The sequence below is a fragment of the Opisthocomus hoazin genome, chromosome 1 (genome assembly GCF_030867145.1).
Source record: "Opisthocomus hoazin isolate bOpiHoa1 chromosome 1, bOpiHoa1.hap1, whole genome shotgun sequence".
Lineage (NCBI taxonomy): Eukaryota > Metazoa > Chordata > Aves > Opisthocomiformes > Opisthocomidae > Opisthocomus > Opisthocomus hoazin.
The window spans coordinates 149,112,730-149,237,733 of NC_134414.1; the positions used below are offsets into that span (position 1 = coordinate 149,112,730).

General features: G+C 47.4%; 6 protein-coding genes across 19 annotated transcripts; 4 read left to right on the forward strand and 2 right to left on the reverse strand.

Annotated features, from left to right (window-relative positions):
- Nucleotides 1-11,371: 11,371 nt before the first annotated feature.
- NRIP2 (nuclear receptor interacting protein 2) lies at nucleotides 11,372-33,632 on the forward strand. Of its 3 annotated transcripts, XR_012766012.1 has the most exons (7): nucleotides 11,374-12,765; nucleotides 17,099-17,275; nucleotides 23,506-23,588; nucleotides 24,010-24,137; nucleotides 27,010-27,062; nucleotides 27,896-28,050; nucleotides 28,752-28,834. XR_012766012.1 is itself a non-coding variant. In XM_075441060.1 (6 exons), the coding sequence occupies exons 1-6, from the start codon at nucleotides 12,535-12,537 to the stop codon at nucleotides 28,833-28,835; spliced, it is 756 nt and encodes a 251-aa protein (XP_075297175.1). In that variant the 5' UTR covers nucleotides 11,372-12,534; the 3' UTR covers nucleotides 28,836-33,632. The 3 variants fall into 3 exon arrangements, 2 of the variants coding, with proteins under 2 accessions (XP_075297175.1, XP_009936153.2); XM_075441060.1 differs by lacking the exon at nucleotides 27,896-28,050 and having other exon boundaries at nucleotides 11,372-12,765; nucleotides 28,752-33,632; XM_009937851.2 differs by having other exon boundaries at nucleotides 27,896-28,839.
- On the reverse strand, nucleotides 33,612-47,986 carry ITFG2 (integrin alpha FG-GAP repeat containing 2). 2 transcript variants are annotated; one of them, XM_075441039.1, is made up of 12 exons: nucleotides 47,905-47,986; nucleotides 46,635-46,730; nucleotides 45,913-45,954; nucleotides 44,892-45,063; nucleotides 44,432-44,571; nucleotides 43,854-44,002; nucleotides 42,610-42,704; nucleotides 40,066-40,119; nucleotides 38,233-38,324; nucleotides 37,577-37,694; nucleotides 36,796-36,969; nucleotides 33,612-36,630 (listed from the first exon to the last, which is right to left on the reverse strand). In XM_075441039.1, the coding sequence occupies exons 2-12, from the start codon at nucleotides 46,635-46,637 to the stop codon at nucleotides 36,482-36,484; spliced, it is 1,188 nt and encodes a 395-aa protein (XP_075297154.1). In that variant the 5' UTR covers nucleotides 46,638-46,730; nucleotides 47,905-47,986; the 3' UTR covers nucleotides 33,612-36,481. The 2 variants fall into 2 exon arrangements, with proteins under 2 accessions (XP_075297154.1, XP_075297146.1); XM_075441031.1 differs by having other exon boundaries at nucleotides 47,832-47,979.
- Nucleotides 47,987-50,549: 2,563 nt separating this feature from the next.
- On the reverse strand, nucleotides 50,550-68,929 carry FKBP4 (FKBP prolyl isomerase 4). The gene is made up of 10 exons (XM_075441154.1): nucleotides 68,690-68,929; nucleotides 65,131-65,275; nucleotides 63,704-63,846; nucleotides 59,991-60,111; nucleotides 59,307-59,463; nucleotides 57,356-57,446; nucleotides 56,926-57,009; nucleotides 56,014-56,199; nucleotides 55,256-55,495; nucleotides 50,550-51,216 (listed from the first exon to the last, which is right to left on the reverse strand). The coding sequence occupies exons 1-10, from the start codon at nucleotides 68,771-68,773 to the stop codon at nucleotides 51,118-51,120; spliced, it is 1,350 nt and encodes a 449-aa protein (XP_075297269.1). The 5' UTR covers nucleotides 68,774-68,929; the 3' UTR covers nucleotides 50,550-51,117.
- TCAF2 (TRPM8 channel associated factor 2) lies at nucleotides 68,583-97,957 on the forward strand. 11 transcript variants are annotated; one of them, XM_075441117.1, is made up of 10 exons: nucleotides 68,588-68,685; nucleotides 71,127-71,216; nucleotides 75,874-76,387; nucleotides 77,286-77,919; nucleotides 80,278-81,248; nucleotides 83,149-83,243; nucleotides 84,258-84,471; nucleotides 85,312-85,551; nucleotides 87,362-87,699; nucleotides 91,147-92,414. In XM_075441117.1, exons 4-10 carry the CDS (start codon nucleotides 77,303-77,305, stop codon nucleotides 91,390-91,392), a joined length of 2,721 nt encoding a protein of 906 aa, XP_075297232.1. In that variant the 5' UTR covers nucleotides 68,588-68,685; nucleotides 71,127-71,216; nucleotides 75,874-76,387; nucleotides 77,286-77,302; the 3' UTR covers nucleotides 91,393-92,414. The 11 variants fall into 11 exon arrangements, with proteins under 11 accessions (XP_075297254.1, XP_075297232.1, XP_075297260.1 ...); XM_075441145.1 differs by lacking the exons at nucleotides 68,588-68,685; nucleotides 91,147-92,414 and adding exons at nucleotides 69,482-69,651; nucleotides 97,752-97,957; XM_075441073.1 differs by lacking the exon at nucleotides 68,588-68,685 and adding an exon at nucleotides 69,482-69,651.
- Nucleotides 97,907-107,943, forward strand: LOC104332456 (TRPM8 channel-associated factor 2). Its single transcript, XM_009937865.2, has 2 exons — nucleotides 97,907-98,376; nucleotides 107,826-107,943. The coding sequence occupies exons 1-2, from the start codon at nucleotides 97,931-97,933 to the stop codon at nucleotides 107,941-107,943; spliced, it is 564 nt and encodes a 187-aa protein (XP_009936167.2). The 5' UTR covers nucleotides 97,907-97,930.
- Nucleotides 107,944-108,210: 267 nt separating this feature from the next.
- LOC142360486 (C-type lectin domain family 4 member D-like) lies at nucleotides 108,211-115,955 on the forward strand. The gene is made up of 6 exons (XM_075413189.1): nucleotides 108,211-108,440; nucleotides 108,990-109,085; nucleotides 113,632-113,724; nucleotides 114,355-114,506; nucleotides 114,726-114,847; nucleotides 115,405-115,955. Exons 1-6 carry the CDS (start codon nucleotides 108,401-108,403, stop codon nucleotides 115,544-115,546), a joined length of 645 nt encoding a protein of 214 aa, XP_075269304.1. The 5' UTR covers nucleotides 108,211-108,400; the 3' UTR covers nucleotides 115,547-115,955.
- Nucleotides 115,956-125,004: the final 9,049 nt, after the last annotated feature.

Genomic DNA, 125,004 nt, shown 5'->3' on the forward strand with positions numbered 1-125,004 from the left:
GGGAGGAGAGCTGAAGGGAAAACCATAAACCTAGGGCAAGGCCCAGGGGGAAGAAGAGAGGCAGACAAAAGGCGAGATTGTGGTCGTGAGGCTGCCGAAGAGGCCCACTTTGTGGCTTGTGGCACACTTTCTGCTAGTACATGTTACATAGCTGTCAACACTCTGCTTGGGTTTCTCAAGATATCTCCCTTTCACCTCACTTCTTGCTCCCGGGAGGATGCGGGGACACAAGTGACATCGGAGAGCCAGCTGACTAACGACTGTGCCTCCAGCAACTCATGAAAAGCTCTTCTCCTTGGGATGAGGGGACGGTATCAATTCCAGGCGGGTGATCCCTTGCTGTCCCTGTCAGCTGTGGTGCTTTGATGGCCACCTCACATCACATTTTGAACACAGTAGTGCCAAAGACCAGTCTCCCTTCCTGCTGAGTATTCCAGCCCTGCTAGAAGGCAGTTCTATCAAAAAGGGGGGGAACATCAGAAGAAACCCCGTTAAGCAGTCCTACCTACTGCTCCCACAGCAGATTTCCCAGTGTTTTGTCCAACCTAATTCAAAGCCCCACTCAGTAAGGATTTCATCACAACCCTCAGGAAGACTCCTTTATTTCTCTCATCTGTAAACGTTTGCCTGATATTCCGCCTGGATCCTTTCTGTAATTTCATCCTGTTACATTCACCACCATAAAGTTGTACAGAAAGCTGTAAAGCCAGCTCACCAGGGTCTGAGTGACTGCAGCCAGCCTGTTGAAAATTGTAAGTCTTGGCTTCTCCTGTTCTTCCCCTGCTGTTACTTACGTGTCACTTTTTATGGGAAGGAGTTCTTGCAGCACGTAAACTATGAAGAGAAGCTGTTCGAGTGTGGAAGTCACGGATGTTTGCATGTTCAGCAGTAAGAAGTTTCACATCTCTGTTGTCATAAAGGGGAAAGGACACTTGTGCTTCATATCCCAGGCCTAGCTCACAAAAAATCTGCAAGATTAAACGTGATCAGGTGTTGGAAGGCAGCTAAGCATGGCATGAGGCAGAGAAGGGGGGATTTGCGCTTGTAATCACTCAGCAAAGCAGCTGTTTGGAGGACAGCAGATTAAATTGGCAGGCTTTGTTGCTGGAGGTCGTGGCTCAGGTATCCTATATTTGCGCAACTGGACTGTTCAAGGGTGCCACTGCTCAGGAGTGAAGTGGCAGACCAGTAACACAGCTGGGACTCAAGCACTTTGTCCTTTCAGTCGAGTGCTAGAGGCATATGCAGCGAGGTCATGGTGGGAACGGTGGAAGCAGGGCTGCGTGGTAGGAGTATTCTGTTTTGAAAATGTTTGTCGTGAACCAAAGGCTAGAACAAGAAGATGGTGGGGCTGCCAGGCAGAAGGAAAACATTGTGTGAGAAACAAGACCAAAGGCATTCTTTTGGACCATGGGGAGCCAATTACTGAACTTGAGGTACCTGGGCAGAGCAGGGAGTTGACTGAGCGGGACAGAAATTCTGCAGTCAGGTTGGATGTGTGGTAGAGAACTTCTCGAGCACAAGCCCATCATCCTCTCCATTATGCAAAAGCATGCATTCGGTGCTCAGAGCTGAGCACTGATACCGCTGTCGGCCTCCGTTCTGCAGGAATTAGCTGAGTCACAGATAGAGAAGTTCACCGGTCTGAGAACAGAAGGCTCTGAACTGTCCATGGACAGACACGGCCTCCAAACAGCAACAACCCTGTTTGCAGCTTGACCTGGCTGAGCCTGCACTGCAGGGGTGCTGAGCCTGGCCCTGCCCCAGCCCTCACCCCCGTTGTCCGGAGACAGCAGTGAGACTTACTCTGAGGAAGAACAGTTGCCTTCTATTGGCAGCTGCTGAAAAAGTACCGGGAGACCACACCAGATACAGACCAGAAGACAACAGAGCACTGCAGCAGGGCACAGCAACAGCACCCTACACAGGAGTAGAGCATACACTGAAGTTTAGGGAGTTTGGGTCGCTGTGTAGAGGGGACTCAGACAGGTGGAAGCACATGGGTAACTGCGTCACGGGATAGGAAGTCCCCTCCTCCCAGCTCTTGGCACAGACTGAACAGGTAACACAGCAGCAGTGTCCAAGGATAAAGATTGTTTGTAACCTTCTCCAGCAAATACATGCTCCTGTTACGCCTCTGCTTGAAAACAGCCGTGCTTTTTGCCAGCGTCTCCCTCTGCAACCCTTTTCAGTGAGTAACTGTGTGTTTGGAAATCAGAGGGTCTCTGGAAATTGGACAGGACCATCTACCCCCTTTTCCTGCTTGTGGGCAGGTGGAGGTGCAGGGCTTGCAACCAGCCCCAACCAAAAGCATTTGGATGTCCTCTCTGCAGTAGCTCCACCGCACGCCTCCATCCTTACTGCTGGTCTTGGGGGGCTCACTCGAAGCTTTGGTCTGGCTTGGGAGTCAGACAGGACATTTCAAGTCACGCTTGCTCAGCAAGTGACAGCAATGAAGCAGTGTGACAGTGTTGTCAAGAGTGTCTCTTGAGATCTCTGGTTGTAACCAAGTAAAAGGCTTGGCTGCCACATGGCAGTAATAGCAGGAGGGAAAAAGAAATATTTTTTAGGAAGAATGGGGAACACGGTTAAGGCTTCACGAATAAAGATCTTATTTCAGGCATTTGGGATAGGGGTGTCAGGGCAGTGTCAAGCTGGCAATGCACAGGAAACAGGAGGTCTGCGTAGCGTTGGAGTTATAACCGGGCAAGGACTGAAGAGCTGTATGTTCAAGAGCAGAGCGATGAAGTAGGCTCAGAGCAGAGGAGGCGTACACAGAGGGAGAAAAGAGGCCAGCAGGCTGGTATCACCACCCCTCTGCAGGCTCAGCGTTTGGACTGTAGTGCAGAGGTGGATGCCTCTGTCGGTCCTTCTTCAGTAAGAGCAGTGCTGTACTTGTCTTCTCACGAACCTGTTGTAGGTCAAGAGCAGGCAGGCACAGTCCTTCACACCCTTTGTGTAGCACTCCCCAGGTCTTCTCTCAGCAATGTGCAGGAGCATCCCGAGACCGTCCTTGAGTTCTGATACCAGAGCAGGCTGTTTAACACCTTCTAGCCAGTGGAAGAAAACATGAGTTTAAGATACAATTTTCTAAGGATCTGGGACACACAAATCTACAGGGAGCCAGCAAGAGCTGCGGATGCTCTGCTCCTCCAAAACTTCTGCTCTGTGCCTGGCCAGAAGTGCGGCAGATGCAAAGGAGGTGGTAATTCCCCTTCGCCAGTTGAGTGGGGTTCCTCCTACCCCGTTTTGTCAGCTGAAAAGGGCTGGATGTCCTCTGACACGAGGCAAATAAAGGTGATTGCCACCTTCTTGCTTTTGCAGCTTGGCTGGTGGAGAAAGAACTTGAGTCCTTCCCTGTATAGAAGAAAGAGACCCTGTTTTACAAGCCAGCAATCTTTTTGTGAGGGTGTCAGGCCTTCATTTGTGCCAGAGGGCAGTCTAGCTCTGAACAAAAGTGGAAATCTCTTTTTAGTAAAATACCCACCTTCCTCTTTAAAATGTATTATGGATTCCGAGAGCAAAATCACAGGCTTGACAAATGCGAGCTTGTTCCTGAACAGAAATAGCCTTCCTTCCCCCTCCCCTTTTTCCAGCAGAGGTGAGCTACAACTGAATAAAAAGATAGGCAGGGTGTAACAAAGTATTAGCTGCCTGAGACTGAGAAGAAAGTGTCCTGCTTCGCTAGTCCCCTCAGACTGGTTTCTTGCTTTCATACAGGCAAAGGCCATGCATCTGAATGGCTGATGCAGTTCAAATGACGCTTTCGTCCTTGAGTTTCAGTAACAACTTTTCTTCGAAAAATAAAGACGATGAATACCCTGATACACATTTTACCAATACAGGCCAAAGACCATGCAAAGCAGATTCTATTCCACACATCAAAATCTGTGAAGTCATTATGTAGAGCACACTGGTAAACTGTTTGCATAGAAGATGTATCATCAGAATTAGTTATCCTCCATGTTTGCTTCCTTTTTTTTGTTGTACCCTATTTAAAACCAGAAACATTTAATGACATTATTTAAGCAAGTCAAGCAAAACTGTCAGCACAAATGATTATTAACATACAGGCATAGATGGCTTACGTTCCCTGCTGTTGGTCTCTATTACCTTCTCATGGATGGATGGGAGGTTCCTGCCAATATCTTGCTTTGTTTATTTAGTAATGTGACTTGTAGAAGGTGAAGTTTTGTTATCCTCATCTGTGGTTACAAACAAGAGAGCAGCTCTTTAGAACCAGAACTGTTTGGAAAATGGACAGACCAATTTTCCAATAGGACAAAAAACCCCTCATCTTCACTGGACGTCAGAGGAATCCCTTAATATTGCTGATATTTTCTATAGAATACTCTTTTTTTCACTACAAATATCATATATTTTCTCAGTGTACTGTATTCTTTCACATTTTATGTATTTTTGTGTAAATTTTAATAAAGACAAAGTTTTGGATAACATCATTACACAACAGGCCACAACATCTCATCAACTCTATGCTTCTCTCATGGAGTAACACATTTGGACTACTTATATTTTTTAATTCTGAATTCTGGGATTATATGTTTATCTATGCACAAAGGTATTCTGGCTTGTGGAGCGGTATGAAATTCCAATTGCAATTTCTATTCTGGATAATGCATGCATATTGTTAAGCCCTGAAACACTCAGCTTAGGGGCAGTTACATGACTCTTGCGGTGTAATCCGTCCTGAATTATTAACACGTATTATCCACTTTAAGCATCACTTTTAAAAAAGCTTTTGTTTGGTGCAGTTAAAGATTTGCCTGCTTAGCTGTTGTTACACACAGAGAGGTAACTAGAGGGGGAATTGCTTTGGGCATTGTCAAGACAACAGTACATGAAACTTTAATAAGAATATTGGTGGTCAAGAGCTCCGTCATCCTCTTAAGGCTACTTTTTGCAGGCTGGAAGTGCCCATACCTAATCCGTGCTACTGCTGTCTCTCCGTTTAGATGCTCTCAGTTCCCTCTCTTTTTCAGGTTCCCCATGACCACACCCTATTTCATCTTTGCTCTGTATGCAGTGTCTGTCTTCTTTTCTTCTCCCTCTCTTGACAGGTTGAATGGTCTGAGATCTCAGGAGCTCCACCCTGTAGCTAATTAGCGCTTGACAGTCTGCACTCTGCTGTGCGTACCCATGGGACTGGCAGACTACAACAACAAGAGCTGTTTTGCTGTTTCCCGTAGCTGAATCTCAGTTTTGTTTTGTTTGCTATTTTTATTAAAATCTTAATTGCTGGAGTCAGGAGATCATGAGATAACCTCAGTTCTCATTCAAATCATGCCAAGGCCTAGCCATCAAGAATGCAAAGAACAGCTGGGCGATACAATGTACAAAAGCAGCCTAAAGGCTAAGAAACCAAAGGAACCCAGTATTTGTAATTTAAAATAAAAATACATTGTTAAACCATCATTGTTATCCATCAAATCCTTGGGGTCATAACACATCCCTCTGTTTTCCAGTCAGTGTATGTGCAGTGTGTACACAAAGCTGCTTCTGTACTACCAGTGCTACTCCGCTGGTGATTCCACCATAAAACCCTGAATTGTTTGAGCAGAAAATATCCATACTGCATATCAGTCTCAAGTAGAGTTATTCTCGTTCTGCTGTGGAGGGAAGGGGCAGGAAACACAGGGCATTCAGTTCAAACAGCCTGGTTGCTTCTATAAATGACCGCGCAAGAATGTTTTTCTAAGGTTAAAAAAAAGCATTTTATAGCAAACCTTTTGCTGAAAAGACCTAGGGCCCCCCTGCTGTGGAGGGAGTTTGTCAGGGTGCCCTTCTTGGCTTTCGGTTATCCCTTTCTATGAGCTGAATGAAAATTTTCCAATTTTTGGCTGTTCTAAACATTCTTTAAAAAAAATCTTTTTCACACCCTTAGCAGAGACATAGTTGGCAACTAAAACCTGAGATTTGTTCAGTACAGAGTGTGCTCCAGCACAGACTTACTGGAGTGTATGGAGATTGCTTTCTGAACTGGCTCTTCACAACTGCCAGCAGCTGAGCGTGGGAATATGAGCTCTCAGGCTCATGGAACATGAGCTTCTACAGGGCTTCAGGAAATGGATGATAGGAAGGAAGACCTTGATGAGAAGTGACTCAAAGAGCCAGGTGGAGACAGGGTTCAAAAGACATATAGAGTCATAGAACCATTTAGGTTGGAAAAGACCTTTAAGATCATAGAGTCAAACCATAAACCTAACACTGCCAAGTCCACCACTAAACCATGTCCCTAAGCACCATGTCTACACGTCTTTTAAATCCCTCCAGGGATGGTGACTCCACTGCTTCCCAGGCAGCCCGTTCCAATGCTTGATAACCATTTCAGCAAAGAAATTTTTCCTAATACCCAATGTAAACCTCCCCTGGTGCAACTTGAGGCCATTTGAGGGAACAAAGAACAGGAGAATTTTGGGTAAGGACCATCATAGTCACAGATTCAACGGTCCTCAGGTTCAAGACTGGGGCAAAACAATCAGGTACCGCAGAAAAGCATGAGAGATGTGAAACACTGTTTTCAGGACTTGGGTTGGGCTGTTTTACAAGGGATCAGCCCAGTGCTTTGCACCCAGCAACAAGGAGAAGACACTGTGGCAAAGATACCGATTCACTTAGCGGGACTGAGGTGTTGTTCCTGAAGGAACACAACAGAAGCGTGTCTTTAAAGATTTAGCCAGCGAGTACGGAAGCTTGAATTGCTGTATGCTGAATGAAATCCACCTGAACAACAGAGGATAGATGGGCTGCAGCACCCTGTAGAGTGGCAGACTCCCCCCAGAGCTGAGTGTGAGCGTTGGAGTAGCCCTGCTATGGTAGGACTGCTCCAGTCAATGTGCTCACAGAGTGACACATTGCAGCAATCAGGAACATGTTACAGGCACGAATGTAGATGGCTCGGACCGTGTATGGTGACAAATATACCTGGTTAAAGTGATAACAGTTAATTTCAGCAAGTTATACTGCTGACTGATGAAGAATTTGACTGATCTCTGTTGCTTTAAGATACAAAGCAAGCTATTTACATACAAACCTGACAAGAAGCATCTCAGTACTCTACCAAGTGCTGGTAGGAAAGTTTTCCACAGCATGTGTTAGAGGACTCTAAAAGTAAAACCTGTCCCCAAAGGAAAGGAGACTGGATGCTAGGACAGGCAACGGGGAGATTCTTTACCTTCTGAGGACTACCTCTGGGCTTCATTTCGAGCAAGACAAGATCTGCTCTGATTCTACAGCTAGCTAGGCACAGTCAAAAGGTGTATAGGCGGTTGTCTTGTTTCCTTGCTTCTGTTGTTGTTTTATATGAAAAAAAAACCAAAATTTTTGACAGATGCCCATAGACAGCCACGCAAAGCACCTTGCCAAGACTCTCTAAGTGCTTTTAGTAATAAGCCCACACATATGCATACCAAATTAAGCTTTTCAAGGCAACCCTAACAGCACTGGGTTTTACTGTTTGAGTAGCCAGCTTTGAGGACATTATCTGAAAAGAGCCTTAATGGTGTGAAATTTTCATTATTATTATGGCAGGATACAGAGACTTCAAAAAATTGTCTGTGTTAGGGACAAGTGCATTCTTAGCCTCAAGATAAGTGGATAATGGAAATACCATTCTCCCTACGGGTAGGAAGTGGAGGGACAGTGAAATGAAAGCAACTACCCAGAGCTACACACAGGAGACATCTTTGAGACAGCGCATTTCCAAGTACTGCACTACTGGCCTTAAATACACAACTATCCTTCGCCTCAGTCTCTTGCACACTTATGTTGGTAAGCATACTCCTACCAGAAATTGTTTTGTGCTTTAAATGTCTTTCAGAGCACACAGAAGCTCTCGCACGAGTAAGGTAGTTGCCATTGCTGTGGGCATTAGCACTCTGCAGTAACAGTGGATATTCTTTCCCCGGGTGAAAACAAAGCCAAAGTCGCCTAGTGTAATTAACACGGCCACGTAATGGAAGAGGGAACTGTGTGTTGCCTGCTGCATGTCCAGCAACCATGCTGCAGCAATGCTAACTATTCTAACCAAGCAGAACAGGCTCTTGCTACACAGCTTGGCTCAAGCAGTGAAATCAACACAAACAGGACACAAATCATTACAGGAAATATTAATGCAGCAGGGGGAATTCACATTGGACAACATGGTTGCAAGTTTGCCACAGATTTTTTAGAAATGTAGCTACTATGGCAGATGACTACAGAGACTTGACCCTAAATTAGCTAATTAAGCAAAGCATTCTGCTTTCTGAGCGGCCTGACTGGCAGGACGCACTTTGCTGTCCAGCAGCTGAGCTACAACGCTACGCACATCTGAGAGGACGTTTATCTCAAGGAGGTTTGTCAGACGTATTCACAGACATATATACTGTAACCTGTCACTTATTATTTGAAGAATGGGAACATATTTTATCATCCAAATAGACAAACTGGAGGGAATTCAAAGCAGAGGAAGCTTTTTTTACAAATAAATTTTTTTTCAGAGATGAAGGGAAGAGAGAGGCATGCACAGTTTGCCTGAGTGAGGCTTGTCCTCTCATCCCTCCTCTGCACCATCTGTGCATCCACAGACCGTGCACAGGCTGTGAGAATGCAAGCAGATGAGCAGAAAGTCGTCTCGCAGTGATCCTGCACTGGGCATCTCCTGGCCTTGACATCGCTGCTACACTGAGGAGCACTTTTACAGCCGCTTGAAGCTTGCTCTGACAAACTGAGACAGTGCCTTGGAAACTGGTGTAATGCAGAAACAGCCTCTGGGTGGTTACATTATGTGGGGGCTATTGTTGAGAGCTGTAACAGCCCAGCTTGACACAAAAGAAATGTAAATCTCTTTACGTACAAGCCACCCTCCCAGCTGCACTGTGTTGGCTCTACAAGAGGAAGACAGAATAGCTTCCAAACTGTTGAAAGAGAAAAATTCAAAGCCGAAGAGAATTCTCTAAGAATGGAACAAGTATTAGAAGTCACAAAAGTAGTAGGAGAATATTTTAAAGAGGAATGATTAGGTTAGGTTAAAGCTTCCCAGAAGTGAGATACAAGCAAAACCTGTGGTGAAAGAACCTCAGCTTGTGATTTAAACTCAAATCAGTGAAAGCCTTCAAAAGAGCAGCTCCTCAAACAGCTGGGATACTACCTAGTGCTCCTGGCAGAGGGAGGTAAAGTCTTTACTTTGTCTCACATTCTTTAATCTGGGAGATACTTCTTCTAGAAAAGGAGTCCGTTCCTCACCTCCACTACTTCAGGTACTGTTCATTAATTTCTTCAATTAAGGAATAGCTCGCCAGAATATCGACCCTCTCCTGTTTCTTGGCTGGGCAAACTGGCTCCTGGGAAATGCCGCTTTTCAGTGCCTTTCCTCAGAAACACGGGCACTAGTTCTGAATCCTTCAGCATTTCCCAGACATTGCCTGAATAGCGGTGTTACACACCCTGTAAGAATTCCTGTCTGCAGGGTGGACAATAGTGGGGTATAAGGGGTTATGATTACTGTATGTGGCTGGATCAAAGAAGGAAAATACTTTCGCTGTGTGTATGGGAATGTGTATGAATGTTTTTATCTAAATCAGATTTATTTTTCTAACACAGGCTGTTGGTGAGTCATATGCTATTTTCCAGGGCCTGCAAAAGATGACTGGGAAAGGCACAGCTACTGGGAATAAGCTCAGATTTGCTGCACTGTGGTCTGACTCTCCATTAGAAAACCTTTAAGAGTGTCCATTCTGGGGAAAAAAAAAAAAAGCACCTAACCTACTTAGTAAATGGGCTCTGTTTAAGAAGAACAGGCTGGAAAAAGTAATAGCTGAATAGAAAAAAAACAGTGACCTAGAACCCAGCATGCCTCTGAAGGGAGAAGATAATATCTTAGCTGACTCCACCTCCATCAAAATGCTAGGGGTTTTTGCCAGATCTGAGAACTAACACGTCACAGGATATAAAGAGTTAGAAATGACCTCCTCTTTGGAGTAGAATGGACAAAGGAGGGGAGAAAGCTTTAAATAAGATTTTAAGAATTCTCCTCTTTGAGGCACTAGGAGAGAAATATTTTGTGAGTTAGGGGCCAGATTTAGCTGGTCAGACCCTAAAGCAGGACTGCTCCAGCAATGGCTCCAGCACAGCTGCAAGGCAAACCAGTTTTGACTGGGCAAGAACAAATGAAAAAGGGTGCAAGGAGTAGCTGGGACTGAGAACTACGAGCGCGCTCTCCTCTTCGTGCCCACACGCACATCCGAGCTGGGAGACGGTCTCGTCAGAAATTGTGTAACTCTGCCCATGGGTTTCGAGGCAGGGACTGTAGGGGAGCTGGTCCCAAGGTATTCTGTCCTGCTTTATAGTTTTAAGGACTGTTCTGAGGCTCTAAGAAAATTGGCACTGCCCCTGCTGCCAGCAGAAGCAGAGCTGCCTTGTCAAGGCTGTCCTGCTGAGCTATTCACAGCCTGCAGGACGGGAAACGGGGCCCTACGTAAGAGTAGAGGTGCGTGATTCAGTACTGGCTTATGGGGATGATTAAAGGACTTGATAACAAGTCTCAGAGGATGCTCAGTGAAACCACAAGAAGTCAAAAGTGTGTGTAAATCAGGAATCATGACAACCTAGAGGGATGAAAACAAGACTGTGGGAACACAGCTTCCCTGGGAACAGCTGTTATTTAAACTGTCTTCTTAATTCGGTTTGCAGAGAGACCAGGACAGCTGAAAGCATCTCTGCTGAGCTCTTGAGGGGACTCTGCTTGCATCAGGATGTTGGAGTTTGGCCTTGTAGAGTAAAGCAGTCAGAACATATTTCTACTCCCATTCCTGCCAAATCTGATTCTGCATATTGGTGCTGTGGGAACCACGATACCCTGCGTAAAGCAGTTAGCATGCTGGGAACAAAAAGGTTAATGTCTTCAAATTTTAGAATGACTCTAAAAATGACCAGCCTCCCTTCTAAGATTTGAGGACTGCAGATCCCAAGAGAAATGCTAGCGCTGTGATGACTAGCAGGGAGTGGAAGGTAAACAACAGTTTGCTTTGCACTGAGGCCAACTTTGCAGTTCCTGTGAACCACACTGAGGTCTCACAGTGGCTGACCAGACTCATCTCTGTACATGGACCACTGGATTTACTACCTAGCATCACAAACTCAGTATTATATTTTTATATACAATCTAGAGCATAGCAATTATTGGTATCAGTAATGTTGGAATGTTACTACTAAGCTGGAAAAAAGGGAGCAACAGAAGGCCTCCTTTTGCTGTAACTTTCACAGTCTGTTGCTGCTGTTCCTTCTGTGTTGTACACAAAAGCTGTTTCACCCCGGAATGCTGTCCTCAGCTTCACAGCTGAGTAAAACCCAGTTTCCTCCTCTGTACCTGACAGCAGAGCTGATGCTTACTGGGGAAGTGCATTCACCAGTGAAAAGGGATCAAAATAAAGCAGCTTCGGTTCTAAGTCGAAACTTCTAGTTTCAAGTGGGACAACGCGGAGATGGAAAGCAGAAAAAGCGAGCTCTGCCGTGTCCTCTCTCCCTCGAGAGGAGGGATGCCTGCCCTGCTCCAGGCATCCCCTGCTGCAGCAGTGTCAGCACGCTCTCCACGTAAGCGGGGAGCCAAGTCCCCCAGTATCAACCAGCCGGTGATTTTAGGTTTCTGCAGCTTCGGCTCCAGATGGAGAGGGGTGAAAGTGAGCCCAGGGTCAGGCCCAGCACGTTTGCCCTGACTGGAAGCAGAAACCAGGCGTTCCGCATTTCGTTCGAGCTACAGAGTAAGATCCTTCAGCGCAGCCTGTTCCAGACGCGTGATGTGCTCTGCAGAAATGAGACCGGGCATGCCTGCCAGGAGCCTTGAGGCGGACGCTCTCTCCTGTTTGCAAGGCTCTGCATCATCCCCTAGATCCAGCTGCGCCGTTGCCGGTGTTTATGGATTCACTGAGATGCGTCAAACCCCCCCGGCAGAGACACTGAACTGCACAGCCTGCCACAAGAGATTTACTGTGCCTTCAGCATATCGGGGGGGGACAGGAGGTGCACACACTCACACAAACACACTCACACTCATACTCTCACACGCGTGCGCGCGCGCAGCCCGAGGGAGGTAAGTCCAGCCCCCAGCAGCGGGGCCATCCTTCTGCTGCTGGATTTTTCCAGCTGGAGCATCTTGCCGGCTCTGCTGCAATTTATGGAAATTGATTTCTGACGTGCGGCTTTCTCTGCTACGACAGGGACCCACCGGCTGGGAGAGGGAGAGGGAGCTGCAGCCAGGGCAGGAGAAGAGAGGGAGAAGGAGAGGGAGAGGTGGGGAGCAGAGGGACACCAGGGGACTGGAGAGGACGGAGGGAGAAAAAGGCACAGAGGCACTTCAGAGATGGGTGAGTTGTAACTAAGACAGCAGGAAGAAAGGCAGAGAAAGAGAGAGGAGGAGAGCTGTGGGGAAGGGGAAGGAGCTCAGAGACTGAGTCGGCCTCAGGAGGGCAAACACCAGGAGACAAGTGCAGGGAACACCCCAGAATACCAAGAAGGACCTGTTCTGTCTGAACATTCACCATGAGCACAAGGAAGAGCTGCCCCCTGCCACTGGGGCAAGGAGACCGGGAGGAGAAGCAGAGCGAGGGTACTCCTGACCTGGAGCCACAGGAGTGCGAGGCGGACCTGAGGAACAAAGCTATTCTGCAACAGAAGAGGCGCCTTAAACAGGCCACCCAGTTCGTGCACAAGGACTCGGCTGACCTGCTGCCCCTGGACGGCTTGACAAGGCTTGGCACCTCCAAGGATCTGGTGAGTCCAGCGGGACCCAGTTTGGGAGGGGGTCCTCCTAATAGCCTTCATCCCAGTTGGGAACTGCTGCCAGGCTTTGTGAAAGGGTCACGGGTTCAGCAAAGATGAATCATAGAATCATAGAAAGTTTTGGGTCGGAAGGGACCCCTAGAGGTCATCTAGTCCAACCCCCCTGCTAGGAGCAGGTCAGGGCGAGGGGAAACAGTGAATTGCCCATTTTTGGTATCCATCTTCCCACGCATCCCCGTATGGACCAAACTCCTCGCAGAGGCAGGCAGACACGGACTGAAGGACTCCCTGGGATCCAAGCTTCCGCCCACCCCGTAGACAGATGTGTTCATCTGACACGTATGTTTCCATGTGGGATGCCTCTGAAAGCCCCCACGTAATCCTGCATGATCCAGCCCAAGAGCAGACTCCTTCCCAGACTCAGCAGGGAGGGAAGCACAGTTCCTGAAGCTCCAAGAGGCTTTATGTTTGACCCCGTCACCTTTTGCATTACTCTCTCCCCCCCCCAACTCTTTGGATTTCCATCGGGGCAAGTGCCAGGCAGGACCACAGCGGCAGCGGCCGGCACCCATGGGTAACTCCTCTGGGGAGGAGGCACGGGAGCGGGGCCTGCCGGTGTCTCTTGTGGAGACACGGAGCAGGAGGCATCAGGGAGGGGATCTGTTCCAGGGCCCTGGGCAGTCTGTGGTCTGGAGGGACCTCCCCAGGGCAGGGAGCAGTTTCCCAAGGGATCTCCTGCTGCCTCGGCCGCACGCATCTCCCCCTCGCTCGGGCAGTTTTGCTGTCTGATCGCTCCTCTCCGCTATGGGGTTTAACTGCCCAAGGATGCGGAGCTCTAAACCATTTTCCCAACAGAGGGCCTGGCTCTGGCCGGTGATGGGGGCACAGCCGCCTCTCCCAGCTGTGCCGGGGGGTGTTACGAAAGGCCTTGCCCCCCTCTGCAGAGGGAAGAAGCCCGGGCTTCCCTCTGTAGCCTCAGACCGTGGCAGCAACACCATGGATGCTCACGCGTGTGCATCTCCGCCAGCCGCTTCCCAGCTCCCCACGGCTGCTGGCAGCGAGGCGCAGGGGCACACACGGGCAGGGTCCCAGGCAGGCCCCATTTCCCTGAATGGCGGCTGTCCCCCTTGCTGAAGCCGCCCGCAGACGAGGGGTCAGCGCCATGCTCCGGTGCCGGGGCACCCTCCTGCTCCCACCACCCTCCCTGCGGCCGCCTCGGCTGCTGCCGAGACTCCCCGGCTCGGCAGGGCCCAGGGTGGCTCCCCGCAGTCACCCTGAGCTGTCTCTTCACACCCTGCCAGCCCTTCGCCAGAGCGTCCCTCTGGCCTGGGCACCATGGCTGCCTGAGGCGCCAGACGTGCGGTGACAGCGAGGAACGGGGCCTCTCCTCCCTGCGGGGAAGGGCGTCCGGCCGCACCAGAGCCCGCAGGGCCCCGCTCGGGCTGGCAGCACGGGCAGGCTGGCACGGGCCCTTCACGCCTTCAGGCACTCCTCCAGCCCTGTGCAGAACTCCGTCTGTGGTTCCCAAATTGACCGGGCTCCCTCCTGGAGGAGACGAACGCAGGGCTGAACACAAAGCAGCAGCAGGAAGCGCTGGAGCGGCTGATGTCGGAGAGAGCACAAAACACCCCAGAGTCCTATGGCACTTGCACTGGGAGGAGAGTTTAATTAATTCCCCCAAACGTGTCTCCACCGACAGTGCCAGAGACTCCAGCTGTGGCAGCCCCGCATGTCCTAAAATTAGAGCAAGGCCTCATGTCATTTGAAAAAAACTATGTTTTCTTGAACAGTCAAAGTCAGGCTGTTATTTCTTGCCACTCTTTTCTGTGTATTCTGGGTGTGCATTCAGCTTATGCAATGCATCCACAGAATCACCTCTGTCAAACCAGGGTCACCTACAGCAGGCTGCACAGGACGGTGCCCAGGTGGGTTTTGAATATCTCCAGAGAAGGAGACTCCACAACCTCCCTGGGCAGCCTGTTCCAGTGCTCCGTCACCCTCAGAGGGAAGAAGTTCTTCCTCATGTTCAGACGGAACTTCCTGTGCCTCACTTTGTGCCCATTGCCCCTTGTCCTGTCGCTGGGCACCACTGAAAAGAGTCTGGCCCCATCCCCCTGACACCCACCCTTCAGATATTTATAAGCATTTATAAGGTCCCCTCTCAGCCTTCTCTTCTTCAGGCTGAACAAGCCCAGCTCCCTCAGCCTTTCCTCATAGGAGAGAAGCTCCAGTCCCCTCATCATCTTCGTAACCCTCCACTGGACTCTCTCCAGTACCTTCACTGAGAGGGAAAGACTCCCATCGTGATTCAGGGACCTGTACGTCTGACCTCCAAACCATGCACATTGGTGGAATTCATGCTAGGATGACAAGAGAGACAACGGTCTCCACCGTCTCACTGGTGAAGCAGAAGGGAGGGAGGGCCCCAGGAGTCTGCTCTTAGGTCAGATAGATGCCTCCATGGCCCCAAAACTCAGCTTCTCCCCACCAGCGCTTGGCCTCTTCCCAGCCGGAGTGGCGAGAAGGAGACGAGGCAGCAGATGCGAAGGATCTGCTCTTTCTGTGGGAAGAGGGAAAGCTCCTTCGCATGCCGCGTTGTGGAGGAGACAGGAGGGAGGGTGGGAATGCGGAGACCGGCAGTCGGTTCCCTGCCCTTTTCCCACGGCCCCGCGGTCAGCGGGCAGCCAAACGGGCACTGTGCTGGGAGCATTCGGGGGGCGAAGCACGACGGCCAGCTGTGCTGCAGGGCTGCCCAGCAGGCTGGGAAAAGGCCAGGAACAGGGAGGTATTTTTACCTCGCTTTTTCAACGGCCGCAGTGTCTCTCATGCAGCGTGTGAACGATCTGGCTCCCGCCCCTTGAGGGATGGAGGACCAGAGGCACGAGGGACGCGGTGCCCTGCAAAGAGCGATGCGGAGTGCAACCAAAGAGCTGCAACAGCTTTCCTGCCCCAAACACTGGGCAGAACTGACCAGTTGGCGGGCTTCGAGCTGCGCTGGACGCATTTCCCCAGCCTCAGCCCTCTGACCAAGCACGAAGCTGGTCTAAAACACACACCCCACAGGGTTAACACAGCCCAACTCATTGGCGAGTTCGGTCTAATTCAGATTTTTGGCCTGCATGTTGATAAGATCCTACATGAAACTGCTGCGCCATCTGGAAGCTGATTTTTAACTTTTTTTTTTTTTGAGAAAGATAAAAGCAACGGTCTGTGCTGTGGCACATCAGCCCCTTCAGATTCATTGCCTTTCTTCACACAGGCGGTTGTTACTGAGAACACTGTTGTCAGCTCTGAGCAGCTGCTCTCCTGGAGAAGGGCCACGAGGCCGAGTGCACGGAGAAAGGACAAAGCTACCTCCAAGAGGCCCGCCTCACTGATGCTGCCCTTTCTTGATTCATTACCTCTGCAGGGACTGGAGGCACTGGATCAACGCTGGGCAGGCAAAAACTAGAGCATCACACCGATGACAAAGGGAACTTTCTTTCCAAAGCAGCACTTTCTGTGTGCGGATGCAATGTTGGGAGAAGAAGGTTTTCACAATTTTTCTTCCCTTTTGGTGCACCTCCCCTTCTTCCACCCAGAAGAAAGGAGATAGATAGAAATGAGATAGGAATATGAGGTACATGAGGTACGAAAGAGATACATGAGACAGGAATAAAGTTCCTTCAGCCATTGATCTGGCTGATAGCCCTCCCTTCTAGCTGTGGACAACACGGGGCTTCATAGATGCTCCCCCAATTAGGAAGGGAGTCAAAATGGTATCACTTCTGATGGAGGGGAGCAGAGACAGACCCTGAAGAACATTAGAAGCTAGTTTTAGTTTCCTATGAGGGGGAAGCTTCCTGCCTCACTACAAATAATTGCTCGTACACCTAAAATTTCTGAAGTCCTGCCTTCTTACCCACATGTACATCACACACATGCTGCATCCCTCATCCCCTCCCCCATTAGAAGGTGTGAGTGTGCCTGGTTGGATGTCAGCAGTCACCCACCACGTAGTATATTGCAGTACCTGAACAGGTATGAGACTGCCAAGTCTGAAGGAACAGAGATGTGTGGAGAGAGTATGTATCAGGCATGTTCTTTTCCAGCAATCGCATCCCAGAGACCTGCTGGTCACAGACAGCCCAACACTTCAACACCACCTCAGTGGCTACAGAAAAAATCTTGGGATTTAAAGAAAGTTTTTGGGGATAAACCTGTCTTTCACCAGGACAATCAGCTAGGTCCACAGCATTTGCAACCTGCTTCCCTGCGCTAGCAAACATCCTTGTCCTTAGCTCCATACTTAGCCAGGATTTCTCTTTCTTTGTGATGGAGACAGCAGCCACACAGTGTGGTCCAGCGGCGCCTCTTGGAAGGCAATCTGAACAAGCTGCGGGGCGAGACCAGGGTTCAGCCTGCACGAGTTCAATCTCCGCTGGCAAAAGACCAGGATGAAAAGATGGAAAAGGAAGAGGACAGGAGAAAAGAGACTTCACCCCTGCTAATACAGTGCCAGGTAAGGCAACAACACAGTGCTGCTGATTTCACAGTGCAGTGAGTCCCAGCTGCCCCGCTCCCGAGAGCCACGCTGAGTTACGAATTGCAAAGCCAGCTGCAGCTGGAGCCAGCAGATTTCCTGCATGGCCTCTCCTCGAGTCTGGATTCAGTTCTTGCAACAGAGAGAGGAAAGCCTTTCTGCCACATGCGTTCTAGTTGTCCATATTTGAAGATAAATTATCTTAATCACATCTCCTTCGTTCGGAGGCCAGCTTTCCCGTGACACGAGGTATTTCATAACTGCATAGAGAAGCAAGGAATGTCTCCGTATCACTTTCAGACAGGTGCCCCTGGTTGATTTACATTTACTGGATCCAGTCTGGTCCGATTCTCTCAGGTGTCAAAGGACCTCCTAAGAAAGTGGCTAACTGTGCTGTGAGTTAGTGCTGTTGCATTTCTTGATGGACACAGGATTTTTAGCTCCCTTTTCTTCTTATATCCTCTTATACAGCAGAACACACTCCTCCCTGGCCCCTGTAGGTAAGAAAAAACATCCAAAAGCTGTGCCCCATGAAAGAGGGCTGCATGGCTAGAGCTGCTCAGTAATACATTGATCTGAGACTCACCCAGATATAGACCTGGTATACAAAATCCCTTTTAAAGCTGTGTTTATTTCAATTGCCTGTCCTAAAGAACATCTCACGTGTTAAAGTCTACACTTCCAGCAAAAATACATACACCTTTGAAAATTCAGTTGGCACACTTAATTATCATATGAACACAGCCTGGCAGCAAGTTTCTGAAATGTTCAGATCGGGTCTCTCAGGACCATGCAGAGCCACTGTCGGGTTCGCTTTCCAGCCTTTACTGTTGCAGTCAGGCATTTCTTACCCTGGGTTTTAGACTCTGATGCGGCTGGGTGAGCACAACTACCCTTGGGAAAACTGATTAGTGGGATGAATGCCTCTCAGTGTAATTTCTTCAAACAGCTGGAGTCTTTTTCTGAGCAAATGAAGGTGTTTCTTCTTCTTTAATCACTGCCCTATATTGTTCTGTAAGAAGAAAGTCAACGATAAATGGTGGTTTTTTGCCGGGCATGTACATCGAACAAGGACAGGCATGCGTAGGTATCACATCCCGGGGCAGCAGCTAACTCAGCATCAGAGTCCACTACTGGTTCCCCTTCTGTGTTTCTGATGGACTGTATCCCAGCTGTCACACACATTACATTCTCCTTCATGGAGGAAGGTCAATGAACATCACAGTCAAGCAAATGGGTCTACTGCTGCACTTCATCTCCCTGAACTCAGTGCCTTCTGCATAGGCATTGCTCTCTTCTTCTGCCCTTCCCAAGAGGCAGTCACTGTTTGCCACACTTAATCTTCTTACATTGAAGGAAGGGAAGCTCTCCTCCCCCTCTTTTTAGTCTTGCTGCTTTTCATGTTCACATTTGTGAACTTCAAAAAGCTTCACCTGTAAATAACAGACCTATGGCAGTAAATAGCACTCAGGCTGCCAGTTCATTTTAACCAGAGAGGTGAGCTGGTACATTTTGGAGAACTGCCTGACTATGGTGTAGTTTTTGTTAGAAATGGAACACGACCCCAGTGAAGTCCCAGCTTTCTCAGAGCAGCTCCCGAGGAAAGATCATCCACCAGCATAAAGCTCGCATTTACACTCAGGCAAGTACGCTGAGAATTTCGAAGCGTTAAGAAATGCATCCCCTGACTAGTGACTGAACTTGGCTAGGAAATAAAGCTGAATACATGTAGATATCAGTGATACAGGGAGATTCAGGCAATAAGTAGTTTCACTCTAGCAGGTTATAGTTGCCCTGTACCTAAGGGCTTTTTAAGTTCCAGAGATCACAGAGAGACCTGGTCTATAACAGCTATGCTGCAGAGTCTCTCACCCTCCTATTTACTTCGGTGGGTTACTCACATGGTACTTTAGCAGAATTGCCCCTTTTTGTGGCAGTTTTTGCAAAGCACTTTGGAAAGCTTGCCATGACTGGCACCTGCATCATCAAATCGAGCTGTTATTTTTTTGGTGGGGCCTGTCTCTTGTTGACTTGGAAATAGATGCTGAAAGATTCAGCTGCTGTCAAAGGCTGCTTTTCCTCTGTACCAAAGCAACCTGGGACTAATCAATCCTGGTTGGTTAAAGCAGCTTCTTGGCTTTGGAACTGACATTATTTCAGAAAACAAAGCTCTTTATAAATGGTGATCCTTGCTGATTCCCCTCCCCACTTTCTCTTTCTTGGAAATCCCCATAACTGACTTTAGATAAAGACTAATGGTGGCTGGTAGTAACAGACTGAAAATTCTGAGGCAGAGATGAGAGCGGGTAATCTGATGAAAAGTCCTCTTTGTCCAAGGCTTGCAGTGCTTGTCAGCTGCCTGCGTACTCCTTGCCTAACCTGCACTGCATGTGTGGTATGCTGGACCGAGGACTCTCCTCGGGCTCCTCGTGAGTTCTCTGGGCAAAGAGTTAGGAGTATAACCGGGAGGTGGATAGCTTTTGTGAGGCTGCTTGAGCTGATAACTGTGCAGGGCTGTTTACCACTGAATGAGATGAAATGCTGATTTGTACAGAATAATCACTGTCCTGTTATATCCTAGCAAGCTTCTAACTTGCAATTTTCCCAGCCTGCTCTGACACAAAACTCATGAATCTGCCTAGTGATACAGTTTATTATTAGGTTTATTATCACAACAGTGCTAACAGCTCATGCACCTCAGGTCTGCCTGCTCCCAGAGTGATTCCTTAGCAATTGCTGTCTATCCATACTCCAGGCCTTCTGTTTCTGCAGAGCTGATACAATGCCTTTTCTGTAGCTGGGCAATGAACAGTTGGCCTCTGTGAGCCACAGGGACGGTTAACTCTTTCCCAGTAAGAATCCACGTCTGTGAGTGAGGAAGAGCTGATGCAGCTGGACAGCTGGCAGGTTGCAGTCTGGGCAGATGTGGTAGCGTACCTGACCTCACATTCATGGCTAACACACCCGCGTAGGTAGCGAGGGGGCACAGGGAAGCCTCTTCTGTGAAGCACAGCATAGCAGACGAGGAGGGAGATGCTTCGCGTGTGTCTGCACCTTGTGCTTTATCTGTGCCTCTTGCTTCGTCTGGCCACAATCCTTCCAGGCCGGGCTGATGTGTCAGCGAGGAGCAGACAGCACAGACATTTCAGAGCTCTAGAAGAGGAAGGGGAGGCATTTTGTCATAGAATCACAGAATGGTTTGGGTTGGAAGGGACGTTATAGATCATCTGGTTCCAACCCCCCTGCTGTGGGCAGGGATAAGGGACTGTCCTCTGGGTCCACTCAATTTCCAGGTTGTTTTCCCTCTAGAAGCCTGGGCTTTGTAGTACGAGCTTTTGCCACAAACAGCTGTTGTCACAAGGCAAGGTGGGATCTCTCCAGCTGGCCTTGGGGACCTCTATGGGCAGGCACCACTCCTAGTCCTAGTCCTGAATGCTTAAACTTGACATGCCAGGCAGCATGCAGCCATGGTGGCAATGTTTTCTCCTGAACAAGCAGAAGTTCTGCTAAAGTCAGGAGCTTCTAAATAGAGTGCTTTGCAGCTCTTCCCCTTCTGTGAGGATCTAGCACGCTCCCCCACTTGCTTAAAGCAGATTTGTGCCAAGAGGCAGGAGATGAATGAATGAAGGGCAGGAGAACGGATGCGCATTCTGGGAACAGGCAGCAGCTTCAGCTGGATCTCCTGCCAGCTTGGTCACGTGTGATCTGTATTACCATGGGATGGCAGTTCAAGCTGCTCCGCAACAAAATGGGACGGCTCATTTGTGAAGGAGCCGGGGGAATATTCCTGTATGAATGTGCGAAGAACAGCAGAGAGAGCTTCTGGGGGCTGGTTGCTCTGTGCTCTGACTCTCATGAATCTTCCAGCTGGTATCAGGTCAGCTAAATTTTATGTTCTCCCAACCTGTGACTTTGTAGTTCTGTGGCAATTTCCATACCATGTGCCAAGGAGCAGCCTTGGATTGCATGTAGACGGCTGTGTGGCTGAGACCACCAGAAGCACATGATATAATGGGGAAGGCACAGTGCTCGCAGCTAGAAGCTTGTGAGAGCTGTCATGGCTTTGCCTTTCCGAAAGTATTTAGCATTATATGCCTCACTTGGGTGTTGTAAGAAGTCACAAGTGTTTGCAGTCACACAGGATTGTTAATTAAATGGATATTAATCTTTATAAAGAAGACATGCTTTTTTACATTAAAGAAGAGAAAGTATAACAACCAAATTAAGATCTGTTGAAAATATGCATCTGTGCAGATTTTCTGTGTAGATACTGCTTGAGCACTGATCTCCTTGTTCCTGGATAAGGCCACACATGGTGAATGCTCATCCTTCCAAAACCACTGATGTTATTTAAATATACACCATATATACATATACGGGTCTTACGTGGTTCTTGGTGAACTCTGTAAAACAAAATAGGTTGAGATCTCTAGCTCCAGTGGTCTTGCAGTTCTTGAGAATTTCTCAACTAAATGGCCATTCTAGGAATATTGTCTATCTAAATGTTCAGAATGATGAAATTCTCTGCGCTAATGTACTGCAGATGCAATTTAGACCAGAGGAAGAGCTCTACAACAAAACAGACTTGAAGTTTCCAGCATGTGCTCTCTGAGGTTGCCGTGAGTGCAGTTAGCACTCAAGCTACTGTTGGTGGTGTGTCTGTTTGCAGCATTCCAGCATTTCTCACAGGAGGTGTTTTCTCCTTTCTCTTTACAGTAATTCACAAAAAGCACATTTTTGAAAATGAAATCTTGGAAATACTGGATGTAGCTCTCTGTGATGATTAACCCATGTAATTATCATAAACAGGTTTATGTAAGACATCAGGAAATCGAGACACTGAGACTCCACTGGTGCTGCACTTGGTCCCTGATGGTCGTGCTGATCTGCTTAAGGTGTTCAACGCATGTAAGCTCATCAGAAATGAGCTAAGGGTAGAAAAGCTGTGGGAAGTCTGTTGCTGCTTCTGCGTAGCTCATGGCACTGAGTGCCACAGTGGATGGAAGAGAAGGAACCGCAGATAAAGTACAAATGCTAGCAGGAGGAAAATGAGCATCCCAAGAGGGAAACTTTGAGGTTGGGTTTTTTTGGGTGTTGGTGCAAAACAGAGCCTTGAAGAACTAGGTTGTCAAGAATGGGTATGGTTAAGCACTACAGGTGGGTGCAATCCATATTTTGTAGATGGCAGTTACTCCATCTTTTCCAGTTCCTTTACTAAGTCCTGCTCCTCCTCTTTTTTTGAACATAACTCTTCTGCCCTTGACAACCCTATTTCTTCAGACCTCTACCATATATGAGGGTGGCTGTTACTTCAGCACCTCTGGCCTACCATTAAGGACCTCTGTGCAGAGGGGACAGAAAACAGAGAGCAACCACATCTCCTGTTCCCTGTCAAGTGCAGAGGTGAAGAAATGCAGGCGGCAAGGCACTGGGGATTGTTCCAGTGAGATCATGCAGAGGTGACTTGGGTGCAGGGCATCCAGTCTCTCCCTTTGCTAGATGACACTAGCTGTGAATACTGTAGTTGTAGCGTTCATGTCATATTTCCTTACAGAGCTGTCTAGGAACTTAATGTAAGCCCCACACAAAATAGACACCTCTTGATTAGGTTGTTTCTTGGATTCAAGAGTCACTTGGATGTGCCAGTTATCTTGGGAACTGCCCTAAATTCAAGCTGTTCTCAGGAATGCTTGTCCTGGGTGCTCCTGCTTCTCTCACAGCCTTTTCCCTCTGGAAACTGCTTAACTGAGGACAGATATCTAGCCCTGGAACATGGTTCCCTGTCACACCAGAAGAAATGAAGAATGGAAACCTACAAAGGCTGTAGCACATGCTTATATTCATTTAGAAGCTTTTGTCATATCAATTATTGCTCTGCTAATTATGTCCATGCAGGTTTTCTGAACAAATTCACTAGTTATGCATCACTTGACTGGAATACTGCGAAGTTAGTCGCTCGTAACAGATAAATGTCTGCTCAATCAAATACAAACTAAAGAGCACAAATTCAAGAAGAAGCCTTAGGCAGAGGTTTGCAGAGCACTTGGGAGACCACCATCATCTTGGATGAATCTCCTGCCTTCTGACTACTGCCTAAAACACATCTTTGGCTGTGTTGCTAATGAAGGTCTAAGGGATTGTCACACTGTTGGAGGAGTGGGTGTGCCGATTTTGAGCCCACAGTAATTATCTGTTGTTGTTTCTTCTAGTGCCAAGGTCAGGTATTGAAAGCGACTGTTAACACTGGGTGTCTACCAAATCTCATCTCCAAGAGCTGTTTAAACCAGCTGGGGTAAGTCTTTGCACAGTACCAAAGAAGGGGTGGCTAAAAGAAAACCTGTGACAAGAACGTAGGCACTCTTGATTCCCAGCCCCAGCAATAATTAGCAGCTTTGCATGGGCTGTTTAGGAGGAGATGCAGAGGGTGGGCTACAGGGCAAGGCACCAGGAGCACTGGCAAAGTTGTGTGCAGACCCCAGACCAGGAGGCAGAGCCATCTCACTCTGTCTGTGTGTACTGCAGGTCAGGAACCCAAAAGGACAGGGCCTTATAGTTTTGCTTGTGGGATCTGCCTCCAGACACGTTGTATGAAGGAGATTCCTCCTCTTGTGGGCCTGTTCCCGATGAGACCAAGAAGTACTGCCATCAGTGAGAAGTCCTGTTTTTCCTCCTCTTCCTCCACTTGAGGCAATAACACCTCTTGTGTCCCACAGGCTGGAAGAAGTGCCTGCCATGGACTGTGGAGACCTCTCTCCTCCCATCCCCAGCGTTGTTGGCCGAGTAGAACATATGGAGTTGCAATTTGGCCAGGAGACAGTGCTGTGTTCAGCACTGGTTGTAGGTGAGAGTGCCAGCCCCTCCTCCCCCCCAGTTTTCCTGTGCCCCTCTTGCCCTGCCAAAGGCATTGAAAAGGATCTCTGGGAAAAGCGTGATGCAGTGGGAGGCTGCTGATGTGGTCACCTCCACTGCTGGCCAAGATCATCATGCGCTGTGAATACCCTCAATGTAACCACAGCCAAAGGGCATAGGAAGACTACAGAGAAGACAGAAGATGTTGAAAATGGGGAGAAATTGAGGTGCTTTTTGATCTTAACACAGGCTATGGAAAATTCTTATTTCCTTCTAAAATGGACCTTTCTTAAAGTTATTCAGCTTGATTAGTCCTCTGGTGCCCTATGTTCTCCTATTGAATGGGTGCTTTTGTCTTTGGCTGGATGGAAGTCATCAGAGAAACCAACAGAGGGTACAGCTTATTCCCCGGAGCGTTTCTCTGTGTACTCATCTGCCTCTGCTGCAGGGAGCACCCTGGAAGAACCCAGCAGCCCCAGAGTGCTGAGTCTCCCTCAGCATCCTAAGGCAGGACCCTTTGAAGGAAGGAGCCGTAGCTGACAAGGTCAAGTCAGCAGACACTGGAGCACACCCAGAAAACAGCAGAAAGGCTGCATGTTCTGCATTTACATCAAGCTGTGCATATGCTGAAAACAACTTGGTTGTCTTTGTTTCCCCTGTTCTTTCTATTAGTCTTCCAGCTTTTCCCTATTGCCTTTATCCGTCTCCTCATCTTTGATGATTACTATTCATCTTCCAAGGCCTCCCTTGCTCCCTCTTTTCATGTCCATTCTTCCCACTTTCATAGTCATCTAGAAAGAGCTTCCTCCTCTTCCACACTCCAGCTCACTCTTCTTCCCTGGTTTCCCCTCTACTTGTTCTTGCCCTTCATGGGGAGACTGTATTAGTACCAGCACAGGTGAATTTAGCCAGTAGCACCTGTCCTTTTTGCTGGGATGTAGAAATGGCTGCCTGGAAAGAGCAGAATTGCTACATCTGTGCCTTACATCTCCCTGTGCACATAGTGCTCTTGCTTATGTGGTCATAAATAAATTATAAAATACAGCCACTGGTTACAGGGCAAGCAGGCATCTGGGAGACATGGGAGTGTTACTGATGTTACTGGTAGCTGCTGAATCCTGTAGACTCCAGGACCTGGGGATTCCTCCTTCCCTGCCACTGAAGTCCAGATGGAGGACTCTCAGACCCAGGAGGTCACTGTCACCCAGTCCAACGCATGTTCTTCGGGGCAGGTTCGGACAGCAGCAAGGCTGAACGTGTATTCCAGAGAGGCACATACAGAGAGCAGACAGATAAGGCCAGCCACACAGATGACCACACACAGAGCAGCACCTTTACCAGCACTCACATAAACACCAGCACAGATAGCCCAGTCCTGGTCCTCCTTGCTGGCTGACCAGGGTTGAAGTTCACTGGCAGAAGCTCATACATCCTCAGTCTCTAGATTCACAACCACATGCCTATTCACAGTCTTCGAATAAAAGCACAGCTTCTAGGTCTGTCTTACACCCATGTCTGGACCCTGAGCCCCTTACCTAACCACTGACCAAGACGTTGAGACTTTCCAGATGCAGGTTTCCTCCTACTCACTGGCTAGACCAGATTGAAGTTTGCTAGCTAATTATGTATATAAAACACAAGCATGTAGGATTAAATTCACTGGGGGAATATCAACACACCGAAGTCTTTCTAGTTAGTGGCATTTAGATCTCTTACACATATGCCCTGTCCTCGTCAGCTGCTGGCATATAAACCTAAGGCCCCTGTGACTCTGGTCAGAGCTGGTACCCAGAGCTCTCTTGCACGCTGATCTCTCCAGTTGCTGGCACCTAGACCCACAAGCTCTGTCACCCATAGCCCTTCTCCAGTTACTGGAACTTAGACCTTGCAGCACACACTGCAGTCCCTCCAGTTGCTGGCACCCAGGCGTACGAGCCCTGTGGCCTGTGCTCCCTCCCCCAGCTACTGTCACCCAGACTTCTCTAGCAGACCGGTCTCTCTAGTTGCTGGCACCTCTGAGCTACATCCCCTTCTCCAGTTGCTGACACAGAGCTATGAGCCCTGTGGCCTGCAGTCCCTTTGGTTACCGGCACCTCTCTTGCATGCCAGTCCCTCCGGTCACTGACATCTAGAGCTGTTTGCCCTTTAACCTGGGCATCTTCTGCACTTCTTGACACTTAAGACTTGCAGCAGTCACATGTAGGACAGAGAGGTTACATGGAAAAAATTACTTAATACAACTATTTAATATCGGACAGATTGTGGGCATCAGGTGCAGGGTTTGGTCAGACAAGTGAACTGACCAACAGCCTGCTTGCATGTGACTGGCCTGTTTATTCCCCCTGCCCCCCCATTTCTCCATGCTTGTTCTTCCCTGATCCACCCTGCTGCTTGCCTTCTCTTGCCTTTGGCCCTTCCCCTGCATAGACCATAGTAAGTTTTACACGATCCCACAAGCCCCTTCTGATATCTCATAGTAAGTTTCAAACAATGCCACCACCCCCCTCAAATATCTCGTAATACTCATGATAATTATGGTTCCCTCCTCTTATCAGCTACAAAGTCCATTTTGCCCCTCTTCAGGGCTGTGCCTAAGTAGCTCCTTTAATGGCTCATCGGTCAGTGGCAGAAGAGTGCTGGTCTTTGTTATTGTCACCATTACCACTTGCTTGTTAATGTTTGCGTGTTTAATTTATCACTTTCCTTGCTATTTGTTATTCACTTTATACTGAATAGACCATAGCCATGTAAGTTTATGAACCAGATGCTCTCATATTCCACATCCTCTTTCAGGAGAGACACAGTTTCTTTAGAGGAGCAGTATATATAGGCTTGAGCCTCATCAGTCTCTTCTCTCTTCTCAGATGATGAAATGCTGGAGTTTTGCATTGGTCTCCAGACTCTGTTGTCTCTCAAGGTAAGGAACAGCTTCTTGCTTATTGCAGGGCTCCTCTCAACAAGTTCTCCAAGATTTGGTTGCTGGAAGCATCAGAAATACCTACAGCCAGGTCCTCTAGGGTGCCACTTGGAATGCTTGTCGTGCAGCTGACTGGCTGGCTGCAGTATGCTCTGAGTCACTGATTCCTTGCCAGTCCTTCTTAAAGGTTTTAAGAAAGGGATTAACCAATAGGAGACTATCACATCTCCCATTTTTTGTATTCCTGACCATACAAGTCACAAACGGGAAGAGGAAACTGAAGAGGAGACTAGAAAAGGCAAGGCACGCTGTGTCACAAGTTATATCTGTGTTGCCTTTTGAAGGCAGATGTGAACAAGCTCTGCCCTGACTTTGAGCCAAATGACGCTGCACGACTACATTCAGTGTCCAACACTTAGCTGGACATGGGTGGAAGGAGTCCTCTCCTTTTGTCAGCTCCGCTCGGTGTTAATGCTCTGCTGAGCCTGGCTGCTGGGTGGCTCAGAATCCGGCTGCAGCAAGCTTGCTCCTGCCTGTCAAGTATTTGTAACCGTGTGAGACTCAGAAAGCAGGAAAAGCATTGGGCTGAATGGCTGAGTGATGCGAGCACATCACCTCGGAGGGAGCCGTAGGAGGAAGGGAGGGGAATCGTCCTGTGAAGGGTTTGGAGAGGAGCAAGGAGGCCGCATGGGGGACAGAGATGGGAAGTGTAAGGTCTCTGCAAACCCAAAGTGGGGTTGTTTGATTGGTTATCCACGTTTTTCCCACTCATAGACATCGTGAGATTTGCTATCTGAAATGCCCATCAGGTAACTAGCTCTCCCCTTCTTTAGTGTTGCATCGACTTGGAGGAAGGAGTCCTGAGATTTAAAGCACTGAGTCAAGAGCTGCCTTTTCTACACACCTCTGCAGAGCCCGGTCAGTGACTGGCTGCATTCCCCACGTCTGGGGCTGAGGAGACTCGCTGCCGTCAGAGAGAGAGATGAGGGTGAGGCTCTCGCGCCCCTAACCTTGCTGAGTTCTAGGCTGAGGCATTCACTGGGGAGCGTGAAAAAGGCAGATGGGTGCTGGAAGCTGTTGGTGTTGGGAGTGCCTCGTCCCTCCTTTCAGCGGACCCTCTTGCTTGTCCCCATGTGGGCATCTTGTTCCTGTTTTTCTCTCTCTCCCTAGTCACTCCAATTCTGCTTCTGTACTAGATTCACTCTACGTGTTTAGTGACTTATTTTTACAATACTCTCTGTTCATGAGAGAAGAGAGTCTCCACAAACAATCTCCAGTTGTTCTGTGGACAGGAGGACAGCGCTTTCTCCAAAAGCCTCCAAAGATTGCCATGAACGTTTCCCTTCTCTTTGCCTCCATGTGAGCAGGCTCCACTCCCCTTTCTTTGCAGAAGGGGATTCTGTGGCCAGTCCCCTCACCTGTACTCTGGGAAGCTGGATTTTGTTACTTTTTGCTGGCTCAGAGCAGAATAGAAGTATTTTCTTGGAAAAACCTCGCAGCAAGAACACTTTTAGAGTTATTCTAAGAAACATTTGCAGAAACGCTGAGCGTAGATGTCTAGAGCACAGTGGACGCTCACAGGGGCTTGGGCTTTGCCACTGCATCCTTGGGCACTAAGCTGTATCACATGAATGGCAATGCTTATCACCTCTTGGTAACCAGACTTGCGCATCCTGTTCTTCCGAACAGGCCTCTCCTCTCTGCACTCCAGCTGCTAGAGCTACATTCCTACCACCTCTGCTGCACCATCAGAGATCCTGCCACTCAGTTTAAATGCTGCGATGAATTACAGCACCCGGAGGCTTCTGCTCTGTCCGCTCCTTTCTACCAACTCGAAATCTAGTGATTGGACACAGACACATCATCAGCCTCAAGTCCCGGCGTCTCACAGCCCACCAACTTTGCTACTCCCGCATGAAACAAGAACTAGACTTCCTTGCAGCATCAGCTCAGGTCAGAGAACTGTGAATTCATCTGGGATGACCAGGGTGATTATTAAGTCACTTAACTGATGGGTTGTTTTTTGTTTTTTTGGTGGTTTTTTTAGATTTTTTAAAATTTTTTAACCGAGCATAGCTGTATGATAAATACAGTCTATTCTTTACTAGCTCTAGGAAAGATGCACCACATCAGAGCTTATTCCATGCCTCATGACTACTGATTCTCTATCCAAACTCTGCACAATGTCCCTTTGCCCACCCTTAGAATGTCACGACACCCCCACTTTCCCTGTCTTTCTGGATTAAACAGTGCTGGCTCTCTTCCTTTTTTATCAAACCACTCATTGTTTCTGTTGTGCTTCTCAAAGAGCTTATGTATACACTTTTGCTTTTCTTCTGTTAGTTCTTTCCCAAATCAGATCCTGTACTCTGTAGTTTTAACACATGCTAAGGCCAGCAGAGTTACAGCCTGGCTGATATGATCTGTGATGCACTTACCAGTGTCAGTTGGTGTGACTGGCATCTGCTCCTCCTACAAGCTGCATCAGGCTAGTAACTTTTATTGTTCGTCATCATGTCTAGGAGCTTCTGATCTGTTGCTTGACTTCTTTGCTGTTCTTCTGCTTGTGCATCCGACTACTTCTGGCTGCATGAACTGGTTGCCACGAATCTCCTGAATGCTACCAACAGTTCTCTCACTTATGTCAGGACCCATGTCTTCTCGATGAGCCTGTCTTCCAAAGTACCAGGAATTCCTCCTGGATTTGTATCACTTGTATGTCTGACTGGATTCTCAAACCCAGGCATCTTTAATGACAGTTCAGACTTGTGCTAAAATATCCTCTGTGTCTCCTGGAATCTACGTGGTACCTTGGTCAACTCTGCTGAAAAAAATTCGCGATAGATGAAACATCTGCTCCTATGTGCAGCAAATTGCCTAGCTTCCAGCTCTCATTGCCGTCTAAAAATGACACATGGAATGACGGCAGATAATCTGCTAAAGCTGACAGATATCGTGTCCATTAAATCTCTTACTATTCATTAACTTTTACGATCTTTTTTAAAAAAAACCCCGAACCCTAAACCCTAACCATTGAAACTAACTCTAGCCTTAACCCAAACCCTAACCCCAAGCCTGACCCTAAATCTAACCCCTAAAAGTAACCCTAACCCTAAATTCTAACCCTAAAATTAACCCCTAAAAAACTCCTAACCCCTAACCCTAATCCCCAAAATCAAAGCACCTCGGGGCTAGGTGGTAGAGCAAGCGCAGAGCACTGTGTTGGCGCAGCTGTGAAGGGGCTGCCAAGGGAATGGGGAGGGCCACCGACAGCTTTCAGTCCTGGCCACTTCCGTGCGAGCCACGCCTGGGAGGTGTCCGCTCTGGAGCTGGGCTCTGGCTAGGGTGTAGGTGAGCAGGAGTCTTTCCAAATTCAGACTGAAGCCAACGGGAATCTTTCCAATGATTTAAAGGGTGTTGGATGGGATCCTACAGAAAACTGGCACGACTTTGAGGTGACAATTCTATTTTGACTGGTGCCTGTCACTTACAGCCCTGCAACTACTTGCATGCTAGCTGCTACTGGAATTCACCAGGTGCTGTTCTTAAGTGTCAGTCTTGAGATAACTCTGCTTTTGCTCACCTTCAGAACATCCTCCAGTCCTTCTGAAGCCTTTCTGTGATCCACATGCCTCGTTTCTCATATCACGAATAGTTCAAGTTCCTCTGTGAATTAATGCGCTTAATTCCATTATTCCATTCCATTAATGGCAAAAATCACCAGCTCTATCTGTCCCTCTCTTCTCTGCATAATGAATCCTTCTTTGCACGCTCCTTATCTTCCCCCAGGCAAATCATTCATTCTTCCACACTGGCAAATGACAAATTTGCTTCTTCCAAAAGGAATTCTTGCCATCTTAGATAATCCTTTTCACACTTTCCTGTGCCCCGGTTGCTAATACTCTCTCACGTTGTGCCATTATCTTGCCAGCCTCTCCTCTCTGTTCTTAACAATTGCACGTACAAACGTCGACTGTGCCACTTGTCAGTCACAGAGAGGATGCTTCCAAGCAAGTGCTAAACTAGTGTGTGAGAGCTCTTCTTTCCAGCTGTGAAATCAGCTCTAGAGCAGAGGACATGCTTTTCACCTTCCTCCTGTCCATGACAGTTGAACATGCAGGTCAACACAGTAAAGGTCTCTTCCACCCACTGAGAAAGCCGTTGCCAACAGGCATCCTGGAACCTCCCCATCAAGCTAAGTTGCAGCAGGGCTTACAGAAAAAAATATATATGACTAAATGAGAACTGCAGGTCATAAACCTATGGCTGACACCTCACTTCAACTCATTCCCTAAATCAAAGTATAATCCTACAGTGTCAGTACCTGGTTTCCTTATCACCAAACAGAATTCCTGGTGGGTTTCCATCTCCCAAAGTTCTTTGGCATTAAATGACACGTTGTTACTGACCTTAACACATGCATTCTAAATTCTTGCCCAAACTGGTGTTTTCTCCAAAAAGACCAGCATTTTTGTGTCACTACATAGGAATCCCAGATTCCACGGTGAAAGACAGAAATCTTAGCTTTAAAAGATGTGATTATAAAACAGGACTTGCAACATCTCAAAGAAGGAAACTTAATCCCATCTACAAACATGGCAATTTTTAAGTCTTCCTATGTTAGGGAGCCCAGAAAGTAATTTATAATTGGGTTGGCAAGGCTGAGGACTGTCTCAACCGTAGTTTCTTTTGGAGAAGCCTACAGATACGCTTCCCTACCCTCAATTCCAGTCCTCTCTATTGCTTTTGGGAGACAAGGGGAAGGAAGGAGCTATCTAAAGGCCTTTTTCACTGGAGATCAAAAAATCCTAATGCTTTCAGGTAAAAAGTAGAAATTTAGTACAAACTGCCACCTCAGAGCAGGACATAGGCACATCCTGTATGTGTCCAACGCTGGCATCCTCGTGATGAGGCCCATCCCTTCAACACAGACAATGGAATGTTATTATTTTAGGGATAATCTCTCTGAACCACCTTGGTGGTCTAGGGCTACTTTCCAGTAGCAGACACAGCAGCTCTGAAACAGTCTGCAGGGAAATGCCTGTCACAGCAAGTCTTTGGAATAGAGAAGCAAGAGTTGCACGGCAGCTGTGAGATACCTATGGCTGAACCTGCCAGGGGATGGGGAGATGGGACTTCCGAGGCCTCTTCCAAAGCCTGTGTGCAAGCGGCAAACCTATCCCGAGACCGCGCACTCTGCTGAAGCCATAATCAGGATCATTTCCAGGAGCTTGGGGTCACTCGGTTTTGAACGGAGTGGGAACTCCAGCCATCCATACTGCCAGAGGCCTGCGACTTCTTTCACTACTGGTGGGTGAGTTACAGAACTGAAGACCCCTGAGCCACCGACATGTGTTTGCAGTCGGTCCTCCTTTCAATAGCCTCCACTGGCAAATGCCAGGATATAACTGAAGAGTGATAGAAATAACTGCATTCAGCAAAGCAATCACAAAAATGAGAGCAGGGACAGCCAGTGGGTTTATTATGTCTCAGGAAAATAAAACACCCCCTTCTCTTTATTTTCTTGGTTAGTAAATTGAGCGTCACAACCAAAGCCATGAATCATTTACCTGCAAATGCCCCCAGTGTCTGAGAATGCTGCTGGACTCCTCACTTGCTGTGTGCTGGCACTAGGACATACAAATGTGTCTCGCAACTCCTGCCCTGTTGAAGAGCTTCCTGGCACCAGCGGGTATGTCAATCTGCTCCTGAGTAGGACGCAGCAAACAACATTTTCTGCTGCGTGGGAAGGAACAACTTCTTATTACAAGTGTGTGGCTTGTGTTGGCTGCCAAGGACAAACAGGCAATGAGTTACAAAGAAAGTATAATGTAACTCAACAGTCCAGAGACAGACCCTACACAGCTCCTTCTCTGAGCAGATGTGTACTTCACAGAAAATTAGTTGCCAGTGTAAGTAGCCTGAAGCATTGACTCCAGAAGTATTGACTGTAGCAAGTCTATTGTCACTTCAGAGTTCAGCGCATGAAAAAAGAACGAAAGTAATCTTTTGGCCAAGGAACAGTACAGAATTCTTCTGCAGACAGTTTTCATTTTCCTCTGTGCACAACGGGCAAAGGAGCAAAATGTATCTGCAAGTTATAAAGTGCTGTAATATAACTCTGTCAGGGGGAACCCTCAAACATCCCTATTTTTCCTCTGAAATGGTTTCAAGAGCTGAAGAACTTTGGGGAACAGACAACCTGTAGCATCCATATCTTCTCACTTCTGCTCTCCACAATGCAGCATGCCTGTGCTTGCACAGCACACAGCAACGTTATCCTCAGGCCAACATGAGAAGAGGGCTAGGTTGCACAGGTTGCCGTGTCCAACATTAACGTTTTCTTTTCAAGATGGTTCTTAGGAAAATGTCACCTCTCCCCTATTAGCCCTTTCCTGCTTCTTCTCAACAATTAACAGTCCAACAGCGGATCAACTTGACCTTCCTTCCCTGGAAATCATTCAATCTGTACAGCAAAGTTTGTTTTGCATAAAACAGTTTCAGTCATACAACCATTTGTATCCCCCTTGTGCTTCTGTTGCTAATAAAGGTTTATATTTGGCATGGACACACAGCACTGAGTCCTTCTCTGTTATGTCTGTAGACAACTGTTTTTCTGTTAGGCCTCAAGTAAGAATTACAATATACCACTACAATAGCCTGTTAAGACCCAGCTACCAGATCAGCTCAGCCTGGCCCAGCTCTCGGGCAAATAAAATGCTCCAGGCGATTGCTGCAGAAACCTCTGGGGTTCCAGCAGTGGATGAAGAGAGAGAGTACTTCTGTGGAGAACACCTGCCCCACCAAAGCCGTGGCAGGCACAAGTTGTGGTAGGACTCCATCCGTTTCTGTCAAAGCACACACAGCAGCAAAGCCCATCATCTGTGCAGCAGTACACACGCCAGGTTGTGCGAGTCATGACCTAGAACTCTGGCATTACTATTCTCCGTTGGCTGGGGGAGACAGACGCCACAGAATTTGGGGGGCAGGGCGGGGAGCAGGACAAGAAAATACACAATCTAAGTAGAGGAAAAACAGCATATGCTGAGACACAGGCCTGTTCAGGGACATTGCCAGAATGTCATTCCTGTTGCACGCTTCTGGAAACTGCTCTGCAGAGTCCTACTCCACTGTGGTCCCTCTTCATGCCAGTTCCACTAATTTTGAAGTGCAAGACCAAAATCAGATAGCAACAGGGCTAGGCAGAAAGTATCTCAGTATACAGTGAAACCAAACTGTTCCCCCTACCTGTAGGAAACATCTGCTTCTCCTCAGCTCAGCTGGGCCCCAAGGAGAGGAGGTCAGAGTAGCAACTGCTGCTACTTCACCTGATGGGAGAGAAGGGAGGATCCTTACTTGTTCTGGTGATCAGAATGAGCAGTTTCAGGTGTTAGGAAACAGAAACTTGGAAGTAGCAAGAACCAATATCTTGTGATCTAGTTAACAGCCCCAACAAGACTCATCCTCATGGGGAAAAGACTGTGAGACTGATGAGAGCCCAAGGGGTCACACTGACTAATTTGCCAGAAGCAGTGGTGACTGCCCACTGGGATGGGTGGCTCTACATCTCGGCATCATGAGAGCTGGCAATTTCTTGAGGTTACAGTCCAGATCTGACAAGCTTCAGGACAACTCCCTGCTTTAGCCCATCAGTAGATGGTGCCTACACGGTCAGCTCTGCGTAGCTGACAAACACAAGCCCTGCTGCTCCAAACACCACTGTTACTAAAGCACTATTATGACTTGGGAGCTCCTGCCTGAAGGGTCCAGTTGCACACCAGCACTTAGTATGACAGGGGAACACTTAAAAACGCTTCTCAGCGAAGTCATTAAAGTGGAGAGAAACACCCCCTGCAGTTACAGAGTCAGAAGAGAGAGCGGTCCAAGAAGTAAGCAAGCTGGTACAGAGCAAGTTATACTATTTCACTGCTCCACGTTTCAGCTTTCACAGCTATCAAACACAGAGGACAGAAGTTGTCCCCTATAAAGCTTGTATAAATCTATGGATGGAAATTGCAAAGAAAAGCTAGGCTTATTATGTAAAGATCATGCCCTTCTACCACACAGCACTACTTCAACAACAGACCTTTTGACCCAAGGGCAAGACACTCCTTTTCTCTGTACAAAGTTCCTTCTCCCAGCTAGGGCTGCCCTTGGATGTTTTGCAGAGCACAGAACAGCAGGTTTTCAACAGCCTGCAGGATCTTTAAATGCTGCCATATGCTAAAGAGAGATCACTGAATTCTATCTGCTGTGACTCAGGCTGCCATAAGGATGAAGGGACAGCTCCATCCATTATGCATGTCCAATAAAACATCACAGCACAAGTGAAAGAAGATAACAGATGCAAAACAGCAGGTAAGCCGGCTGCTCCTACCCTAATAAGCTGAGTTAGGCAAGGGGCAAGCTGAGACGGAAAAGCAGAACACCAGCAGCACGTGGAAAGGTTCCTGCCTGGGCCTCTGCATACGAGCAGCCTGGGTGAGCAATGGCCTTTCCCAACCTCTGCATACCAGCAAGCGGAACATCACCTCCGGTCCACATCTTTCAGTCGTGCAGGACTCCAAATAGCATGGCACTCTCTACAACAAGAGGGAAGTGTGGCATTTCCACCGCTTATCATGCAACAAACAAGCTCTCGCAGCACCACAGATCCATGGTTAAGAGAGATTCCTCTCACCGCCCATTCACAGCTGCTTTGCTAAGTCACAGCCATCACTGGGATCACCCTGCCCAAGAAGATGGAGACAAGCAATGACTCTCAAGTACAGCTGTGGTTCATTGAAGCTGTTGCTTCTTGATACCTTACAGGTGCAAATTGTGGTTCTCACGCATGTCTCCAGCTCCTCAGAACAGGAGGTGGTTTGTGAGAAACTGCTTGGTAGAAGAGCAGCAGCAGAGCAAAGGCAAACAATGTCTGGGTCTACTTTAAAAACACACCTAAATGGGAGAGAAGGCCCTTGCCTACTCCCTAACTCAATTCCTCCATCTGCAGTTCCTGCACTGTGATCCTGCTATGAACTCAAAAAAGTAATCACTAGAGCAGTTGTAAGAACAGGCCAAAACAGAGACCGAGCTCAGCTATTTTCTCCACGTATGTCCTCAGTACTCCTTCACAGCCACCCCCAAAGTGCTTTAGCTAGCAGAGAACACTGAAACTGGCAACGGAAGGCCAATGAGCAGGACCCTGGGCTCTTACTGTTGTGGTAGTTTCCTCAGCTAAAAGCAAATCAACCCACCACCTTCACTCAAGCCTACAGCCAAGCACATCCCTCCACAGAACCCGGCCTGTACACCCTTTGCTGTCTGGAAGCTTTGACAGAGATGGTAAAAGAACAGTCTCATCTTCATTAGATGCTGGATTCCAGCCGGAGAAGAGTTTGTGCTGATTTTAAAGACGTCAACCTCCATGTGACTTGTTATAAGGGATCCTGGGCAACAGTGCAGTGGGCAGAGGAGTCTGTTCCAGCAGGATCCTGACACTGCGAGGGGCTGCTCTGCTGCTGTTTCTCAGGAAAATACAGTGTTTTGTGAATCAGATCTTTGACAGCAGCAACGTCGTCTCTTTCTACAGAAAATAGAGAAAGACAGTTGTTAGGGATTCTCAATAGGCAGTATGAAAGCCCCTCTTCCTTCAAGAAGTACCTGGCACTCTAGTACCCAGCACATCACCATCACCTGCCAGCAGCCCTGCTCTTTTTTCCTGGACATCCTTCACCCTTTCTGCACTCACCCACACCTAGCTGCTGCAGGAGACTTCCAAACTCTGGGTCACAATCCAGGATTTTCAACAGGTTGGTGGACTCCATTCTCTCCAGCTGCACATCCCAGTAGATGTAGATCTTCTGACTGAAGCTGACATAAACCAGGCAGGGGCTGTTTCTTCCTCCTTTGCATGCATAGAGGCCTGCAGAAAGCAATGCGTGGAGATCTGACTACTTCCAAAAGGACAGAGAAAGCAAACAGGTGACTTCTCATGACGAGGCACCAAAGCTGCTAGCAGAAAGCAGCGAGCACCTGCCGTGAGGGGCACAGACATGGACTTGGGTATATGAAGTCTGTCTGAGACCATGCAAGAAAGTGTCTCTAAACTGTTTCTAATGCATGGAGCTTGGGGATTTGCAAGCTGCTTCTTGCAGGTCTGACAGAGGGGACTGAGCAAAGCCAAGGCTCAGGCTGGTTCTGTGGGGCTCATTTTCTCCACTTGAGAACAACTTAGAAGTCCGCTAATTAAAAAAGCAATGGGGAAGGCAAGAGACCACTGTAGGACTCCCAAAAAGGACAGGAAAAAAACCCCACCCAAATCATCACATACAAACTTCAGCATCACCTCCTCTCACTCCTACTTTTCCCATTTGCCACCAGAGGAAAGACTAGCTGGGCCTTCTGCAGTACCCACCCAGGGAAATTATTCTCCACTGCAGATGGACAAAGGGTTGCAGGTCTCCCAGAGGGAAGTAGTAGCTTTGAGGGAGAAAAACTGAGAGGGCTAGCTTTGCAGTCGGGCTCCCCACCTGCACAGAATGCACTGACATTCTCATCTGCTTGAAATCTGGCAACAGTCCGGTTGTGGTCGATGATGTACGTCTGACCATCCCACGCACAGGCAATCACCTCCTCATGCCCATTGCCCTGCAGGAACCAGAAGATCGCATATTAGCGTGGACACCAACTATTCCCAGAGGCAGTCAAGAATCTCTCCTGCTTGTTCAGAGACAGAACACTAATGTCTGAACAAGATGTCACTTCTGGACGTTTTGTCGAGACATTTTGCACTTGTCCAGTCTTTCTGCACTTGGAGACCATCTCTATTCTCTATCGTAATCGTTATGTACCATAAGAGCTTGCAGACAACTGGGCCATTGGCAGTGTGCAAAACGATTCAACTTTGCAATAAGACAGAAGAGCAGCTGGGGGACAAAAAGGTTTATAGCAGGATGCTGGGCTCACTAGGTCAAATAGGCAGACAAAGCTCAACCTCTTGCAGATGGACAGAGTGACATGCGTGCAGTATGCACCAGCACAGGCAGAGCACTCTGTGTGTCATCCTGAGACAATCCCAGCCTTTTTCAGCTGAGACATACTCTCTCTGCTCTTCCTGAATTCACATACCCAAAGCCATGCTGAGTTTTTGTCTCCATCCCTCCCAGCCCTGTTCACAGACACTCACAGTAACATCCAGCTTTTCCAGAGCAAACAGCTGGTGATCAACCTGCACAGACCAGAGCAGCTTGTCTGCTCCCTCCATGAGCTTCAATGTCCCTGAAGGAAAAAAAAAGTAATAAAGATTGTCCTGAAAATATTAAAAGGGAGCAAGATGTTTGCTAACACTGCGGCCTGCACGTTCCTTCAACACTTTGGGTCTGCAGGCAGAAGGTTGGGCCCATGGTACAGGCTGCGGTTGATAACTGATAACACAGTCTCAGTTCTGGGAAGGCCAGCAGTCCACTATCTTGTCATCAGTAACTGGAAACAGACAGGAAAAATGGCAGCTGCTCTGCTAATTGGATTGTGCTCTAAGACAAGCACAAAACTGCCCAGAACAGGCTCCCAAAGCACAGTACATCAACAGATCTCACATGAGACAGCGAGTAAACTAGAAGCTTCTCACCATGTTCCACAGATCATGTGAACTCCAGACAGCATGACATTGACAGGTATCAGCTGAGAGCTGGCTGGCTAATAGCATGGGCATGGCCTCTTGGCTGCTAAAAACTGGATGTTTACCTCACATACCATTTTTCTGTCATCCAGAAAAACTGTGCTAGTACTGCGGCAGGGGGGTAGCTGTGAGACAGTGGAACATAAACATGAATCTAACCTCACAGTACCCTCCAGCCTCAGTAAGGCTCACAAACGAACCATAGTGGGGCAGGAAGCCTTGCCAGATGCAGAAGCTTCAGAGTTCAGACCCAAAGAACAATCAGAAATTGCCTAAGGAGGACCCTGCTTCGGCAGGGGGGTTGGACTAGATGACCCACAGAGGTCCCTTCCAACCCCTACCATTCTGTGATTCTGTGATCACTGGGGAGGTGGACATCTGGCCCAAGCAGGCCAGGCTGCCTATCTGGGAAGAGAAGCACAGCATTTTGTCTCCATGCTGTTGGTTTTTCAACAGAAGCCCTGCGTTCAGCTCATTAGATTCAGCCCTATTGCAGCCTGTCCTATTACTTCTCAGTCAAGGGCACAGTAGAAGAACCTGGCCCCAGGCCTGCGTGGGGCCAGCTCCTCTCTGCCAGTACTCAAGTTCCATCACCCATTTCCTTTACTGCTTTTGGAAACAACCCAAGTCCCGTCAAGTACAAGGGCACATCTCTGCTACGGCTCCTGTCTACATGAATCACACTGATGAACTGGCATCTCGAACAGCAGTCTGACCACTGGGTAAGCAGGCAACTTAGGAGTCAGCAGATGAAAGTTCTAGTCTCACTCTCCATCTCAAGCTTTCAGTGTGCCTTTGGGCCAATGATCTAGCCTCTTCATTCTCCTGGCTGCTCATGGCAGCATGGATTTAATACTTCTACCCCTATAGGCCATGGGACCATAGAAGTAATTAAGATTTGCAAAATGCTTTGAAATCCACAGATGAACAGACTGTACCAGGAGAGAGAGAAAGGCAGATATTAGTAACAGACAGAAAACACAACAGGTTTCCTGGAGAGAGCAAGCCTGTGTGATATCAGGCCATATTCAGTAAGGAATGGGAAGACAGGCTCAGCTTTAACATGTTTCACCATATCCTCAGATATGGGTATGTTATTCATGGGGAACTTGCCCACTCCTACCTTGGCTCCTGTCTTAGCTTTCAAGCCTTCACATAAAATATGCCAGCAGAAGGAGTCTTTGAGTCAAATTCTCTTGCCTGACCCAGGAAGCGTTTCTGAAGCCCAGCTCCCCCTTCTTTCAAAACCAAAAGCACTAAGCCCCTAGTTCCCTGCTTCGAACTGGTGACAGGCCTTGGCCACCCCACAGGCCCTTCTTCCAGGACAGTGGTAGGACTTACCATCCAGAGTACAGAGGGCAAAGAGACCCGAGCCACTATTCTCACTGGAGCAGCCTGTAAGTGCAGAAGAGAATTACAGGAGTTGATGTTGTTTTATGAGCGTTTTCCCCTCCCTCTCCTGAAAAAAAAAGATCCAAAACAAGCTAATCCATCCTGCCTCCTTTTTTGCCCAGCCTTGACACTCTGCTTAGCAGGTATCTGCAGATTCTTGAAACTGATTGTACTTCAAGCTGGCTTTTATTTGTAGGGCACTGTCATCTGAAAACCCAAGACCTTTTGTTTGCACTGATATAGGCATGTCTGGTTCTGCTGGCTGCTCCTAGGAGTCTGTCTGTATCATATATGTGCTTGCAGGCCCACAGCAGTTCTGATTTCTGCGGGCGGCATCACATCTTCTCCAGGGTCCAGAAATGCACAAGCACAGGCAGGACCGTCACAAGGGACAAAGTGAAGAACAGCTGAAGCCAGAGTATTACAACTCCACCCTCACTGCTTCTTTTGAGGACAGGAACATGGTCTTCAGCTGTTCTGGGAAGGTGCAGGGGTAAAAAAGAGAGGTCCCACCAGAAGGGCAAAGCATCAGTCACATTAGCACAAAGCACCTCCGTGGCAACTTCTGAATGAGGCTGTGGAGATCACGCTACTAACTCTGTTGTTTTTACTACAGCAAAACTGCACAGAAGATGTGATGCTCTCCCAGCAAACACTGGGAGAACCAAGTCAGATGCTAGTGAGCCCCTGCTTTATGAGTACATTAGCTATCTGCCTTCATGCTCATCTACACACTCAGCTGTGGCTTTCCTGGGCTATGCTTATACAGCTGTGAACTTCCTACAAGCAGTATCCTCGCCAAAGCCCATATATCACGGTTTGTCAGTTCTGTCCTGCGCACTAGTTAAATCTGAAGAGGAGAATCCCCTGACCACCAGGCTCCTTCAGCCCTTCAGTACACTCTCTACCCAGCTACCAGTCAGAAAAGGCATGCAAGGTCAGGTTTCGAAAGTGGTATCACTCGGCGGGGGAGTAGTGGAGCTGTATTCAACTGCAGCTGCATTGAATCCTTTCAGCAACAATGCAGGAGAGACACTGGCTCCCTGAGCTCTGCACAAAGCCAGGAAACCTGGCAGTCAGGGACAAGCCAGCAGAGATGAAAGCGAATAGGCAGTTGCCCCAAAATGACATAGTACTGCAAGCGTACCTCCACTGCCCGTAGCCAGCTCCAAGCCACAACACCCTGCACGTTCCCAGGACACAGAGACCACCCTAGTTCCACAGGTCAGCTTAAAGCAAGCAGCCAGCTGGTCGAGTGCTCTGTTGCCCCTAGCTGCCATTCATCCAGACAGGCTCTGATCCCAAAGATCTGCTGTGTCCCCCTTACAAACTGTTCAGCATGGCACTCTTCTGCTGCTTCATTACCGACGGTCCAGCATCACTGGGCTTTTTGCAACCTTTTCTCCATCCATTATTCTGTGTGCCTTCACTTTTCAGACACCTCTCATCAGGCACAAGGCTCTGTATGCAGTGAAATAACTGATTTTGCGCTCTGTTTACCACATTACTCCTCGCAGCATCCGAGATGCTGAAAACCTGACAACCTTAGGAACTGGAGAGGAAGGGGAAGAGGGGTTTTTCAGTGGATTGCTCTTCTCCCCCAGCTCTAACTACACTGGACAGCCTAAATCATCCTCAGACAGCACTGCAGGGGGTAATACTTAGAGCAAATGCAGCTGAATTCCAGCCAGCTGTAGACAAGAGAAAGTGATCTGCATTGGGAATTTTCTGCCTTCTTGTATTATGCCCATATGATCCAAGGGGAGTGGAAGCTGCTTATTCTCCATAGGTATCAAACCAGGGCTCAGCAGGTGCACCAGGCACAGCTCAGAGCACAAAACAGTTACACAAGGGAAGCAGTGGCAGCGTGTAAAAATCCAGACACAACACCAGTGTGCCAGGTCTGAGAGAAGCCAGGAGCTGTGGAGAGTTGAGATACAACAGCTGAACAGAATACACTGGAAGGAGACAGAGGACAGTGACATAAGTGAAATATGGAAGCAGCTCTGGGGGGGTTGGGACTGCACAGGTGAAGGAAGAGCAGGATACATCTGCCAGGTATTGGGAATCAAATGCTGAGAAGCACAAAAGCAGCAATGAAGATGAAGCTGTGGAAAGGAAGAGACGCATCTGGGCAATAAGAAGCAGGCACAAGCTGCAGCCACGCAAAAGCAAAGATCAAGGACATCTGCAGGAGCAAGGCACGGAAGCCATTCAGGATGACTAAATGCAGGCCAGGGGAGGCTGCAGAGAAACTGTTGTGCTAGGTGAAGAGTAAGAGCTACCTAGGGAAGGACAAAGGCTATAAAAAAAATATCCAGCTGTCTGTCTTTCGGAGTTGGCTAACAGAAGCCGAGTTCCCTCTGTTCTAGCAGCTGCCTCCCACTGTTATTTTTGAACCACGAGAAATCTGATTTCATGCTGGCCTGACATCCTGAAAAAACTATCAGGGGCAACCGTTGGGCCAGAGACCCCAAGCTCCTCATCTCTCACCTCGGCCAATGCTACCAATCAGATGAGTGGAAACATTCTTGTTGTGAATCCGTCCAGATGTTTGGTGTAGAATAACATCCCGCGTAGGGGCCTCACTAGGAAAAACAGAGACAGACACCAGGGAAGGGTTAGGGAACCATGCCTGGGACTGTGCCAGAACAATGTCAAGAGCAGTGTACTCCAAAGCCTTACAAATCCAGAGACTGATAGAATTTGTGTGTAGGTTAGCCCTTTCATGGTAAAAGCCAAGGAGTAGAACGCATGCCACCCCAGGTATGAAAGGAAATTGCTAACGCTTAAAAAATGAAAACAGAATTATTTGATGCATCAGAAAACTGGAAAAGCTCAAAAAATAAGCAAGAAAAAAAAAGACAACAGTCAGTAAACCATGTATTCCAAACAAGGAAAAAAAAAAGACAGTTTTTATCATCACTATCATGTAAGCCTGGCTGCTTTTCAGTCAAGAAGTGTCTGCCTGGGGTTAAACAGGTTGGTCAGAGATCATGCCTGGGCCTGGCTTCTGGCTAGGAGGGCACCATTCCATGACGGTCTCTAAGACATCACGGAGACTTGCCTAGCTCCCCTCCTGCTGCAGTTTTCTAGGTCTGCCTCAAAGTCTCACAGAACACCACAGAAGCACCTGAACTCCCCACAAGGGTCCCTCCAGCGCCAAGGACAGTAACTTCACTGCTCATCCCGATTGCTCTGGTTGTGATTTACAGCACTGGCTGCCAGGGGTCTCATTAGGAAAACCTCCACTTACCTCACCTGGAAGAAACGAGTGAATGAAGCCAAAGCATCATCCTGGGCTTCAGACTAACTGGGCTTGGCCCAGCCTTTCAGTTGCTACCTTTCCTGCCATTAGATAGGTCACCAGACTGCCTACTGCTCTTCCTCTGGAGATCTACGTCACTCATTTCCCTGCCTCAGCCCCCAGTACTGCCCCCCTCAGTGAGCCGGTTTTGCCACTCCCCTTGCCCAACGCACGCAAGGAGAAGACAGCAGGATACAAGGAATGCCGTAGTATTCATCGTCGTGACAGAGACATGCAGGCTGTTCATGGAAGCTTGGATGCAGATGGGCTTAAGTCATGAACTCCCAGCAGTACAGCAGGTCACTGAATCAAGGACAAAAGACAGCATCAACCCCCTCCACACCTCAAAGATGATGTGGTGGTGCCCCTCCTCGTGACGGGCACCTACAGTGGAATCTCCTCATCCACCCCATGCAGTAATGCTCTTCACCTGCTTGGGGCAGAACTGTCTCTTCCCTCTGTCGCAGCCTGCTGCTCAGCGTCCCATGTGCACAGCAGAATGGCGTAACCGCAGCCTGGCTGAGACACCATCATCTCCGGTGAGCCGTCAGGCCCTGGGTTCACCGAGAGGCTGTCCACCTGCACTGGCAAAGGAAAAACATGGATAGAGACGAAGTGAGAACTTTAAACATCTCAGAAGCGTTCACTTGTACCTAAACTTGACTATGGCAGATCTTCTGACAGGCTGAGCAGGAGCTGAACAAATTCAGCTAGAAGCAAAATGTCCAAGTTACAGTAAAAGGTTACGTTTTCCTACCGAAAGCATCTTAAGAATACACTAATATTTTCCACTAATGCTCTCTTGCTGGGTGAGAGCAACTGACTGCTTCCCAGACCAACCCACCAGCTGCTCTGCACATACAGGACAACCACTGGGCAAATCTTCCTTCAAGCCATCAACACAACAATTGGTTTGTGCACAGGATCGATATTTTGCTCTTCCTCCCTTGGGAGAGCCACCTCTTGACGACTGTATGACATTCTGCTCTGAACACCCCGCTTCCTTACCTGACCTTCCAGCAGCCATTTCTTCAACAGGAGCAGCTGCCCAGAGACATGGTCCGAATTCTCTGACAAGTCCTCCCAGCGGAAGGCACGTACCACCCTGTCAGTGTAACCCACCACCAACTCACACTTCCCATCTCCATCTGCAGGGAATACAAGCAGAGAGATGTGCTCTCAGGCTGTCATAGCCCCAAGACCCCCAACATTCAGAAAACACAGTGCTGGTTTCCATCAGGTAACACCCTCAAGGATCCCAATCCTGTAATGAGAATGTGCACTTCAGGAAAATTCCTGAAGTTCTTGCTTCTCTCCTCCATGACTTGGCTATGGTTTGTTAGAGCATCTGGTTCAGCAAGACAGTAAATTACCTTCTGCGAGTCCCACACACTTTCTCTCCCTCCCCCACCACCTCATACCCACAAACTCCCTCACCCTGCACACCCACCCCAGCTTCCCGGCTCACCAATGTCACTGATCAGCATGACCTTGGTGTTGGCAGGAATGTGCTGCTTAAACACTGGCTTCTGCTCCTCTGCTGCGGCCAACTCATGGTGGCCTGAAGCATCTACGTGTTTCGGAGTAGTCAGGTCAAAAAGATGAAACCAGCCTTCTGCACTCACCGCCACCACAAGATTCTAAGAGGAAAGAGAAAAACCTTTTTACTTATCCTGTTTTAGAAACTACAGAAGCTGCCCCACAGTAGCGCAAGGGAAGATGCAAGGTCAGATCCATCAGTATTAATGACTGCTACAGAGTGAACCGGAGAAGGTCTTTGGCCAGCCTCCAAAGCACTTGGGTACTGCAGGGTCCAAACTTCTCGTTCACCCTTGTCAGACTAGGATATCAAGCTGATGTGTGCACACAATTCTCAAAAAACGTGTGGCTTTCTCAACATTCACTTCAGATCTGCTCCCCACTGGAGTACGCACAGCTGCAGTATTTTAGACAGAGTGCCTAAACTGGGACTTTCGGACTCCGTGGTCCTGGTTTAACCCCCAGAAACAGCAATCCAGCAAAAGGAGTCACATTAGACCCAATGGAATTTGCTTGGGAGTCTAGACTATTCTGTGGCTCAGTCTGGTTTAGATGCACACAGCCAAGTGGCAGAAGGGCCACGGCCCACAGCAGGGAACAGCACAGAGCAAGGCAAAAGTCACCGAGGAAAAGGAGCAACCCTCAAACCACCAAAGCCTTGCGGCGCTCACGCGGGGGAACATGCAAATCAGCGGTGCTTTCTGAAGACAGGATGGATTTCCCTACTCACAAAAACCTGCCTATGGCTCACAGACAGATACAGGTTACATGTAAACAGAAGAACAGTTTTAAAACAGTAGTGCTAAAACTGGACGAGCAGGGCCAGATCCTGGAGGGCAAGCACCTGCAACCTGTCCTCCTCTACACTCAGGATCTGACATGACCCTGATCTCCTAAGCACCTCCCACACGCCTCACAGACACAGCTGGGAAGAGTTCGGCTGCTCTCACCTTTCCTTTATTGCACACATCTCCCACGCCAACACATGTGAGCTGCAAGAGAAAAAAAGGCCATGCATGAGAGAAGGTAACCCAGAACACCACTTCGGGATAAGCCTCTGCCGTATGCCCTCCTCTCTCGTAAACCGTCTCTTGAACAAGGGGCAGGGGGCACAAACTGAAGCAGAGGAAGTTCCGTCTGAACATGAGGAAGAACTTCTTCCCTCTGAGGGTGACGGAGCCCTGGAACAGGCTGCCCAGGGAGGTTGTGGAGTCTCCCTCTCTGGAGATATTCCAGACCCGCCTGGACAAGGTCCTGTGCAGCCTGCTGTAGGTGACCCTGCTTCGGCAGGGGGGTTGGACTGGGTGACCCACAGAGGTCCCTTCCAACCCCGACCATTCTGTGATTCTGTGAAGACAGAAGAGTCAGGGACAGAAACACATCTGCCACACAATTGCCTGGAGTCCTGGGGGAAAATCCGCAGCGCAGGAGCAGGGTTAAGGTGGGACAGAAGCCCAATTCCTGTGTTTGTTGAGTACTTTGCTCATCACTTCTTGCCCGTGGGCCCAGCTGTGGGCAAAAGCAGGGTCACACGTAACTACGTGACAGGGATCAGAACCAGTTCTGGCTGCCATGCCCCTCCAGCCTACATATTCCCAGGCAGCGGTCAAGGACAGCTGGCTGCACATACACCCAAAGGCCCAACCATTTCAAAATCTTCTCAAGAACTGACCATTCCTTGACAAGATCGCACAGCCCAGGGTTTGCTGTCATCGTTCTTGTAAACATAGAGTTTCCCGTTGGTGTCCCCCACCACCAGCTCATTCAGCTGCATGAGAGAATTGGGTTGGTAAGAAAAAATTCATGATTTCAGTAACAGTACCACAAAGCCATAATTACAGAATTCAAATCTAAAAGACACTCTGTGAGAAGCAGCAGTAAAGCAAAATAGGAGTTGAAGAGACAGCCTCAAACCAACAGAGAAGGTCTGGGACAAAAAACCAAAAGCCCTAACTGGACTCTCATAGATCAAAGGGCTGGAGAGTGGCTGCTTAGAGCCACATCCCATTACCCGGTGCTTCTCTAGCCACTGTTTCAGAGTTGGGTCACCGACTGTTTTAACATCCTGCTCTGCTAAACATCATCATCATCATCCCATCTTCCATCCTTCAATCTAGACTGACTTGATCTTTCTTGAATCACCTGAGGATGATGATGGCAATGAGGAAGATGTGATTGTCCAGCAAGAGGCTGCAAGAACACTGAGGACTGAACATGTAGCGTGAATCTATCTCACTGACGAAGGGGAAGAGGTCTTTCAGAGTGCTGATTATGCCTTTCAAGCAGACAGTAGCCATATTCAAAAACCACCAACCACCCCGGCTGACGAGCTTACTCCTACTGTCCCATCTTCTCCATCACGCCTCTGTGTGCCTTTCGTAACTCCCTGCACACGTTACCCCACGGAACATGGCTTCTTACGGGAAAGTCTGCTTTGTCACCCCCTGCGTTGCTAGCCACGACGCCTTTCAGTGATAACACCCGACTGCCGAGAAGAAGGGACGCTTTACACACACCTGGCTACGCTAACCTCTTCCCAGCGACAAGACCCCCGCGGGACCAGAAGGCGACCTCCCCACCAGCCGCACGCCGCCCCGGGCCCACGCCAAGGGTGCCCAGTGCTCCCAGCCGACCCGCTGCGGCCGAAACGCTGGGTTTGCAAGGGACCCCCGGGGGCCGTCCGACCCGGCCCCGCCGGCCTGCGAGCCCCCCGCCCTCCAGGTGCCCCTCGCCTCGGTCGCTGCTCGCCTCCAGGCCCACCAGGCCCGGCTCCCCCTCCCCGCAGCCCGCCGGCCATCGCGGCGCCTCGCCACCCAAGACCCGGGCCTCCGCCCGCGGCCTGCTGCCCCCGGCCCGCCCGCCTGCGGACCGCGTCGTTGTCGGCGTCCCCCAGGCAGATGGCGTGCGGGAAGAGGCTGCCGCCGAAGTCGAGCGCCACGCACTGCACGTAGCTGACAGACCGCATCCCGCACCCGGCCCGGCCCCGCAGCCACAAACGCGGAGGGAGGACGGCGTCACGTGAGGGAAGACGGAGTCACGTGAGGGCGGAGGCTCCCGGCTGGGGGGGGGGGCGGGACTCCCCGTTTCCCGCTTCCCCGCCGCGCCCTGCGGCCGAGCAGCCCAGTTCCGGGCGAGAAACTGCCCCCCCGCCCTGCGGCGGGCTGGGCCGAGGGCCGGACAGACCGGGAGAGCGCTGGGTGCGGGCGGCGCAGTCAGCATCGCAGCTCTTCATTCCGAGCGCTCTCCTGTCAGGACGCAGCCAGTCGTTTGTACTTGGGGCTCACAGGCGCAGTGGTACGCGCGCACCCCCCGCCGGCACCCAGACCCCTTCCCTAATGCTGGGGTGCATGAGGAGGAGTGTGGCCAGCAGGTCGAGGGAGGTTCTCCTCCCCCTCTACTGTGCCCTGGTGAGGCCCCATCTGGAGTACTGTGTCCAGTTCTGGGCTCCCCAGTTCAAGAAAGATGAGGAGCTACTGGAGAGAGTCCAGCGGAGGTCTACGAGGATGGTGAGGGGACTGGAGCATCTCTCCTACGAGGAGAGGCTGAGGGAGCTTGGGCTTGTTCAGCCTGGAGAAGAGAAGGCTGGGAGGGGCCCTAATAAATGCTTATAAATATCTGCAGGGTGGGTGTCAGGAGGATGGGGCCAAGCTCTTTTCAGTGGTGCCCAGTGACAGGACAAGGGGCAATGGGCACAAACTGAGGCACAGGAAGTTCCAGCTGAACATGAGGAAGAACTTCTTCCCTCTGAGGGTGACAGAGCACTGGAACAGGCTCTCCAGGGAGGTTGTGGAGTCTCCTTCTCTGGCAAGCCCCACCTGGACGCGGTGCTGTGCAGCCTGCTGTAGGTGACCCTGCTTCGGCAGGGGGGTTGGACTGGGTGACCCACAGAGGTCCCTTCAAACCCCGAACATTCTGTGATTCCCCACGGCCCCGGGGACCCTCTGTCCAGCAGGTCCGACTCCCTTGGCGCGCAGTCACGACAGTCACAAGGACAAAACGGTGCTTTCAAGACTGCTCACACTGAACATACCCACCACTGACTCCATGCATATGTTGATAATTATTTTTTTTTTAGCTGCTCTGTGGAAATAATCTCACTGTTCGCTTTCAGAAACACGTTGGAAAAACACCAGCACTGCAGATCTTTGAAAGCTACTGTCAAATAATTAGAAATTTGTCATTAGGACTTGGCCTTATGCTTACTTTCACAGCACCAAGTTTCAGCCGCATGGGCTTCTATTTCCAGTGCCGATTTCCAGCAAATCAAGATATTTCCTTGCTGGAGAACTCCTCTTGCTTGGCATTCCTGCTCCCCTTACTTCTCTGTGCCTGGATCTCCCCTCTCATAACCTCAGCTGACGGACACTCCTCACACCCGCTTGGAACCTGCCGCATTACCTGGCAACGCTGAGGTTTTGCAAAATGAAGTCAGCACGTCCTTACAGCTGACACCCCACCAAGCACTTCACCCTCCCTCTCCCCCTGCCCCCCGGAGCTCAGGGCGCTGCTGCAGCGCCGGTCGCAGCTCCGAAGCCAGCTCCAAGCCAGCAGCAGCCAGCGAGTGGCTCATCTCAGGCGCGTGGGCCGGAGAGCACATCGCTGCGGTGGCCCCGCAGGGACAGAGGTGCCAGGCCCACGCTGGTGCTCCTGGCGGGGCAGCCTCCGGGCCCCCCAAGAACCCCATCGATGGGTGCCGACACAGCACTTCCCTCTCGGAAAAGGAGACCAGGAATTCAAGCTGAGGTTTCAGATGTTGTCCACATTAAAACAGGAACACTCTCTGCAATATACGCACCCATTCCAGCCCGTGCCACACCGTGGAAAGACAAGACATCTTTCTCACTGCAAAAAAAAAAAACATTTTTCTATCTGGAAGGAACAGATTATCTACCTTACTCTGGCAGAGCAGGCAAAAAAAAGTGTCCCTGCTGCCAGAGTGTCTTGGAACAGGACCGTGGAGATGCCGAGTTTAACACTATGTAACAGGATAAACAGAGCAGGTGAGTTTGAGCGCTATGTTCCATGCCTGCAGACAAACAAAAAACCCCCACCCCAACAAAAAGGCCACACAGCCCCCAAAAGCACACCCGCCCCCAAACAAGGCACACAACACACTGCAGAAAGAAGCAGGCATCAAGCAACGGCTTTCCTGCGGGACGGGGATAAGCAGACGTTGGAATCACTCAGAAGTTTGCAGTTCATTAGGAAGTAGAAGTATTTGTAATGTGTTAAACCACTATTGCTTATTTTCTCTCCAAAGCTAGTCACTTTCAGGTATAAATAAATATTTTTTTCTGGTCCAGTTTTACCATGTGGAGGAAGCCAGCAGTATGAACAGAAAATAAGCTCTATGCATAGGTTACAGGCTTGCTTTTTGTACAATTTTCAGCAATGTATTTTTTTCCTTTTTGCAAATATATGGGTAAACACTGTATCGATCATTTTCTATGGCAATGAACGAACAGCGCAGAAAAATAATCGGATACTGTGGCTCCTGTACAGCTACGTGGATGAGGAAACGCTGAACGACCAAAGGTCAGTACATTCTCTTAATCCTGCGCAAATTCCAATAAAAACCCACAAAAAGTTCTGCTTTCTTGAGTTTAATTGGAGCTTTATTACTCAAGCTGTGACTTCAGCCTTCACCTTCAGCAATTTGCAAAGAGGAGGCACACAAGAAAGGTTACAACACTTAATGGAAGGGAATCCCTACCGAACAGGGGGGAAGGTGGCATCGCCAAGGCAGAACGGGGAGCGCGAATTTGTTCTCAAGTCTCATGTGAAGACTCCTGGAAAAGGCTGATTACTTGAAAGATATCAAGGAAATAAATTTAGGAAGCAGAACCTGGGATTAAGGTGAGCTGGAACCAGAAAGAGACAAACACCAATGGCAAAATGCAGATAAACCAAGCAGAGCAAATCCAGAAAGAACCCAAACAGTAACAGAGGCTGAATGAATAAATAAAGTCCCTAGGATTAAACCAGATTCATGCTGCCACTCAGCTTCTTCAACAGACATATAAAGCTGTAACTGACTGTGGCGTGGTGGCTTCAGCCTCTGCTCCCCTGAAGCCACTGTCCAACCAGGTAGAAAAATAAAGGTCTAATTCGCTGGAAATTCTTTCATTTACAAAATTAATGGAATAGGGTTTGTTTTATGCTTCCGTGTCAACTTCCGATTTATCTTCGACTCCATTCTGCTCATCTTTCATTTCTGCATCTTCAGTGTGGGCGGTTTGAAGAGTAGCAGCTGACTAAATAGAGACACAAAGAAAATATGTACCTTTGTTACACAAAGTTGCTAGCATTTGCAAACAATACCACAAACATTATTTGACTCTTATCACTAGGATACCTCGTCTCCCTGCAAGACTGAATTAAGATATTAGGACCTTCAGCAGAGAGAAAACAAAAATGTCTCTGAACTTTTTTTCACACCTCTAAGAAACCAGAACCTTTTTAAAGGAGGCTGAGAAATAATACTGGTGTTAGATGGTTATGATTCATAACATGGTGTGTACATGCTTGCCACGTAACGCTCTAAGAAAGTGTTCTCCCACAAACTGGAATTCGTTTAGGAAGCTTCTGCACAGAACTTTCATCCTGCTTCAATTTCAACGTGATTCAATTTCAGCAATTCCCGTCCAGGCTGGGGGTGGGGGCAGGGTACGAGGCACACCTTGACTCCAGATAGGAAGAAATAAATATCTTTGTTGGACAACTGGTTTCATGAAGCGTGACTCCACAACAGTCATCTGTATGTGCTTTGTAAGAGCTCAGCAGGAAGAAAATTTGATCCGACAAGGTGGCTGCTCTCAGAGCCCTCTCCTTGCTGTACCTCCCAGTCCACATAGAAAGGTGTGGAAGGCAGAGCACCACGTGGTAAGGGTCTGAGGTCAGTTTTTACAAAAGGACATTACCAGCACATCCTGACCTTGCAATAGTTTTCAAACACAGTAAAGGGAGACAGAAATGCCTTGTCCTGCTCATCTCAAAAGATACTGCAATGAAACTGCTATTCCACCTGCCAGCCTAGCACCCTGAACCATCTGGTTTATTATGAGGTTTGACGAGAACCAGACAAGAATCAAGCAAGGATGTAAGCGTGCACTGTTGGGGGGGAGGGGGGGGTGGCACTGGAGGGGAAAAAGGGGACAGAATCCTTAAACTACCATGTTACATCAACTTAGCTGCAACAGAAAACCACAGCCAAAGAGCATCCAGGCATCAAAGGTCAACTTTTCATCCTTAGAAGAGTTCTGTGAAGCACACGTGTCAAAGTCTCATCTCCACAGAATATCTGTTAGCTAGCACCTGTTTATCAGGTGATAAAACATCCTGACCTTTAAAAATTCACAATTTACATATGTGAACTACTCAAAATCTTGAAAAGAACTAGTGATGCAAGGTGGCTGTCAAACTTCAACAGCCTGTAAGATACGATGTCAGGAATTTCAGACCTATAGTCCAAGCTGCCTTCTTAGCAACCAGAAGACATATGGTAAACAAACCCTCTCCTCCAGAATTCTTCAGTTTCTCCATAACCACTAACAGAGAAACTGTTGGAACTAGAGTGAAACAACATGATAAATGAATTAACAGGAAAGAATGTTTTCTTGCAAGAGAAGTCCCCAAGACTGACCTGGGGAGTAAGCATCCTTTGTTTGCAGTTCCATGTTCCAGCAATGCCTTTTCATATAAAACCACACCAATCTGAAGCAGGCCAGATGGCTCCGAGAAAAAACAATGTGTACACATGCACATTCCCAAGACCACCTAACTATTGAAAAGAATGAACCGGGCCAACAGCACCCTTGGCCTGCATCAGGAATAGTGCAGCCAGCAGGACTAGGGAGGTGACTGTCCCTTTGTATCCAGCACCGCTGAGGCCGCACCTCGAACACTGTGTTCCATTTTGGGCCCCCTCAGTACAAGACACTGATGGGCCGGAGAGCGTCCAAAGAGCAACGAAGCTGGTGAAGGGTCTAGAACACAAGCGGCTGAGCGAGCTGGGATTGTGTAGTCTGCAGAAAAGGAGGCTGAGGGGAGTCCTCACCACTCTCTACAACTACCCGAAACGGGGCTGTAGCGAGGTGGGTGGCAACCTCTTCTGCCAAGTAGCAGTAGATGAGAGGAAACGACCTCAAGTTGTACCAGGGGAGGTTTACACTGGGTATTAGGAAAAATTTCTTCACCAAAAGGGTTATCCAGCATTGGAGCAGGCTGCCCAGGGAAGTAGTTGAGCCACCATCCGTGGAGGGATTTAAAAGATGTACAGACGTGGTTCTTAGGGACACGGTTTAGTGGTGGACTTGGCAGTGTTAGGTTGACGGTTGGACTTTATGATCTTAAGGGTCTTTTCCAACCTAAATGATTCTATGAGCTGATTCTACCTACAGTAGATGGTAAAACTGGAACCAAGTGCCATGTCTTTGCAGTATCCCAAACAGTCTGCCATGCAGAGACTGCGAGTCTGCCTTTTGCCAAGAATACAACTCCACCAACTGTCTTAGGGGCTGAGGTGTGCATTCTGAAAAGCACCAAGGCAGCCCTTTCATGCTTTTAGCAGGTAGAGCTTGTTTCAGCAATCCACTCCTGTCCGAACAGCGGATCTTGCTGTGTCCCACACCTGGTGGAGGAAGCCAGATTCCCAGCAGCTGCACTAGCTGTAAGGAACCAGCACAGCAGAGCCTGACAGCTGGAAATGAAAACCTGCAATTTCAAATGTGAAGGTGTCCAACAGTGAAATAATTCTAGTTTAGTCGCTGTATCTTTATCTTCCTGAGATTCTTCATTAAAGCCTACCAGAAATTAAGGTACTGCGTGGCTATACATGACAATTTCTAAAAGGACAAAACACTTTCTTCCAGGCTCCAACAAGCAAGGACTGTTAACATCGGGCTGCTCTAGCCAGACACGTTAACTATGTGGACAATGACATTTTCCTTGCAGAATCAGTGGGGAATATCTGCATTTATGTGTTTGTTTACACTCCTCCATGAGAAGCAGAACCAAATCCACAGAACTACTGCTACTCTTTGGAGAGAGAGAAAAAACCCAAACCACCCACAATCAAAAAGCCACAAACAGAACAGCCTGCCCAACCAACCATCCAGTTGGGGGTGACTGCCCTATGCTTACTGTATCACTACTTTAGCAGAGTGATGAAGAATGGAATACATCCCCCACTGTCTCTGGGAGATAACCTGATTTCAGATATATCTCATTTTCAGAGATTGGGGGAGGGGGAGAAAAACTGAGGTTTGTGAAGTATTTTGTATAGGAAATTGTCAGCTGACAGTCTGAGATGGCTCAGTTGTCAGCATACACACATTGGTGGACGGCAGGCCACTGGACAGACTCCCTGGCACAGTTAACTGACATAGTGGTATCTGACAATTTTTTAGATTCTCCATGCATATTCTGCGAAGGTGGACACAAAGATCTGAGAACATAACCTCACAAGGTGCAAGCTTCTGTACTCCCCAATGCTACTGAGAAAATCTGAGCTCAATATAAATCCCAGATTTGTCTTTGAAGCTATAGGTTTGCCTAGCCCTTCTGGACCATCAGATTTAAGAAAAACAAATGGAACATTTTCTTACGATATGTGATTCTCACCAGTAACTTTGGCTGTTTCTTGCCAGCTTATACACCCTTGTTATAACCAGTATTCAAATATTGCCATTGTTAACTGAACTTGTAGTCACTAAAACTCTAGTGAAAGCTCAGCAGGAAAAGCATCCATACAGTACAATCATGGATCTTCTTAGAGTGAATTCTGACACTTAACAGTAAAGCTGTGACACTTGAGATGGAGAGCACCAACCGCATCTTGTTAATGTCTCCATGAGAAGCAAGATGGTGCTCAGCACCATCTGTACAACAGACATAGGGTCTCAGTAGAGGGGCCCACCCAGGCACCAGAACAGACTGTTCTTTAGAATGGTCAGTTCAAGGAGAATAGGCACTTTTTTTTAGTTCTTAAACATTAGCATGTTTGCATCTCAACTCTTCAATAGCTTTCCGATTAACACTGGTTTGTTCCAAATCAGCCGAAATAAGTAAAAGCATTCTGTGTGATGCTTGCTACTGCCAGTCGTCTTGTTCAAACAAGATGGCCTAACCATTTTGACTGCTGGCTGTTTCCACTTTTTTCCCCCAGAGGAAACTACCTGAGTGGTCTCCCATGATGTTTATCTGTACTAAGAAGTAAGCTGACTACCTAGAACACTATTCCTTGTCTAATGTACACCACCACCTCTTTATGTCTTCTGGAGTAGCATTAGTTACCTTCAAGTCTTTGTCTGCAAGCCTTTGGAACATGTTGGCATACATCTTTTTCTCTTTCTCATGCTGCTCCCGTATTTTTTGCTGGCAAGTTACCAGTTGCACTTTTGCAGCTTTGTTGCTTGGATAAAGTTGTATCACTTTTTGGAAATCTCCCCGGGCCAATTCAAAGTCATTGACAGCCAAGTGCGCTTCTCCACGCCGGAAAAGGCCTTTTTCATTGTTGCTATCCAATTCCAGTGCCTGCATTAAAAAAACAAACCAAAACCACATTCCAGAATTTTTTAAGTAATATGCACTCAGAACACCAGAGACTGCTAGAAACTGTACCTTCTGATGCAGATTTGAGGCTTGTCAGGGCTTACTAATAGAGTGAGTTGAACACAGTAGAAGTGACTACAGAGGACTACATATAGTAGGTTATTTTATAGAGAACCAGCAAGTCTAAGATTTAGTCCTGGCTCTATTTCAGCTCTTTGAAGGACCTTTGCCAACATGGCTACCTTCACATCTCCAGTATTTCTAATTTCTAAATACTTGAACATTCTCAATGTAACCGCAAGTCAGTAAGAGATATTCAAAGGACAGTAACTATGAGAATAACCTGTTGGGTCTTTTTATGTTATGTATTCAGTACTACCCAACTGTCAGATAATCAGAAAGGCCAAACACCACATGGCCTGGTATCCCTCAAATTGTTAAAGCAAGAGATAAACTGTCAGATTGCTTGTGCAGCTGGAGAATAAACAAACCCTTACTACCTTGTTGCAGTTCTCCAAAGCCTGGGAGTACTCCTTCAGCTTAAGATGGCACATAGCTAGATTCAGGTGGGCAGCAAGCCTCAAGCTTTTGGCTTTCGTATCCTCCTCATCGGAGAGTCCCGATTCATGCTCCAGCCATGACACAATCTTCTTATACTGTAATGCTGCCCGTTTGTACTTCCCCTCCTGTAAACAAGACACTTCAGTTATCACACAGCTCATCACAGTAACTTTTATCTCCCTCTTGCCCCTCCTGCTTACCTTGAGCAATAGATCTGAAAAGAATTAATGCAATCAGAAAATAACTTCTATCATCAAAAATATACTACTTCTGAAAGCTATTCCTGCATAGGATCAGAAAATCTTTAGGAATACCTACTGGTTCGCCAACTAAAGCTAGGGGCATAGGCCAGCACTGATACTTCACACTCAACTCCCATCTTATATTCAACTTTTGATACAAACATTGAAGACAGGCATTTTCGAAACAGCACAAATACCGCTGTGTTACAAAGATAATGGGACAGTCTGCCTTCAGCTGGTCCAATTGTTTGAAACAGCTTCTCCACACGTCTCTACCCAAATGAATGCTGTTCATTCACAGCACTGTCGCACAGCAGGAACTTAACTGTAACTTTGCTACTATTTAATGTATGCTCCAAAGCTATCTGTAGGTACAGCAAACAGCTCTGACAGAGAGAAGTAACACCCTGTAGTGTTAGTTCTTTGGATATTCCCACTATAAGGCTTTTTTCTGTTTTCTTAAAGACACCTTCCCTTCCAGTCCTCCCTGTAAAATTCTCACAGAGAATACCAGGAACACCAATCTGAAAAGACAGAAGCTGCAATCATCATTATCAGCTCATGACATGGACTAAGAAATGCTATTATTACTTGGGGACTGTACTTTACCTTGAAGTACTGAGTGCCTCTCTCCTTCACAATGGAGCTTTGTTCCAGCTTCTCATCTGTGTTCATTTCCCAAGACTCCTTGGCCTACTCAAACAGGAACAGTTCAAGTCAATGACAAAACGTCTCAGGAAACCAAGTGGATATTCCACTTGCCACTAACAGTATGGTAGAGAGAGGTTTGACAAAGCAGAGTTTTGCACTGCCAGCGGAAACTGGGCTAGAGCAGGAGAGACACCGACGTCAAGAGACAGGGATACAGTAAGAATGAGCACAATTTCAGCCAAGAACTCCCAGCGTGTCATCATCTCTGACAACAGTGGCTTCGCTATTTCAGCTCAACATTCAAGGATTCCATTGTCCTTGTTTCAGCTGCACTCACACTTCCTCCCCCACGTCCCAATCTCTTTGGGACTTCATCTCTCATTCCTACCTTTTCAAAGCTTTTGAGTTTCACTTCATACTGTAGCTCTGCATCTGGAGGGATCTGAAATTTCTCCTTCCCAGCACTTCCAAAACCATAGCTGTAAGAATGGGGAAACAAGTTAAAAAAAAAGTTCCAAAACTACCCAGGTAGCTATATTTGCGACGTAGGAAGCTGAAGACAAAAAACCTCCATGCAAACCTGGGATGCCTATACAATATTATTACAAGACATAAAGGCTTGAAGAATTCTGGGTACTATTCTAAAATTAGTAAGCAAAAGGCAGAAGAAAGCTGGAGAAACCTGGGGTTAATTTCATTAATCTCTAGGTTACCAGATCCTACTCTTTTTCTTAAAGCTTATGTGAAGGAAAAGCAAGTTATCTATCCATCAAGGAAAAAAAAAACCAACACTTTAAAGTTATACACTTCTTGCTTTATATTCATGGTCCGAATGTTTCCTTCAGAGCACCTAATTTTAGTACTGTTCTCAGAAAAGCAAAGACAACAATAAACACAGAGATTAAAGTGAACAGCTGTACACCTAACATACTGTCTGCCAGGTGGTAAACAGTAAATGCCTATAGAAAGGTTCTGTGCTGCAACTCCAGTAAGAAGCCACGTATTAGCAGGAAACTCCTCAAGATCAGATTGCTCTGCTCTTCTTCTCCCATCAGGTTCAGTTCCAGTTTAAAAAACGTAAAATAAAAACTGAAATTAATTAAACTTTAATGGAAACAATCAGTGCAAACTCCACTTGTTTCATGTGTGTTCTCACTGTAAAGAGAATATTCTGCTTATAACCAAGACTGCTTAAAGTTACAATATTGGGCAGTCCAAGACTGCCCAAGACTGCTTATATCCAAGACCGCTTAAGGTTACAATACTGGGCAGTCGTGTCTCAGTTAGCTGTTCTTAGTCTCAGAGTTTTTGTAACGGTCCAAGGGTTGGATATAACTTTGCCTTGCATCTCACTGGAATCTTCAAAGTCTTTTCAGAAGACAGTAATTTGGGTTGGCAGGGACCTTTAAAGGTCATCTAGTCCAATTCCCTTCAGTGAGCAGGGACATCTACCACTAAAGCAGACTGCTCAGAGCCCCATCACGCCTGACCCTGGAGAATCTACCACCTCTCTGGGCAACCTGTTCCAGTGTCTCACCACCCTCACTCTAAAGAATTTCTTCCTTATATCCAGTCTAAATCTACTGTCTTTCAGTTTAAATACATTGCCCCTTGTCCTATCTCTCCATGCCCTTGTAAATAAAAAGTTCCTCTCCAGCTTTCTTGTAGGCCCCCTTTAAGTACTGGAAGGCTGCTATAAGGTCTTCTGGGAGCCTTCTCTTCTCGAGGCTCAACAACCCCAACTCCGCCAGCCTGTCCTCACAGGAGAGGTGCTCCAGCCCTCTGTTCATTTTTGTGGCACTCCTCTGGACCTGTTCCAACAGGTCCACGTCTTTCCTGTCCTGAGGGGGTCCAGAGCTGGACACAGGACTCCAGTGAACATTTTCTGCTGACAAATGATTTCTGGTACTCTTTACTAACCACATCACCTAAGGACTAGCTAGCTGGTCACATCAGGCTGCTCAGAAGGCTCGTCGGCTCTTTTCCTATTCTGAGGCGGTTCTTCGGGTATCTTTATACCCACTACTGTACAGTAAGCACTGTTTCATTAAGAGGGACCACAGAAATTAAGTTACAGAAAGCAAGAGTATTTTTTTAATATTCACTGCGACCAACACTACAGAGACTAAGGTAAATTTCTTTTGGAGCACTACTACTTCACAACAAAGTGGCAAAGCGATCTTAGCTTCATACTTCTCATACATCAAACATTTGGGGCTGATCAAGATTTTACTACAGCACTGAAAAAAATCTGAAAGGCATTATAACAAAACACTTAATTCTTGCCAGATGCTTAGTATAAGCCTTTCAAAAGTATCAAAAGATCAGAAACAGCTTACTTGGGTTTGAGATAGAACACAGATTCCTCTGATTTCTCCATTTTTTGAATTGCTTTCTCCAGACCATGAGGAAGATCATAGTTGTCACCTTCTCCGATTTCAAACCGCAATTCCCGCCTGTCAAAAACACGATCTCCACATCGGCCTTCAAGCTGGACTGGTAAACAAAACAGAGCAAGCCAGAGAAAAATCAGAAGACATCTAAGGGGCAGGTTGCACAGGTAATACAGAGTGCGCCAAAGCCTCCTCCTGAACAGTCTTTTCTCTTCTAACAGCTACCTATGCATGGTGGATACTGGTGGCAAACATAACTTCTACTGTTAAATGTAATAAACCCTATTTTTTTGTTCATCTGTGGGGGGTGTGAGTCCCCCCCTCAAGTGCCAGAACTACTTCCCCTCCTGCTCCTCAGCAAATGGCAATACTTTATTAGACTCATCTACCTTTTGCAATCAGATTAGCACTTTATCAGATTCGGTACTTGTGGAGAACACAGCTGCTGCTGGAAAACGTAAACCTCACTAGAAATAAGCGAATGAAAGCTTACTCAAGGTTGCTAAGTTACTTGGTAAAGGAAAGAGAAGCCATACATTCCTCTCTCTCAAGGCAAGGAGTTGTAGACTGAGAAAAAGGTTCTACCCTCCCAAATAGTAAACCCATTTACTGTTTATGTAACATACTTACTCTCTACAAGCGCACCCTCGTTGGGCTTGGAGTAGCCTTCCCCTTTTTTACGGATTCTTCGGATGATGCCACCATCTTCATCATCAGTGAGGTCCTCCCCCTTGAACTCAAAAAGTTCTATCTGTGGAGGGAAGCAAAGTCTTATATTTATTCTCATCACATCCATTCAGTAATTCACAGCATTTGTTCTCCAGAGATCTTTGAAACTGCTGCTCTTCAGGAAGCCACTATCTTGGTTAATGTCCTATAAGATATCAGATAGCCAAGGCTATGAAGATGCTGTATTCAGTAGATACTGGATGGAAACCTACTGAAGAGTTTCAGACTGTATTTGGGCCTTTACGGCTTTTTTCACCAGCAATCTTGATCTCCCAATACTACACATTAGCTCCTTTAATTGAAAGGACTGTGAGCCTGGCTTCTGGATAAAGCTTACATGAGACACAATGCTCAGGGACTACTGCAAAAAAAAAAAGATTCTACTGGCTTTTTTAACATTAGTTTTTGGGCTTGAGGTTTTGTTTGTTATTTCTAACAAGAGCGAAAATACCTTTTGAACACATTAAGCCAGGAAGAATTTGCTCTCAGCTGCCACTTCACAGTGCTACCACACTGATCACCACCTGTCACACCCTCTTGCTCTACAGTTGGGCAGAATCAGCAGTACTGTCAGTGCATCCAAGGGCTGGGGAAGTTTGTAAGCAACCAAGGACAAAAGGAGCAGGAAAACTAAATATAAAGATGCAATCCTTATCCTGAAGTCCTGATTACACCCTTAATTCTATCTATGGTCAAATTCAGGTCAACTTTAAAGTGCTTGGAATGAAGCCCAAACCGATTCCAAACGCTTGTCCTGCAATATTAAAACAAATTCAAGACTATCTTTTCAGACTTCAGCTATTCCCCATCTGTTTCTTCATCCTCCTACTCTTGTGCCACAGGACAATAGTTTCAAAACTTCTGTGTCGTTCTCCCTTGCATGCCTGAACAGAGTTAAGTGTTCTCTTTTTATGCTTGTTACATTTTCCCCCTCTAGTCTTGCCTTGTCAGTGTACTGTGGGATCACTTCAGAAAAACATTATTTCCAGAACAATGACAAAACAACAAAACTATGATCTGGCCCACCCTTAATCTAAACTTGCTGCTGCAACAGATTGTTGAGAACTTTTAAGAGCTGGTGTTAATGTAGGAGGTAACCATCCATCTTTAATCTTCACACGCCCTACCAAGTCTCTAGCACAAGCCAGTCTAAACAATATTAATTTTAGTAAGTACCTCCTATTTAAAAAAAAAAAAAAAAAAAAAAAAGGAGAGTTCAGGGCTAAAGCCGTGGTGGTTCATGACACTGGACTTCCTATACCTGGAATGCAAAAGGAATTGAATATTCACCAGCACAAGGAGTATTTCCACTTTTGATTCTGATGGATACCCAACAACAAATAATATTCTGGTCTTTCTCTTCAGCCTGTCTGAAACAAGCCAAGTCTTTCCAGAACATCCCACAGATGACCATACACAATTCCTCTTTTTTTCTTTTTATCCGAACAACAGTATTCTATTGAAGAATCTATCTATTTCTATTGCTCAGCAAAAGCAATCATGAGGAAAGAAAAAAACCCCAAGAAAACACAAACCATAACACATTCATTATTTAGGTCACAAACAAATGCTGAAGCGGTGATGACACAGCTACAAAATCTTTTAATCTAAGTTTTAGAGGGTCCTTTTTAAGGCAACTCGTACAGAATTTTGGCATGGTGACGGCACTTGCAAAGGAACCGTGCTGACATTATTCTAAATAACAAAAAAGAAACACAGACTGAAGAAAGTGGAAACTTAAAGAGATTTTAAGTGCCTGAGAGTCATACTAGCCAGAAATCACTCCTACCCAACAAAACTTAGTGAAACTTTCTGGATCTAAGTTCCACCCTCCACCCATTCATATCGCACCCAACACTGCTTATTTGTTGTAGCCAGTCATCTGTAGGCCATTTTGTTAGGGAAGCACAAAACCATCGTAGGCAGCTTTAGTGCTTTTCTTTTTTCCTCCATTTTCTCCTCTAACATTACCACTCAGGCAGGCATTAGGGGATATAGAGGACCATGAATGAAGCATGACTTTTATCTAAACAGTACCTAGAAGATGGAGAGGTCAGACTGGAATCATTAAGAAAAACTAGTGGGAAGTGAATAATCTGGATGACTGTATCAGACTCAGTAGTACCCTGACTAAACAAATCCCACCTTGCAGTTAGTGCTTTTATTTACCAGAAGGTTAGGGATTATCTCTTGTTGCAGGACAACGATGTAGCATGCTGCATACTACTACTAAGCCCTTAAGAATGCTTTATTATGCTGCCAGAGTAGAAGCTATTGAGCTTTGAGACACTGTGTACGGACAGTACAAAGCAGAGAAGCTGAACATCTTCAGTAATTGCTGCACTGAAGTTCTGTTTGCTTTTCCTTTCCCTCAACCAAAACGAAGTGAGCGGAAAAAGGTGGAGGAGTAGGGGGAAAAAAAAAACACCCACACACTGGAGTTTGCATTTGAATCATCAGGTTGGGACACACTAAATATGCATCAGTGTTTTTATCTCCCCATTCAGTCCTGCCCCATATTACACTTATCACTTGCATTTGTGCAAAGCACACAGCACTCCAGCATGCGGAGTTTGATCCAATATAAGCAAGCCATGAGTACCTTCAGATTTATATATAAAAAACCTGCTGTTTAAGAACAGCTTTACAATACATTATTTTTCAACAGTCAACTGCAGAAATAACAGCATTAATTTTGATGTACTTGAAATGAGTAAGTTCTCACCCCTTTGTGGCCTGGGATACTACCTGGAAGGAGGTTGTATTGAGGCGGGTGTTGGTCTCTTCTCCCCAGTAACCAGCGATAGGACCAGAGGCAATGGCCTCAAGCTGCGTCAGGGGAGGTTCGGGTCGGATATTAGGAAAAATTTCTTTACTGAAAGAGTGGTCAGGCACTGGAACAGGCTGCGCAGGGAAGTGGTGGAGTCACCATCCCTGGAGGTGTTCAAAAAATGTGTAGATGTGGCACTTCAGGACACGGTTTAGTAGACATGGTGGTGCTGGGTTGACGGTTGGACTTCATGATCTTAGAGGTCTTTTCCAACCTTAATGATTCTATTCCTCTATGTTTTTATATGGGATAGTTATCTCTTTTCTCTCCCAAATATCTTGAAAAATTGTGTTAACATTGCACAGAAAACAAAAAAAAGTACAAAAAATGTATTACTGAGGACATTATAAAGTTTTCAACAACAGAAAGAGCAATTAATGTTTAACGTAAGTATCATCACTTTGAGTCTTATGAAGCGGAAAGAGGATTAAAGATTTCATTTTTTCAACTACTTCAGATCTGCCACTGTGACAGCCTGCCCTCCCAACCTGCACTCTGCTACAGTGAATCATCCCATAACTGTAAAATTAAAACTATGAACACTGGAAAACATTCAAGTATTTTAAAAAACTCCAAAATAAGGGAACCTGAGCCACTGCAGATCAGCTGCAGCCAGACTAGAACTCTACGCTTTGCCCACACTATCCTAACTGACCATATTTTTCTCTTTAGAAAACCTAACATTCCTGTTTTGAAAGGCTATTACATCACACATTTTCTGCAGTGAAGTAGTGTTTTTGTCTGCCTTTCAAGCGTACAGTTTTAGTGACCATCTGTCACTTACCTCAAAAATCAGTGTGGCGTTGGGAGGTATCTTTGGGGGGCTCCCAGCTGAGCCATAGGCGTATTCTGGTTTACACGTAATCCGACAGATTTCGCCAACCTTCATAGTGGCCACAGCAATGTCCCATGCTTTGATCACCTCACCTATGCAAGTCAAATTTCAATCACATGATTGCTAGGCATACATGAAGGGCATGATCAGCTGTGAAGCTGAGTATCATCAGTTTCAGTACACAAAAGCTAAGACAGAGCAGAAATACTGAAAGACTTGTGCTCACTCTGATTTATCTACATCAGTTTTAACCCTAATTAAATTATACAGTTACCTGGGGAGCCAAATATAGCTAAATTTCTTCATTCTAGGTGTAGTGATTCTTTTCCTCCCCTTACTTCCTCGTCCATAGAGAATACAAGTCATCTGAACACAGACACGGGCTGAAGTGCTTGGCACAATCTCAAGTGCGAGGAAATAACAATAAACTCTTCGAAGAGGAAGGTCTTAGGGTGAGAGATTGCCTGCTCATATTTTGAAAACAATCCAAAACAACAGCCTTTTCTCTCTGTACTTTATCAGTTGGCAAAGAGCAGCACGAGTGGTAACTAAAAGTTACATCCACTTGCAACAGCAAGGGGGAGGAAAGTAGGGAGAAGTAGTATTCCTTCTCAAGTCAGAAATGAACAGAAGCTGGAACCTCAAGTAACAAAATGCTATCTCTTACTCAAGCTCTGCTACTTGCTGCTCCATTCAACTCGACCAAGCAGCCTTTCTATTAGTCTGGTATTAATAGGTACACTTAGTGTCATCTCAAATTTCAGTACACTGCAGAATTTATCTCCCAAATAAAAAAGCAGCAAGTATGCACCTGCCAGCGAAAAAACTCAGATTGAGTACTAAGATTTGCTGGAACAAGGATGTTTGGATTTTTGCATTCAGAAAATGAAGGCTTTTGATAAGGAAGAAATGCACTGCTTTAAGATTCATATTTGGATTAATTGGGGACCTTAGGGGAAAAGGGAGTATGTTTCATCATGCTGCAGCTGACAGCTGCCTCTGTGCACCCTGTCCCAGTATCTGGTCACAATTAAGTACTCCTGAATCTGAGTCTTTGCCAAAAAAACGATCAATGAAATGCACATTCTGGCTATTTAACTACCCCTTATCACTACGCTTCTGGGCAAATTTGCTCCCCTGGAGCGCTTTGTCTGCAGCCTGTAAATTCTTCAGCAGGCCTCATCAAGGGGCTACACAGTTCTCCCATTCAGAACAATCTCAAAAGCCACTCTGATTGGGCCACTCTAAGAGAATAAACCCTTAAGCCCTGAAAACAAGTTTAAATAGCAACTTTAACATGCAAAGGAGCCACGCATGCAAGGAAATCCCATCTCAATTATTACCATAACTGATCAATGCCAAACAAAAGATATTACCTTTCCCCAAGTCAAATGAAAATTTGTCTCTTCTGTCCAGACTGGAGTCAAATTTTGTGCCATCAAGGAGCCATCCTGTGTAATGGACAATCACTTTATCGCCTATCATCGGAGACTCTGTCCCACTGCCTTCTCTCTTGACAACCTGAGAAAAACAGTAAGCAACATTAAGACGACGACAACTAAGCCTGCCAACTGGACATTAATTCCATTTACTTAGATGCACGCCTTATCATCTGCAGTAGATAAAGGATCTGCAGGTTTACTTCAGTTATCTGGATATTGATTTCTCTGTTCTGTCTACAGATTAGCAGTGTGGCCAATGCAGGAGCCTCAAGATGGCTCTGCTGTGATATGAGAATTTAATTGGCAACAATTGGCACCAGCTTACAGATCTCTGCATCTATAGTTAGCAATGTCACTTACCCGTCCTCAACAAGATATGAAATGTTCTGCAAACTTCATCAGGTAAAGCATTAGGCAGGGGTGGGTTTTATTTTGGTTTGTTTTTTTTTGTTGTTGTTTTGTTTTCTTTATTCAAGTACTTTCCTCACCACCACTCTATCATTACCCCTGAGTTCAGTGTTCTAAGCAAAGCATTTAAACAAGAAAACCAGCTGGTTCTTTCCATGCAAAGTCTATTCCAACGTGTAATCCGAGACTACTGGAGTTAAACCAGACAGTTTAACACACGTTAACAGAATCTCGCCCCAACACAGCCAACATAGTAACACTTAGGAATTACTGTATTGTATTAATTTTGACTCCCCACAATTCTGACACAGATTGCCAGCACCCTGATTTCATGTACAGCTGCAAGGATTGGATTTTCTTCCCAAGAGGTTCCCCAGCCTAGCTAGCAAGACCACTGTAACTAAACATACACTATACAAAAAGCAAGATCGGCCAATCTCTCTGATGTTCATTTGAAATGTATATAAAAATAGAGAACTACTAACACATCTCATAGGGCAAGGATCTGAAGCCTTGCCCATAACAGGATTCCTGAAGTTCAAATCTGAGTTTTCTCCAATACGGTTTGAAACCATCTAGCTCTGAGCCAAAGCTCTACATTACTTTAGGTAGGCAAAAGGCAACCAGTGGAGGACCCCGTTTGCTTGCACGTACAGAGACCTGGAAAACCTGCTGTTCATACAAGAGCAATATTTATTCAAGGGCAGTTATACAGAAGTATGGACTCATATCCTTTCCTCTAAAGAAAAGCTACAAAAAGCTTCTACACCAATCTTGTTTTTCACTGAAGGAAGCAGCCCCTTGGGAGAATCCTTCCTGAATTTCCACTTCCTGCAGCTGGTCACTGTCAATCTCCTACTTTGCCTCCCATCATCCTTGTAACTGACTATACGATTGAAATGCCAGCACCCTCCACGCAAAGCCAAGGCAACGTGGACAGCTTCTGCTAATAAGCTGAAAGCACCTCACTGAATGCAGAGAAGGGGGAAAAAACCCCACAAAACAAAAACCCCAGAAAAAACTACTACCTGCTCAGTTTCCTATGCAGAGGATGCTCAGTGTGAAAAGGGATGCCTGACCTCACACTGCACACCATCCCCTGACCCTGCACCACCTCAGTGCTGCAGCAGCTATCAGCATTACAGAGCTGATCTACTGGTTTCTCCTCCAAGGCAGGCAAAAATTTGAGCAACCACTCTCACCAAGATAAGGAAACAGAGACATATGAAAATAATGTGAACCTGGTAATCAACCTAAACTACATCCTGCTTAGATATATATAAGAAAGTGGATCCATACTAGTAATTTTAAAGCAGCCAATCCAAAGTCACTTTGAAATAACAACTGCATTTAATGGAAATTTACTAAGCTTTTCTAAACGTTTGTACCATTTTTTTCCAAAAATCTTGTAGTGTCATATCCAGTTATCCAACATGAAAGTCACGAAGATCTCATTTTCGGTATTTATACAACATTATTCTTTTGCATTTATTCATTCTCTAGAGACTCGTTTCACTTTTTTCATATACTCAATATGGCAACCCTATTTTCCATAAGGCTTACATTTCCCTTTCAGATGGAGAAACAAAATTTTTCTGTTCATATTGTGATTGCAAGCATTTCTAACTCTAAATTTGAATACTTACACTAGAAATAGCATAAGAACAGTCAGCAATACCAGGTAAAAACCCCTGGATACCATTCTGACACAAAGCTAATGAACAAATAAAAAACCTCTCCTGGAATCAGTGCAACGATAGTTGTATAAAACTGGTGTTGGTTAGTTCAGAGTGAGACCCTCAACTTGAACAGGTGTATTCTGCAGCCTGGCAATTGCTAGAAAAACAAAATCCGCGAAGGCAGGACTTCACGACCTCTACGGTGTTTTTCCTTCCCGATTCACAATCTCTTTTTAAAAAGGTGGGGTTTGGTTTTTTTTTTTTTTAAATAACCGGCTGCTGCTTCTCCATCAATCAAAAGGTGGGTACCGCATGGAGCGGGCAGATGCTCACTGCCTTCTGCCATGCTCGGGGACCTGGGATGCAGGAGGCTCGGGGGCAGCTTGCCAGGCAGCCGCGCAGGCGAGAGCCCACCCGACACCGCGCTACGTGCGAAAAACAGAAGCCCCCGCCAAGGCCCGTTACGGGCGGCAGGGGAAGGCAGAGCACAGAAGCCAACCGCACGTCTTCGCTCCGGCCCCTGACAGCCCTCCGGGACTGAAGACGGAGCCTCCAAGAAAAAACAACAAACAAACGAACCAGAATTCGAAGCCAGCAGGCTCTGAAGGTTAAAAATAGAGTTTTGCCTTTGCGGCGGTGCCGCCGCTTTCCTTCGTCCCAGCACCGCAACGCTGGCGCTTCGCTGCGATCCAAGGAAGCGCTCCCGGTGAGCGGGGAAGTTTTTAAGAGAGATTACAGAAGTTTCTAGAGATACGGAAATAGGAAATACCTGACAGAGGCGGTCAGTGCACAGCCCCCCCCGATACAAACCCCGCGGCCAGCACCGCCGCGCTCCCGCGGGCGGGAGGTGAGGCGCTGCCCCGCGCCCCGCCGCGGCACCATCTTAAGCTCCCAGCCCCGAACACGTGCTGCGGGGCTGGGGGGGGGGGCGCGGGCCCAGACACCCCCCCCCCCCCCCCCCCCCCATAAAACAAGCCGCAGCCTGCGGGCCGGGCGGGGAGCCCCCCCCCCCCCCCCGCATTCCCGGCGGATCGCCCCGACCGGGGGATGGGGGGGACGACACAGGACCGCGGAGCTGCCGGCAGCCCCGCGCCGCCGCCGCGTGGGAGCCCCCGCGGGCGCGCGGCGCGTGCGCGGCTGAGGCGGCTTCCCGCCCTCCCCGCGCGCCACCGCTCGCGTTTAATCGCCGGGGGACAGCGCGAGCGCGGCCTTGTCCCCTTCCCCTCAGGGGGACGAAACGGGGCCCGGCGCGGGCGCAGAGACCGCTCGCAGGCGTGGAGGGACCGGGAGCCTCCCCCCCCCCCCCCCCCCGCCGGCGTGCGGACCCCTCCCCAGCGGCCTCCGAGTCGGGAGGGGGGGGAACGGGACACGGGGACGCGGCACGGCCGCCCGCAGCCGCCAGGTACCTTGAGGACGCCCTCATCCCGCTTGGGGGTGATGTCCGCCCCCTCCAAGGGAGCCCCGTCCGCTTTCATCTCCTCCGCCGTCATCCCGCCTGCCGCTGCCACCGCTGCGTAGGGAAGGGCCGCCTGGCCGGGGCTCGGGCGATGGGGGTCGCCGCCGGGCTGGGGCTGCCGCCTGGCTGCGGCTCCGAGCGGCGCGGGCGGGGGCTGGGCGCTGCGCGCCTCCTTCCCTGCTGCCTTCGCCGCAGCGCCGGCCCCCGGTCGGCGGGGAGGAGGGAGGGGAGGGGAAGGGGAGGGACCGAGAAGTTTCTAGAGAGGCGGCCGGGCTGCCGCAAAGCGCCCGGCCGTGCCAGGGGCTGGGGTGAAAGTGCGCGTCGCCCCGGGGGACGGAGACGCCATCGCCGGTGGGGCGGGGTTAGAAACCGGGTGCTTGAACGCAACCCGGCTCGTTACCCGGGGCCGGGGGGAGCGGCCGATGTGCTCAGGGCACCGGGCGTAAGCTCTGGGGCTTGCCCGAACGGCGTCTGTACAAACCGCGCCGGCTGCAGGCTGCTTGTGGCCGAATAATTTGCGCCTTCCAGTGATGTAAAACCAGGCCAGCACCTCGCCCGTCATTTCGGGTAGAAATAAATGACTGCAGCCGAAGCGCTCAGCCCGTCCAGCCGCCGGCTGCGGGGTCGCCCCGCCCGCCTCAAGGAGCGCCGGCGCCTTCCCGGCCCTTCCTGAACTTTCCTCCCCGCTCTCCCCTCCCGCTTTCCCGACGGGCCCCGGGCTCGGGGCGGGGGGACCCGCTGCCGCACCGCGGCCCGGCCCCTTCTGTCCGCCCGTCCGTCGGTCGAGCTGTGGCTGCGCGGCCGCGATGGCGCCCGGCCCCCGCTGCGGGGGGCTGCGCGCCGTCTGCTTGTGTCCCTTCGGCGCGATCAGACGCCCGCCGGTACCCAAAGCGGGCGCTGGAGGGGGAAGGGGTGAGGCTGGGCAGGCCGGTGCTTCTCCAGAGTCGCTTTTCTAAAACGCGTTGCCGTCTCGGGCGCGGGGGCCGGCGCAATGCGGACCCCTGGAGCTGAGGAGGGGTCCCCGGCCGGGCTGCGGGAGGTTCGGCAGCGCCGTGTGAGGGGGCTCTGCAATTTAACATGGATGAGTTAGATTAAATCTGTAGGAGGTACAAAGCTGGGTCTGTGCATAGGCGCTAGACCCTGATGCACTGCGAAACGCAAGGAGAAGCATCTAAGCTGGTTCTCGACCAGTAGGTCTAGCAGGTCTTGTTAGGGGAGGCACAGCAAAGACGTGGGAGATGCGTCTTTGTCACCTGACTAATATTAGAGTCTATGCTGCTGAATTTACATTCTTCAGTCAGCACTAACACGTATATTCTCTGCACTCCAAATTAGTGGGCTCTGACCTCTCTTTTCCAATAATAAATGAACTATATGTTGGTTTAAAACAAGTGTTTGCTGGCCATCTGCCTTCTGTTTGGCAATGAGGTTTCTGTTTGGGACTAGCAGTTTTTCAGCTGTATGCTGTATACTTCATAATCCAGCATGTAAAAATTGCGTTATGTAGAAATGGTGCCAAATTAGCTACAACTGCCAAGCATGGTAGAAGCAAGTTTAGGAAAGTGATAAATAGCAAAAAGGAAAGGAGATCTTTTAGTGGAGATCTCTTACAGGTGTTATGTATCTCTCATGTTTTCAGCCACTCCCCTGTTTTCAGCATAGCATAAGTAATTTAAACCCCGTACAGCAGGCTGTGTCCCTTAGTAACTTTTCAAAGACTACTTAGATACTGTTTAAGGGCCCCCCTTAGGGTGCAACAAAGTTGAAAACAGGCTGCCTGTGGAAGGCTTTATGGAAAAGGGGGCAGAGACAGCAGAAAAAAAGGCAGTGAGTGTTTCAGTTGATGTGCATTCCATTACGCTTTCGCTAGGGTATGTATGGGTGGAAGGCAGGTCAGAAAGGTCTCCCCTGTCTTCTAAGCCTTGTTTGAAGCCTCTTCTAAGGCATGTTTATAGTACCACAGTGGTGGAAAGGAGCCTTAATGTCATGTCAGGACTGTTTTCAGAAGACATACAGTAGAGACAATTTTGAAACTAAAGATGGTAACTAAGCAAGGTGGGGAGAATACAAAGGAAAGATTGAAGAACTTGATGGGGAGTGAGAAATGAATATTTTTGCAATAGCTTTCATGCAAACCAAAAACCAAGTGGGGTGATTGCCTAAAATAGCAGAGAATAGCCTGGGCAATAAAATGTCCTGAAAAACAACTAATTGCAGCAAGAGTCTGGAACAGCCTCCCAGGGTGTGAAGCCTATGTAAAGGCGGTCTGCAAGATGCTAGATTTCTGAATAGGTTTATATAAAGACTGGCTGGATATAACAGCGTTTGGACATGAAACATAAAAGATGGTGCAGAGCAACACAGCTCAACTGTAGCTTTATTGACAGGTGCTGCACAGGCAAGAGCAGGACTTGAGGGTGCATAGGCCGTCAGGAAGGAAGAGCCTTTGGGGTGCTGTCAGGGGGTTGACTTCCCAGGTAAGTCATGGCTTGAGTCACTGCACTGTGTATGTTGGCCAAAGCCCTGCTGCGACAGGCTGTGGCCTAGAGGTTCACTTCCCCAGTTGTGTGCATCAAGCTGGCACTGCAGGCTTGCACGAAATGGGACAAGGAGAAGTGGGGAATGCAGGTCTGAACAAGCTCAAAGATGACCATGTGAGATAACAGCAAACAGAATAACCGAAAAAGGGAATGATCCGGAATGTTCATTTGTGATTGGGACATGAACTGAACCCAAGCTTATTACGAGCATTGGGTTCACACTTGATTAGCTTGAAAGGACTGAGCAGGGGCATAAGGAAGGAATAAAGGCAGAAGCCACACACTCTGTGTCGACTCGGACTCACCACCAGCTGTCAGCTGGATCGACAGCCTGGCCATTGGCAGGGACACCCCGATGCCAGCTGCCAGGGAAGACACGATTTGACCCAGCGCTGCTGGAGTGTGGTGAGGACATTCCTGGGGAAACTAATACCGGTGGGATAGCTCATAGGATATGGGCAAGAGCAATAATTTGTGCACCCATATTATTTGAAATAAGGCCTTAAAGCATCGATCGATTGTAAATATCTATCTAGCTGCAGTAACGAAGAACTAAGTAAACTTGTTACTTTTTTTTCACTTGGCATACATTTCACCTGAGTGATTGCTCGGTTAGTCTCAGAATCCAGAAGAAATCTTGGATGCTCCCCTGTTGGTGTGTCACACACTGAGTTGGAGAAGAGTACGATTTAAGAGATCAGGGATAGCTTGTAGTGCTTGTTGCATTGTAAAATATAATGGTGCGTGATAAGGAGGAAGCAATGTTAATTTTATGTGAATTGCACGTTTTTTTGTTTCAGTAAGTGGTGATACCCTTGAGGCCCACAGTAGGGTACAAACCTTCCATCAGTCTAACCCTGCACCGTCAGTTTGTGTGACACGTCTGTGATACACCGTTAAGGATGTCCGCCGCTGCCCACCACCTGAGTTCTACCCTGCCCGTTATTCATTCTCGGCTTCAGTGAACTGTCCCAGTATCCCTGCTTTCCCTTGCTCCCCGATAGTATGTAGCAACCCAAGTCCTGTGCTGTCCTTTTAAGTTTGGAAGAAAGGCATTGGTTTCCTTATTCTTTACCACATCATTGCAGACTATAGGGGATTGGCACGGCCCACACGCAAAGAGCATTAGACTTCTTCTCTGTTCCTTTTCAAATGAAAACAGTAGTGTTACACTCATCCCCTGCGTTAAAACCTAGCAACGTTTAAAGGGAAATGATCTGACCTGTTCCATAGCAGGCATGCAAATAGTACTCAACCCCTCCAGCGCGGGACTGGAAAAGGGCTCTGTACCTGCAGTTGCCGGAGGTTTCCGAGCTGCTCTTTTTCTTGTTCACCAACAGATGTCGACACTTTTCTAAAACTATAGGCCGTAGGACTTGCTTTTAGGCAAGCTCTCATATTTTAAAAATATTTTTCTTGTGAGGTAATGATTTCTTCTCCTGTGCTTCTGCACATTACTTTCTATTATTTGGTAATTTCATTTATGTGATGTGTGCTGTCCTTTTTAGATCACAGTGGAAGATTATAAAAAAAGACTCTTTCGTATAGACATGTCTTCTGATTCAGTGTATCCCTGTTTTTATTTATCATTGCCCATCAATTTGCTTTCAGTTCATAAGAATGTAGTAGAATTCATTTTAGTTAAGATGTTAATTACCTTTTCAAATGCAAAATTATTTTTAAATGCCCAAACAGATGTCATCAGCTGCTTTTGTTTTGTTCTTTCCTTGCCTTATCTTTGGAAGTAATTAAGATTGCTGGACAGATGTATGTTTAGACATTCAGGTTTTCTATCTTTGCATCCTGTTAGCCAGTGAGTGTACCCCAATACGTGTATGTTAACACCACAAAAAAGGATGGGCAACTCCTGGTTTTTTCTTTTTACTAGGCTTGGAAATTTTAGGATTTTGTAATCTACTGTGGTAAAGTGCCACACGGAAATAACACCAATAACAGTAATTACAAACGGCAATAGCCTGATTGATTTCACTGCACTTTTACGAAAAAAAAAATTCTTTTCATCTTTATCAGTTTTCAATCTGTTCTCTAATAACTCTTAACACTGTAATTGTAAGAGAAAAAAATAAATGCAGTAAATTCCTTTGGTAAATGCTTTCTTGACCTAATTTTAGAGTTTTCATTAATTTACAACCCAATCTGCTTCTTTGGTTGTATTTCCCTATGATGTATTTAACTTTGTTTCTTTGACTTTTATTGTGTAACATTAGAAAGGCTTTTTTCGATGTATTTTTTTCTAACTGTGTCTTTCCCATGCAAGCTTTCTTGCCTGGCTGTCTCCCACTTCTCCATTCCGCTTCTCCAGCTGTGTCAGAGGAAGTTCAGCATGGACGTTAGGAAAAGGTTCTTCACTGGGAGGGTGGTCAGTCACTGGAAGAGGCTCCCCAGGGAAGTGGTGTCAGCACCAAGCCTGTCAGAGTTCAAGGAGCAGCTGGACGATGCTTTTAGTCATATGGTTTAGTTTTAGGTAGTCCTGCGAGGACCGGGGAGTTGGATTCGATGATGCTTATGGGTCCCTTCCAACTTGAGTTGTTCTATGATTCCATGAATCTTAAGTCTGCATTTCATGAAGATCCAATACCTTCCCATCGCATTTTTGTCCCTTTTCCAGAGACAGAAGAAAGGCTAGGAGAGAATTAGTCATCTGGCAGGATTTATAAATGTATGCTTCAATACCTACTCTTAATATTCATAATTCTGCAGGGAGTGACAACTGTCTGGACGTGAGAGGTGGAAGGGGCACTGACATGGAGAATTTGCACTTCCATGTTGATAAGGGAGGCAGCTAGGAGCCAAGATCTTCCCCTTCCCTCTGTGTGTGCCAACATCTAGTAGTTGTTTCCTCCTAACTGATGTGGCAGACATACAGCTCAGTCTTCTGCAGCTTCCTGCAATTCTTGTTACACATGGGTGTGTTCTCTGTCCCTGCTGTGTCTTCTCCATTCTCTCTCTAGGAAGAGGAGTCCGCCTGTCCTTGTGTCTGCTGTGGGTCTAATGAGTATGCTTCCTTCCTTATCTCCCTACTGAAATGGTTGATACAATGGAAATAGAGAAATTGTGATTACATAGAAAATGGGAATTCTGTTATATGGTGATAATTGCAGTCAGTTAAGAGAGAGTTCCTTCCCAAGACAGTCACACCATGTTCTGGATAAACGCCATGGAGCATCCATCCTTTTGTGGGTTGGAGTCTAGCATGTTAGCTTTCAAATCCTGTGATAAGAAGAAGAGTAGAGGCTAAGAAGTAAGGGTTGTTTTTTACTGAATTTACTTCAAACCTAGTCCTGTAGGGTAGTCCCCAGGTAGAATATGAGTTACTGAAACTATCGACCTGATTTTCCTCTGGCGTACACCATGGTCAGTGTGTCAGTGTAGGTACATTAGTATCAAATCCACAGAAGTCACCAGGAAAAAACTGTAGTATTTTCCCAAGCTGTGTTACTATTTTGTTGCATGATTCTTGGTAAAGCAGCTGAAACCACTCATATTTGCCTTTAAATGTAGGGCTTATTCAAACCCAGGGAAACAAAGCTGGAATTCAGACTCAGCCAGCAAACAAGCAGTAACTCACTGGGCAATGTAGTTTTTCTCCTATGTTAGTCAGCAGCTTTGACTCATAAATCGTATGTAAAACAGTGGTGGAGTCTCATGAGAGTTTGGGTGAAAAACGGGAGCTTCCAGGCATGTCCAGAGGATAAGCAATGCTGTCATTCTTGATCAGATTGCCGTTTCTGAGCACCCTGGGGCTTGTGACAAATCCAAATCAAGGATGCTTGCTTCTTCCGGATTTCTCCATTTTCCTGTGTTTGCTCGCCAAGGATTTGCTTTCAGGGTAGCCAAGTGTGAAATGCACGTGAAGCCCACAGAACGCCGCCCCAGTGCTGGCACGGGCTGCTGCCAGGGAAAGGGCCAGGCCCGCCCCAGAACAGCTCCTTCCCTTCCCGTAGGCGTTATGCTCAAAGTCAGCCTTGTCAATCCGGAATGACCGGACGGGGTGGAACTGGGTCGTACTTTCTACCTCAAAAACTTCCTGTTCGCACAGTCACAGCAGCCCCAGCTCAGCAGAAGATAGTTCTGGTGAAGAGCTAAGCCAGACTTTCAAACTGAGAGAACCTAAATAGAGCACGTGTCACCCATAGACCTCAAAGGGCTCAGCAATCGAGGTCAGTACCACTCTTCTTACTTCATAGATGGGAAAGTAGGTGAAACAAAGCTACAGAAAAGGGAAATGATTTCCTTGAGATCACGTGGCAGTTTGGATCAGGGAACTAGGGCATGAGTCTCCTGTGCCCAAGCCTGCTCTCCGAGGTACTGTGTGGCTGAAACTGACAGTTATTCTGGGGAAGCTGCTTGTCTCCATCATTTCTGCTGACTCTCCTCCCCCTCACAGTACCTCCTAGTACTAAGCAAGGGCTTAGAGTGCCTAAACAGAAGTAGAAAAGTACAACTTTGGAATACCATCTTGCAGCAACTGTGTGTAGCTCTGTACGTATCTAATTAGGAACTAGAATGTGAACTGCATGTTTGAATTATGCCGTGTCATGTGTTGATAAGGTCTTTTCATTTTTCTGGCTAGTTCCATGTAAACCACTGTGTTGGTGCAGCCCCCCCTCACACCTGGCAATCCCAGAACCAGCCAACATTGTATTCTTGCTTGCACTGCAGGAATAGTTAGCTGGTGTGCAGTGAATCGGGACGACTTGGCACTTTGTACAAGAGCAGTGAGTCGGGCCGATCAGGCGCTCCCTGACTGCACCTGAATCTCCTGCTGCCTGGAGTGACATCTGCCTGGGAAATGTCAGAACTGTACAGTCTGGGTAGTACCGGAACTGTGTAGTTGCCGTCTAAGTACCAGGATTGCATCATGTGGTTTGTGACCAGGATGGAAAATTACTGATGCCTGAAGTCAATTGTCTTGAGACCCTATAAACAGCGGCACCAATGAAGGCCCTTTGAGCTCTTCTGGTCCACAGCGGGCTGTGCCCAGTAACTCCCTCTGAGTGGGACGCCTCGCAGAGTAACTTGTGAACTACCTGGGCTGATCTGCTTGAGACTCAACATTTGCCCGCTGAGAAATCATTTGATTCGAAGTGAGTATTTCACTGAACTTATGATTGCATGTGTGTCAGTCGATTCAAAGCCAAATATCCTGTTACTGTGGTTGTAATAGGAATTCTTTTTAATCACTCTGTAAATGCAAAGTTAACCAGTGATTAATAGCTGCTAAATTCCTGTGATTCTCTCTAAACTGTGAACACACCGCAGATTACTGGTAAACATATCCCTTAGACATAAGCTGTTGTGGTCTAAGGCCAGGTCTGGATCCAGCAGCACCTAGGCTCCTCTCTGAGGAGGAGTTTAGAAAGCAAGGGGGGTCCATTCCAAACCTTGTGACTCAACAGGAGGGTCTCCCTATCCACTTACACTTTTCTTTTACCTCTGTGTAAATGATTTTCTACTCAAAACCTCCTTTGATTTTATGTTCGATTCATTTAATAAGTCATAGAGTGAACCTTGCCAACGAACTTGGTAAGATCACATTTTCTAAGTTTTCAGTAATGTCTTTTCTTACAAAGCCTTTGAGTGATCCTTTCAGTGACCTAACCACTCATTCGCAACAACCACCTCTACCAGGCAACTTCCTAGTAGAATTCCTGGAGCCTCTGGCACTCTCCCTCTCCAAAAAAATTGTTAATGGGAAAGTAAATACCTTTATTTCCCTGTTCTTCTTGATGATGCATAGTGCAATTGTTTAAACAGTCACTTGCTTTCCCTTTGTTGTCTTGATATACTCGTCGCTTCTGTTTAAATGGTAAATAGTGCAATAACAAGGCCAAAAAAGTTATGTCCACAAAGCTGCTTCCGGTAAATGATTCCCGTTTATTTGGAGTTCCTGCTAGGCAACAAAGAAATGACTGCATGGGGTTGTTACAGCTGTTCTTTGTTGCTGAGCCAGACTGTAATCAATGTTGGTCTTCTCTCCACCAGATAGCAGCGACCGGAAGATGAAACCCTCTGCCACCTATGAGCTGTTAGTGGATGGCGTTGGGCCATGGGACTTCACTGGCGGTTTTGTTCCTTGTGAACTGCTACTTGTTGGAGAGGATGCTTACCCTGTGCTTGTGAGCTCTGAGAAGCAGGTTCTGATCGCTGTTTCACAGTATGGGAAGGGCCGGATGGTGGTTGTTTCCCATGAAGGAATCTTGAAGGACTCCAAGTTTTCCCAGTTCCTCAGAAATGCTGTGGAGTGGCTCAAGCCTTCCCCCGAGGCCCTGGTTGGGGTCCATCCTCGTTTGGATTCCCTCTGCCAATCACTGCTCAGGGGAGATGTCAAAGTCCAGGCTGGGGCAGAGCTCAGCCCCTCCCTGGGGGTGTACTGTATGGACGCCTACGACAGCACACGGGCAAAAGACCTGGTTGGCTTTGTGAAGCGGGGTGGAGGGCTGCTCGTTGGCGGCCAAGCCTGGCACTGGGCCAGTCGACATGGGAAGGAGAAGGTGCTGTTTGAATTCCCTGGGAACCAAGTGACCAGCGTGGCTGGTGTGTACTTCACAGGAAACGCTGTGGAGAAAGGCATCTTCAAAGTTGCCAAGAAAATTCCCAAGATCCCATTAATTGTCCCGTGAGTATCTGAATTGCTCTCTGTTGAAGCAATTGATCGGGTTATGCAGGTGAGTTGTGTCTGGAGGATTCTTGAGGTGAGAGACGAGGCGTGATGGTGAATGCTGGTTCTTTAGTAGCCCGGATGGGATGTGACTGTTGCCTTCCAATTTGCAGGGGGACCTTGCTGCTGTTTATAGTCAGAAAGAATCGTGTCTTTGCTTCCAGACCAGCTGGGCCAGGCCTGGGGAATTAATTCAAGGGGAAGAAAATGAGGGGAGTGATCTTTTAGAGCAGTCTGCCTGACCAAGTGTGCCTGAGTGCAATACAGAGCAACACAGGGACAGGAGGAGGAACTCCTCTCCCTGTACGTGTGTGTGTTCAGGGCAACTTTCCAATGGTTCAAAACCAGGTTGGAGGTGGAGCACCAGGCCAGCCCTCTGGACCGGGCACTGGCTGGCAGCTGCTAAGCATGTTTAGCCTGTTACTTGTGGAAATTCACCTTCTGCAAGTAAAACCCTGGGGCTGACGTACAGCGGAGGAGGCAGGCTGGGTGCCACCTTCCTTCTCAGCTTCTGACACGAGCTGTGGGCAGAAAATCTCCATGCTCCCAGTTTGTTCGGGATTCCAGTCTGGACCCGTTTGGTCCTGGAGCAGCAGGTGTAAAACTCAGGGCTGTTGTGACTTGTATTGCACGGTCAGCCAGGCAGCAGAGTCCTGGGCATTGTCCTGTTGTCTTCCTTCATTTCTCCTTGCCTGCCAGTGTGCCAGGCTCTGCCTCCCACCACTGTCTGCTGAGTTACACAGGGCGCAGGGGGTTAGCTGAGGAGCATCGGTGCCGCTGCACTTACTCTGTGTGGCACCTTCATTTCTCTGCGGTGGAAGCTGCAACAATTACAATAAAGTTCCCCGCAAGTCTTCCCTTCGCAGCCTTTTCCTTGTGGATGTATAATACTAAATTTCTAATATTTTCAAACAAATAATAGGATTTGATACTTTCTGGATGCTCAGTTATTTTCCCAGTAAAGGTAGCAGAAATCTGTGCTGTTGAATGCAGTAAAGTGCTTAGGACACAACTAACAAATGAAGTTGCTTGATTAAAATTTGCTGATTGGTTGATTCTTGTTCCCACCTGCAGTGCACAGGCATGTTCCCACCGCCTCATGCAGTTTGTGGAAGAGGGAGAGGGGTGGAGAACTCAGTGGAGAAAAATTACATAACAATTAACAAGATTTTAAATGGTAGCTAGGGGTGAATTACACTTTGTTTAGGGTGCTTTCATGGTGGTTTTGATTGGATCCAGAGCCACGGAGAAATTTAGATACCTCATTTCCATGCAACACAACAGTTCTGTGCATCTGGGCCGTCCTGCTGGCCTTTGCTTAACCCACAGAGAGCCAGACTGCAGTCTAAGGCAGGTGCTGTGTCGTATGCCTGGGCACGTAGTCTGTGTGACAAAGGGTCTCAGTAAAGTAATAACCAAAGGAGAGCTGCAGATTTAATTCCTGTCCTGCAGGCATGCAGAAGGGCAGCGTAATTTATTCTTATTGAGTTGGCTGCAATGGCCACGTAACAACAGATTCTTTCCAGGTGTTGTGGGAAAACTGTGTTTGGCAGAGCCATGAGCAAGTGTAAACAAAGCACGTGAGAGTAATTCAGCATGTCTTTCTCCACAGTGACGTACAGGAGTTACACGGAAATAGCAGAGAAAAGAGGCCCTTGCGCAGTGTAATCTCTCTGTATTGTGGAGACCAACTAGTGATAATGTGAAGACTATGTGTTAGGGTCCCGATTCAATTTCTAGTTGCTCATTTGTCTAGCTGTGTGACTCCCTGTCCATGTAGCCCCTCTGGCGTAGCTATGCTTTCTTCAGTTCCCAACAGTGGCAGGGGCTGGGAGAAGACAGCGAGAAATCCTTTGGGCTTGCCTAGTTGATATTCACTAGGGTGGGGCAAATGGAGAAAGTTTCTGTTATAGGAGGTGTGCCAATTCCCACATCATTTGCAGTTTAAACCTGCAGTTTTAAAAGTATGACAACTATTCTGATTTTTTAGTTTCTACAATTATTATTAATATTAATCTATTATTTAGATTTTCAAGCTGCTCTTCAAAGCCAGATGTCGAGAAACTTCCTTTTGACCTCTTCTTTATCTCCTTTTTCTAAATGAGTACTGAGATTCTTACAGATGTGCTTGTCTGCAAAAACTGAGGCTTTAAAGAGAGAAAAATGAGGTATTGATGGATTTTTTTTTTTAGTGAAAGAACTGGAAACATGATATACTAGGATGAAGGAGGATGAAGAGGCAGGGATGGACAAGGTGGCCTTTTGTGGAAAGGATTCTGGCATGGGGGCTAACCTGGACCTCTCTTGGTTTTGCAGGCACCAGGCCAACCTCAGCCTCGATGCTGAGTTTCTCCTGCGTGGTGTGTCGGAGCTGGATTTGGTGACAGGGGGCACACCCTCCGTCTTGCTGGTGCACGGTGTGCTCTCCTTCCCGCTCTGCCTGGACAGCTCGCACCGCTGCCTGTTAGCTGCGGCACGCTATGGCCGAGGCCGTGTTGTGGTAGCGACCCATGAGAGCCAGCTGTCCTCCCCGAAGCTGGCCAGGTTCCTGCTCAATGCTGTCTGCTGGCTGGATGCTGGGAGAAAGGGGCTGGTGGGTGTGGATGCCAGCCTGAAGAAACTCTCCAGCTTCCTCTCTCAGGAAAAGGTGAAGTCGCAGGTGTCACAGCTGACGGGTGACATGAGCGTGTACTGCTGCTCCGCTTACAACGACAGAGAGGCAGAGAGGATTCACACTTTTGTGGCAGAGGGAGGTGGCCTACTGATTGGAGGCCAGGCCTGGTACTGGGCTTCCCAGAACCATGGCAAAGCTGCTGTGGCAAAATATCCTGGCAACAAAATCCTGAACCTCTTTGGGCTGAGCATCCTGGGGCAGAGCGTCCAGGCAGCTAAGCACCCGCCCGTGGGGCCTGGGGAGCACTACCACTTCCGCAAGGCACTCGCGCTTTTCAACAGGCACGTAGACAAGTGTGAGGAGCTCAAGGCCCCCTTGAAGGACTGGCTGCAAAGGCTAGCACAAGACTGCACTGCCTTTCTGCACATCCCAGCCCAGGACTGCCCTGCCTACGCCTCGCTCCACCGCATCCTGACCAAAGTGCTTCAGAGAAGTGGGATCCCACACGTCAGCAGGCACTGCCCTGTCAAGAAGAACTCCAAAGAGGCAGTCCTCCTCTGCATGGCGACCGAGCTGTGCCTCACCATGACAGACAGTGCAGCCCTAGTGCAGAAACCTGCTGCTGGGGTGTGTGCCCTCCCTGTCACTGTGGAAATTGATGGCACAAACCCAGGTGAGGAGTGTATCTCCCTTCCTCTTGAGGTGTCCTGTGGATGGGATCAGTGGGGCGCCCGTCCTCGGTGTGCCTGTGTCTGTGTATGTCTGAACATGGGCACAGAAGTGCAATTTCACTGTGGGCTTGTGAGGAGGCTGACATGTGCGTAGTGGCAGCCAGGCTCCTTTTGTGGCCAGCCCTGATTTCAGTGCTCAGAAACCCCCTGTGAAAGTCCTGCTTCCTCGCTGTTGGGGGAGAAGAACCACCTAACAGAGGCACCTCAGGATACTTGCACAGCACATGCCTTTGTCAAGAAAGGTTCCTTGAGAAACCCTGGGCTCTGCACTGCAGGCTGTTGTTGCCATAGTTGTGCTGATACAGCCATCTGTGGGGCCATCCTACAAAGAGGTAGGAGGTGGGAACAAAAATGTTTTGTTTTTTTTTATCTAGATAGTTTCAGCCTGAGTTGTAGCACAGTCTCACAACTTGTTGTGTCAGCACAGTTGATGCAGTGAAGGTCTGTTTTTGGGGGTGAAAAGAAGAGGCTGGAAGCATGGTGGGAACTTCTTGGGCTACCATCACCACTGAAGTCAAGGTATTTGGTAATTGCACCCTGAAAGATTTATCTAGCCTTAGGCCTTGTATCTATACAACCTTGCTGAGATTCCTGCTCACAGCTGATATGCTTAAATTCGAGGTTTAATTCCACTAGTAAGGTATTATCCCCTGGAAAGATTTATCTTGATTTTTATATATCGGATTGAGGGGAGTTGTTTCCAAACTGCAGAGGATACGCAGAGAGAAAAGTTGTGGAATAACTGCTTGCTGGTTTTAACGCTAGTGAGTCAGGACAAAAGGGGAAAACTGATAGGGTTGGCTGAACTGAACACATTGGATCAAACACAGTATTTTGTTTGACAAGAAATATTTGGAATTTGTGTTATTTCATGTAAACAAAAAAGAAAGAAATGCTAGCAAACCCTGAACACCATTTCAAAACTGCCTTTGGTGTAAATTCAGCAAAACTGAGATGAATTGGTAAACCGTCATATGGTCTAATTTACATTTTTCCTTGGATTAGGTTTTGCTTCACAAAACTGGTCCTGCTTTCTTGGAGGACAGGAAGGGTTGTAAGTTGGGTACTCTATGACAGTTCAGCTCTTTTTAGGACTTTTGCTGTTTGTGTTGAGATATGCTTGGGTAAACTTTATGTCAGAACTAGGGAATGGATTTTGCCTGATCAGTACAGTAGAGATGGATCAGTTTGGCACCGTGAATCACAAGTGTTTACAGACGTTTAGGCAGAGAAGACTTCCATTTCCATGGGAAGTGTCTAGAAATATGCTGAATTGTAGTGGTATGGTTGGGTACCCATCTTACAGATACACAGTTACACCTCGTATAAGACAGTCCTTTCAGGCTTTCCCATAACTTCAGACATCTGGAAATGGTAATTCATGTGGGCCCCAGCTTGTGCTGGACCAGCCAGTAAGAAAAAATGCAATGTCACTGTCAGTCTGTTATTTAAGAAATGTTTTATGACCATTACAACTTTAACTGTGTTTAATACTACCACAGTATGCACCTCTTATGAGGGCTTTGGGGTAAGAGGATCTGAGTGGAGGAGGTGTTGGGGTTTTGGTTTATTTTTTTTCCCCTTCTTATTTTTAAAAGATACTAGTAAACACATTTAGGCTTGTCATTTCCAGAAGTTCAATTTTGGGTAGGCTTGCTTGCTAGTGGTGTGATGATCTTGTTCACGCTGCTACCCTGTTGCTTTAAAACTGTATTTCTGACAGGCTGGGTAAAACATGAGACAGTTCTGTGAGTGCAGAGCAAGGGAAAAGAACAGGATGGAAGATTCTGTAACGTCAGGCTGACAAAGTGCTTGACTCTTCTGTGTCCTCTTACCTTTTAGGTAAGACAGCGTGGAGGAGTACGGGACTCTACCTTCCTGAAGGGCACACAGCAGTTATAACATTCCCTTGCCCGGCGGTTGGTGCTGGTCTGAAGGTAAGCTGTCTCTAGTTTCACTTCTGTTTACACCAAAGTTTTTGTCAGATGAGTACTCAAAAATAACATGGAGAAGGGTTTTCTCCTTACTTGTTTTGCTGCCTTTTCAGTCCTTTCCTACTGCTGCCACCCCGTGGCACTTCCAATGCATTGTCATAATTTTTCACCTTGTTTCCCACTCTCTCCTGTTGCGTTGCTCTGATTTCTGTGTGCTGGGATGATAATTGGCTGCTGTCTGAAGGCAGCTGAATTTGTTTTGTTATAGCGCAAAGAGAACTGATCAAGGTGATTTTCAGGCCCAAGGTAAATATTTGGGCCCTTCTAGACACCAAACTTAGCTCTGTCTCTGAAGGTCTCTCATAAGGTACTTGCACAACGCTGTCATTATTGCTCATGTACGTATATCCAGATCAGATGTAGAATAGTTACTTGGGATCCTGTTCTCTGCAAAGTACGAAGCAGATAAATGCTTACCTGCTTGGATATTTTTTGCAGTGAGCTCCCTGCAGCTGAAATGCAAAGTTAACTCAGATGTTTCTGTCTGATCCTGCAGCCACATGCTATCTGTTTAACTGCATGAGCACCAAGGAAGAGGCGCAATAACAGAAGCCAGCAGTGGTCACATCTCTCCAATGTGAATATGTTACAGGATGTGACTTTGATGCTGTTGAAGGGTGAAGGAATGACCAATGCAAGTACAGTGCAGTGGAAGAAGTCACTGCAGTATCCTGAACGGATGGTGAAGGATGTAGATGACCCAGTAATAATGGGAGTATACCTGTAAGACTGTCTGAGACAGGGACAGCAGTGAACTTCACCAGCTTTTTTCACTTGTTTTGCTGCTTCTGGTCACCACAGGCTAAAAGCCTGAACTAGCCTGGAGTCAAAAGGCTGCTTATGTGTGCGTGCCCTGCAGGGACAGCACTGCAGCAGAAGGCTCAAGAAGTTGCAGCCGGCCTGCCAGGTCACACTCAGAGCCCTCTGACCAGCTGTTCCCACCCTTCTGTTTGCCAGGTGCAGATTGGGTGTCACTCGGATGACCTCTCTAATGCCGCAGAGCTGAAACGGGCCCCAGTGGTGATACGCACCTGTGATATTGCCTGCCAGAAACAGTCGATTTCCTGCCTCTGGGGTGGCCTCATTTACATCGTGGTACCAGCAAGGAGTGTCCTGGGGAAAGTGCCCATCACGGTAGAAGGGGCAGTCAGAGCCCCTTTCTTCAAGCTTGGTAGGTTTGTGTACCTTGGTGCTTTTCTCCTCAGTGCTGCTCACAGATGCTGCTATCCGTGTTACTGAGAGGAAGGATGGTCCCGTGCTTAGGAACGTCTTAGGAATGCCTAGGTTTAGGAATACCCGGATTTAGTTTCCGTGCTTTGTTGTCCTTCAGGATTCTGGGCAAGTCACTTAGTCCCTGTCTGCCTGCTACATGGCAGGAGGTGTCACAAAATGGGCAGGCTTTGTCCAGAGTGACATTTCTTGGAGGCTGGAGTTGTCATTTCCGATGGAAACTACTGTGTTGGAGGGAGACGGGCTGACTGCTGCCACGACAAAGCTTGTCTTGCGCTCTGCCTGCTTTATTATGCCCCCGTATGGCCATCTCCAGTCCCTACAGTAAATCTCTCTGCTGAATTTCCTGTGTTTCCATCAGTTTCTCTTCATGTATGCAATTTATTCTCGCTCTTCTGTCAAACAAAACAAAACTAGGGTGGTTACATGAAACAGTAAATCTCTGCTGGATAAGAAGAAATTACATCATCAAGAGATGCTGGAGAAACCTGGTGCTTCTTGTTCCCAGCTGGAAAACAGGGATCTGTTCTTGCTATACTACTACTCTGGTATATGCCAGTCCTCTTCTTTCTGTCTCCCATCCATAAATGAGCCTGAGGAGACTTCCCAAGTACAGGATGAGGGTTAACTAGGTAACAGCCACCACTCCCAGTAGTGCAAGTACTACATACTGTTTTCCAAGAGAATTTCACGACTGTGGTCTCTTTCTCCAGCTTGACCTTGGGGAGCGTGCTCCAAAGTCAGAGCTGTGCTTAACTGATTTTCTGTGTTGGTGATGTAGGGGAGACTTGTGAAAGCCAGTGGAAGGCGTGTATCCGGCACTACCCTGCTCCCTGGGCAGAACTGGCTGTTGAGAATCTCATCCTGACGGTGCCGTCTGACAGCATCCGCCACATGGAGAACCCAGAGCCGCTGCTGACCCTGTGGAATGAGATCATGGTGGCAATAAGCAAATTGGCAGCCATACCAACAAAATTCCCAAGGCCAGAGAGGATTGTGACAGATGTCCAGATCTCATGTGGTAGGTACTTTGCTGTATGGCCCTTTCAAGGGCTAAGAGACAAGTGGCCTCTAGCAGCAATGTCTGTTCCTTCAAGGTTATTTTGCTAAAACCAGACTGGGAACATATGTAAGGTGTTAAATGACTGTGACCCTTGCATAATTGTGAGCTACTGCATCAGGATGGAAGCATGGTAAGGCAGGGCTTAAAGAAATATATTTACCCTTTCAGATGCCTCCCTGCTCTCAAAACTGGTGTTGTCTCACTCAGCTGTTCTGCTGCCTGGGTTTGTTAAGAGGCAGAGCTGCTGACTGCAATGGCTTTGGCTCACATGTAGTTACTCTTTCTCCCTGCTGAATGCACTGCAGAGTCAGTACAGCTGGGAGACAGCGACCTGGTTTCTATTTTTTTGCCTGCCGCAGCCACAGGACTATTCTCACGCATTCAGTGACAATTGTTAAACCTGTGGGTGCCTACCTGCTGGAGATGGGCTCCACAAGGTTATTGTGGGCAAAGCGTGGCCTGAAAAGATGTGTGCCTGAGATGATGGCAATGGAGAGGTAGAACCGGTATCACTGTCAAAGCCCATGAGTTTGTAGTTTTGCAGCTGACACTTACCCACCCCAGCTTGTCCGGTGGTGAACTGAGTGCATTTGATCTTGAGTGAAACAATATTGTAAATGTGGAACTTTACAATACAAGATTTGTTCAATTGTTTTTCAAAACAGAGTGATTAAATTCATCATCCCACAATAAGGCAAGGGCTTGGCATGAACCCTCATGTCCTAACCCTTTGCTAAGCCACATGGAATGAATTTGTTGCACATCTTGGGAGTGTTAAGTTCTGGTATCCTGAGCAAATGCAGATCATAGTCTGCAGAGATATAATTCCCTTCTGTTTTGGGTGGACTAAATAGTTTCACTCACATTTCTGGACCTGAACTTTCTGGGTGCCAATGGCTGCTAAATGCATGCATCCCCCTTATTAAAAAAGAGGGAGCTCAAGATCTTAAACAGTTCCTGCAGGAAGAGGGACGCCATTCATGTTTTCCAATTAGAGTAATCTGCAAGCTTAGTGTTCAGTCAAAGCGATCTGTGTAGTCTCCCTACGTAGTGAGTGTAAAGGGCTGCTTATGCCCTGCTACAACAGGTGTTTGAGTTCAGGCAAATGACTCTTGTATGAAGCTTTGGGAATCTTCAGGAAGAAGGACAATTTAGGAATGGAGACACCAAGGAGACATAAGTAAAATCTCTTCCAGTGCAAGATTCTTGCCTAGCATGGTGCTGGGAAGTCGTTGATAGAATAGCTATCCTGTGAGGTAAAGAACAGGCTTAAGCATGACAAGCTTTGCAGTCCTAAAGCATGACAAAATGTGACTTCCATATGTCTCATCCACACTGCTGACCAGTGGAGTGCAGACCTACGGTATGCACACTCTACATGGGAAGATTTAAGCTCTGCCAGGGTGCTGAATCACATTATTGCATGGTTGTGCTCAGTTTGTGGGAGTTCAGGTGCATTCTGGGCAATGGTCAGGCTTTTTACCCCCCTCCTAAAATCTCAGCCTCAGTCAGACTGTGAATGAATGCTTCCGTGTGTAACTCATAGTTCAGTTCTACCCTTACATCGCTTGCTTGACTATTTATTAGGGTGAAACTTGCAGTATTTCCTTATCTCACAAAGGGAAAAAGATGTCATTCATGGTAATATGGTGTGGTTTGTGAGATGGAGCAAAGGCAGTAGAGAAATGAAAAAAAATACAGTCATTTATGTCTAAGAGGCACTGGGGTGAGCACTTATGACTTGCGTTGGTACCTGTCTTTCCTGCAGGCTGGATGCATGCTGGCTACCCCATCATGGACCACCTCGATTCGGTGAAGGAGATGTTAGACATAAAGCACATGCAAACTGCTGGTCTTTGGGGTCCTGTCCATGAGCTGGGACACAATCAACAGCAGCAAGCATGGGAGTTTCCCCCTCACACCACAGAGGCCACCTGCAACCTCTGGTCTGTTTATGTTCATGAGAGGGTGCTGGGCATTCCCAGGCATCAGGCCCACAAGGCGCTTAGATCACAGTGTCGGGAGGAAAGGATAAGAGAGTATCTGAAGAAAGGCGCTCAACTAAAGCACTGGGAGATGTGGACTGCTCTGGAGACATACCTGCAGGTAACTGGGAAAAGCGGGTGTATTCTTAGTGCAGTCAATGAAGCCTGTGTCAGAAGGGTGTCTGCGGCCTGGTGACTGTAGCTGTCATGTCTTCTAAGTGTTTGCTTATGATCTGGGTTCACCTTGGGTCCAGAAAGCACCTAAGAGGTGTACAGACAGAGTGTCTAATGCTGATGTCTCCTGAAAACTTCCCTTTGCCAGACTTGGGCGTAGCCACTGTGGGAGACAGCTTAGTGCAAGATACTAATCTTTCTCCCTAGGAGAGAAACAGGGACTGCCTCTTGTTATACAGCCTGGGAAAAGGATGATCAAACTTGGGCACAGCTTTTTAACCTGCTGCAGATTTCCTGTGGGACGTTGGTCTAGTTGGCGGAAAAAGAATTGGCATTGTAAAGTATCTAGAAGATCCAGGCTTCTAGCAGTGTCCTGGTGCGTTGCATGGCTAGGCTTCTCTTCACAAAACATAGCAAAGAGCGGGGTGTTCGTATCAGCTGATGCGCTGAGTGGAGCCAGTGTAGCCCATCAAGTGGCCAGGGGACGGGTTCAGCTTATCTTCCTGCACATGTAACTGGATCCTTCACTGCGGTCGAGACTCTGTGTCATGAACCCTGTCCTAGATGTAAGTGCATTCTCTTGGGAAGCATGCAAGAGATTTTTCCCTTCACCCTTTCCTATAATCTTCATAGCAACTAGTAGTCTGGTGGAGAGAGCACTCAGCTTGATTTTAACTGGGGACTGTAAGGCAAGTGTCCATTATGATGGCTTAAGCTACTGACTGTTGTGAGGTGAGTATCCCTTAGCCCCCTTGTCTGGGAGCTCTCACATCTTATATGAACAAGAAAATATTTACTGGAGGATTATTGATCCTGAATTTTCCACATTGCAGAGAATTGCCTGAATCATCAAGCTGAAGAATCAACCTCTGTTTTCTCTGGTGCAATGAATATCAGAGTAGTCATACAGAGTGGAATGGTTTCAAAAGGGGAAATTTTCCCACACTACCTTACCAGTTTGGCCACTGCCTCACCCGCACCCTATAGGCTGGGATCTCCCATCTCCTGTCTGGCTACTGACAGGACCACTGGGATAAATGGGACATGAAAAACAATTACAATTCTCTCTATATACTGTCCCTATTACAGCCATAATGGTTTGGGTTTGTTGTTTTTTTTTCTATGGAAGTCTCCACATTCCTTTGAGCCCCACGTTTGGCTGCCATTTAGATGCTTTTCGCATTCCTTCAATCCAGGAAGTCTTCAGCCTTCTTCAGACTTGTTTAGGTCCGACTCTTGTCTGGTTCTTACACTTGCATGGCAGCACGGGGTCTGCTGGTCTTGCCATTGCCTGATGGAGCATACTGTCACTCAGAGTTCAGCCTGGATACCCATGTACCTCTCCAGAGTGGTCGCTTGCCGTCATTTAACACAAGCTGGCAACTAAACACTAGACAGCTGCTCACTCACCCCTCTGGGATAGGGAGGAGAAATGGACAAAAGGAAAAATTCGTGGATTGAGATAAAGGCAGTTTAATAGAAATAACAAAATAATACTAATATACTGCTAATAATATTACTAATAATATATAAAATAAAATGCAATTCCTCACGAACTCTGCCTGCGTCAAACAGCCAGTCCCAGGAAGAGAGCAGTCTGGTCCAGAACAGGTGATCCCGTGGAGAGAGTGAAGAGACAAGAAAGGCAGGAGGGCCCAAAGGCTGACTGCAAAACGTCAGAATGGCAAAAGGCCAAACTAACGAAATTAACCAAACAGAACTGAACTGGAACGGTTTTGCCCAGAATGGTTCTCCCACAAGGACTGTTCTCCCAGGACAGACTGTTCTGACGAGCCAGAAAAGCCAACTCCAATTAAGTACAAAGCAGGACACTGATGATATGGAGTACTCTCATTGATCAACCTGGATGTCAGTCAAGGTCTGGCCATCTATGCCCCTCTTCCTCGCTGCCCCACACTTGGCAGATAGGAAGCCTAGGAAGACTTTGGTTTCCTTGGTAACGGCTAAGATATCAGTAAGTTCCGACACTCCTTCTTGAATTAACCCAAACAACGACCATGCTAGCTATGAGAAAGGAATGTTGCTAACTGCGTGAAGAAAATGAACTCTATTTCAGTCAAACCATCCACCCTAAAGCCTGTAACACAGATCTTGCAAAAAAAGAGTATGAAACAATTAGACAATTAGTTAATTTGCCCAAGAGATTTACGGATTTAAATGGAACAACAAAACTCCTGTCTGTACTGTTCTGTCTCCACCTCTTCACTCTTTGCTTTGGAGTAAAGTCAGAGACCTCCAAGGTTCTGCCTAGACTAGGCAGAAGCAGCCCTTGCAGCATGCTCCGTGGCGCTGGTTACCCCAGTTGCCCAGGATGTGCCACAGTCCACTCCGACAAGTGCTTGTGTTTTCTTCCCATAGAAAACTGGCAGTGGGGGAGGGAACAGACAGTTTTCACTGTTACCATGTTGTGACAAGGAGTTGGGAAGTGTCTGGGTTGGATACTTGAACTCAGGATCTGGGAGATGCTCCTGCATACTGCATTTCAGACATAACCAACATGGTGTGGAGCCTCCTCCAGTATAAGTTGGCTTATTGCTTTTGCCCTGGCGCAAGACCAGACCCCTTCATCTCCCACCTTCCAGTTAGCATCCTCAAGGCTCTCCAACCTTCTCACAAAAAGATACCGCGTAGTCCACAGCTAGTCTCAGCACGAAGAGTTTCCATTTCAAAAGGGGATTATCAGAGGTGCTGTCTGCTGCTTAGCTGCTCCAGCATGGTGGAGGACTTGTGGAATGCAATTTAATGTCAATCTATTTAGTATCAGAAAGTGAGATGTAGGTTGTGGCTTGCTAAAGAACTATGGACATTGAGTAGACATTCTGCATCCTGTCATGCTCTTTGTATTAACCTGATCTTGAGCAACAACATAAGTCTCCTCTCACTCTTTAGTTTAAACTCTTTACTCATGCAACAGCAGTTTTTCTGTCTGAATCACTTTTGTTCTTATTCCTAGCCAAAGCATGCCATGCTCACAATCTCTCGTTCGTGTTTGCTGATTACTCCTTGATCTCCTGTGCTCCTTCATCCCAGGTTCTCTGTCTGTGTCCTCTGATGCTTTTTCACTGCACAAGAAGCTTTCTTTTGCCCAAGTCAGCAGCTTGTATAGTTGGTTGCTGACATTTCTGGCTGCTCCCAACACATCTTTCATCTCTGTTTGTTTTGGCAGGCCAATATAATGGGAAGGTGTATTTTTCTGTACCCTAGTGCTGCAAGTTATGTTTTGAAGCCTAAAAGATTAATGCCTTCACCTAACTTTACATTCGTTCTAAAAGACACTGCAGAAACCTATGGAATTTTCTACTGCTTGTAACACAGGAATAACACGAGTCAAATTAGAGGTTCATTATTTTTACACTGTATTCTTCTCCATCAGTTGCAGGAAGGGTTTGGTTGGGACCCTTTCACCCACCTCTTCTCTGACTACCAGAAAATGTCCACCATCCCAAAAGACAACCCTGCTAAGATGAACTTGTGGGCACAGAAGTTTTCCCAGCAGGTGAAGAAGAACCTGGCTCCTTTCTTTACAGCCTGGGGATGGCCTATCAAGAAAGAGCTGTCTGTGGAACTGTCCTCTTTGCCCAGCTGGGAGCAGGATCCAATGAGATCCTACAGACCATGAAGGAAAAATATCTAAGCCTGGATTCTCAGACCAGCTATGGCCTATCTTTTTCTCCTTGTGTGCTACATGATAGCTCACTGGGCGCTTAGCTTTACACTGAATTCTTTAGCTTCCTGCTGTAAATGGAGGTCAACCCAACACAAATTCAGCAGAAACTTCTGTGCAGCTCAGCACCATCTAAGCCATCTTCTGAAGGGTTAAATAATGAATGGGCTTTGTTCTGGGTTCTTCACCTCAGGAGGAATGTGGTTCTGAGTAGATTTATTTCCCATAGAACCTTTCTTTGATGAAACAGAAGGTTTCAAGGTGGAGCTGTCACTGGAGCGCTCTCAAGGACAATACCAATAGAATATGGATCTGTAAAGCAAATAGTAGCCTCCACAGTGTTGTATTCCTCAGTTATAATCTCAGTAACATGAGATTTTCACTGTGGTTTTGATTACCCTAAAATCCCAAATCTTTAATCGCTCTAAGTGTGCAGAACTTCCACACCTACTGTCATGAAAGTGACCTTATAATGCTTATGTGCAGCTTACATAATACACAGCTGATACTGAAACACTGTAGATTTCTTCCTATGTTGTATGACTGTGTGACCCAATGTGCAGATTTATGTGAGTCAATTATAAGTTGTAGCTGTCACTCTTACCATAGCCTGACAGCAAGATACATGCCACGCAAGAGAGAGGAAACAAGGAAAAGGTGACTTGATTATAGTCAGTAACGGTTTAACTCGTAGACTCATCAAAGTGTAAAAAAACAGGCGCTGACATGACAGCATGAGGGAGCAGAGAGGAGGAAGACAGCAGTTCGTCAAGACGGAGGACCAGCCTTTTCCAAGCAGCAGCAGAAGTTAATCTTTCTCCCCCTCATTCATAATCGCACTCTGCAATGCAGTGCACCACACTGGTGACTACACAGGGCTGGCAAGCATGTTAACAGCATGGTATGCTAACAGCATACCAGTCCCAACACGATCCTTGTGTATGAGCAATAAATAAAACAATCATTGCGGACTTGCAGGTTGTGTGTGTGGTCCTACTTTCATGTCTCTGTGCCCAGTAAAAAAAGCCTAAATAGAAGTGACCTAAAGGTTTGTTACAGCAGCTTTTCATTTTAATTCTCGCTCAGGTATGGTTCTGATTTCCCCATGGTTTGTTGGCCTAATATTTTGTTTTGTCTTTCAAATTTTCTTTCCCTTCTTATTCACTACTAATATGAATTATTCTTCCAGCAAAATAAATGCAGAGGCTAGTCATAGCTTAGACAGTGTTTCTGGTGTGGTTTTGGTTTGGCGATTCAGAAGAAAATTTACATGGTGTAAAGATTTAGACCTGACCCTACCTACAGAAGCAGATTTCATCCCTAACGAGTCTGTGACTAAAAGTTCAGTTCATGTACACAAAAAAAATGCTCAAAATAGGATCAGATATGTTACCTAGGTATGGCAGGATCTATTCCTTTTTCATGAATGGCACAACAAAATGGTGTATGAAATGTTTAAGAGAAGAAAGGGCAAAAGAAAAAGGTGATGTGTTGGATCCTGAGCTAGGATGGATTAGCCCAACCATAGGGATTCCAACTTTGCTCTAAATGTAGCCTGAAATATTTAGACATACATAGTAAAGAAATTCAAAACTGGACTAACTCAAGTTAATGTCACCCTCAGAATGATGTCAGTTCTTCTCCATAAAAAGAAAACAAGCAATGCAACATAAATCAGAGAAAAGATTGGCATGTTGCAGGCCTGAGGTCTGCAATTGCTGATCTGCTAGTTATGGGGCATGCTGGAGTAGCCCGTCAAAGCAGAAAAGGCCAAACTGAAATTGTGGCTTTAAGGCAAGAAAGTGTTACAACAGAGACAGACTGCAAAATAACATGTGAGACATCATAATTTCTGTGAAAACATAGTTCAAACAGCAGTCACAGACCCATTCAGCATGCGGTCAGGGGGAATCCTAGGACACTCCTGAGACTGACCTGAGCAGGGGCTGAAATGGGAAAAAAGTAAAATAGATTAGGAGGCCACATTGACCTTAGCAAAAATGAAACCAGAAACAGAGGATTTTTATGCTCTAATAAACTAAGAATGAATGGGTTTGCTGGTGAGGTTTTCAAATTGCATACGGACTTACTGGCTTCATTTTTACAGTCAGCTTGCTTTTAGTGGAAAGTTGCCTGCTATTGCTATATACTCCTGCTAGTAGAGAGCTGGAAGCCCAATGAAGATCTGACAGACTTTCCTTTGATTATCAGGCTAACGGTGATTTCACCAGCAGGTGAAGTGTCAGATTTGCCAAGACACTTGGAGAAAAACACAGAGGCACAATACTTCTTCAAGAGCAAACATGAAATAAAATGCTGATGACTCTGTTAACTGCTTCTGTATAAGCTTTTTGGCTAGCAGCAAATTATTTTCAAACATGTTGGTAATAAAGAACTCAGTGGCATCGAATGAGATGCTGATCTAACAACAGGTTCTACTCATTCTGATTTCTCAAAATTTAGTTAGACAGCTAGAGAAATTTGTGCTATTTGTATTGATTATTTTGGCCTTTGATTCTCCAGCAGCAGCTGTAGGATGTAATCCCCAAGTCAAGCATAGCTAAAATGGGATTCCTCTGCCCTGGTTTAGGTCTCCAGAAGTTAGCCCCCTCAGTCTGAGCTGCTCACCCAAGGCTTCCTTGAGGGCCAGTGCAGGGAAGCAGGCACCTGCAGAGGGCGATTCGTTGCCTAAGACAGCGCGGAGGATTTGCCTTTGGCAGGTCTCTGTTTCTTTCTGAGGTAGGTTAGATGAATCGGCACCTTAGCATGAAAGAAAGTGAACTCTGCGGTATGGCAGTGACATATATGATTTTTTGACCACTTTCCTCAGGTGTTAAGTGCTATGTGCACCTGTCTTGGGGACCTGAAGACTCTTCCCAGTCAATCTTGCATAGTATAACCATGCCAATAAAAGGAAAGCTGAGTGTACGTGAGAATGGGGAGTAATGGCTGGAGAGGATGAATGACTGAACGGGACACCTGAAAACAGGCAATGAGTTGGTTGCTGTCAGAGCTGAGCAGAAGTTAGATTTCCACTGCAGAGCAGTGGGGTACTAGGGGTCCAAGGAGTTCTGCTGTGGTAGAAAAAGTGGAATAAAAAACTTATGGAGTGATTTAATACTTCATAGCCTAAGGCTACACAAGAAAGAAAAGAAGTCTGTTGCAGATGAAGGGTTTTTGGACAGTCAGATGGAACTGTGGAGAGTGCAAGCTGTGTGAGTGAACTGAAGTTTGAATGAGACATGGTATTCCCTAAATGAAACTCTTCTGGAATACAGGAACAGCTCTTTTCTTTGAGAAAATACAGTGTGGAAATACAGAAGAACAATTTCATTTATGTTCATATCGTAGAAGAGACACAGAAACTTACAGACCTCTGCAATGGAGATGTATATTTTGAGCTGTGCCTTGAGATGACCCAGAATGCTCACACAGAGAAGAGGTTCAAGGATGTGTTGAATAGCAGCAGCTTCAGAGGAGAGAGACGTGGATGCCATTGGGCTGTGGAAGGGGACACGGCTAAGTCAGGCACCTACCAAACCTCTGTGCTCTGAGAGGAAATGCTTGCCTGCTGTGGCAGGGGACGATGCCATCTATATGGTACAAAAGACCTGGTGACAGGTGGCTTAAACCGTGACAGTTGATTTTCCATGTCAGAGCAAATTCCAACCGAAGCATCCTGCTTCTGGTTCCTCCCAATTGAAGCATATGGCCGTGTCTGTAAACCCAATCCAGAGATGACCATGGGGTGCGTGGGTGCTGTCTTGCGCCCTCAGAGGCTCCCTCACTGTGTGTCACTGAGAGTGCACTTCTCTGACAGGCAGCACTGGGGCTGGGGAGGGAGAGAAGAACCTCCATGGCAAGCCACCTCTGATGTTTATGGTCTCTACCATGCCCCTTCTCTCTAATCCTTCTATTCGGGGTAGTTTGTCCAACTTCAGTGCCAAGGACACTGCTTATTCCAAGCCTGTTCACATTATTGAGGTGGAGCCGTTCTCACGCGGTAAAATGCCTGTGGGTGTGAAGCTGCTCTGCCCTCAGCGGCCTGGTTTTGCCTTTTGCTGCCCTGAGGACAGCAAGGCTCGGCACCGTCTGTGGTCTGACCTGTTTCTCCACACTGTTTCCCCACTGAGCAGTTCAATCCATCGTGGAGCTCATGACTCTGTTACTTGGCTTTGAGGTGCTGTGGGAATTTCAGGGAGCTCTGTTTCAAAAAGGTAGTTTGACCAGAGCAAACAGAGAAAAGGAATAATCCTTAAGTGGCTGATCTCCGTGAGGAATTAACAGACCTGGTTTGATATGATTCGTATTTTGTGCAAGCATGCCAAAACAAGTGGTACCTTTCCCCACAGGCTACAGTCTAGTTAAGCAAATGAAAGAGGTTTAATAGATAAAATGATTTAGCTGCAGCTAGATCAGAATGAGGGAGTCCAGCCAGGAGCAGAAGGTGAGAGGGTCAGAGGCAGGACGGGAGACAAGCTACACCACCTGCCTGCGGGCAGCAGAAAACCATGGTGGCTGTTTTGACAATGTGTTCTCGGCTCCCAAGGAAATGGGTTTAGATCAGCTGTCGCTTCACTGAAGTTATAGGAGGCAAGTATTAAACGGCTAGAGTTTCCATTCACTCCGGCCCGGGGCAGATGTGAAGCAGCACCCCGTTCCTTCTCCCCGTGGGCCGTATCTCTAGGTCTCCACCTTGTCTCTTGCTGATGCAGGAAGGCACCCGGCGTGTCGCCAGGTCAGCGTATGTAAGAAGGGGGCACCCGGTGCAGGACTGGATTAAAAAAGATTCTGTTAACATGTCTCTACCCTGCTGGTTAGTTTCCCTGTCTAGACAGGTGGAGATACGTGGAACCTGCTACCCCAGTGTAGCCCCAGAGCAGATCCACTGGTCATGAATGGGCGCAGTTATCTATCTTGATGGTCAGGTAGGTGGGTGGGGAGGCAATGAGTCTGCACTGCTTATGCCAGAAGAGATGCCCCTAAACACGCAGCCTTGCAGTTGCATGGGTCTGGCTAGTTCTTCAGCACTCCATACATAATGTTCTGGAAAGGGCTTGATCTTCTCTGTTGCCCAGTGAATGCATCGTTGTGCGAGAGGCAAGCCACAGGCCTTGTACTAATTTAACATCTTAAGACTCACCAGTAACTGTCTTGAGTGGCCACAGGTCTCTTTTAGATATAGCTTCAGAAATTTAGAACTGTCAGGAAAGAGTCGGGGGTGCTATCTCCTATACCTGAACACTGATTCTGCATATTTGTCAGATATGGTAGAGGTCTGACATTACTAAGGAGTCCCCATGTAACTGACCCATGGGCCAGTAAGACATGGGTTGTTTAAGGGGTAAAAGAATAACTCCAAAAGCATTGAAGGTCAAAGAGGAATGACTCCCTTCTCCTTTTCTCCACTGAATTCCTTCCAGAAAAGAACTCAGGATATAGATGGCTCACTGCAAACCATCTTTTCTAAGAAAAGACTAGCATGACTCAATATCAGGACCCAACACTGGGGAAATTGTTAGATACTGGAGAGCCTATGTATATGAATTTTAACTGTATCGTTATTGGGATTTAGCAATAATTTAATAATTTGTGTTATATATGTTAGTATCATTTTAACTGGGTTAATATTTTTGCTGTATTGTAGTTACCCTGTTAAGGCACTACTGAGACTAACAATAAATTCTTTACTCTGTATATAAGGTATGTTCCTTTAAGTCTCTACAACTTTCACTGAGTGCAACACCCTGACAGCAGGTGTACAATGGCACGAGAGCCACTGATTCCACCTCTGCCAGTGGGATGAACACTAAGCCCTGCACTCTGAGAGATGACTGAATGCCTTTTCCTCCCTGACACGCAAGACTTCCTCTTAAAATTGAGCCATTGAAATGTAATAGCTTGTGGCTAGACCTAGTAATCTGAAGTCTACGTATTATCTAATTAAAAAAATTATTTGGCTTGTTCTTCTACAACTCCAGGCATGTTAGTGTTGTAAAGCAGTTTCATACCAATTCACATAAGCAGAAGAATATAGAAAGCCTTAACTGGAATTATGTCTTCAATGTACGTTCCCTAACATGTCTGTTGGGGTTATTGTGTGACTAGTAGCTATGCAAATTTTCCTCATTCCTGTCATGTTTTCCTGTCTCACCTTACTGCTGGGCTATATATTTACGCATCACTCGTGGATACACGTTTCTCCTGGTACTGTAGAACAGCATGGCTGGTATGTATCTCAATAGCTTGTATCTGTTAAACATTTCAAAATTAGATTCTAATCTAAAAAGTGTTTCCCTTGCTTTCTCTTTCAGTACTCTTCAACAAGAGGTATATCAGATGGAGTCCACTGCAGCCTGTGCCTCCCTCATTTGAGTTCACAACAAGCTATCATCCGTGTGAGCTTTTGCTTGTTGGAGATGAAGCCTTCCCAGTGCTGGTGAGCACCAGTGGACAAGTGCTAATTGCAGCATCTTGTTATGAGAAGGGCCGGATGGTGGTTGTTTCCCATGAAGGAATCTTGAAGGACTCCAAGTTTTCCCAGTTCCTCAGAAATGCTGTGGAGTGGCTCAAGCCTTCCCCCGAGGCCCTGGTTGGGGTCCATCCTCGTTTGGATTCCCTCTGCCAATCACTGCTCGGGGGAGATGTCAAAGTCCAGGCTGGGGCAGAGCTCAGCCCCTCCCTGGGGGTGTACTGTATGGACGCCTACGACAGCACACGGGCAAAAGACCTGGTTGGCTTTGTGAAGCGGGGTGGAGGGCTGCTCGTTGGTGGCCAAGCCTGGCACTGGGCCAGTCGACATGGGAAGGAGAAGGTGCTGTTTGAATTCCCTGGGGACCAAGTGACCAGCGTGGCTGGTGTGTACTTCACAGGCAGCGAGGGAGAGACTGGCACTTTCTCAGTGTCCAAAGAAATGCTGAGGATTCCTCTGATCACCCAGTGAGTATTTAAATACTTGTTTGCACTGTTGTCCTGGTTTTGGCTGGGACAGATAGAGTTAATTGTCCTCCCAGTAGCTGCTGTGTTTTGGATTTAGTATAAGAAGAATGTTGGTAACATTGATGTTTTCAGTTGTTGCTGTGAAATCAAGGACTTTTTTCCAGTTTCCCATATTCAGCTAATGAGCTGCTGTGCAGGAGCTGGGAGGGAGCACAGCCAGGCAGCCAGCCCAGGATGGCCAATGCAAATATTCCGTAGCATGGACATCATGCTCAGTTTATGAATGGGGGCTGGCCCGGGGGCAGAACTCTCTCTTCTTTCTCTTTTCAATGGGTTCTAATCCTCTCTTGTCTAGGAGTTTGGTCATCTTTTTGAGCTTTGCGAAATTCACAAAATCCGTGATTTCTGGGTTTTGTGATCGCTGCTCGGGGACTGACTGCACACTTGTCATTGGGAGGTGAGAAGATTGTATTGTATATAGGTTGTTTTGCATATTCATTATTATCATTATTATTATCATTAGTAGTAGCATTAGTATTTCCTTTGTTAAAGGATTAAACTATCTCTACCTCAATCCACGAGTTTCCCCTTTTGTCCATTGTCCTCCCCATCCCACTGATGGTGAAGGGGAGGGGTGAGCGAGTGGCTGTCAGGTCCTAGTTGTCAGCTGCTGAGTTAAACCACCACAATGGTCTTTAGATTGTATACAGTGTATATTCTGCTTTGGGGTTTTCTGCTATTGGCCTGCTGGAACGAAAAAGATCTCTTCTCCCTGTCCCCCAAAAGAAATGACCATAAATAAAGATGGATGTGCAGAAATTGAAGGTGCTTCTACAGGTTGGTCATGTGCTCCACATTAAAATGTTCAACAGATGACTGTTTAGGAAGGAACTTTTGGTTGGTTCTGATCTGCAGTGCAGTGGCACATATAGCCTTTTTTTTCCACTATGTCAATAGTGCAGCTATGGGACCACTTCCTGAGGTATTTAAATCCTTCCTGATGCAGGACCTGGGGCACAAAAGATTACCTTTGTCTTTCCTGCTACTCTCCTGTGGCGTGGTGTAAACTTTAAGGCATTTGTGACAGAGTTCTTAGCTTTGTTATAGGGTGTCACTGCACATTAGTGTGTACTTCAAGGTCCCTGGGAAGCGTGCGGTAGATCCATGAGGCTTGGATATTGTCCACACAGGATCCATGATCTAGTTGTGCAAACCCCACTAGATTCTGTATTGTGTAGATGCCTGGTAGTGGAGGCAACTAGACTCAGTAGCATAGGTGATCTTTTCCTGCCGAGTGCTGCGACCAGAACAGAAGAGAATAGAATAGAATAATTCCAGTTGCAAGGGATTGTCTAATGCAACTGCCTGACCACTTCTAGGCTCACCAAAAGTTGAAGCATGTTAAGGGCATTGTCCAAAAGCCTCTTAAACACTGACGGGCTTGGGGCATCAACCACCTCTCCAGGAAGCCTGTTCCAGTGTCTGACCACCCTCTCAGTAAAGAAATGCTTCCCAGTGTCCAGCCTGAACCTCACCTGGGGCAGCTTTGAACCATTCCCACGCATCCTGGCACTGGATCCCAGGGAGAAGAGCTCAGCACCCCACTCTCCATGTCCCTTTCTTGGGAAGCCACAGAGGGCAATGAGGCTGCCCCTCAGCCTCCTTTTCTCCAAACCGGACAGACCCAGAGCCCTCGACCACCCCTCACAGGCCATGGCTTCCAGCCCTTCCACCAGCTCTGTTGCCCTGCTCTGGAGGCATTCACAGACCTTCACAGCCTTCTGAAATGGTGGGACCCAGCCCTGCACCCAGCACTCGAGGGGAGGCCACACCAGGCTGTGTCCAGCAGGACAGTCCCCTCTGCTGGGGGCTGGCTGGGCTGTGTTTGATGCCCCCGGGGTGCGGTTTGCCCTCGGGGCTGCCAGGGCCCGCTGCTGGCTCCTGTGGAGCTGCTGCCCACCAGCACCCCAGGGCCCTCTCTGCAGGGTGGCTCTCCAGCCGCTCCTCTCCCCGTTTATACTTGTGACTTGGGTTACTCTGTCCCAGGTGCAGAATCCAGCCCTGGTTCTTGTTAAATTTCATGCCATGGGTATTTTTCTTCCCCTTCTTAAATATGTTATCACAGAGGCACTACCACCATTGCTGATTGCCTTGGCCTTGGCCAGTGGCAGGTCCGTCTTAGAGCCAGCTGGCACTGGCTTTATCAGACATGGGGGAAGCTTCTCGCAGCTTCTCCACAGAAGCCACCCCTATAGACCCCCGCTACCAAAACATTGCCACACAAACCCATAACAATATTCATCCCAGAGGAATAGCTGGTCTGCATTTTCCGGCTTCTGCTGTTGCAGCTAACCTGGAGGTGAACATTTGCCTGCGTTTCTCATTACAGTCAGGAGAACTTCCATTGCTGCCATTCTCATTTCTTTGAAGTTTGTCTTGGCCTTAGAGAGACATGAATTGCAAACAATTTCTCCCCAAGTTTTTTCTATCATAAACCTCTTTCTACATTTCCCCAGTTCTACTCTCTAACTTCTGTTCTGAAAAATAACTGCCCTATGCAGCTGTAATGGATGCACCGCTAATTTTCATCTGCTCTGTACTGTGGCCGTCTCATGTTGGTCTCATTCCTCCTCTGTGCCTGACTCCATTCCCCCAGAGAAGGCAGAGGTCAAACAAAACAAATACCTGTATTGTTGCTTTCGAGATTAGAGGAATAATCCCTGTATTGACAGTAAATAAGATGAGAAATAATAAGGTTGAATGCTGTCTGTGTGGAGGAGACTACTAGATATTTCTGCCTGCTATAAAAATATCTTACTTGCTCCACTTTGCTGTCTTCTGCTGTCATCCTGCCTCATTTCAAGTCCTCCAAGCTGTTTTCTTTCAATTTTTTTTACCTTTGTCATTAGGACAGATGACCACCTACACTATAAAAATTTTTTTTTTGGTGGGGTTGAAGTCTTGACTCTGAAACCAGCCTTTATGTAATTGTAAGTGACAAGGGATAAACACTACAGTAGAGGTGGTTATACAAACAGTAGTATCCCATAGCAGGGCGGGTTATTTTTTTCTCTTTAAAGGGACAATAATAGGACAAGCTTTGGGCAGAACTGGGCAGAACTAATCTGGCAACCAGGATTCCCCTGTGTTTAGTCACTGGTGGCTGGCCCATGTGGGCATTACAGTGTTTCAGAGAGTGTGCTGAAAGCAGGTGAACAATTATAAAAGGGGACATTATCGCCTTTCTCAGCCTCTTTTCTCCTCATTTGTTTCATGTCAGGGCAGGTTCTGCTCATGCTCAGCCTTTCACGTTTATGCTATCCATTTGTAGCAGCACAGCTATGGTAGCTGTGATGGGAGGTAAAGGTGCTAAAAAACTGGGGCCAACCAACTTTGACATTTCTTCAAGACCAGTGAAATCCCTCCTTTTGAACAGAGTTGTAGAAAGATAATTCTACTTTTCTTTGGCAACTGATCCAGCATTTCCATTTTCTTCTTCATGGGGCTTCATGGGGCTGATGACCTCAGCTATGCTGCAGAGCTGACATGGCCTCCTTTGGTGGTAAAGAAGTTCAAAGCTGAAAAAAACCCACCATGGAAGTGTTTTGTTTGTTGGATGGCCTCATATACAGCATAGTGCCAAAGGAGAGCACATTAGGCCAAGTATCAGTCACAATTAAAGACTCTGTTTAGGCTGCATTCTTCAGGGTTGGTAACTGGTCCCAAAGCCTAACTATAGGCAGGGGAGTAAAGGAGTATGGCTGTATCGATGATTTGCCTATATTTTGCTGTTTTTTTGTGGTCAGGTATGGAGAAGACCTCAGAATAAGTAGTGTCCCAGGAAAGCCTTTGCATAAGACACTGCATTTCTCAGTGCAGAAAGTATGTTGCTAGGATTTTCATTTAGTAATTAAACTCTGTCTGTGTTGCCAGTATAAGCATGTCTGAGACATGAGTGGCTTGATCTTAAAAAGTGAATATCATCAACCCCTTGCAGCGACAGTAGACATGGGGTCACCAAAGATGACTGGACCCCTCGCCAGAATCTCAGGATCTGCCGCTGATTCAGTAAAACCCAGTTACATCTAAATTAACTTATTGTTTCTGAGGCTATGCAGAGGGGTTTATCTATGGCAATTGTCCTCTCTCTTCACACTTAAACTTGTTTTTAAGTTGGCTACTTTTTTCACCTGAATGCTGAATTAGGGGAAATGGACATCTCTGCCTGGCAGTCAACCATCTGTCAGTACCCACCCCGCTGGGCTGAGCTGGCCATGGATAACATCATCCTGACAGTACCAGCTGCTGATGTACACCACACGGACAACCCAGAGAGCCTGCTTTCCATCTGGAACATGACATTGAATGCAATAGCCAGACTGACAGCCATCCCAGCCACTTTTCCAAGGCCAGAGAGGATGGTGGCAGATGTCCAGATATCCCATGGCAAGTATAGTAACTAGAATATTCTGGTTTTATCTATGATTGGTATTTGTAAGTGAAATACACAAGGCAGCAACATTATCACAAGACCATGCAGATCCTCAAACCAGCAGATTAATCCCACCAAATTCAAGGAGGCTGCTCGTGAGAGCAGGAGTCTTCTGTGCATGTCAAGAGCTAATACACAAAAGTCACATGTTCTGCTGTCTGAGGCTATCCCAGGGTGAAACACAGTGGAGGGAGACAGGCTGGCCACCAAAAGACATGTGTACTGTGCCATGTTACTCTGATTACTGTGGGAGTGAGTTTATGTTAATTGCAACAGAAAGAAGGGAAACAGAGCTGTTTTAGGCAGCAGAAATGAGATCTCGAGACTTAAATTAAGTCATGTAACAGAACACGCAGGCAGCCTGCTATGTAATAAGACCCTGATGTTAGCAGGCATAGGATCACTTACATCAGTGGGGAAGTGAGGGTAGTGGTAGGGGGAAGAGTTTGTTGTAGGTAGCATTTTGCTCTCTTTCATTTAATAAACATTCTGCTTTAAGACAATTCACTAGGTCAGTGGAACTGAACAGGCTGGAGTCTGTTATGGGTGGTAAAGAGACTTCTAAAGGCCAAGTCTCACCATTATTTGCAATTAATCTTTGTTCAAGTGTTGCACTTTTCTCAGTAGGATTGGGGGGTGCTTTCTGCTCTAATTGATTGGAACACTAGAGGTGTTTTCTACCATGTGAATTGATAAGTTCATCAGCTGCCCAGGCCACCACTCTGTCAATAATCCACAGATCTTGCAACTTAACTCACGTGGTGTAGCTCCTGTCAGTCAAGTAGGACTAATTCAAAAGAGGCTGGCTAGAGTGGAAAAAACTTGCACTTCAGTTATTAATAACTCGTTAGTTGTAATCACTAGTGAAATGTAACCAAAATAAATAAAAACCCCCCTTTCAATACTTAAAGAGGGCTTAGAAGAAAGATGGGGACGCATTTTTTAGTAGGGCCTGTTGCGATAGGACAAGGGTAATGGTTTTAAAATACAGGAGAGTAGATTTAGACTGGATATAAGGAAGGATTTTTTTATGATGTGGGTGGTGAAACACTGGCACAGGTTGCCCACAGAGGTGGTAAATGCCCCATCTGTGGAAACAAGCAAGGTTGGGCTGGACAGGGCTCTGAGCAACCTGATCTAGTGGTAAATGTCTCTGCTCATTGCAGGGGGTTTGGACTAGATGATGTTTAGAGGTCTCTTCCAACCCAAACCATTCCATGATTCCATGATAAATATGTGCTGTGTTTCCATGCTGCATATGCTCTTCCAAGCATATCCTCACATAAGAAGGATTTTATCAGAGTAATCAGTCCTTACATCTGGCCACATATGACTCTGACTTTAACAACGAAGTTGTAATCTGTCAGTGACTCTGCAACAACTGTGTTTAGATTACATGTCCATTGCTAATTTTTCTAACTGCTAACCCCTCAAGCTCAACAGAGAACATGGGAGAATTATATTTTTCTCACTCTTTCTTACCATTAGTGACATCTCTAATTGAAAATTCAGACTCGGGACACAAAGGTAACATAACTGTCACAAATAGTTTTGTACAGGTATAAAGGATGAGCAAGCAATTCGTCTGGCAGTGCATTTCAGGGAGCAGAGTCCATTCCTTTCCCTGTTTTGTTTTAGCTGTATTGATTCCATAAGGCTCGTAAGCACACCGCGGCATCTGTATGACCCAGGACAATCACCAGGTTTTGTGCTAACACAAGTGGCTGTTCTGCAGCGATTTTTTGTTGAGGCACGTGAAGAACTGACTTCCAAATACCACTCAGTCCTGATCTGTCTCTGAGCAGCACACTTCAGCAGGATACCCAGGGCTGCACAGAAAGGTTTTTGAAGCAGTCCTCAAAAAATGTGCTTGTTTTGAGTCATTTGTGATCTCAGCACAGTGTAAAGGTCATTGGTCTGCAGAATGTAGTGGTTTGGGAGGTGATGGTAAACCACAGCCTTTGGGCATTACCAAAGATGACTTCTGATCATTGATAATTGTTTCTTTTTCTTTTTTTCTTTTTTTTTTTTTTTTAATTTAAGCCAGACTTTTGGTTTTGTTGATGCAATACTTCATCCAGTAGCACCCAGGCTTAACTGATGGTACGAACATCGAGTGTGGAGTCACCAAGCAGGGAGCCTGTATTTTGTGCTGAGAGAAGAGAGTCTTATGTATTATAAGTATGCAGAGATATTATATATATGCATACTTATGCGCATGCAGATGTGGGTTGATATTTGTATGAATCTTGTTTTGAACAACTGTAACAACTGTAAAAAAAAAACGTAGCAATCAAGCCTGTAAGCGGAGCCATGCCCTTCAGGATGAAAAGCACTTACATAAATACTTGGTTTTGGGGTTTGTGTGATTATTAAAAATATAGTCTTGTTGAATAGTCTGATGGTGTTAAAGGACCACTGATTCTTCGGTAGGCATTTAGAATTTTTGGGGTAGCTGCACTTATAAAACAGAAAGAAAAACACCCTGTAAAAAGATGAGTAACTGAATTTCATTAAAGATTTTGTATAAAATGCAGGTAGAGTAATTCTAAACCTCCACACGTATATTTTGTACTGTTTCTCTTTTCTTATGATTCATAGCTGCAAGAGGCCTTTGAATAGGAAGCCTTCATCAAAATCTTTTCTCAATTCCAAAATAAGTCTGAGCTTCCAGATGGTAATGGCTCAAAAAATGCATCTGTGGGCAGAAACCTTTTCTCATCTGGTGAAGAAGGATTTGACTCCTTTCTTTAAGGCTTGGAGATGGTCAATCAAGGGCAGCCTTTCCCAGCAGCTGGCCCTTTCTTTTCCCAGTTGGTCAGATGATACAACGACGCGATATAGCTCCTAAGCAGGGTTTTGCTCATGAAAATGAAAATGTGATTGTCTGTGATAAAGCCAGTGCTCTGCAATAGTTTTTAATGGTGTCTGAATGGTATGGTATTATAATGAAACTGAGAAACAGCTCTACATTGTACCTGCGATGACAGAAGAGTTCATTCTTGGGTCCCTCCCAAGTCTGCCTTTGTGTATTAGGTTCCCACTACTTCCTTTTGCAACGGGAGAAATTTTAACCACAGAAAGTGAAACATTTGCTGTCTTAATACCTATTAAAAAAGCAATGGCTTCCCTTTTTTTAATTCCTCTGTTTCCTGGTCTCTAAAAGGTTCTCTGTTCCAAACCACTCTTGTTACAGGTATACAAAGTATGTTAATTAAGATCATTAGAAGAATAGTAGGAAAAGGGGAAAAAAGTCACTTTAAAAATAGAGACATGTTAGGAGTTAATAAAGCTAGAAATAAATGGAAGAACTCAGGTGAAATTACGGCTATAGAAATGAGAAATGAGAATGATCATTCAAAGGAAAACCTTGATGGACAGCATAGGAAAGACCTAAGAGCTGCAGACTTCTTCCCCGGGTATACTGCACTGCTGTAGTGCCTTTGAGTGGTGGTGAGGACATAAACAATTGGGCTGGAGTTTCCCAGCTTACACCTGAAACTGCCCACCAACTATAAAGAGCTATTGTTATAGAAGATCTCATTTTTGTAAGGAACCCATCAGTGACCCTAATCTGAAATGAATCATCCAGTTTATCATGGGTTATTAATTTCCCAGCAAACCCTAGTTTCTGCAAAGTAGTGGATAAACAGGAAAGCTGTAACAGCAGCAAGTGGTGAGAAAGAGCAGTGACGCTATTTAATACTGAGGCCATCTCACTTCAGCCTCCCTGCTCACACTCTCCAAGCACCATTGCCATGAAAAGTCTCTTGTCTTCTTGGATTCAACCTAGTACAGCACATGCATGTGCATACCCATCCCATTACTGCTAGTGGACTCTCACTCTCAGCAACTCATATCCTGTGGCCACACACTGCTCTCCAGTGGGACTCTGCCTTCCACTAGATTTCTGCTGACTCCACATCTTCAGTGCTTTCCGATGGTTGTCCTTCCTCAGTTTCATTTTCTTTCTCACTTCTCACTCCTGGAGGGACACCCCACCTCACAGGAGCTCCTCTCCTCCTTGCTGTGAGGAGTCAGCGGTCACTCTCACCAAATGTCCAGAGGTAACTCTTTCCCTACCAAGACTGGATGGAGGAGTTCTTTCCTGCTAGGCAGGTAGAGGAGTATCACCCCTTTTCTCCACATGCAGGTAGGGAAATCCTAGGTGAGATTTCTCCTTGAGATAGTTTTCCTTTTCAAAATGAAACTTAGTGCCAAGGTATTGTTGACTGTGGGGCAAAGCTGGAATCTAATTTCAGAACCACCCAAGAAATCGGATAGTGTCTGTGTCTCTTTCCTGATAGGGGACTGAAGATAGAAGACAACTGCTCCCTCCAAGATCAAGCGACAGAAAAGCTAGACACAGTAGTTGGCACAGTAGCTTGACACTCAGGTACCTGAAGACATTTGGCTACATTAACGAGAAAAAGGAGATTATATTTTTGAAGAAGTGGATGAGTGACAGCAAAATCCCAGTCCTGTAACATGTCAGCCAGAGGTGGAACAGGAGGTGGATTCAATGCTTGCTCCGAGATTAGCATGTCACAGATGAAAATGTCTCCTGGTTTGTTCGTTGTAGTTCTAAACTTCCCATGTTCCACCTGTACTTGGCAATCTCCTTTCATTACTGTCCACAAAATGCTGAAACAAAAGGAACAGTTGTGTGAACCTGGGGTAATAAAAACCAAGCAACCCACTTGGTAGGAACTGCTGTCAAAATATTGTTATTTATTGTGCAAATTTTGAAGGAGGCTTTAGAGGTGAGGGTTGGAGATGCTTTGGGAAGTGAAACATCAGGAAGAATTCCTAGAAAGTGACAGTAACAAAGGCATGTAGATAATTAAACAAAAATTCCTGATAGAGAGGACAAACTCTCCCCCTTCATCCTCTCCCCTCTAGGCAAAAGTAACCTGCACAGAAAAGGGTTTTTATTTCTTTCTGGTTTTGTTTTCAGGCCATCCTGGTGGGAAGATGTTGGCAGAGGTGATGCTGCACAGCTAGCACTCACCATTGGCTCTTGTATTCATGAAAAATGTACATGCAGCCCAGAAGTCACCGGTTTGCACGACTGATTACTGGGAGCTCCAAAAGTGAAGAATGGGGCTCTTCCTTTATTAATCCCTCCTTTTCCGGGAAGCAAACCAACAGATGCAAGGTTAAGACTACAGATGGTAAAACTAACTGAGTGTGAATGAGCAGCACATGATAGGGCTGGTGCAGAGTTCCCCTGTCCAGTCTCTCTCTTTCTACAAGAATGCTGCTGCATGAAGTTAAAGGCTTTCGGTGCTTGCTTTACAATGACCAACACCTGAGAAATGGCACAGAAAGTGATGATTTGTGTCACTGCTCTAGAGGGTGCTTATTCTTCTTGTTGTCTAAGCCTCTTCACATTGCGTCAGAAGCCATTGAACTTCCGTACTGAGGGATGACCCGCTGTGTGTAGTTCTCTCTGCAATAAAAGAGCTGTGTACTGATTAACACCCCGAATTCCTGGGACTCTGCAGAGAGAAAAGCAACTGTTCATCAGAGATGATGATCCCCGGAGAGAGCCCCAGCCAAGGGACTGCAGGTGATGGTGGGGGATTGTCTCTACTCTGGTGCCTAGGCAGGGTGGGAACAAGCAAGGATGAGGCTCTGGGAACTGGTGGTGGGAGACTGGACAGGCGTCCGCTCTCTAGAGCTTCTTAGCAATGCTAAGGTGAGCAGCGTCCAAGTCCCACATCCCAACTAGTTGGAACTAGTGCTGGTGGTTATCATGAGTGCAAGGGACCTTCCCTCTGCAGCCAACATGGACTGTGCCTAGTGTGGGAAAGAAGAGAATGAGAGAGGGGAGCAATGGCCAGAGAGGGGAGAGAAGGGAGCCAAGATGTAAAGGGTTTGAGAAGTGCTCTGGAGTAAGGGGAAAGGAGAGGAGCTCCAGCAAAGCAGAGACACTATGGCTTACTGCCTACTTCAGTGCTCGCATACCACAAAAGTGTCTGTGAGACTCCACACCTTCCTGTCAGGACACTGTGTTGCAGGAGGCCAGCTGTCTAGTGAGGGCTGCTGAGTCTCCTTATCAATCCTGTCCTTGTCGCTGGGTGGTGTGTGACTCCTGCTCTTGCCTTTTGTTTTTCAGCCCCAGCAGAGAAGAGAAGGTGCGCACTGCTTAGCCCTTGGGTCCTGCTCGTTTCTGCCACTGTCCTCAAAGCAATTCTTCTATCCGTCTGTCTCGGTGGGTTCTTGAACTTACTTATTTTGCTCAGAGGTGGAAAGAAGTGGGGGAGAGGGGAGTCGTGCGAGAGGAAGACGTGATTAGAGATGTTTCAGTTACCGTTTTGGAAACTGTCTTGACCATGTGACAGCTGATTCTCCTTCCAGTGTAAAAAGTTCACAGCTGTACAAACTCTACTGGTCAGCGTGGTGGCAGCTGCATGTGGCCAATGTGCCTCTCCACTGCAGAGATCCTCACAGTCTGATGATATTGCTGTGTGATAGTTGCTGGACTGAGGAACTTAAGGAGTAGTAATACACCCTTGTGCATGAGGGTGTAAGCTGGTTGCTACTAGGATAGGAAGAAACCCTACCCCACAACATCCCTGGTGTGACATGGGAAAGAGTCTTCTTAAGATTCGCCTTCCGGGGGGGCCCTTGGCCCTAGTGTCTAGGTGAGGAAGAACCTTTGCTGCACAACTGCTCCACTACTGCTTTGTGTGGCCTCAGAAGTCGGAGTACCTACTGACCTCATCTGGTTCCAGCTGACTCAGAACTGGCCAGGGCAACAGCGTGGTCCCTGTAGCTCCCTAGACTGTCCAAGTCACCCTTGCCCTGACTTGCATAAGCTGTTAAGAGACACGCTGTTGCCTTTTCACATGTGGGTAGTTATGCTTGGGGTGTGAGTTGTCTGGCTGCTTACAGTATTTCCACGAGACTCCTGCTTGGGATTTTTCTGTGACTGGCACTTGTAAGCAGAAAGCTAAGCTGTCATTTAGGAAAGTATAAGTTTCCTGTCCTCCTCATGGTGGCAGAAAGACTGAGGATGAAAGTCCAAATCGAGATGGTCCCTATTAGTGCAAATGTGATTTCTGGGCCACATAAACTTTGCAATTTTGCTTTAGCCCATTTTCAATGCAGAGTGTTCCTCTCGATAAAAACATTGCCTACACTTTGCTGATGCTGTACAGCATTGCTGAATGCACAAGACATCCCCAAAATGAGTCCTATCCTGAGCTCCTACGTGGCAATGTTTTAAAGCTTCATCCTACTGGCAGGCCCCAGAGCACTTGTTTGTACTGTTCACGCTGGCTTCATGTAGCAGTGCCTCATCACTCCTCCTTGCTGTGCTGTGTGGCTCAAATCTCCACACGCTCAAAATCCTGTACATTGGCCAGATGGCCACATGGCTAACTCTACAACAGCCATAACCCGTCAGGACTTCATTGGCAGGCAGAAGGGAGCAGAGAAAGTCTGACAAAGTGCCACAAAGATGGCAAAGGCACTGGAGCATCTGTCCCATGAGGAGAGGGTGAGAGAACTGGGACTATTTAGCGTGGGGAATGCTCAGGGGGATCTTATCAATGTGTGTAAATAACTAAAGGGACAGCGCAAGGATGACGGAGCCAGGCTCCTTTTAGTGCTGCCCAGTGGTGAGAACCAGAGGCAATGGGCACAAACTGAAACACAGAGCTCCCTCTGAACATCAGGAAACACTTTTTCCTGTGACGGTGACCAAGCACTTGTATAGGTTGCCCAGAGAAGTTGTGGAGTCTGCATCCTCAGCACTATTCAAAAGCTGTCTGGACATGATCCCGGACAACTGACTCTAGATGGCCCTGCTTCAGCAAGGGGTTGGACAAGAAGACCTCAAGAGATCCCTTCCAACCTAAACGATCTTTCTAATGCTTCCTCTCCCTTTGCAGTTGTCCTCTTCCATCGTGGTTCTGAGCATGGCTGAAGGCAATGGTCAGTGCCCGGAAATGAGTAGACAGGAGAGTCTGGGGCTGGGACAAACGGCCCTGCAACGTCTGGCTAAAGGTCAAGCAGAAGGACAGGGCTGGGTGGGACTCCTGAGGAGAGGTGAGAAAAACCAGAGCCTTTATGAAGCGACTAAGGAGAAGATAGAGGTGGAGTTGTGGAGTCCTATCAGGGCAGCATAGGTATGAACATCACAGGGGAAGAGGAGCAAGGGTGTTAGCAAGAAGGTATGAAAAAGGAGTTTTTCGAGTTGCTGGTGAGGAAACAATCCTCGTGAGTGAGGCCAGCTGAACAACCAGAGTCTTGTTCTGGCAGCAGGGTAGAGACTACTCCAGGAGAAGAATTTGGGGCTTGTTTAATGGTGGGCATCAAGATGCATGACTAGAACAAGTCAGCAGCCCCTGAAACAGTGCACAGGAATTACTAGCAGGATCTCCGGTAGCATCTTACTTTCTGTCCTTGTTGGGGCATGAGCCAAACTATAAGGGAGGTCACTACCCTGCACACTGAACTGGGGAGAACAGTCGGGCATTGTCGCTGGACAACAGGGATCCTTGCAGTCATCATCTCGCTCTTTGTTATCATTCATCTCTGCGGTCGCTCCCCGTACAGGGCGATGCTGGACGTGCTGCCCGAATGGCTGGAAATGCTATCAGAAAAGCTGCTACTGCCTGTCAGAAGATGAGGTTGACGGCAGCAATTCCATCAGACAGGTGAATCCCAATACTGATGCCATTCTCATCACCAGTCTCTGCAATACGCTCAGCATCAAGACACTGGGTGTCCCAGGGGACCCAGCAGGAATAAGTGGGTGAACGCCACCTCAGGGCCATTGCTTTCTTCAGACAGGTTTTTTTTAGTCATTCAGTTTTTTACATTACTTTGGGCTGAGCTACTTATACACTCGCCCCGTGCTGGTCTGCCTAACTTAGGAAGACGTTGCCCGCTTTTTGGTCTGTGGAGGGATGAGCTGGCCGCTTCACTCAGCTGATACAACTGGTTGATTCACTCAGCTGAACTGGAGCAAAGGCCACCGTCCGGTCGCCCGTGTGTTGAGATGAGGTCGCTTCTCTTTGCGACAGGTGTGGCTAGCCACGCGTCGCCCTCGCCCATCTCCTCTGAGCCTTCATCCGTTGTAGGAATTCACTCCTCACAGAGGCCACTGTGATTACTCTGTCCTCCTCACTGGTAGCAATATTTCTGAATGAAACAGTTGATAAAAACAGATACTCAGCTCATCCTGACCAGCTTCCAGTCAATATCCTGGAGTGCTGGAGTTAGAGACAGCTCTGCAGTCCTTTGGGCTGTGGATGTGGCCTGCTGACACCTCTCACCGACACTGTGCTATTGCCCATGAAGTGGCTGGTAAGTTTAGCTAGGAGTTTACCTCCCACCCTGGTTTCAGCAGCTCCAGCTGTTTGTGGTTACCTTCACCTGGACTGTCTTTGCTGCTGAAGAAATAGACCCATCCAATGCGCTACTTGTCCAGACTCTGTTGATGTCTGTCTTCAGAAGAGAGAAACTGTGCCACTGACGTGCTGCTTTTATTTCACCGATCGTAAAGAGATTTAGACAGGCAGCTTGGCTATAGGTATCTACACGGTAAATCCCTGTGGTCGGGTGGCATCAGTCGGGTGTGATGTCCATCCTCCCAGCGATCCTTCTGCTCTCTGACATGGAAGATTGTCTCTTTCTGCCTGGCAAGGTGGCCATACCACGTGTTCGGGCCAGTTTTGTCAGGGCCTTGTCTTGTCCCAAAAATCAGGGTTTGTCTACCCAGTGTGCAATAGGGCAATATACACACAGAGGGAGGTATTTTATTGCATATTTGCGCAGATATGGGTGTCTGCCCCAAGACAGCACACCTTGTTCACAACTCAACAGTCATTCACACACTTAAGATTACCATTGTCATCTTTCTAATGCATACGCAATGCTACTCAGTTAAACAATTGGTTAAAGTCTCTTTGTCCAGCATGTGAATTAGTATGCATGCCCAGCTGCTTCATCTTTGGGATATAACTGGGTAGGTGGTCTGTGAGTCGGTGGCCACGATGTCTCCCGATGGAATTATCTTTCCCCAGTTACCATTTCTTTTGGAAAGTCTCAGCAGCATTTCCTAGCCCGTTAGCTATTCTTACGATTCATCACCCTCTGGTTCTACTTTGGACAGGTACATCCTGCTAATGAAACAATAACACGCTGTTCAAAATCCTGTTTCTTAGTTTCTATAGTTCATTTTAAACTCACAAGATCACAAGACTTGTAACTGTAATAAGGGTAGGACTTTACAAAAAGACCTAAACCAGCAATAGTCTGGCTAATTTCAGTGATTGATTCACATTTGTTTTGACTCCCCTTTTAATTCCTTCGTATAACACTCGGACCAGGGATGCCCTAAGCCCACACCTTCAGCTTCACAGCAGCTGAGGGGGCCAGACATGAGGTGCTCGGTGCAGGGACAGACCCCGCTGACAAACCCCTGGGTGGCTGTGGCCACCAGGCACTGCTCAGGTGGGTCACAGGCTGCTCTGGCTTTGTGGGCCAGGTCATCCCGGCTAGGTCTTGTCAGCCAGTGGGCAGAGGAGTCCCCGTGGGCGGCTGCTGGATGCTGGCAGCAGAAATGCCTGCTCCCTTTGCTGAGGGGATGGCAGTTACCGCTTGTGAGATGGAAAGAGACAGCCCAGGGAGAGGTGATGCTGGGCCGGTGCTCGATGGGGTAATGGGGAAACAGGAGTGAAAGCCAGAGATGGTGTGTGAGGAGCCGGGAGGAAGGGGTAACACGGCCGCCTTTCCTCTCTCTCCAGTCGCTCCCCTCTCCCGTGGCGGAGAGCAGCCCGCAGCCCTGCAGCAGAAGTTCACGGAGTGGCTGTGTGTCTCGGCGGTGCCGCAAGGCAAAGGTCAGTAGTGCTGGCAGGGGTGCAGGTGGTCTTTGGGACGGGGACAGTGAGGGCTGGGGGCTGCTCTGACAGCAAGCAGCACCCGGAGCAGACTCCAGAGAGGCGAGGCAGCCTCAGGAAGGGAGAGGTGAGGAGAAGGCAGGTTCCCCGCTAACAGCCTGGTGGGAGGAGAAGGCTGTGTTCATGGTGTCCTGGTGGGCAGGGTGGCTGTGACTGCTGACAAAACGCAAGGGACATATTGTACAGCGGCACAGGGCAGGTTAGCAGTGGAGCAATAACAGAAGTGCAGCTCTAGTCAAGGAAAGGAGCAGTGTTCCCTGTTCCCTGGGGCGAAAGGCCTAGAGGAGGCTCTACCAGGAGAATTCGAACCAGATCACCGCAAGACCTTCATCTTTGTCAAGACCTGAGATCATGTGACAAGGATGACCATGCGTTTGTGTACACAAAGTGTGCTGGCCATGCCCCAAAGCAGTGGGAATAAAGTTCTGTACCATTCTTGTTTATTGAAGCCCTTTCTGGCAGGCAAAGCGATGGAAGGAGACCATGGGCGTTGTTGCTGGAGAACAGGGATCCTTGCAGTCACCGTCTCTCTCTTTATTAGCATTCACCCTGTGGTCTCTCCCCGCGCAGGGCAAGGCTGGACGTGCTGCCCGAAGGGCTGGAAACGCTTTCAAAAGAGCTGCTACTACCTGTCGGCTGACTTGATGCCCCTGGCTGAGAGTGAGCAGAACTGCACTGGGATGGGCTCCCACCTGGCAGTGATCACCAGTGAAGCAGAGCAGGTAGGTGCAGGGCTGAGGGGGGCACAGCAGCCAGCGACACAGTGCCAGGCCCTGGAGGGGACTCAGACCCCCCAGCTCCCGCTGGGGAGTGGGGATGCCCTTTCTGCAGCCCTTCAGTGCGGCTCCCCTCTGCCCCCAGCCCCATCCCATGGGGACCCCCGCCACCTCCCTCCCCTCAGTCCTGCACCTCATGGACGCTGCACTCTCCCTTGTTTCCAGACTTTCCTCACTCGCCAGTTACCACAGCCTCGAGCAGGAGCGAATTACTACATCGGTCTGCGTGCACAGGAGGTGGGCCAGTGGCAGTGGGTGGACGGGACTCCATTTAATGAGACGGCAGCGTGAGTATCTCCAGATGGAGAGTATTTGGTGCGGCTCCCGGTAGTTGACGAGAGTATGGGAGGGTGTCTGTTAATGCGTGGGAGGGAGGTGAGACGACGGCCTGTGAGAGGACAGTGGTGGAGCAGGAGAGGGCTGTGGAGGACACCAGGTTTGCACAGCCCCTTCTGTGCTGGTTAGTGGTTGTTAGTTTACTACCTGTGACGTGGCTATTGATGCTGTAGGCACAGAAGCAGCTGCATCTCGCCAGCAGGAAGAACCCTTTAGAGATGAGCAGCCTTGCCTGCCCTCCGTACGGCCCCCACCGTTCACCTCTGTGTGTATACGCACGGCCATGGCCAGTGCTGAGACGCTGATGTGGAAGAGGTGGGGCACAGGGAGAGATGACCAGGACTGGTGCCAGTGGGTTAGCAGAGTGGGAGGAAGGGTACTGCTTCTGTCTGTGAGCCGGCACCTGGAATTTTTTTCTCTCCCCTCCAAGCTGTGCATCCTGCCATGGCCCATTCCAGTAGTGCTCTACGGGGTACGGTGGGGAGTAACATGTCTGTCTCTATCTCAGGTTCTGGCGAAGAGGTGAACCATCTAATTTGACTGATGAGATGTGTGTTGTAATCCACATGGTTTCAACAATGTACAACTGGAATGATGTCCCATGCAAGGAGCATTATCGAATTTGTGAAGCTACAGCAGTAACTGTGTGACGGAGTGACCTTCATCCTGAGTAAAACCGAGAGATAAGCAGTGAGCTGGGAAGGAGCTTTTGCTTGAAAAACCACATCCTAATCTAACACGATTGCTGGTCATCCTCTCCTTCCTCTGTAATTCCTGGTTTACAAGTTCTTCAGAGAATCACATAATCACAGAATGGTTGAGATTGGAAGTGATCTCTGGAGGTCATCTAGTCCAACCCCCTGCTCAAACAGGGCCACCTGGAGCCAGTTGCCCAGGATCATGTTCAGATGTTTTTTATGTATCTCCAAGGATGGAGACTCCACAAACTCTCTGGGCAATCTGTTCCATTGCTTCATCACCCTCACAGTAAAAAGGTGTTTCCTGATGTTCAGAGGGAACCCTCTGTGTTTCAGTTTGTGCCTCTTGTCTCTAATCTTGTCACTGAGCACCACTGATAAGAGCTTGGCTCCATCTTTCTTGCACCCTCCCTGTAGGTATTTACATGCATCGAGAAGATCCCCTCAAGCCTTCTTTTCTCCAGGATGAACAATCCCTGCTCTCTCAGCCTGTCCTTGTAGGACAGATGCTCCAGTCCCGTCATCATCTTTGTGGCCCTTTCTTGGACTCTCTCCACTATGTCCATGTCTCTCCTGTACTGGGCAGCCCAGAACTGGGCGCAGCACTCCAGGTGTGGCTTCACCAGTGCTGATCAGATGGGACGGATCAGCTCCCCTGACCTGCTGGCAACACTTCTCCTAATGCAGCCCAGGACACTATTAGCCTTCTTAGCAGCAAGGCCACATTGTTGACTCGTGTTCAGTTTGATGTCCACTAGGACCCCAAGTCATTTTCTGCCAAGCTGCTTGCCAGCCAGGTGGCCCTCAGCATATACTGTTACATGTGGTTGTTCCTGTCCAGGTAGAGGGCTTTGCTCTTCCCCTTGCTGAACTTCACGAGGTTCCTGTCAGTGCATTTCTCCAGCCTGTTGAGGTCCCTCTGGATGGCAGCATGACCCTCTGGATGAAAGAGGAGGAGTCACTCCTCCCAGTTTTGTGTCATCAGCAAATTTGATGAGGGTACATTCTGCCCCATTATCCAGGTCATTAATGAAGTTGTTAAACAGGACTGAATCCAGTCTAGACCCCCTGAGGCACATTGCTGGTTAATGGCTTCCAACTAGATTTTATGCCACTGATCACCACCCTTTGGGCCCACTGATCACCACCCTCTTCTTAACAGCTTGGCCAGCTTGCATACTTTTGCCCCACTTAGTCAGTTGGATGTCATCTCTTCCAAGCATGTCTTCCAAGCAGCTGTTGATCCTCATAGAGGGTCCCATGCTCATAGTAAACCCTGTTGCTGACCATAGTGATCCTGACCAAAAGACCAGTGAGGTAGGTGCAGGTCTGTGCTGCGCTGCTTTCTGATGTGTGTACAGTGTGGCCTTCAGCCTGTGGTGTGCTGCCCGTATCTTTTGTCCATAGAATAAACTTAGCTGGTTGATTGTAACAGGACCCTATAGGCAGCTCCCACTCGGTACCAGTGATTACACCAACTGTGTGTACTTGCCTTTATCCAAGACTGCATCAGGAAGTACCCATGTGAACATCCTTTTGTTGGACAGAAGCAATGGTGAATAGAATTGTTCTCCTTGTTATAAAATACTATAAGAACTCAGAGGAGCAAAATGGGGTAACCCTTTCAAAGATGGGATCTTCTTGGTGTCCTGTAACCTAATTGGAGGCCCATTCAGTGCTGCACAATGCATGATTCCCAGTGTCCGAAGGGACGTAAGATTATTTGTACTATCCAACCTTTCTTTACAGTATTATCTCTGATAAGTAGCATTTAAACTGGTACTTTAAACCAGGTAGCATTTAAACTGGTGCCTTTCTCACTGGGATCGTAACAAAACAGCACTTCTTGGTCAAAAACACTAACACCAGCTGCACAACTAGTTGTTGACCCACAAAATCCGTCCACTCCTCCTCAAGCCCTTCCTATCACTGACAGGATCAAGGAGAACATCCCTTGGGCTCCCATGCCCTTGACCCTTGCCGCGATTGAGAGACGGGACACCGCTTGATGCAAGCAGGATGATCGTTTTATTGTTCTTACACACATACATTTATACAGATCAGAAGGTAGCGTGTTTTAAACTGATTGGTTAAGTTTCAAACTAGGCACCTATTGATTGGTTAACACAGTTGCTAATACAGACACATTCTTTTCCTAAGCTCATCTAAACTAAGGCCATGCAGACACATCCTTTTCTTATCTTATCCAAGGCCTTGCTTCCTCCCTCAGGATGGCTCGGCACTATCTCTCTTCTTCTCAGGGTCAGGATGGCTGGGCACTAACTCCCTTCTTCCCAGGGTTTATGGCCCACAAGTTCCAACACATCCTCCCTCATCAATTGCACCGCGCTGGGGGCCCTGCTGAGGCCCACATCTCCCCCTTCCTGTTGTACAATAAGAATTCCTTTTACTGAGCGTGTTATTAGTTTTTGCAAACACTGCAACAGGCATGGAAGGAGTAATAACAGAAAAATAAAAACAGCTAAAGCATACACTGCTGTCTTTATAGCATGTACACAAAACCTATGGTTCGCAAGTGTTACAGAAAAGACATGAAACTTTCGTGACTGGTGTTTCTATATGCTGGTTCATACAGTCCTTCTATTTTTATGATTCAACCGTCCTGATTGTCCCGGTCCTCTGGAGGAGGTTCACCAACTTGCTGCTCTGAAGGTTGGTCCCGGGTGCGATCCGATTCGTCCTCAGACGGTTGTGGTAACGATTCACGGAAAGGCCGCACACTTTTTGCTGGAATCCATCGGGGGCCTCTTTCTGTGGAAACACAAGCATAACCTCTGCCCCATGTGATAAGGGGGTAGGGTCCCATGATCTTACCTGTTTCAGGATCTCGAATCAATACTGGGGCCTTGATTGTTGCTTCAAACGAAGCGTTTGTATTAAAATGACGAACTATCGGAGGGTTGCTGTCTAACAGAGAACAATTTAAAAAATTAAAAACATATAAGGCTTTCTGTAGACGCTCCTCAGGGGTAGCAGTCCCTACTCCCCCTTTTTGTTGTTGTAATAAACGTTTCAGAGATTGATGAGAGCGTTCAATTAAGGATTGGCCTGTAGGGGAGTGAGGAATGCCAGTAACGTGAGTAATCCCCCAGGAGTTAAAAAAGGTTTTTGTTGCGGCGGACACGTAGGCAGGGCCGTTGTCCGTCTTGATTTGAGAGGGTATACCTAAAGTGGCAAAGGCACGCATTAAATGTTTTTGAACATCACGTGTCTTTTCTCCTGTGTGGCAGGAGGCAAATAGGGCATCAGAAAAGGTATCAATGGAAGAGTGAATACATTTTAGATGACCAAATTCTGAAAAGTGGGTTACATCAGTTTGCCACAGTTGTAAGCTCTGCAGTCCCCTAGGATTAACCCCTCCCGCTACCGACGGAAAGGAGTGTTTTTGACAGTCAGGACACACGGCGATAATGTTAGTTGCTTGCTGGGTAGTGAGGTCAAATTGCCGTTTAAGACCTCCAGCATTCTGGTGAAAGAAAGAATGGCTGAGTTTAGCCTGTGCTATGCGATCCGGTAATACTTGCACTGGTAATGTAAGTATATCAGCTCGTCGATTCCCTTCTGCAATAAAACCAGGTAAAACAGTATGTGCCCTGACGTGCATGACAAAATAGGGATGAGGGCGCGAGTCCAGGAGGAAAATAAGTTCCTGCAATAAAGCAAACAATTCAGAATGTGAGACATCACGTAACACAGATGCTTCAGCCCGTTCAACAATTCCTGTAACATAAGCTGAGTCAGTAATTATGTTAAGCGGTGTGGACCACTTTCGGAAAACTTGAACAACCGCGTTCAGTTCTACTATCTGAGGAGAACCAGGCACAGTCTCTATATCCGAGTCCCATTGTCCACGTTGGTCATCCCACCATAAGATGACCGATTTATGCGACTTTCCAGAGCCGTCCGTATACACGGTGAGGGCCTGCAAGGGTTGGTCACTTCTTTTTGGCCTGGACAGAAGACGAAAGTCAGCATTGAGTAGCTTATGAGATGGCGGGTGAGAAGTAAGTTGTCCTGTATAGCCAGCTATTGCTACACTGAAGGCATCGGATTGTTGGTGGAGCCACTGTAAGTAAGTACTTGCCACAGGCAAACAGATGCAGGCAAAGTCCATTCCTGATAGTGTCAGCAAACGTTGCCGGGCTCTAATGATTAAAGATGCAAACATCTCGTGCTGTGTTGAAATAGTCTTTGAAGACTGATTCGGTAAGAAAACCCATTCAATAATCAGCAGTGGATCTGATTTTTGAGAATCCCACTGAAATATTAGCGCATGAGGTTGTCGAGCGGGGTTTAAAATAATCAGAAAAAAGGGTAGCTCGGGAGCCCATCGATGTGCTTGTCGAAGACTAATTGCTGTAGCAACCTTTTGCAGGGAAGTAGTGGCTTCAGGGTCCAGACTGCGGGGGGAGTGCAAGTCAGTGTCCCCTTTTAGCAGTCTAAATAAAGGACTTAAATCTGCATTAGAAATCCCCAACAGTGGTCGAACCCAATTGATTGTTCCCAATAATTTCTGTGCATCATGTAAATTTTGTATGTCTGTCTGTATCTGCAGAGGTTGGGGAATTATAGTCTGGGCCCTGATGCGCCAACCTAAGTATTTCCATGGAGATATTTTTTGAATTTTTTCCGGCGCAATACAGAGGCCTGCCGAGTTAACGGCAGCCATGACAAGAGCTACGGCTTCCTCCATGACTCCATGGAGTTGTGCAGCCACCAGGATGTCATCCATATAGTGATACAACAAGACACTAGGCATTGTAGTTCTAACAGGGGTAAGTACTTTAGCCACGTACCACTGACAAATCGTAGGACTATTCTTCATTCCCTGTGGCAGCACAGCCCACTGGTATCTTTGCAACGGGGCTTGCATGTTGACGCTTGGAACTGAAAAGGCAAATTTAGGAGCATCGTCTGGATGCAGTGGGATATTAAAAAAGCAGTCTTTGAGGTCAATAACAGTCAAGTGCCAATCTCGAGGGATCATAGTAGGGGACGGGAGTCCTGGTTGAAGGGCTCCCATATCTTCCATAGCGTCATTAATTTTTCTAAGGTCATGGAGTAAGCGCCACTTGCCAGTTTGTTTCTTGATGACAAAGACAGGTGAATTCCAAGGGCTAGTGGAGGGCACAATGTGCCCTTTTGTTAACTGCTCCGTGACTAATTCCTGGAGGGCGCGAAGCTTTTCCAGAGGGAGGGGCCATTGATCTACCCAAATAGGGTTATCGGTTTTCCAAGTTAATTTCAGGGTGTCGCGCACTTCAATGGCCCCACCTAAAAATGGGTCCGAATAGACATTCCCCACTGAGACAGTACGTCGCGCCCCCACAGGACCATAGGAACAGGTAACACAAAAGGCTTAACAGAAGCTGTATGCCCTTCCGGACCTTGGATTTGGATTAATTCTACGCTTTGGTGGCTTTTACCAGTTCCCCCAATTCCAGCTAATGTCTGGGAAACGTTAGCCAGAGGCCATTGTGGAGGCCACTTGGCCTGGGATATTACTGTGACATCAGCTCCAGTATCAATAATCCCATTTAATATTACTTGTTGCCCCCCACGAATAAGGGTACATTGGTACACAGGTTGTTTTTGGGAAATAGACTGTACCCATAAAATTTGTGCATCCCCCGTAGATTTAAACCCTCTCTGCCTTTGTTGAGGCTGGTTAGGAACTGGGGAGTCCGTCACTGTGGGAATCAATATCAATTGTGCTATACGGCTGCCTTCTGGTACTGTGCAGGGAGGAAACGGGGTCCATGCCATGATTTTAATTTCATCAGTACTGTCAGAATCAATAACCTCTGGTAGTACAAAAAGTCCTGACAAGGTGGTAGATGATCTTCCTAACAAAAGCGCTTGAGTTTTTGGGGGTAGGGGTCCCGAAACGTTTGTTAACAATAAGTGAACCGAGGAATCGAGCAACGTTACTGTGTGGGAGGTTGCCAGGTCCAATCCGGCGCTACCAGCTGCTGTTGGGTGGAGACTTGAGACACTGCTGGTTCCCTCCGTAGGGGTTGAAAGGTCGGCTGCGGTACTTGTGTCTGCGCGCGTCGCTGCCCCGCGCTCCGCGATCGGTTTCCCTGTATCGGTTGACCCTGGAAATCATACTTAGACCGACATTGATTAGCATAATGACGTCCTTTTCGGCATCTAGGGCAGACCCCAAGGGCCTGGGGCCTGGCACCAGCATTGGTAGCCAAACAGTTCCTTTTCAAATGACCTGGTTTGCCGCAACCATAACAATTCCTGGGCCCCCCAGAGCTGTGCATGGCCGCAAAAGCAGCAGCCATGGCTTCAAATTTATGATCCATAGTGCCAATTCTATTACAAGCTTCTACCATTTCCACCAGTGTGGGGTTTGGATTTGGGAGAGATTTCAGTAACTTTTTACAATCCACATTAGCATTTTCTACAGCCAATTTTAACAACAAAATCTCCCGCGCTTCCGTGTTGTCTATCTGACGCTCCAGAGCTTGCTTCAGCCTGTCAATAAACTGCATATAAGGTTCCCGGGGGTCCTGGGTAATCGTAGTGAAGGTTTTTTGTGGTTTTTGTGAGTCAGGGACCTTAAAAAGGGCTTTTTTAGCTTTTTCACGAGTCGCTTCAAGAGCTTCCCGTGGGATATCCCGGGCTTGAGCCACCGGATCAGAATACTGACCCGTGCCAGTAAGGTGCTCGATAGTCAGCGCAGCTATAGCTGCATTGCCGTGACCCACGTAAGTCGTGACAGAGTGCCTGGAGTCCCCCCCTCCAATGTGACTCCCACAGGGAGTACTGTGTCGGAGTCAGTAACAGTTGCGCTAAAGATTTTAAATCATGCGGAGTCATAACATAAGTGTCAAAAACAGAAGACAGCAAACTTGCAAAATACGGAGACGAAAGCTCGTGCTCAGTAACAGTACGACGCAGTTCCTTAATTACCGAGAAAGATAAAGCCTCCCACTGAGCCCCCCGACCCTGATAGATCACAGGGGCTACAATTGTTTTAGCGATTTCTAACTCCCCCCCCTTCAAGGCTTGGCGTTTTATATTAGCCCACACATCGCGCGGGTTAGGGGGGTAGAGATCCGGTTCTTTTTCAGGATCCACCGGACCCGGGTCAAAAGGATCCCCCCCCGGGGGGTATCCTGCAGCACACAGTCTTAAGGGTTTGTTCTCCGGCAGCACCGGAGGCGCCGTGGGAGAGTTATCCTCCTCCCCTGCTTTGTCTTTATGATTTTTCTCTTGCGCTTTTAAAGTCTCAAAAACACTCCTCCACCAGGGGAGCATACGCTGCGCTTCGGCGTTCCCTGTGGTTGCCGCGTCCCATAGTTTCACCCCCACATCGTCCCAAAGTTCCCGCGTAAAGATAGTAGACGCAGTTACGGTGGGCATCTTCACTTGTACCCATTTAAGCATTAGTTTAAGATCATGCCCGGAAATATTCTTTCCATGTTTTTTAAGGAGAGCTTTCATAAGCTCATATACGTCTCTCTCTGGGGAAGACGTCTGACTTCCCATGTTTCCCACAGCTCACCTCTCAGCTCCAGAGGGATTGTTTAAGCCGGCTCCTGCTTCCTTTCAGCAGCTCATTCAACGTCCTGTGGGACTCGCAGCATGCCACGCAGATAGGTGGTTTTTCTCCGAATCACGTCGGGGTCACCAATTTGCCGCGATTGAGAGACGGGACACCGCTTGATGCAAGCAGGATGATCGTTTTATTGTTCTTACACACATACATTTATACAGATCAGAAGGTAGCGTGTTTTAAACTGATTGGTTAAGTTTCAAACTAGGCACCTATTGATTGGTTAACACAGTTGCTAATACAGACACATTCTTTTCCTAAGCTCATCTAAACTAAGGCCATGCAGACACATTCTTTTCTTATCTTATCCAAGGCCTTGCTTCCTCCCTCAGGATGGCTCGGCACTATCTCTCTTCTTCTCAGTGTCAGGATGGCTGGGCACTAACTCCCTTCTTCCCAGGGTTTATGGCCCACAAGTTCCAACACATCCTCCCTCATCAATTGCACCGCGCTGGGGGCCCTGCTGAGGCCCACAGACCCTCACTTCCCAAGCCGTGAAGTCCTGCCTGATATTCTCCAGGTCCCCCCCAGCAGCATCCTTGTTGCCTACGTGGAAGAGCAGCAGTGAGTGATAAGCTGAGGGCTGGACAAGTGTTGACAGGCTTTCCACAACATCACAAATGCAAGCCCCTGGCAAACAGCATACTTACCTAGATGATGTGTCAGGTTGGCAGATGGGGACCTCAGTCCCCTGGAGCAGAGAATTGTCCACTGGGGAGAGGTGGCCCCAACAGAGAGAGGATCCAACCCCTGATCCAAAGGCCACTTCCAAGAAAACTTCTGACTTACCTTGACTCTGTCTAGGAGATCCAAAAGGGAACCACAGCAGCAGGTTAGCACCTCGGTTCTGTACTACTTTGGTAGATGGGCATTAATAATGCAGCTGTCCTGGGACACCATCAGAATGCCTGAAGATCTAGCTCCCCTGTGCTCTACAACAGGTCAGCACTGTTGCACTTGCATGGAGCCAACAGTGTTCTACCACCATGTAGCCCACATGCCTAGGAAAAATATGGGTTATTCTTCTGTCCATATGGTTGTGCCAGAAGAAAAAATGGCAATGGCAGTTCTGTGGTTGCCTTGCTACATATCAGTTGCAGGAGAGCTAGAACTGTATGGGCTGCCTTGTTGAAGCAATATCAGCTGTGTCCCTCTGCCTTCTTCCTGCCAGAACTGCCAGAACTGCTAGCCTAGTTCACAGACATGAGTAGGCATTCGGACAGAATGGTGTTGCAACTGCAGTACAGGCACTGTTTTGGCATAGGCAGAGCCTCCCTCATGGAGTTATGTTTGTTTTGTTGTATGGTACTTGAATATTTGTGCAGGAAACACAGATGCTTCTTCTCATGTGGATACACATCATTAATAACTCCGTTGTTTGGAACTACCCAGAGCAGGGGGTAGATATGCTCCAATTAACAGTGTGATAGTGTTTGTTACTTGAACAGTTTTCATCCACTGCTTTGATTTGCTTTAATAACTCTTTGATGAATTCAGTAGCTGTGGAGGGATGGCTGGAAACCTCAGCACTCCAGGAGCAAAACCTGCAGCACTCTGGAAACGGGAAGCCACCACTTCTTGCTTTTCAGAACTGCAAAACAGTCCCACAATTTCAGAAATGACTCAATGTTTTGGCTCTGTGGTGCAGCCACACTACATGGCCTCCACATCACCCGCTCTTCAGGCAGGGGAAAAGGACAACATTATCTGTCCCATAGCACGCTCATTCCGACCTGCCCCATACTACCCTCATTTTCCTGTCCCTCTTTGACAGGTTGAACAGTGTCACACAGTAGAATGGCTTCCCAACAGTCAGCAT

Bases quoted from the DNA above. Each gene is read 5' to 3' on its own strand.
- LOC104332456 (XM_009937865.2), top strand. From the start codon at position 97,931: ATGGTGGTTGTTTCCCATGAAGGAATCTTGAAGGACTCCAAGTTTTCC. The intron at 98,377-107,825 runs GTGAGTATTTAA...TTTTGTTTTCAG, and splicing joins AGGATTCCTCTGATCACCCA to GCCATCCTGGTGGGAAGATG.
- ITFG2 (XM_075441031.1), bottom strand. From the start codon at position 47,927: ATGCGGTCTGTCAGCTACGTGCAGTGCGTGGCGCTCGACTTCGGCGGC. The intron at 37,695-38,232 runs GTGAGTGTCTGT...TGGTTCCTGCAG, and splicing joins TGGAAAAGCTGGATGTTACT to GGCAATGGGCATGAGGAGGT. The intron at 36,631-36,795 runs GTGAGTGCAGAA...TATTTTCTGTAG, and splicing joins CCTGCAGCAGCTAGGTGTGG to AAAGAGACGACGTTGCTGCT.
- NRIP2 (XM_009937851.2), top strand. From the start codon at position 12,535: ATGAGCACAAGGAAGAGCTGCCCCCTGCCACTGGGGCAAGGAGACCGG. The intron at 12,766-17,098 runs GTGAGTCCAGCG...TGATGGAGACAG, and splicing joins TTGGCACCTCCAAGGATCTG to CAGCCACACAGTGTGGTCCA. The intron at 24,138-27,009 runs GTGAGAGTGCCA...CTCTCTTCTCAG, and splicing joins GTGTTCAGCACTGGTTGTAG to ATGATGAAATGCTGGAGTTT.
- LOC142360486 (XM_075413189.1), top strand. From the start codon at position 108,401: ATGATGATCCCCGGAGAGAGCCCCAGCCAAGGGACTGCAG. The intron at 108,441-108,989 runs GTGATGGTGGGG...TTTGTTTTTCAG, and splicing joins CCCCAGCCAAGGGACTGCAG to CCCCAGCAGAGAAGAGAAGG. The intron at 109,086-113,631 runs GTGGGTTCTTGA...CTCTCTCTCCAG, and splicing joins TCTTCTATCCGTCTGTCTCG to TCGCTCCCCTCTCCCGTGGC.
- FKBP4 (XM_075441154.1), bottom strand. From the start codon at position 68,773: ATGACGGCGGAGGAGATGAAAGCGGACGGGGCTCCCTTGGAGGGGGCG. The intron at 65,276-68,689 runs GTACCTGGCGGC...TGTTTTTCTCAG, and splicing joins GGGATGAGGGCGTCCTCAAG to GTTGTCAAGAGAGAAGGCAG. The intron at 51,217-55,255 runs GTAACTAATGCT...GTCTCTATTTAG, and splicing joins TTGCAGACAAAGACTTGAAG to TCAGCTGCTACTCTTCAAAC.
- TCAF2 (XM_009937853.2), top strand. From the start codon at position 77,264: ATGTTGGTCTTCTCTCCACCAGATAGCAGCGACCGGAAGATGAAACCC. The intron at 83,244-84,257 runs GTAAGCTGTCTC...TCTGTTTGCCAG, and splicing joins CGGTTGGTGCTGGTCTGAAG to GTGCAGATTGGGTGTCACTC. The intron at 84,472-85,311 runs GTAGGTTTGTGT...TTGGTGATGTAG, and splicing joins AGCCCCTTTCTTCAAGCTTG to GGGAGACTTGTGAAAGCCAG.